The sequence below is a fragment of the Puma concolor genome, chromosome E3, assembly GCF_028749965.1.
Source record: "Puma concolor isolate L17-30 chromosome E3, mPumCon1.1.hap2, whole genome shotgun sequence".
NCBI classification, from domain to species: domain Eukaryota; kingdom Metazoa; phylum Chordata; class Mammalia; order Carnivora; family Felidae; genus Puma; species Puma concolor.
The window spans coordinates 7256945-7379711 of NC_141682.1; the positions used below are offsets into that span (position 1 = coordinate 7256945).

A 122767-nucleotide genomic window follows, 5' to 3' on the forward strand; every position below is an offset into this window, starting at 1 on the left:
AATGGTTGGGAGGAGCTGATACCTGATTGGGGCTTCTATAAACTTATTTTACTAAAAAAATCAAATGTATAGATGTACATTCTTTAAAAAGTTGAACAGTGCTAATGGTAGTTTTTTTTTTTCCAACGTTTATTTATTTTTGGGACAGAGAGAGACAGAGCATGAATGGGGGAGGGGCAGAGAGAGAGGGAGACACAGAATCGGAAACAGGCTCCAGGCTCTGAGCCATCAGCCCAGAGCCCGACGCGGGGCTCGAACTCACGGACCGCGAGATCGTGACCTGGCTGAAGTCGGATGCTTAACCGACTGCGCCACCCAGGCGCCCCGCTAATGGTAGTTTTAACAAAACCAGTGGCATCTTTCTCCACCTGATATCTTTCTTGGTTTTCTCCCTCATTTCTGTAGAGGCCATCTCCTTGTAGCTTTCAGAAGAATAATGAAGAGGAGTTAATTTTTGTTAAAGAATGTGCATTTCTGAATATATCTCTGCTCTACCCTCATGCTTGATGGATGATTTCAGCATAGAATTGCTTGATGGATGATTTGAGCTAGAAGTTTCTCCATGAACTTGTAGACATAGGGACTTGTCTCTACTATTGCTGTTGAGAAGATTCTGCCCTTCTGGTTTCTGATTCCTTGTACTTGACCTGGGTCTTGCTCCCCTCACTCTTTCTGCAAGCATTTGGGATTTTCTTTTTCTCCCTGGTGTCTGAAAGTTCATGACAATGTGCCTTCATGAGTCTGCTGTCATCCGTTATTCTAGGCAGAGCTGCCCAAGAGACCTTTCTGCAATGATGCAAATGTTCTGTATCTGTGTTGTCCAATATGGTTGTCTCCAGCCACATGGGGGTATTGTGCACTTGAAATGTGGCTGGAGTGGTGAGGAATTGCATTTCTGATTTTTTCTGTTTTTAAATAAATTTATATTGAAATCTAACCACATTGTGTTCAAGGGCTATAGCGGGTGGTGCAGTGCATTGGACTTTCAATCTGGAGACTTTTGCTCTTCAGTTCTGGGAAATTTTCTTGAATTATTTCATTGTATGTAGTCTCTGTTCTAAAATCCCTATTGGCCAGATGATAGAACTCATGGTATTATTCTCTAATTTTCCTGTATTTTCCCTCCCATTTTTTGGAGTGAATTAGTTACATGAAACTAACCTAGTGAACATGTGTTTATTTAAAGTATGATATTTTATCCTTTATTGATCTCTTTGCATTAATATTATTTTTTTTAATATTATGTTTGAATACAGTTTAAAATTTATATGATTAGTGAGATTTTGGGCAATTTGTGCTCAAGTGGAATGCCTCACTCAAATTGCTCTGGTCATAGTTCTGCCTGGAAATCCAAACTGAATTTTATAAAAATACTGTGTTGCTAAGGAGGGAATGAGCTCTCCTTACTCCTTTTGTTTGGTTCTTTTGGGGGGTTAGCTTTTATTGACCTACAAGGCACTCTACTTAGGGAACTGTTTAGAGACAAATTCTGCCCACTAGGAGAAAAGGGATGAGAGGAATCTCATCCCAGTTGGGCTTTAGATCCTATAAGGGTGAGAAAATACGAGGTGTGGTGGTTCTGCTCCAACCCCTGTGTTTACACAACTGGACAGGCACTGTAGGCTCAATGAAGTCCAGGAAATGAAGTCTCTAAACATTAACATTCTCAGTAGCTCCTCACAGGCAAGGAGGTAAAAAGAGCCATTTAAACATAATCAGTAAGAAGGAAAAAAGTAAACAGTCCACATCCACCAAAAACCCAACCTTTTAAGTATGTTCTAATTAAAACTTGAAGTCAAGTGTCCTCCTCTTGCTAAAAGAAAATATGTTACATTATTTAGAGTTATTTTATAACTCTTGTCCTCTCTCACCCTTGGACTAAACTATTTTAAGCGTTCATGTGGAGTGACCGTTTCTTTTTTTTTTTTTTTTAATTTTTTTTTCAACGTTTATTTATTTTTGGGACAGAGAGAGACAGAGCATGAATGGGGGAGGGGCAGAGAGAGAGGGAGACACAGAATCGGAAACAGGCTCCAGGCTCCGAGCCATCAGCCCAGAGCCCGACGCGGGGCTCGAACTCACGGACTGCGAGATCGTGACCTGGCTGAAGTCGGACGCTTAACCGACTGCGCCACCCAGGCGCCCCCCAAGGAGTGACCGTTTCTAAAAGGCCTGCAGAGGGTCTGGTATCTGGCTTAGCAAAGTCACCAGATATACCAAATACTATTATTTTATTGCAGGTATCTTGATTTTAGCTCAATGTTTGTGTGGTTATTGGTTTAGTGTCTCTCCCTGTTAGAGTGTTGGGTTCATATAGTCTATATAGTCTTGGCCCAGGGACCGAATGCAGCAAGTGTAGAGCCCACCCAACATCTAATGACAATGGGGGAGGTTCCCACCTCCTCCAATGCCAGGATGTTCACAACCTGTCACTTTCTCACCACTCCCACACAAACTGTAGGGCCCAGACACTCACACTTAAATACCACCTGGTTACCTGGAATTGGCAAGATCAAGTTTGGCCTTACTGAGAAGAATGGGAGTTTTCCCAGTTAGGAACAGACACTTAACCTTTCCTTCATTTTTGCACACTTGAGACTATGATCTGTGAAATTTGAATGTGATGCACAGATCATTCCAGGGCAACACTGCTTCCCCTACTGTGAGCACTTCTCTTGGCCTGTGGAAGTCAGGCCATGCTTCCCCAAGGAGATGTCCTGTGAGCTAACAATACAAAGGGATGAGAATATTAGACAGCTGGGTTCTCTGAATCCCTGAGTCCTGACAACTTATTCACCTACACTGATATCTGAGCCTAAGTCTTCCCTAAATATTATTCAATTCAATTTTGACCACTAGCTAAGGAGACTAAGGAAGCTGATAAATCCTTCACTGTTAAGGAGGATGCATAGTTATTCTTACTTGGCTGTACTATAATTATCTTAGTTTTCTCTATCTTCAACTTGAAAGATATCTGAGTCTGAGATCTGTTTTTACCACATGCATTTGGAACAGAGTTTGGAAAGTTCATGATGAGCGTATTAGTATAGGAAGGAGTAGATGAGAGCCATGGAGTCTATGGGATGTTCTTCTGACACACAGTGTCTTCTTTCATACAAACTCTGAGGATGCTTCAAACTCTGAGGATGCGAGTCTTGTCATGGCAGGTGTTCCTTTGTGGAGAAGAATGGGGCACAAAGCTCATGCCTCTATTATTCTCCCTTGCAGACAAAGCCATCTGCATTGGTTCAGTGCTGGCTGCATTGTAGTCCCCAGCAATGACAAGCCTATCACTTTTGGGATAGATTTCAACCAGCTGCAGCAGACTCTGAGGTGAAGAGGGTAGGCGGATGCTCATTTTAAGCTTAGTTATGAAATAATCATAGCTGAGCATGGGGTTTGGAGAAGGATAAAAGTCTATTAGTTCCCACAGAGGCTTGGTTTCCAAGTACAATAAAAAAGGCTTTGTGTTTAGTTGAGAGCATTAAGTTGTCAAGAATTATCAAATGACAGGAATCGTTCCTTGATTCTGTGTACCTCTCTGCTGGGGAACAATACTCTTAGTACCATCTTGGCTAGCATCTGTATTCCCTGCTAAGATGAAGCAGAGTCCTTTGTTCTGGAATTATGAGGGAGCTGCTGTGCAGGTAGCCAAGGATATAGGGACAGAAATTTAACCAGTTCACTGTTGCAGACTTGGGTCTATTTCCCAAGTAGGGACCCTTGTCAGGGAAGGGCAAACGTTGAATATCAGTATTGCTGAGCACAGTCTCCCTTTATGTTCACTTATTTACAATATGTTTTTGTGATCAATGGCTGTTGGAAATACAATTCCAGTCACTGAATCTCAGTCTAACATCTGTAAACAGGGTAATAGCGTGGCCCTATGGAATGGTGCCCAATGAAGGCACCAAAAGGGGGCAGAAATATTTCAGAATTCCTGGGACTTTCTCTTCTACTTTTCCTGGGGATCATCTTCCAGCTTCCCATGTCTGTCCTATGTTGGTATTCCAGCTTGGAGCCATTTATTTCTTAAATGGAGCAGGGCTCCATTGTCCCAGAGATTCCAGAGGTATGCCATGCAATCCATGGTTTCTCAGGACATGCAGACACAGAACATGAGTCAGAGTGATGAAAATGAGCTGAAATAATTTCCAGAGGCTATGTCCTCATACCTCTCCCAGCAGGTAAGTGGCAAGGTCATCAGTGATCTTCCCACAGGGATATTAGGAAGCCCAGTAATTTCACTTCTACCAACTCAAGTCCATCAACCTTTCTGGATGCCCCCCTGAGCATATATACTTTTGGGACATAATGTTGGTAAGTACCCAGACTGTGCCCTTGAGAAGCTCTCTCTCTGTAAGGTAAATGGGTGTAGAGACCAATGATAGGGATGGAGGGTACAGAGAACTGGGGCTCATGGGACAGAAATTTTCCAGGGCAGGAGGTTGGCGAGGACAGACTCTAACAGAGGAGATTCTGTTAGAGCTGGGTTTGAAGGATGAGTAGGATCCTTCTAGGCGGCCCAGGGACATGTTTAGGCAGAGGAAACTACATGGGTAAAGATGAGTAGACCCAGCTTGTGTGAAGGGTTTCAAGTGTTTAAGGGTACAGACAGTCATGGTGACAAGGGCAACTTAGAGATTTAAGGACAATGGTTTTACGTGAACTTCTGTAACCTTTGGGATTACTGATAACACTGATTGAGTTGTTTATTGATTTCCCACAAAATATTGACTCAAAGGAGGTCAAACTTGGAATGTCCATGATGCTTTGCCAACACTCATGGGTGTAGAGCACCTACAGGTGGAGCACCAGTGGCCCTTCTACTGGCTGTAGCTCCAGCCCCGCCCCCTCTTCACTATATATATTCCAGCCTCACTGAATCACCGCTGGTGGGAAGGAAAGCTCCACACGCACAGGCCAGCACAGACTGGCGCACACTGCTGAAAGAGAGTAGAGGAGATTGGCAGAGGGAAGGTGGCCATGGACCTGATCCCAAGCTTTTCCATAGAAACCTGGCTTCTTCTGGCTACCAGCCTGGTGCTCCTCTATCTGTGAGTAACTGTTCAGGCTCATCGCCTCTGGAACCTTGCTAATTAGCAACCTCTACCCCTTTTTCTTTTCTGCTCTGTGGATGAAGAGTTAACAAAAGGAAGTTCCTGAAGTGTTGGGTGCTTCAAACAAGCTAGAAACACATAAGGGGTTATTATTGACCTCACCCAGATCTGCAAAAGGAGTACCCCCATACCCCAACTCCAATATCTGTAGCTAGGAGGGCTGAGAGACATTATTTTCTCCTGGGATGATCTTCTGTTTCACTACCAGTTGGGACGTAAACTGTCGCGACCAGCGCGACAAACACCGAGGTCAGGGTCCTGAGGGTAGGGGAATGTAAGAAAAAAAGAGAAGAGAAAGTTTGGGAACAGGAGGGCCCCCTGGGCTGATGGCCCAAGTGATGGCTTTATTGTTGCTGTACACAATCTTTTATAATATAAGACTCTTATGGATCAGGTCATTCTAAGAATAATCAGGTTTCACATGATCACTGCCAGCCAAAACATTTAGTTCTGTGTACCTTGTGAACTTTCTGAACGGGTCACAAGACCTTGTTGATAGATTGCTAGCAAAACACAATTCCCATGTTTGTTTCTATCTGACTCGGGGTAGAAAAAGGGAGGTAGCATTACTGCCAACACCTGCAGACCACAGGCTTCAGGAATTAACTCTCTCAGCCTTGACAAGGCCCTTGAAAGTGGGGGAATGGGAGGGGGAACCACCGGGTTGGCGTGAGTCAACAGGGAACATTGCTTGACCCGGTCTCAGCCTGGCACTGGGGCCTGGCCCCCCACAGTAAACCTATCAAGCAAAATTCACCTGAGGAAGATTAAGATCAACAGACCCCTGTGCTGTGGAGTCCTCACCGCATCCCAAGACCTGGGGATTCTGGAGGCAGAGGGAGTAGCTTGGGTCTTGTCTCATTATCTTCACCATCCTGGTCTTTGTCTGCTGCAGGACATGTGTAAAAGGATTGGGCCTGTGTCTCTCAGGTGGCTCCTGCTCCCTCCCTCCCACCACCAAGCATCATGTGCACGAATCACTGGTACACTCAGACTTCCAGGGGGGCTGGATGTGCCTCACCTTCCTCTTCAGAATGGACTCTTCCCTCTTTTCTGTGCCCCTCTCCTGGCCACTCCCCAACCTTGTAATATGCAGAGCTCCTTACCCTAAATGAGTACCTTTAGAGCTGAAGAGACTTGGCAGAAATCTTGAAATTCTATTCATTTCAGGTTTTCCTTCTAGTGTCTGGGAAGTTTAGCATCAGTACAGAGATTTCTTCCTCCCTCGATATGAAATCTGCCAGCAGGCTGCAAAGACATAGCCCTGAAAGCAAATTTGGATATTAAATATGTTTTTTCCCTCTATGTTACAGTACAGGAGGAAAATAAAAATCATTAGCAGAGGAATTCCTTTCAGTGGTGGGTTTCCCAGTATCCTGAAGCAGGTTGGGAAAGGACTTAGTTTCCAGTTGTGGGTAGGGATGGTCCCCTCTATGTCACATTTACCTCTATCTCAATTTCGCTTTCTTCAAGAATAGAAAGGCATGAGGATGTGAACATAGGACATATAAGCCTGATTTTCATTTTCTGAGAGAAAGGTTAGGCATGCTGGGTGTGACAACATGTTCTGTCCCAATGACATTTAAATGTAATTGATGTGGTTTAATTTCATTCTTTTTAATACTAGGGTTTTTACTGAGATAAGACTATTTCCAGCTTGTTCTTTCTGAAGTCTAAAAGGAGGCTGTTAGTTTAGCCTTTGTGATTATAATGGTGCATAAATAACTTCAGCCTTCTAGAGTCATGTTGGGAATATGAATTTAGTGTACACATGCATACTTCTATGATATAGGTTGTGTATATGTTTACAAGTGCCCAGCAGGTTATTTTAACCTCTCATCACAGGCGAGTAGTAAGACAGCCTGTGCTGATGTGAGAGGCATCCAGGGCTCAGAATGGAGTGGGAGAGTATTCCTCCCTCATAACAGACCTTCCAGAGATACTCCTTGGTTCTGGTCCCACAGGAGGTCATCACAGGACCACAGGATTAGCATCTCATCTGCTTGGGGCCAGGGAACAGGGATACCATGTGAGTCATACTGTGTCTGGTCTATCTGGCAGTGGGGCTGTCACTGGTCTTTGCCACCAGGCAAACAGTATGTTATACTTAAAAGACACTGGTGTAGTCAAGAGTCAGTAGCTGTAGACAGGGCCCTCTGTCTATCAGTGCAATGTAAAGGCACTAAAAATGAGTCACTTTACTGTTAGCCCCTTCATTTGTACCAACAGCAGCATTACTCTACCAAAAAGAGAGAAGCTGGAATGAATCAGAAAAATTCATCTAGCTCCACCTCTGCATTGTATTGGAGCCCTGTGAGTTTAGACCAGATCTTGCCTTGTGACCAGTGTTGCTGACACATTCACTCAATTGTTTGGCCTCACTTGGGAGTTGAATTATCATGTTGATGGTCCAGAAGCCAGAATTGATTTTTTAAAAAAATTTTTAACGTTTATTTATTTTGGAGACAAGAGAGAGCACAAGTGGGGGAGGGGCAGAGAAAGCCAGAGACAGGATCTGAAGCAGGCTGCAAGCTCTGAGCTGTCAGCACAGAGCCCGATGCGGGCCTCAAACCCACAACCATGAGATCATGACCTGAGCCAAAGTCAGACACTCAACCAACTGAGCCACCCAGGTGCTCCCAGAATTGATTTTTTTGTGTTGGTGATGGCCACCCGTACTTCTGACATCTGGTGCACATGTGTCAAAGTGTTCTAGAAGAAGGATCTAAATATCCAGCTGGGTCGGGTTGAGGTCTCTCTGCTGGGTCCCTCAAACATGTCCTTTCCTGCAATTTGGGGGGTTTATTTAATCACGTAATATTAGAAATGCTGGATGTGCACAAAATACTTGGTACCTGTACTGTCTAAAATGCTAGCTTAGAAGAGGAGATGAGGAATATCTCTGGAACGTTTTGTCCTTATTCATTTTATGTTGCATAACACGTATTCTGCTATGAACTGGAGGTATGTGAACTTTGGAAGGCTCCCTATCTGTTAGCTGAAAGCACTTGCAGGGTATGTAACCATTTCTAGTTAGCATCCTTTCCCACCACTTTGTTAATTTGCCTCTATGGGGTTAGCCCTGTAGGCCTAGCGAGTTTATGGTTAAAACGGTGTTGGCAGCCTCTCCTTCCTCCACTCTGCTATTTCTCAGCAACACCTAACAGTAAGGCTTGCAAGGATCCAGAACCCCCAGTTGTGGGATTCCACAGGCAACTCCTGAAGGATGAATTGCAGGCAGTCCTGTATTAGGGAGCACCATCTGTAATGGACTTTTGAGATAGTTGATGCACAGAGTCAGTAAACTTAGTGACCATCTTGAAAAATTGAGCGGGCCTTGCAGTGTGCTGAACAGATGAGTATCTCAGGTCAGAGGACCAGATTCCACAGGGGGAAGAATAGCCTGGGGATGGATTGTTTACTTACTGATCCTTTAATATGGCATTCATTTGGGCACATATGGGTCAATCCCCCTTCTCTGTAGCTGAAGAGAACCAGAATGCCTGACAACAGAGACTTGGGTGGACCTGATGGGATCTCACTTTTTAGTGAGGCCAGTTGAGCCTTTGACACAGTTTTCATTGTACAGAAATAAGAACACTGTGGTTGCTCAAGACTTCTGTGAAGATAGACTTAAGAAGGGCATGATCCAGGGGCGCCTGGGTGGCTAAGTTAGTTGAGCGTCTGACTTTGGCTCAGGTTATGATCTCACTGCTTGTGTGTTCAAGCCCCTGTGTTGAGCTCTGTGCTGATAGCTCAGAGCCTGGAGCCTGCTTCAGATTCTGTCTCCATCTCTCTGCCCCTCCCCTGCTCATGCTCTGTCTCTCTCTCTCTCTCTCTCAAATATAAAATAAAACGTTTAAAAAAACGTTTATAAAACATTTAAAAAAAATTTTAAAGAAGGACCTGATCCAAAACACCAACAGGGACTACAATGAAGGAAAAGCAGAAAGGTCTCTCTGAGGAAACTGCTAAGAACATTTTATTGGTAGACTCTCAGTAACCGTCTGGTATTGAGTGGATATATTTAGTAAAATATCATCATTCATCAGAGCAGGAAAAAAATTTTCTCTTTCTCATTCTTTGGAGAGTGACAAGCTCCAAAGTCATGGCAGTGTCACTTACTAAATAGGCATGAGTGAATTTTCTGGAAGAATTCAGCATGAACCTTGTAGGAGCTCTCAATATGGAAGCATTTATCAAATGTTCAGTCTAGGATTTGGGATGATGAAGTTTCCAGCCGCTTTTAGCTAATCATCATTCTTTGTGGGTCTCACAGTGGAGATGGGAAAGGAGATGATGAGTGAATGTAATTATTGCTGTTTGGATTGCTGTTACTATTTCTTGACTACATGTTACCTCCTCTCTTACCTGTTCTAGTTGTATCAGTGACTGGCCAGTCTCCACACCTATTTCACCATTGCTTTCTCTTTCACTTTACAGATATGGGACCTACACACATGGACTTTTTAAGAAGCTCGGAATTCCTGGGCCAAAACCTCTGCCTTTTGTGGGAACTGCTCTGGGGTACCGTCAGGTGGGTGCTGTTTGAGCTCCCAGCTCCCTCTTTTGCTTCTTATGGTTGCAAATCCCAGCTTAGTTCCATATTAAAAATACTCCTCCTCAGCAGGAAGTTCTTAGGTTTCACACTTTCCAGAAATGGTGTCATAGTCTCCACCCAGCCTCCTCTTTTGCTTCCTATGGTTGCAAATCCCAGCTTAGTTCCATAGTAAGCATGATCCTCCTCAGGAGGAAGTCTTGGGTTTCAAACTCTCCAGAAATGGTATTACAGGCGCTACCCAGCACATGGCCAGGTATAGCTCAGGGCTCTCTTGTCTGCTGTTAGGAGCCTCAGGTTTTCCCTCAGTTGGCAGTCCAGCTCTCTGGCCACTTCAGCCCAGGACTTTTTGTTCCAGCTTGTGAGCATCATAAAGAGGCTTTTCTTTCTGGCAGGTGCAGATTCCCAGGAAGGCATAATGGTACTTGGTATTAGGAGAAAAGCATCAAGTGGGTCCCTGGTACTGGCTCATTAAGCTCTGTATGCTAAAGTCAGACTTTTCTGTTCATAGCATGAGCTCTTTGTAGCCTCCTTGTTTTCCTGGATGTCTCTGGAACTTCAGTTTATTAGGCAACCCAAGATTCACTTTTGGGTAATTTGCACATAATTGAATTATCTCAAGAGCTGGCCAAAACCCACCCCACCCCTATAGTTGTTTCCATGGCTCTAACTCACCCTTTGCCACCTGTGACATCTTTTGACATTTGAGAGGTTGAACTTGGCTTTACCTCTGTATCTTCAAAGAAGGCATCCTATGGGTGACTTGAGCAGGGGGGAGTATAACTGAGGCAGTATATTGCTTATCTATTGTTTTCAGACTTTAATTCTAAATGAGTTGTGTATGTGTGTATGTTATTTTTCACACAAAGGTAGAACCACTCATACAAAATCACTAGAAAAGAGATGCTTTGACAAAACTATTAAAGACTTAATGTACCTGAATGGAATGTACTAGCAGACACACAGACTGAATTTTGGTAGACCCACTGTGTCTAATCCAGCTCTGATGCCTCACCCAAGGCCTGGCTCCTGAACAGAAGGTAGGAGCTCATGTCTTGAAGGCCAGCAGGCAGAGTCTATATTACAGGCTGCTCTCTGCCTTGGAGTTCCTTTCCTGCAGATCTGAGACTTATTTCTCAGATCCTACCTCTCCTGGCTCTCAGTGTCCAGTTATTGTTAAGAACTTACTGGACTTTTTCCTTTCCAACAGAGCAGTAATCTTCTATCCACTTTTCCAGATTAACTCCTTAGTACATGCATCCCAAGACGCACATTTCTGGAACCTTCCTTTGTAAAGTGAAAACATCAAATATCACAGCTGAAACATAGAGACAGGAAGTTTTGTTGTTTTCTTTTTTTGAAGTGACATGAGTGAAAGCTCAGAGCAAGTGTTTTAATTTGCACCATCCTTTGTGGAGGGATGACATCATCCCCTCTTTTCCATGTGAGAACTGAACAACTGGAAGCGAGTCCACTTTGTCATTCATCCACTCATCTCTCACTTTCTCATTCAACAAAATGTCTTACACTTTGTAAGTCTGCCAGACTGAAAGAGAGCACAGGAGTCTTAATTTCCTAAATCTACTGAAAATCTAGTAGGGCTCATGAGATCAATGAATAGAGTGGTAACTGAGGGTTGTTCAGGCCATGCTGACTTTCCCTCAGCTTCCGTTTTCTCATGATGCCCTGAAGTTAATAATTCAGATGGTTATGAGATTTAGAGACAACTCATGCACAAGCCAAACATGTCAGAAAGGCAAGGGTTACATAGTCTTCACAGACGAGTAAGATGTTCAGTATGATCAGTATTAGTCAGTTCAAGGACTTGAAATTCTCCGTTTCATGTCTCTGTTTTCTCTCCTTTCCCGTAAGATGCATGTGAATAAGAGCTTCCCTCTATCTGCCAGTGAGAAAAGTAAGCCACATTTCATATGATCTGGGTCCTTTTTGTGCCCATTAGAGGTAAGGCTTAGTACATTTAGATTAATAATACATTTTCTTTCTTCTCGCAGGGCTTTTGTGAATTTGACGAGAAATGTTTTAAAACATATGGAAGAATGTGGGGGTGAGTATTCTGGAAATTTCCAGTGATAGGCTTTTTATGATGAGGCCCTCATGGTGTGGACAGTCTCAGTCGAGAGCCCCTTGGGATGAAGCCCTATAATTAAAGCTCCTAAAACCTCCCCTTCCCAGGAATGCATGTGTCACCAGGTGTACAGGTCCAAATATGAATCTGGTCAGGAGAGCTGCAGGGTATCCTTTATATTTTGGATTAATATGTGTTTTTGGTAGAAGGGCTGTAGTAAACAGAATGGAAAAACATTTCTGCTCAGCTCTTTCTTACTCTGTCTGAAAGTATGTAGTTTGTTTTGTTTTGTGTTTTAGTACTAAGCCAAGACTTTCCAATAAAACTATAGTCAAGTATTTCTTTTTCCAATTCTATAGACTGGAAGAGATGTAGGAAATTTCCAGAGCACAGTGTTTCCCTGGTGGGCTGATGGACTTGGGATTTTGTAGTATGGCCTCGGTGGCTTACAGTAGATGCTCCCAATGAGGTTGGCTAGAGGTTTGCTGAAGCAGTGTGAGAGGTATAGTGTGGTGCTGGGCCGCTCACAGCCAGTGTTGTACCTCTTTATCTTCTCTGGTCAAGTCCTCAGAATCCATAGGGCTCTGCTGAGTTGGTGTGACCCATAAGCAACATGGCAGAATAGAAAGAACACAGATCTCTGGATTGCCACTGGTTTATCTCCAGTGTCCCTCCTACATTCAGTACTGGTCAGCTCTGGCTAGAGTCAGTGTTACATTGTGGGCCCCAGTTCTGTATTTAGTAAATGGTTCTAATGCTTGGCTATAGATAAAAACCACCTAGGAGGGCTTGTTAAAAATGCAGATTCTTGGTTTCCATCCTCCATTAACACAGAATTTGGAGGATGTGGGGTGGGGTGCAAGAATCCGAATTTAACTGGTAGTAGAAGTCGTATTAGGGCTGTGAGATCATGAAAAGAGAGGGTAACTTTAAACCACTGTCCCTTGTCCACGCTTGTGTTTTTTAACAAACAGGATAAGATGTGGGAAATCACCCAAGAAAGATAATCAGGTTGATGGGAGAGCCGATCTAAGTGCCACCTCAGTAACAACTATCACTGCTTCAACACTAAGTATACTCGACTCACACTGAAACCTTCTGAGTTTTAGAATACTTTTTGCAGACAGGGAGCATTTAGTGCAGTTGTTCTCCTCCATTTCTATATCTGATCACAAAGCATTTGAAGTTCCTTTGTAACATCAGAGGAAGAATAGGGGACTTATGGAAAATCTTCCATTTTGTTCTAACAAATGCAAATGATTTGTAGTAGAAAACACAATGCCAGAGGATGCTGTAATTAAGCATAATCTAAACCTCATGCCAGTGGCTGGTTCCCATTAACTGGTCATATGGACAGTCAGGAGGTCAGGGTTAATTGGGATGGATCACATATAAGGAGTCAGCTTTGTGTGATACATGTGTCACAAGTGGACTTGCCCTGCTACTAAGGGTTGTCACCTATATGGAGCCCAAGGGACTCACACTTGCGACCCACCTATAAGAAGAAATATAAGTAATAAAGGTAAATATACCTAACGTGATTTTTACTCTCAATTATTACTCTGTAACATGAAAGTGAATGTTTCTCTGTATTACTTTATTCTCTTTGTGTTTTTTGTTCAAAATTTTCTCAGTCAATGCTACCAAGAATATGTCTTTAATATTTAAATAATACTTCCTTTAAAATGTAACTAGAAATCATATTTTAGAGAATAGGGCAAAGAAATGATTCATAATTTTGCAATCACTTTTTGAGCATTTCATGTCTTTATTTGCAGGCACATCTTACATGTTTGTGATCACTGTGCCTACAGTTTTCATCTAATATTGTATTATGTGCATTTCATGTGTTTGATATATCTTCAAAATTATAATTATTAGTGACTGAGTGGGTGGAGTCTCTTTCATTATTTTTTTGTTCTTAGATAATTTACTTGCCTTCAGTTATTTACTAACCTTTTTTTGATAATATATATAAAATATTTAAAATGTTTGAAGTACTTCTAAAATATTTGAAATATTTTTAACATGCAAAAAATTATGGAGAATAGTCCCAGAAACAGCCATGTACACACATAGACTTAATAAATTTTCCATTGTTATTTCTGACCATGGTCTCAGAGAATGGATTAGGTAACATCAGGTTAAAAGTCTGGACTTGCAAGAGTGGCTGCCACTGCAGAAACTGGCACGTTAAATTTAATCAGCTCTGTTTCCCCGACATAGGTTTTATGATGGGCGACAGCCAGTGTTGGCGATCACAGATCCAGACACGATCAAAACAGTACTAGTGAAAGAATGCTATTCTGTCTTCACAAACCGGCGGGTAGGCATGGATTTATTTTAAATTTACATAGTTATTTATAAAGCTTTTATTTCAAAATAATAATGGATTTACTGGAAATTGTCCCAGGAGGTGTCATGTCATGTGGCCTTCAAGCTGTTTTCTCTAAGATAATATCTTGCTTAACTATATAGGACAGTATCAAAGCAGAATTTGTCATTGGTTCTAGCCACAGAGCTTATTCAGATTCCAGCAGTTTTATGTTTACCCATTTGTGTGTGTGTGTGTGTGTGTGTGTGTGTGTGTGTGTTGCTGTCTGAACATTTATCTTACTTGTAGATTAGTGTATCTACCACCACAATCATGTTACAGAGCTGTTTCATCACCAAAAGTCTCCCTCTTACTATTCTTTTGTAGACATGGTGTGTAGCTTTTCTTTTTGTTGTATCAGGGTATTCAGCAGAGCAAACATTGTTTTTTATTTTCATAAGGCCAATTTATTCATTTTTTCCTTTTATGGGTTATGACTTTGGCATCAAGTTTGAAAACTCTTCACCTAGCCCTAAGTCCCAAGGATTTTCTCCAAGCATTTAGTTTTATATTTTACATTTAAGTCTGTGATCTGTTTTGTGTTAATTTTAGTGTTAATCGTGAGATGTGAAGTTTAGGTCAAAGATCTTTGGTTTTGGCCCTTGACTGTCTAATGGCCCCAGAACCAGTGTGAAAAGGCTGTACTTCCTTCACTGAATTGCTTTTGTACCAATATAAAAATTCAGTGGGGCCTGTGTGTGTGTGTGTGTGTGTGTGTGTGTGTGTGTGTGATTCTCTGTTCTGTTCATTGATCTCTGTATCTATTCCTGCACTGGTGCCAGACTATCTTGATTACTGTAGCCATATAGTACCTCTAAACATATGTACAGTGATTCCTCCCATTTTATTTTTGTTAGAATTGTGTTAGATTTCCAGCTACTTTGTCTTTCCATACAAATTCAGAACTTATCTATGTGTACATAATAGCAGAGACTTCGTAAGATGTGCCTCAAACCCATAGATACATCTGGGAGAAATTTGTGTCTTTACTAAGTCATGTCTCTCAATTCATGAACACACTATATGTTTATTTAGGTTTTCTTTTATTTTTTTCACCAACGTGTAGCTCTTAGCACTGGAAAAACATACATGTTTTATAAAAATGTATACCTAAAGTATCTCACCTTCTTTGAGTAGTTAAAATTATTATTGTGCTTTAATGGGTTTTGACATGTTCTTGTTATTATATAGAAATGTGGTTGGTTTTTGTGTTGATCTCATTTCCTGCAACCTAGCTTAGTTCATTTATTAGATGCAGAGTTGTTCTTTTTTATATTCCTCAAGATTTTCTACATTGACATTATGTCACTTGAAATAGGGGCACTCCTACTTTTATCCTATTTTTATCTTTCTATTCTGAATGTCTTTTATTTCTTTGTTTTGCTTATTGCACTAGCTAGGTTTTCTAGTCCAATGTTGAATAAGAGTGGTTAGAGTGGGTATTCCTGTCTTGTTCCTGATGCTAGGGGGAAGCATTAGGAACTAGTAAGTGTCCTTTTTTTTTTTTTTGGCTTAAAGAACTCCCTTTAGCAGGCTTAGTGGTTATGAATTATTTCCACTTTTGATTGTCTGGAAATGTTTTATCTCTCGTTTCTGAAGGTCTTCTTTTCTGGGTAAAGTATTCTTGAATAAATCACCCACTCTCTTCTGGCTTTCAAGACTTCTGCTGAGGAATCACCTGATAGACTCAGGGGTGTCCTCCTTGTATATGATGAGCTCCTTTTCTCTTACTCCTTTCAAGATTTTTCTTTGTCTTTCATTTTTGGCAATTATATTATAATGTGTCTTGGTGAAGTCTTTTTTGGATTCAATCTTACTGGGGACTTTTAAGCTCATGTCCCAAGATTTCCATATATTTCCCTAGGTTTGGGAACTTTTCAGCCATTGTTTCTTTAAGTAAGCAGTCTTCCCACTTTTTCTTTCTCCTACTGGGTCTCCTGTATATGAATATTGTTTCATTTGATGGTATCCTATAAGTCCTGTTGGCATTTTTTTCCAGCCCTTTTCATTTTTTTCCCCAGTATGACTGGATAATTGAAAATAATCCATGAGAGCATGATGGGTTCAGGCAGTTGGGGGCCACAACATCAGCAACTGCATGATCTTTGGCAAGAGCAGTGGAAGGTTCTTGTGGCAACAGTGTCTGTTGGGATCTTCAGTAGCACCACCAGATCCAGCACCAGGGGACAAGCAGAATGGTGGCCAGAATTGGTGCTATGTACACAGTCATCGGAGGGGGTGCTGAAAACAGGCACATGCCCAAAACGGGGTTGGGGCCACCAGTGGGGTCCATCACCAACTTTGAGCACACAGGTGGTTTCAGGGGCTAGCCACTGGTGTGTGCATGACAGTGAGGGCTTGTGACTAGAGTCCATGCTGGCCGTGTATATGTGTATAGCTTCAGGATTTAGCTGTGGACCCTTGTGGTAGTGTAGTCCAGTGACAGGAGTCAGGACTGGCCTCAGGCACCTCAGTCATTCATCATTGAGGTGATGTTAGCTGTAGGGTTATTAGATACTCTTTATGAAGTTGAGGAAGATGTCATCTATTCCTAGTTTGTAAGTTTTTAATATGAATGGGTGGTAGAGATATCTGTATTAAAACAAAATACAGTTTTGGAAGATGGAAGAAAGATTCGAGTTTGTTGGCTGACAGGTCAGTCCCAAACTGAGAAAGAATTATCTCTCTCTTTTTCCTTCTGTCCCTTTGGGGAAATACAGGGGGAATAGATATCCACATAACTGCATCATTTCTTCAGAATAGCAATTAGATTCATAACCTTTTTAGTGTTAGCTATGGTATTTTTTTTAATCACCATAACAAGACATCTGTTTTGTGAGTTGCTCCTGCTGCAGACATATGCAAAGACAGAACTGGTCTGAGGCAACATGCAGCTTGCCAGGGCTATCTGGCTATATCTACCAATCCAATTATACTCTGCATAGGGTAGAACTAGGGGTTAATACTGTGTATTATCCTGGAGGAGTATTCCCTACCAGATTTCCCCAAACACATTTACATTAAAAAGGAGATTGGGATATAAAGGCTGGAAAGCACATCAAGTGGCTGGATGTGTTTTTCAGCTTCTCAGAAGGGTAGGCATTTGGTGTAAATATCTGTTGAACATCTGACATAGGGCCTGCTACTCAGTAGATAATCACTAAATAATTGTTGAATAATTTGTATCCATTTGACAAATTTTCCACAACCTGAGACCTTCAAAACTTATATAAGGCAAAATGTCTTTTGCTTTGACGCTAGTCTCTTGGTCCAGTGGGACTTATGAAAAGTGCCATGTCTCTGTCTGAGGATGAACAATGGAAGAGAATACGAACAGTGCTGTCTCCAACCTTCACCAGTGGGAAGCTCAAGGAGGTAAGAAAGGGAGGGTTTTCAATTAGAAAGTTAAGGAATACATCCGTGGGCAGGTAGGAAATAAGATCACAGTCCATTTCTTAGGGGTAGTTTGCTGAATTTGGGCTTCCTAAAAATGGTCTTTTAGCTTCATGTCCTGGAAGAGACATGATAAGATTTGTTATTAGATGTCCCTACTGCTTCATGCTTATGAAAGCTGTGTAATTTTAGGACTTGATTCTTGGATTTAAGTCAGGTGGTGTTGTATTTGTGTGTAGATGTTCCCCATCATTGGCCAGTATGGAGATGTGTTGGTGAGGAACCTGAGGAAGGAGGCAGTGAAAGGCAATCCTGTCACCTTGAAAGAGTAAGTAGAGCTGCACCTGCTGGGCTTCTGGCTCTGTCATGACACTTTCCAGCTACTGACACAGAACCAAACTCCCACTGTTGAGTTAGTCCAGTGAATAAACAGAAGTAGGCATATGGTGCTACAAGTCCAGTGGGCCACCCAAGAGGAGGTAGCACCCCTCAAAAGGCAGGGCAGTCAGGAGAAAGGGTCTTCTTTTGTGTACGTGAGGCGGGATTAATTTATCTACTTGATTGTCCCCTTGGATATTCTAGAAGGCAAAATACATCGTTTCAAAAGAAGAAACATAATTTATCAAATCGTTGAGTGTAGAGGATATGGAATGGTGGGAGGGGAAGGCACTTTGTACATATTGGTGGGCATTGAGTGGGGCAGGGAAGTTATCATGTGGAACTTAGAACAACTTAAACCCCTTCCTGATTTTGTTAAGGATATTAGTAAAAAAAATATTAACTTTATGACCACTTGTCCATCCTTCAACCTTAGCAGAGAGAAAGCCCTGCTCATGGGATAAGGAGGGTGACTATATAATCTAAACTGTGATATTTTAAAATTATACACTATGAACAGATGTACATAGGAACTGTTCTAGAAAAACTGGTGGCATATCACTTAGCTATGGCAACCCACAAATCAATTTTGTAGTGATTTACTATATATTTTTTAACTAGGAACATTATTAGATCTTACATTTTCCAGATATGAGTGTGTCCTGTGGGAAAGCTCTGATCACTGGAATTGAGGAAGAAGGGTCTTTCAGGAGTCTTAGCAGGAGTGTAGAGAAGAAGGGATAACATTCCTTTCAGCACATAACATGGTGTTGCCATTCACTAATGTGCTGAAGAGGAATCAGTTCTGAACATAGATACTGTGGTGAGACAAGGTCCGGATCAATTTTACCTTTCTTGACTCTTCTAGGAAAGGTTAATTATTCAACTGTTTGTCTTGCTCAGACACAGTGTTTATCTACTTCTATTGCCCATACTCCAAACACACTACTGTAATTTATTTGACTTTGGGTCTCTGTTCCTTCAGGACAGAGCTCCTTGAGTTCAGACGTGTGTCTAACTTGTCATAGTGTCCCCATCACCCCTAGCACAAGGCCAGCAGTATCACTAGCATGATGCCTCTGCTGAATTCCTCATGGATACCTCATGAATGAGTGTGATGGCATATAGACTCTTCAGATTATCCAGAAGGTGGTTCTGAAAATGTGGCTCTTACGTGGCCTGGGCATCAGAATCTAATGCTGCATGTGTTGGATAGGGATAGTAAAGAGTTTCTGATTTTAATTATCCATGTCTTTCTTTCCCTACTCAGCATCTTTGGGGCCTACAGCATGGATGTGATTACTGGTACCTCCTTTGGAGTGAACATTGATTCCCTCAACAACCCACAAGATCCCTTTGTGGAAAATACGAAGAATCTCTTAAAATTTTCCTTCCTTGATCCACTTTTCTTCTCAATATGTATGTAGATTACTATTTTTCTCCTCCCTTGCTTTTCTCCTTTTCTTCCTCCCTCCCTTCCTCCCTTCCTACCTTTCTACAACAATTTTATTGAGCTATAACTTCACATAACATATAGGTCCTCTTTTAAAATGTACAATTCACAATTTGGCTATTGAGATAGTGCTGCTATAAACATTGGGGTGCATGTGCCCTTTCAAATCAGCATTTTTGTATCCTTTGGATAAATACCTAGTCAGGCAATTGTAGGGTCATAGGGTAGTTTTATTTTTAAATTTTTGAGGAACCTCCATACTGTTCTCCAGAGTGACTGAACAAGTTTGCATCCCCACCAGCAATGCAAAAGAGATCCTCTCTCTGCATTCTCGCCAACATCTGTTGTTGCCTGAGTTGTTCATGTTAGCCATTCTGACAGGTGTGAGGTCATATCTCATTGTGGTTTTGATGTGTATTTCCCTGATGACAAGTGATGTTGAGCATTTTTTCATGTGTTGGTTGGTCATCTGGATGTCTTCTTTGGAGAAGTGTCTATTCATGTCTTTTGCCCATTTCTTCACTGGGCTATTTGTTTTTTGGGTGTTGACTTTGATAAGTTCTTTATAGATTTTGGATACTAACCCTTTATCTGATATGTCATTTGCAAATATCTTCTCCCATTACGTTGGTTGCCTTTTAGGTTTGCTGATTGTTTCCTTTGCTGTGCAGAGGCTTTTTATTTTGATGAAGTCCCAATAGTTCATTTTTGCTTTTGTTTCCCTTGCCTCCGGAGACGTGTTGAGTAAGAAGTTGCTGCAGCCAAGGTCAAAGAAGTTTTTGCCTGATTTTTGCTCAATGATTTTGATGACTTCCTGTCTTACATTGAGGTCTTTCACCCATTTTGAGTTTATTTTTTGTGTATGGTGTAAGAAAGTGGTTCAGGTTCATTCTTCTGCATGTCACTGTCCAGTTTTCCCCAGCACCACTTGCTAAAGAGACTGTCTTTATTCCATTGGATATTCTTTCCTGCTTTGTCAAAGATTAGTTGGCCATACGTTTATGGGTCCATTTCTGGAGTTTCTATTCTGTTCCATTGATCTGAGTGTCTGTTTTTGTGCCAGTACCATACTGTCTTGATGATTATACCTTTGTAATACAGCTTGAAGTCTGGGATTGTGATGCCTCCTGCTTTGGTTTTCTTCTTAAAGATTGCTTTGGATATTTGGAGTCTTTTCTGGTTCCATACAAATTTTAGGATTGTTTGTTTTAACTCTGTGAAGAATCCTGGTGTCATTTTGATAGGGATTGCATTGAACATGTAGATTGCTTTGGGAAGTATTGACATTTTAACAATATTTGTTCTTCCTATCCAGGAGCATGGAATATTTTTCCACTTTTTTGTGACTTCTTCAATTTCTTTCATAAGCTTTCTATAGTTTTCAGTGTGTGATTTTTCATCTTTTTTGCTTAGGTTTATTCTTAGGTATTTTATGGTTTTTGGTGCAATTATAAATGGGATCAATTCCTTGATTTCTCTTTCTGTTGCTTCATTGTTGGTGTATAGGAATGCAACCGATTTCTGTGCATTGATCTTATATTGTACAACTTTGCTGAATTTATGGATCAGTTCTAGCAGGGTTTTGGTGAAGCCTTTTGGGTTTTAGAGTATCACGTCATCTGCAAAGAGTGTATGTTTGACTTTCTCCTGGATGCTTTGGGTGCCTTTATTTCTTTGTGTAGTCTTACTGCTGAGGTTAAGACTTCCAATACTATGTTGAATAACAATGGCGAGAGTGGACATCCCTGTATTGTTCCTGACCTTAGGGGGAGAGCTCTCAGTTTTTCCCCATTGAGGATGATATTAGAGGTGGGTCTTTCATATATGGCTTTTATGATCTCCAGGTACGATCCTTCTATCCCTACTTTCTTGAGGGTTTTTATCAAGAAAGGATGCTGTAATTTGTCAAATGCTTTCTCTGAATCTTTTGGGAGGATCATATGGTTCTTGTCCTTTCTTTTATTGGTGTGATGAGTCACATTGATTGTTTTGCAGATTTTGAATCAGCCTTGCATCCCAGGTATAAATCCCACTTGGTCATGGTGAATAAGTCTGCTAATGTATTGTTGGATCCAGTTGGCTAGTATCATCTTGAGAACTTTTTTGCATCCATGTTCATCAGGGAAATTGGTGTATAGTGAGTTCTCCTTTTTAGTGGGGTCTCTGTGTGGTTTTGGAATCAAGGTAATGCTGGCTTCATAGAAAGAGTTTGGAAGTTTTCCTTCTATTTCTATTTTTTGGAACAGCTTCAAGAGAATAGGTGTTAACTCTTCCTTAAATGTTTGGTAGAATTCCCCTGGAAAGCCATCTGGCCCTGGACTCTTGTTTTCTGGGAGATTTTTGATTACTAATTCGATTTCTTTACTGGTTATGGGTCTGTTCAAATTTTCTGTTTCTTCCTGTTTCAGTTTTGATAGTTACATGTTTCTAGGAATTTGTCCATTTCTTCCAGATTGCCCATTTTATTGGAGTATAATTGCTGATAATATTGTCTTACTGTTTTTATTTCTGCTGTGCTGGTTGTGATCTCTCCTCTTTCATTCTTGATTTTATTTATTTGGGACCTTTCCTTTTTCTTTTTGATCAAACTGTCTAGGGGTTTATCAATGTTGTTAATTCTTTCAAAGAACCAGCTTCTGGTTTAATTGATCTCTTCAACTGTTTTGTTTTGTTTTGTTTTGATAGCATTGATTTCTGCTCTATACTTTATTATTTCCTGTCTTCTGCTGGTTTGGGGTTTTATTTGCTGTTCTTTTTCCAGCTCTTTAAGGCGTAAGGTTAGGCTGTGTATCTGAGACCTTTCTTACTTCTTTAGGAAGGCCTAGATTGCTATATAATTTCCTCTTATGACCACCTTTGCTTCATCCCAGAGGTTTGGGGCTGTGGTGTTGTCATTTTCATTGGCTTCCATGTACTTTTTAATTTCCTTTTTAACTTCTTGGTTAGCCCATTCATTTTTCAGTAGGATGTTCTTTAGTCTCCAAATATTTTTTACCTTTTCAAAATTTCTTGTGGTTGATTTTGAGTTTCATAGCATTGTGGTCTGAAAATATGCATGGCATGATCTCGATTTTTTTTTTTTTGTACTTACTTAGGGCTGATTTGTGTCCAGTATATGGTCTCTTCTGGAAAACGTTCCATGTGCACTGGAGAAGAATGTGCATTCTGCTTTTGGATGAAATGTTCTGAATATATCCGTTAAGTCCATCTATTCCACTGTGTCATTCAAAGCCACACTGTGTCATTTTTCCTTGTTGATTTTCTGTTTTGATGATCTGTCCATTGTTGTAACTGGGGTGTTAAAGTCCCCTACTATTATGGTATTATTATCAATGAGTTTCTTTAAGTTTCTGATTAATTGAGTTATATATTTGGGTGCTTTCACATTTGGAGCATACATGTTTACAATTGTTAGGTCTTCTTGGTGGATAGTTCCCTTAATTATGATAAAATGCCCTTCTTCATCTCTTGCTACAGTCTTTATTTTAAAGTCTAGATTGTCTGATGTAAGTATGGCTACTCAGGCTTTCTTTTGTCAACCATTAGCATGATAGTTGGTTCTCCATCCCCTTGCTTTCAATATGAAGGTCACTTTAGGTCTAAAGTAGGTCTCTTGTAAACAGCATATAGATGGGTCTTGTTTTATTATACATTCTGTTACCCTTTGTCTTCTGATTGGAGCATTGAGTCCACTGACGTTTAGAGTGAGTACTGAAAGATATGAATTTATTGCCATTATGATACTTGTAGAGTTGGAGTTTCTGGTGGTGTTCTCTGGTCCTTCCTAATCTTTGTTGCTTTTGGTATATATATATATATATTTTTTTTCATCTTTTCTCCCCTCTGAGAGTCCCCCTTAAAATTTCTTGCAGGGCTGGGTTAGTGGTCACAAACTCCCTTAAGTTTTGTTTGTCTGGGAACCTTTTAATCTCTCCTTATATTTTGAATGACAGCCTTGCTGGAGAGAGAATTATTGGCTGCATATTTTTCTGATTTATCACATTGAATATATCCTGCCACTCCTTTCTGGCCTGCCAAGTTTCTGTGGTTAGGTCTGCTGCAAACCTGATCTGTCTTCCCTTGTAGGTTAAGGACTTTTTTCCCCCTGCTGCTTTCATGATTCTTTCCTTGACTGAGTATTTTGTGAATTTGACTATGATATGCCTTGTTGATGGTCGGTTTTTCTTGAATCTAAGGGAAGTCCTCTGTGCTTCCTGGATTTTGATGTTTGTGTCTTTCCCCAGGTTAGGAAAGTTTTCTGCTCTGATTTGCTCACATAACCCTTCTACCCCTTTTTCTCTCTCTTCATCTTCTGGGACCCCTATGATTCTGATGTTGTTCCTTTTTTTTTTTTTTTTTTTTAATTTTTTTTTCAACGTTTTTTATTTATTTTTGGGACAGAGAGAGACAGAGCATGAATGGGGCAGGGGCAGAGAGAGAGGGAGACACAGAATCGGAAACAGGCTCCAGGCTCCGAGCCATCAGCCCAGAGCCCGACGCGGGGCTCGAACTCACGGACTGCGAGATCGTGACCTGGCTGAAGTCGGACGCTTAACCGACTGCGCCACCCAGGCGCCCCATGTTGTTCCTTTTTAATGGGTCACTGATTTCTCTAATTCTTAAAACATGCTCTTTTGCCTTAGTTTCCCTCTTTTTTTCTGCTTCATTATTCTCCATAAGTTTGTCTTCTATATCGCTTATTCGCTGCTCTGCCTCATCCATCCTTGATGCTGTGGCATCCATCTGAGATTGCAGCTCAGTTATAGCATTTTGTATTTCATCCTGACTAGCTTTTACTTCTTTTATGTCTGCAGAAAGGGATTCTAATCTATTTTCAACCCCAGCTCTTATTCTTATTATCATGATTCTAAATTCTGGTTCAGACATCTTGCTTGTATCCGTGTTATTAAGTCCCTGGCTGTCATTTATTCCTGCCCTTGTTTTGGGGGTGAATTCCTTCATTTTTTCATTTTGAAGGAAGAGAAGGAATTAATAAGGTAAAGAAAGTTAAAATTAAAAAATTAAAACAACAAACACAAAAATATCAAATAAAGAATGCTAGATTTTAGGTGTGTTTTGTTCTGGGTTTGAAAGGAGCTTGATAGATGGGAGATAAAAGGAAAAAGAAAAAAAAGGAAAAGGTTTGAAAATTTGACAAAATGAATACACTAAAATAGAATAAAATGAAATAATGTAGGTAAAATAGAATTTGAAAAATTTACAAAAAAGTAAAAAAAAATAGTAGAAAAAATTAAAGAAAAGTATTTTTAGGAAAAATTGAAAATAAAAATAAACTTTTCTCTTTTTGTATTCAAGGAAAAGAAAAGAAATGAAAAGGGGAAAAAAAGGAAAATTAAATGGATAGAACAGCGAACAGACTGAAATACGATTGAAATTACATGGTTTTCCCATTGAAGTCAAACTATGAAGCACTTTATAATCTGTAAACTAAGCAGGCAGAGAGACGTAGTGTTCCTGAAGAGTGAGGTTGGCCCAGTGGATGGGGCTTAGTATAATGTCTCTGTTCTCCACTAGATGGTGCTGCTTAGCTTATTGGGGTGGATATTTGTGGCGCAAGTAGGTGTGTATGTGCATGCACAGGAAGGGTGAAAATGGGATCACCTAGCTACCCAATCTCTGGTATCGGAACTCTGTTCTCCCTGATCAGCAATTACACACCCATCCTTTGTCTCTGGCTCCTGTCCACTCCCCGCTCTTATACTGTCCGAGACCAAGCCCTCAGGTTGCCAGGCAGCACCTTCCTCCTGACTTTTATCCCAGATGCAGCTCTTTTTCCCAACCCCTCACTTCTGAGGGACTGCAGCTTTGACCTGTTCTGACCCTCTGCACAAAGGTCTCACTGAGCAATGGCTGGGTCCTGCCACACCCAGGAACATTCACGGGCCCATGCTGCTGCCAATGCCCAGAGACTGCAGCTGGGTGCCAGCCCTCTCCAGAAGAAGTTCACATGATTGTGTAGAAGCAGCATTTCAGGGATTATGGAAAATCACAATACATATCTGGCACCAGGCTTCCCCACTAACTTCCTTGTTCTAGTACCAGCAAATGTGGTTGTTCTCCCAGTCTGCTGTGATGTTTGCCTGTGGGGTGGCCACACAACCTCTACCAAATGTCCTCCCAGCAGTGAACCACCTCTCCCAATGTGTCCCAAGGACCCCTAGTCTTCACTCTGCTCCTGGGGATTCGCCCTTCCTACCAGAGCACTTCCAGGTGTCAAGCTGTGGAGTTTCAGACTCTGCAGTCTCCCTGTTGATAGAGTCTTAATGGAATTTAAACCCTCTCCCTTCTTCTTTCTCCCTTTTAGTTCAGTCCCTGCGGCTGTTTCCACTTTTCCACTCTCTCTCCAGCTGCTTTTGGAGGGGGAGTGTTTTTCCCATACTCTCCCTCTGTCTCTGTCCTCTCAAAACAGCTCTCTGTCCTCTGTGACTTCTCTCTCCCCCAGTTCACCTCTCCACACTGCATATCTGCTGAGTTCTGTGGTTCAGGTTGTGCAGATTGTTGTGTTAATCCTCAAATCAGTTTTCTAGGTTTGCAGGATGGTTTAGTGTTGTCTGGCTGTATTTTATGGACACAAGATGCAAAAAACACCTTCCATGCTGTTATGCCATCTTCTAGATCTTGGTTCTTTTTAAATGTAGACATTTATAGCGATAAATTTCTTCCTGGTCACTGCTTTTGCTACATCCAAGAGTTGGTATTTCATGTCTTTATTTTTATCAGTCTCCAAGTAATCCTTTTTTTTTAATTAAAAAAATTAATGTTTATTTATTTATTTTTGAGAGACATAGAGACAGAATGCAAGTGGGGGAAGGGCAGAGAGAGAGGGAGACACAGAATCCAAAGCAGGTTCCAGGCTCTGAGCTGTCAGCACAGAGCCTGATGCTGGTTCAAACTCATTAACTATGAGATCATGACCTGAACTGAAGCCAACACTTAAACTACTGAGCCACCCAGGCACCCCCTCCAAGTAATTCTTAATTGCCTTTTTGATTTCTTCTTTGAACCATTGGTTATATAAGAGTGTAATGTTTAATTTCCACATATTTGTGAGTTTCCCAATGTTGTTTATGTTCTCAATTTCTAATTTTATTTCATTGTGGTTGAAGGGCATACTGTGTATTATTTGCATCCTGACAACAGTTTCTTAAACATCATGATTAATTATGAGACTGATGTGCTGCCTACTGCACTAAGGAGGCAGGTACATCATGATTAATTAAAGTAGCATATTATGGTCTGGTTTATACAAAGAGGTTCTAGTCTAAAAATAAAAGCTAAGATATCCAGGGATGTAATTCTGTTGCTTTGGTCACTCCAAACCGGTGGAAGTAGACACTGATCTCACTGCTGTAGTGGTGGTCCTCATGTGTGACTTGCCCTGGCTCAGCCATTGGTTTGAAATTTCCAATAAAGGCCATAAGGGAATGACTCCTGGTTTCAATGACTCCTGGTGTCTTTTACTCCTCTGATTAGAAGAGCAAATTATAATTGTTCCAGGTAAATTTTGCATTTTCACTGTGCTTTCCATTGTTCTTTTTCCTTACAGTACTCTTCCCATTCCTTACCCCAATTTTTGAACTATTAAATATCTGGATGTTTCCAAAAAAAGTTACTGATTTTTTCACAAAATCTGTAAAAAGGATGAAGGAAAGTCGCCTCAAAGATAAACAAAAGGTAAATCCAGTGTTGGTTACATGTGGATGTTCACTTTTGATCTTTTATTGATTTGTGTACATCTCATGTGTGTACTTCTATGTATGTTTTTATGGTAGGTAGAGCACTGTAGGGTTTAGAGCAGGAGAGTTCTAACATTTTAGAGAGAATTAAAAAGGTTGAAGTTAAGGAAGGAGATAAGAAAATGAGTCAGAGAAAGAATGTTTAAAATTGAATAATAAGCATGGCAACTAGTATGTCACTGCACAAAATTTGGTGAGAGAAAAACTACCACTTCACTTCAATAAATTGTCAAAGCATAAAAATTACTGTGTAAAAATAATTTTCTGTATTGTAATTTTTCCAGATCTTACATTGGCAAAGAATGCCTTCAATTCTAAGCCTCTTGTTTTACACATTCTCTAGTGGAATGTCCTGTTAGGCACTTGGTGGAGTATAGTCTGTGTTAAACTTGAGCTTGCCATTGTCTGGAGTGGGCAGGAGTCTTCTCTGAGCACTAAGGCTGCAAGATGGCTAAGCCAGTTTTGCCTCATGAGGCCTGGTGGCCAGAAAAGAATGTGTGCTGCACAGGGAGACAGGGCTGGGTACCCCAGGATGTCACTGAAGATTGTGCAGAGTTCTGAGAGGGTGGGGCACTGGAAGATGCTGACACACAGCTGCTCATTGGCACTGCAGGGGTCAGGGGATTGATCTTTGTGACCATTCATTAAGAATTAAGGCCAGAGTTAAAAAGGACTGGAATCATGGACTTTCTCTTGAGCAAGCAGGCATGGCAAGAGAGGGAGCAGGCAACTCTTTGGCCAGGAAGCTGTAGTCAAAAGCCAGAAAAGCTGAAGGCAAGAACCAAAAAGCAGTGAGACACAGTAGCTGGATTCCTGTCAGGGAAGCATCCTGTTCTCCAAGTTTGTACCTGGATGTTTTTGTTTAGTGATGACTCTGACAAAACTAGTGAGACCTTTGTGCATAAAGGGGCCATATTCTCAGGAAAGAAGTTAAGTCCTGAACCCCTGACTTAATTCTGACTTCACAAGTGACTTTTTGTCATTGAAACTTCTCTTTCTGCTTCCAGCACCGAGTGGATTTGCTTCAGCTGATGATTAACTCCCAGAATTCCAAAGAAACAGACACCCATAAAGGTAAGCAAGGAGAGTTTCAGAGAACCAGTGATGGGAGACTCAGAGGCAGGGGTGGTTCTGAGATGTGCAGGAAGGTTCTTAGCAAGTGGAGTTCTGCAAATTGAAGAACAACACATATTTAGATAGAAACGGAGCAGAAGCACTGTTTTCAGAAGCCCACAGCCTCAGGTTTGTTCAGAGCCTGTTGGCAATGATAGACTAAGCAGTCAGTTGTCTGCCACAGGGGAGCTTGTTTCTAATGTGAATCCTGTGGCTTACTCCAGACCCACTGAATCAGAACCTCTGTCTGGAAATTCACATCAAGGCTTCATCACACCAGGAGGCACATGGCCCCATTGTTGGTGACCTTCACTTGGGACACCTGGTTAAAGTTGTGTTCACTGGCATAATATACTCGTAAAGTTTTATTTTTCCCCTCAAAATTAATAAATAACTGGTGCAGGAAGCCTTTGCAACTGTGTAAATACTGTGGGTTTTTTTTTTTTTTTTGAAGTTTAACTTAGTACCTATCTTGTCCATGGATGGCATTTGACTGAAACCATTAATACCATGATGGTTTCAGGATGGTTAATTTCTAAATACATCCTTTCTTCTATATTTATGAGTTAATGTTCCATTGTTAGGGAGCTATTAATCTCTCATGAATTAATTTATTTATATATGTCAGTATGATCTCATATATAACTAAATCTCTTACATCATTTTTATTTAGATCCTCAATTCTCTCACATTTGTCATCTGGAAGGCCTTTCAAGTGGGCTTCTGTGTATTATTTTTATTCTTTCTTCTTTTTAAGGCTTTCAGTAGAGTTTATTTTTTATAGCAGTTTTAGGTTCACTAAAATTGAGTGAAAAACAGAGATTTCCCATATTCCTGTGCTCTACCTACAGTCAGCCTCCCACATTATCAAAATCCCTCACAATGTGGTGTGTGTGTGTATATTATTTATTGTGTGTATATATTTATTACAATCAATGTCCCTACAATGACACATTATTGCCACCCCAAATCCTTGGTTTACATTACAGTTCACTCTTGGTGTTGTCCATTCTATAGGTTTTAACAAATGTATAATGATGTCTATTCACCTTTACAGTATTCTGTATCCTTTTCCCATATCATTTTCTGAGAATTTCCTTGCATTCTGGTGTGAGACATTCCAAGTTTATGTTTTGTTTCCCCTGATGAGTGTTGGAATTAGCCATTTCTCCATGAATCTGTTTCCTATTAGTGAGAAATGGTATTTAGAAATGCAAGTCTGGGATATAGGAGTGTTCATTGCTACTAGGGTTTCTTTGCTTCTATTTTCTCTCAGAAGACCAAGATAAGAACATGAAATATATTTATACAGGAGTGTTAAATGTAAGTATGTCTATATCTATCCATAACCATTAATGTAATTATGTTCTATATATCTGAAAGAAAAAAGGAGTCTTGATTTGTAGTTGTTTCTATGACAGAAATATTCCCATTGTGTTTAATTTCAAGCTATCTCTGGTTTGACAAAAATCTCACAAAATTCTTGAATATTTAGCCATAGATTTTGGAGAAAAAGGATGGTTTATTCCATCATACCACAAAAAAAATATATCCTATATCTATATCTACCATCTATCTATCATCTATCTAATATGTGTGTGTGTGTGTGTGTGTGTGTGTGTGTGTGTGTGTGTGTGTATTCTGTCTATCTATCTAGTCCTACTGCTTTCTGTGATGAAGGAAATATTCTATATATTCCCAGTTCAGTACAGAACTACTATACACATGTGGTTATTGAGAACTTGACATGTGGCTAGAGTCACTGAAGAACTGAATTTTATATTGTATTTAATTTAGTCAATTAAGATTTAAGTATAAATAGTCACATCTGGCAAGTAGCTACTGTATTTGAAAGCACAACTCTAAACTTTGATTATCATGAGGTTCATGGTAATTGAGGGGAAGAATTTGATAGTTGAATTTATCCACAGTAGCATCATAGAAAGTATGACTGGGAAATCAGAACTCTGTAGACCTTTCTTATACTCGTTTTGTATTGCTCTTAGTTGTGAGTTATCTATTTGTGGCAGGTACCATGTTAATTTCAGTTCTCTAAGTATCTAATGGTCTTAACACAGTGCTGATCAAAGAAATTAAAGACTGACCATGCTGAGTTTCTGCCAGGAGAAAATCAAAAGGGAGGCCAACATATATTCAGAGTGGGACCATTTTCTCAGGAAGGTTACAATCAGGCCATGAGTGAATAAGCATTGCTAATTCCACTTACTGGATTCTGTTTATATTTCATGCTAGCCATTGTCCTTCTATCGATCATTGTTTCTCTTGCTGTTTTAATGTGGTTGATTAGGCTAGCATCAGACACTACCCTTCTAGCTTTTTGTCTGTGTTGTAGTTTCTGTATATATCTGAGATCATCCACTTGAAGAATGTACCCCAGGTCTTCTATTAGCTGAGACCTCTCAAAGTTGTAATCCAGGCTTCTCAAACTAGGTTGTGTGCAAAACTCCCCACATCTTGTGAAGCTCAAATGTTGATTTGACAGTTCTAGGGTGAGGTTTGAGATTCTATATTTATAATAAGCTCCCAGATGCTGCAACTGCTGCTGGTCCATGGACCACACTTTGAGTAGCAAGTTTATCCGTAGCCCAACATTGTTCTCTTAAGTCTTCACTAGTATGTTAAGATGAAAGATCATTTAATTTTCCTGACTAGACTTAGCATTGCAAACTCTCCCCAAAAAATTTATGCTGTATTTTACCTGGAAGAATTTAAATTTTCATGGGGAGCACTGCTATCTCATGTTACTTATGGCTGAAGTACTTTTATGATTCTCCAGTGAACAAACTGATAACACTGTGTACATTAGACAAAAATGTCATCTTATGAAACTACCCACCTGTGGTCGTGGGGAAGGTGGCATAACCAGAAACAGAAAGCTAATAATAGTATATACCTTGGGAATAAACACACCACGATAACTTATGGCTCTTTCTGGCTCTGGAAGATAGACATTAGAGTGGAAACCCTTCAGAGTTTGATTTCAAATTGCTTTTATATTTTACTCCTGAGGGATTTGAGAGTTTCAGATGGATTTCTCATCATCTACTATGATGTTTTACATTTGCCTGGTGTAGCTAAAATGCATTTCCTCTCCTTTTAGCTCTGTCTGATCTAGAGCTTGTGGCCCAATCTATTATGTTTATTTTTGCTGGCTATGAGACCACAAGCACTTCTCTTTCCTTCCTTGTGTATGAATTGGCCACTCACCCTGATGTCCAGCAGAAACTGCAGGAGGAGATTGATGCGACTTTCCCCGATAAGGTGAGCGGGTCATACCTGCAAAGGGAATAAGGATGGGCTTGGATATGCCTCAGTAACAGATTAGCCCTCTAATCTAGTGGGTTTTCATAGCAAAGGTTCACTTCTAACTCACATCCCCATATCCAACATAGGTCTTATTAGAGGATGGGAGTGAGTCTCTGCTCCATATAGGTACTTGGGAATACAGGGCCTCGAGGCTCCACTTTTAATACCTGTATTAGTTGGAACTTCATGTTGGCTGTGGAACAAGAACTGGAGTTGTATACCTGCTTTTCAAATGTTTGGCCCTGAACTGACCTACATCTCCTCAGTTCACAGTCCATTTGCAAGTTGTTTCCCATAGGTTCACGTAGGCTAGGAAATATGGGGGTCTACATGGATATTGGATAAGTAGTGAGTGTCTCTACTACACGCCCTAAGAAGTGTCATCTCAAATTATCTCCATGTCACAAGGCAGGAAACTTAGCTATGGAGAGACAACATAACTCTTACAGTATCACTAGTGTTAAAGAAGCCAGGCTAGGAGCCAGGGTGCCTGGGTCCTGATTGAACTCTTAATCTCTCCAATGTTGGCTCTTAAATATAACACCAAGAGATAGGTACATATTGCCCATGCTGTCTCAGATCTCTTCCCAAACTGGAATTCCCTCTTTGTGAAGAGACCTGGCCTCTGGGGCTGGAGTGACTTATTTGGTGAAGAGTGAAATCCTGAAGGGACAACTAGAAGACCCTTATAGTGGCAGAGAATGGGGCTGAGAGTAGGGTTCTTATCCCCTTTACAATGGCCCCTGCAACTGAAGTTGTTTGTCAACAATTGGTAGCATCCAATCCTACCTACCTCTTGTCATTTTGGGTTGAAAGGAACTGGTGTCTCCCCAAATTATTTATGGTTTTTATATAATATAGTGTCTCTCTCCACATATTGTATATATATTTGAAGAACTAGGAAGCAGGATATTTCCAGTAGAAAAGTTTATGTGGCTAGGGTATTTTTTTCTGTTGCATGTTCTCCTTCCTTGGTACAGATGTGTCGCCTTATTTTGAAAGAAACAGTGACTTCAACATTTTTCACTTAAGAGTAAGGGTCATCATATATCAGTCACCTTTGTTCACATGAGGAAAAAAAAACCACACATAGCTATGGGAAGGATTTCCTGTTTAGGAACAAGTCCTGTTTAGGGGAATGTCCCAATGTTCTCCCCTAGTCATTACTGTTGTATACATATCAGGGGCCATTGAGCAGGTCAAAGGACATGGTAGACATTGAAATGCTCATAAATAGTCTTTACCAAAATACATGTTTCTTAGGGATTCCTAACAGTTCAGTAGTATTGCATAGACTGAGTTGAACGTTGATTCCAAATCTCAATTTATCAAAATCTGTTTCTTTCCTTCTAGGCCCCTCCCACTTATGATGCCCTTGTACAGATGGAGTATCTTGACATGGTGTTGAATGAAGCTCTCAGATTATATCCAATCGCTGGTAGACTTGAGAGGGTCTGTAAGAGAGATGTGGAAATCTGTGGTGTGTTCATTCCCAAAGGGACAGTGGTGATGGTGCCAACCTTTATTCTTCACCGGGACCTGGATCTCTGGCCAGAGCCTGAGGAATTCTGTCCTGAAAGGTATGGGGAACCCTGAAAAAGAGATCCCACCCTCATATAGGAAGATATTCTGATATTTCTTTGTATAGATGACAAAGATCTGATTGTTCAGTTGTTTATTTCTATATCTTTTTATATTTAGAAGTATTTTTCTAATTATAAAATGATTATTGTCAAAATTTTACAGATTGTAGTTGAGAGAAAAAGAAACTTAATGTCATCATCAGTACAATATGTCAAGATTATTAATAATGATATGTTACATCTTTGTGGACATTTTCCATGCATATATAGATTACTTAAAGTTAGAATGGCATTATATTTTTTGACTACTTAATGTAACAGTAAACTATAATCAGTAAATTCTATGTGATTTGTGTTTATTATTATATGCATATATCATAATTTATTTAACCAATATCTTATTTAAGAAAATGGGACTCCTTTTTCTTTAAGTTTTTCTGTCCTCCCCACATCCTTACATTTACTCCCCACATCCTTACATTCCATGTTTATAAACCTTGGCCACCATTTCCACTAGCCCTAGTGGGAAAGGAGAGGCTGTGGAGCTGAGAGTCCTCATCCCTGGCAGGAGGAGCAACCTCATGAGGATGGGGGCGTACACAAATCCTGTGATTTCTGTGGCTGCAGTCCTGTGCCAGCTCCCACCTCTCTTGGTATCTGGGGTTAGTCCAAAGAAAAGTCATCTGCTCTATAGCCATCTGAGACATCCTTCTTGAAGGGTCTTGAACTTTCTCTCTGGGAATCCAGAGCAGAGTCTGGCTTTGGGCACAGCTTGAATTCTGTAAAGAGCTGCTGCTTTCCTGTTTATTGTATTGGTGAGAAAAAATTTGGAGTACATTTGTAGGTATCTAGACTTTTAGCTCTGACTCTAAGCTCCCTGATGGCAGGGTCCTTGTCTTGTTGCATGGTGTTCTAGTGCTAGCATTGTGTCTATACATACTACTTGCTGAAAGAAGTCAGAATCGACCAAGTTGTCTGTTTTCTGGACCAAGAGACCTGGTGGTTCCCACAAGCTCAGAAGTCCCCAGTGCTGTATTTTCTGAAACAGAAAACAGAGACTCCTGGTTCTTCTCTGTGATTCATTCAGCAATGAGAGGAAGTGCTTACCTCTGTGTGTCAAGGACTATGCCAGGCAGCACCAAGTCCACATATTAAAATGTCTATTATGGAGAATTTTTGACACACGCACAAGCATATTTTGTAGATGCATGTATATGAAATACTCTTAATGCATTTATGTGTGCCCATCATCTGTCCAACACCACTAACCTCTATCAGCTGCCCCATCCACAGGCCATAACAATTCCTCATCTTATGCCCATATCTCTGTAAGACACACCATCTCATTCCAGAACGTTGTCCATTTTTTAAAAAATGCTTGTTTATTTTTGAGAAAGAGAGCAGGAAGGGGGCATAGGGAGAGAAAGAGAGAATCCCAAGCAAGTCTGCATGGTCAGCAGAAAACCTGATGTGGGGCTCGAACTCATGAACCCTGAGATCATAACTTGAGCCAAAATCAAGAGTTGAACAGTTAACTGACTGAGCCCCAAATATTTTGTCCATATTTTGAACACTTTTAAAAGATATCTACTGATGATGTCATTATCACTTTCCGCAAATCTATATTTTTCCTTAATAGGAAGCCTCATGTAACAGACAGAGAAGAATTCAGTGATTACACATATCTGTCAGTGTGATTATAGTGAGCAGCAGCATGTGCTCATGTAAATCTTCTGACAGGCTGTTCTGTCGAAGTGGCTGGGGGGATCCTAGTGGGGAGGGGAGGGAAGAGAAGAGAAAAATCACAATGTAAATCACGGGAGACATTTCTTCTGCTTCCTTCTTGAGCATTTGACCACAGTAAGTCAATGGAGGTAGGAATCTACCTTTTCTTCAGTCAGGCTCATTTCCTGCTTGCCTTTCAGAGTGTGAACATCTCCCTACCCTGACTGTAATTCTAGTGTTTAAGATAACCCTTCCTTTTAACAACATTCATCTCATCTCCTCAATAAGACTGACCACTCCCACAGGGTAAGGGGAATGCAGAGAATCTGTAGCTTACAGTTGTCACCGCAAAATAAGCATGGCAGGATTTCAGTGACCAGCTCCCAAGAGTGTCCTGTGTAGTCCTGGTTGAGAACCCCACACATGTCGTTCTTGTGGTTTTTATATTTCACTAATTTGTTTCCAACTTGATTTGTGGAACCAGGTTCAGCAAGAAGAACAAGGATAGTATAAATCCTTATATATACCTGCCTTTTGGAACTGGACCCCGAAACTGCATTGGCATGAGGTTCGCGATTATGAACATGAAACTTGCCCTTGTCAGAGTCCTGCAGAACTTCTCCTTCAAGCCTTGTAAAGAAACACAGGTCAGACAGAGAACTTTCTGTATAAAGAATGTTTTACTGTTTTTTTTAAAACTAAGAGATACAGAAAGGATGTGTGTGCGTGCACACACGTACACGCGTACACGTGTGTGTGTGTGTGTGTGTGTGTGTGTGTGTGTGTGTGTGTATAGGCTCCTTTGTCCTTAATTTGTTCTGTTGGTCATCTCTATTTGGATTCATCTGTGACTTTTAAGTTTCCTTCAGCTCTGAGCGCCACGTCTATGGGTTATTAACACTCAAACATAAGGGCCATCTAGAGTCAGTGCAGTTAGTGTGATATGATTATGCACAGACCTTTGAACTTGAGCAATGTGGTTTTTTTGCGCTATTTTATTTATTATTTATTTATTTTAAAATTTACATCCAAGTTAGTTAGCATATAGTGCAATAATGATTTCAGGAGTAGAATCCAGTGATTTGCCCTTTATGTACACACCCCCCCCCCGTGCTTATCCCAACAAGTGTCTTCCTTAATGCCCCTTACCCATTTAGCCCATCCCCCCACCCACAATCCCTCCAGGAATTCTCAGTTTGTTCTCTATATTTAAGAATCTCTCATGTTTTGTCCCCTTCCCTGTTTTTATATTATTTTTGCTTCCCTTCCCTTATGTTAATCTGTTTTGTATCTTAAATTCCACATATGAATGAAGTCATATGACATTTGCCTTTCTGTGACTAATTTTGCTTAGCATAATACCCAGAACTTGAGCAATGTTTTATTTATTTATTTATTTTTATTTTTTGGTGAATAAATCTTTATTTTTTTCTTTTTATTTCAGTATATGAAATTTATTGTCAGATTGGTTTCCATACAGCACCCAGTGCTCATCCCAAAAGGTGCCCTCCTCACTACCCATCACCCACCCTCCCCTCACTCCCACCCCCCATCAACCCTCAGTTTGTTCTCAGTTTTTAAGAGTCTCTTATGCTTTGGCTCTCTCCCACTCTAACCTCTTTTTTTTCTCCTTCCCCTCCCCCATGGGTTTCTGTTAAGTTTCTCAGGACCCACATAAGAGTGAAAACATATGATATCTGTCTTTCTCTGTATGGCTTATTTCACTTAGCATCACACTCTCCAGTTCCATCGATGTTGCTACAAAGGGCCATATTTCATTCTTTCTCATTGCCACGTAGTATTCCATTGTGTATATAAACCACAATTTCTTTATCCATTCATCAGTGGATGGACATTTAGGCTCTTTCCACAATTTGGCTATTGTTGAGAGTGCTGCTATAAACATTGGGGTACAAGTGCCCCTATGCATCAGTACTCCTGTATCCCTCGGGTAAATTCCTAACAGTGCTATTGCTGGGTCATAGGGTAGGTCTATTTTTAATTTTCTGAGGAACTTCCACACTGTTTTCCAGAGTGGCTGCACCAATTTGCATTCCCACCAACAGTGCAAGAGGGTTCCCGTTTCTCCACATCCTCTCCAGCATCTATAGTCTCCTGATTTGTTCATTTTGGCCACTCTGACTGGCATGAGGTGATATCTGAGTGTGGTTTTGATTTGTATTTCCCTGATGAGGAGCAACGTTGAACATCTTTTCATGTGCCTGTTGGCCATCTGGATGTCTTTTTAGAGAAGTGTCTATTCATGTGTTCTGCCCATTTCTTCACTGGGTTATTTGTTTTTCGGGTGTGGAGTTTGGTGAGCTCTTTATAGATTTTGGATACTAGCCCTTTGTCTGATATGTCATTTGCAAATATCTTTTCCCATTCCGTTGGTTGCCTTTTAGTGTTGTTGGTTGTTTCCTTTGCTGTGCAGAAGCTTTTAATCTTCATAATGTCCCAGTAGTTCATTTTTGCTTTTAATTCCCTTGCCTTTGGGGATGTGTCAAGTAAGAAATTGCTACGACTGAGGTCAGAGAGGTCTTTTCCTTCTTTCTCCTCTAGGGTTTTGATGGCTTCCTCTCGCATTCATGTCCTTTATCCATTTTGAGTTTATTTTTGTGAATGGTGTAAGAAAGCGGTCTAGTTTCATCCTTCTGCATGTTGCTGTCCAGTTCTCCCAGCACCATTTGGTAGAGAGACTGTCTTTTTTCCATTGGATGTTCTTTCCTGCTTTGTCAAAGATGAGTTGGCCATACGTTTGTGGGTCTAGTTCTGGGGTTTCTATTCTATTCCATTGGTCTATGTGTCTGTTTTTGTGCCAATACCATGCTGTCTTGATGATTACAGCTTTGTAATAGAGGCTAAAGTCTGGGATTGTGATGCCTCCTGCTTTGGTCTTCTTCTTCAAAATTCCTTTAGCTATTCGGGGCCTTTTGTGGTTCCATATGAATTTTAGGCTTGCTTGTTCTAGTTTCGAGAAGAATGCTGGTGCAATTTTGATTGGGATTGCATTGAATGTGTAGACCTTTTGGTAGTATTGACATTTTGACAGTATTTATTCTTCCAATCCATGAGCATGGAAAGTTTTTCCATTTCTTTAAATCTTCTTCAATTACCTTCATAAGTTTTCTATAGTTTTCAGCATACAGATCTTTTACATCTTTGGTCAGGTTTATTCCTAGGTATTTTATGCTTCTTGGTGCAATTGTGAATGGGATCAGTTTCTTTATTTGTCTTTCTGTTGCTTCATTGTTAGTGTATAAGAATGCAACTGATTTCTGTACATTGATTTTGTATCCTGCAACTTTGCTGAATTCATGTATCAGTTCTAGCAGACTTTTGGTGGAGTCTATCGGATTTTCCATGTATAATATCATGTCATCTGCAAAAAGCGAAAGCTTGACTTCATCTTTGCCAATTTTGATGCCTTTGATTTCCTTTTGTTGTCTGATTGCTGATGCTAGCACTTCCAACACTATGTTAAACAACAGTGGTGAGAGTGGACATCCCTGTCGTGTTCCTGATCTCAGGGAAAAATTGAGCAATGTTTTAAACTTCTTTCAAGTCCACTGAAAGGAAGGGAACATGTAGTGCACAGTAATGGTGTGCAGTGATGAACACAACATGACTTTTGAATGATGCTGTTCTCTACCACAACTTACAGATGCTCTCATAACTGTGGTTCACAACCCCTCCTTGTACATTGCAATCAGTATGTTCTTTTCACAATCCTGATGCCCAGGCCAAATCAGAAATTCTAACATAATTCACCCAGAGTGGGCTTTAAAAATGCCCTCATTGGGGCGCCTGGGTGGCGCAGTCGGTTAAGCGTCCGACTTCAGCCAGGTCACGATCTCGCGGTCCGTGAGTTCGAGCCCCGCGTCAGGCTCTGGACTGATGGCTCGGAGCCTGGAGCCTGTTTCCGGTTCTGTGTCTCCCTCTCTCTCTGCCCCTCCCCCGTTCATGCTCTGTCTCTCTCTGTCCCAAAAATAAATAAACGTTGAAAAAAAGAATTAAAAAAAAAAAAAGTGCCCTCATTGATTCTCATGTGCAAGCGAGGTTAAGAATCAATGGTGGGAAGCAAGTCTGACAGATGTGAAGGACTCCCATGGTCCAGACCATCCTGGCTACTTGGCACCACATTCCATGAGCCCTGCCCCAGTCAAGCTTTGCTCCATTTATAGGCAATGGGGCCTTCATGAATGGATATTCCTACTGGGAGAAGCGATAGGATATTTAGCATTGAGGATGGCCATACAATAAAATGTGTAATATCCATTCAAGATGATCTTGCAAACTCAACATACACAAAATTAACTGTATCACTTTTCAAATGGTTGCCATAATGGCTAAGAACCTGTTTTAAGTTTTAAATGCTCATCCTTTTACTTAAAATTTAAATCAAAAAAGAACACAAAACAACATGAGTTTGTGTCCAGTCTGGTACAGAGTAGACACTCAATAGATATTCTTTTGAGTGAATGATGGATGAATGTTTCCATACTCTGGTCTTGACAGCTTACAAAGTTTAAGGAATATGAGATATATTAATATAAAAGTAGTATTTATATGTTTAAACTCTTACTCTCCTTCATGTATCTTGCCTGCTTTGCTTCTATTGTCAGTAGGGCTTCATTTGTTGGTTTTCATATGATTTTTAACTTTTGCAGATCCCACTGAAATTAAACGCTCTAAGTATTATTCAACCAGAAAAACCCATTGTTCTCAAGGTTGAGCTGAGAGATGGGAGTGTGAATGGAGCTTGACTTTCCCTAAGGACTTCCCCTTTGTTCTTCAAGAACCTGTGTCCCAGAATACCAGAGGCCTCCATTTACTTTGTGAGTACAACCCAGAAATGAAGATGGGCTTCATGAAGTGCCTGTGTTGGATGACTAGGGATTCCATAGCTTTCTCAGTCTCTGTGTGGAGCATTATATCTTGTGGAGAGTAAAGGAGGTGACTAATAAGTGCCAGACATGTAGACTCAGCCTATCTGGCTCCCATAGACCACCCCCAGTTATACCATCTACTTCCCTAAGCACTGATCAAGAATAAAAATTTCTCAACAATTTTATCAACAAACTTTCATGAAACAAGAATTTTTGTAGTAGTTGTTTAGTGACATATCACATGTCTCATTTTCGATATTCTGTATTAAGTATGACACTGATCATGTCAATAAACATCTCTTTACAAAAGTATTAACTGATACCTTCTTGCACATACAGAGGGAATTGTACAACTGATGCGTGAGAGCCAGTGACTGAATGTTTTTCACCATCACAATCACTGAGTGGGTGGGATTGTTTAGAACTCCAGCATAATATGTTAAGATAGGTGAGAGTCGATCGATCCACTGTGACTTTACCCACTGCTCATAAAATATATGGAAAGTATATTCATAATTTAGTTCTACTGTTTTTAGAGCACATGTTTTTTAGAGCATTCAATTGAGGTAGTTAGTATTATTATTAGTTTTATTTTAATGTTTTTATCTCATCTGCCCTGATGTTCTGTTAGACAGGGAACATATTTTCTCTTCATGTTCCAGCCTCAGTTCTCAAATGTCCTGACACAATGAACATTGAACAAGAGATGGTTGATTGGTTAGTTGATTGGACAGAAAAGCTAAAAGTATTTGTCCATTTCAGTTGGTATCAGAAACTACACAGGATTCTGCTTTTCCTTCCCTCCACACCCACCCTTCTTTCCCTTCTCCACTCTCTTTTTTTTAAAGTTCATTTATTTATATTGAGAGAGAGAGAACGTATGCACAGGGGAGGCAGAGAGAGAGAGAGAGAGAGAGAATCCCAATCAGGCTCCAAGCTGTCAGTTCAGAGCCTGACACGGGGATTGATCTCACAAACCATGAGATCATGACCTGAGCCAAAATCAGGAGCTGGATGCTTAACTGACTGAGCCACCCAGTAGCCCCTCCCTCCTCTCTCTCTCTTCCATTGCCTGTCCTTCCTGGATAACTCAATCCTAAAGCCAATAGGTGAAGAACAGCCATATTGGCAGCCACACATTGGGCATCAGGGACAGAGAATGGAGGCACAGTGACTCCAAGACAGAGACAGAATAGCATAGGGAGGGTGTCCACATGAAGAAGCAGCCTGCCATGAGTGTGGAAGCCCAAGCTCAGTGAGAAGGGTGTCCACACAGAGGGATAGCCTAGTCCAAAGCCAGAGCCTAAATATGGTGTGGACAACCCAAGTAATATGAGGGGGGTATCCGTGAGTGTTAGGGATGGAATGGCTATTAGTTACATAAAGGGGAATTGATTAAGGGGGTAAATATATTAAGGATAAATAGAAGCCAGGTTTCTTACTGTTGGAGAAGAGAGTCACTGATGGAAAGGGAGAAAACCAGAATGAGATTATGTATTCAGAGATTGGAACTGAATGTATCGGTGAAAAATCCTGCTTTTCTAGAGAGATAGATGATAAGTAGATTGATATAAAGATAAATAGATGTGTGTGCCTGTATGAAAACACATATCCCCTACCTGTCTGACAGTTCTTAGAAGCAGTAACACTGTTAGAGCATTGAACATAATTTGTGCCCAGATCTTGGCTTATAAGCATCATTTTCCACTGAAAAGACTAGGGCTTTTCAGAGAAATGGCCAATTCCAGGCTGGGGGATCACATGATGAGCCTGGAGCATCTTGTCCTGCCCAGTGATTGGGACATGTCCACAAGATAAGGAGCCAGCCTGAGGGGCTTCACCGACCAGTCAGGCACAATTTAGACATCAGGAAAACTAACAATAGGAAGGGATTAAGACCCATTGAATAAAATAGGAAGACACGAGTACCCACAGGTGTAATAAATACAGGATTGATTACAATTGATGAGGACACTGATGTGGTTTCAAAGTACTACCGCTCAAACACCCATGAATTGCCAGAAGGAAAGAGCAGGTCACAGAGCAGAGACCTGGTGAATGAGTGAGCATTATCAGGAACAGGAAGAAGTGATGACAGGTCACATGATAAGATGCATTAAGAAGAACTCAGTGTCACCTCTGGGATATTCTTGCCAAAGAGACAAACCTGAAAGAAATCCTGAAAAAAGTCAGACAAACCCAAATAGGAATATCTACTCCTAATCTGTACCTGGTGTGCAATCTTCAACAAAGTCAAGGTCATGAAAGTGATTTAGAAGAAGAAAAGAAGAAGGAGGAGGAAGAGGAGGGGGAAGATGAGGAGGAGAAGGAGGAGGAGGAGGAGAAACAAGCCCATATTGGAGTCACTTGCCTGCCAACCCCAACTCACAGTAAACCAAGACTAATAAGAGTTCAACATATCCTAGGAAGGTGATCTTTTAACAGTCTGGCTGAAATTTCCTGACAGGCACTAGTGAGTCATGTGCAGGATAGAAACCTGTGGGTCCTTCCCCCAGAGAAGGGGTCCTGTCCTGAAACAATTTTCCTTTCAAGCACTTCCTGCCCCACCCTCCTTCCTCTAAAACCCTGCATCTTGTACACCTCCTGGGAGCATCTGTCTGCCTGTCAGATGGATGCTACCAATTAATGAATTGCTCAATAAAACCAATGAGTTCTTCACCTTGACTAGCTGGAATTTTGCTTTCAAAAAAAGCCAGAGACACACTAAGGAAGTGTTCCAGACTGAACTACAGAGACTAAAGAGGGGTGACATGGAAAATCAATGCATGGGTTAGGTCCTTTGCTATAAAGGACATTATGGGAACAGTGGGGGAATTAAGGGTTCTAACAGTTACATGGCAGTAATGTGTCAGTGTCCATGCCCTGACTTTGATGGAGAATTTTTTGTAGGAATTACAGTAGATTATGAAATATCACTTCAGCATTTACTCTGAGATTGGTCAGGAACATAGTTCTTGAAACAGACTCTTCTGGAAGCTTGTGCTTGTTTTTAAGAACAGAGGGTCACAGGGGCGCCTGGGTGGCGCAGTCGGTTAAGCGTCCGACTTCAGCCAGGTCACGATCTCGCGGTCCGTGAGTTCGAGCCCCGCGTCAGGCTCTGGGCTGATGGCTCAGAGCCTGGAGCCTGTTTCCGATTCTGTGTCTCCCTCTCTCTCTGCCCCTCGCCCGTTCATGCTCTGTCTCTCTCTGTCCCAAAAATAAATAAACGTTGAAAAAAAAAAAAATTAAAAAAAAAAAAAAAAAAAAAAAAGAACAGAGGGTCACAAAAACACCTTGGGCTACACAGCTCTCCCCCTCCCTTCCCTTAGTCTCACTTGTACACTTATTTAGTACAGGAGGCAGCATCACACAGTAATTGGGAGATGGGAAGCTCTGAAGCTGGAGCCTCTGGGGTTTGAATCCCAGCTCAGTCAGTTTGAGTCTTGACCAATCTATGGCTTTGGGTAAATGAGAAAAAGGTGCCTCTTTGCATAACTGGGCCCACAGGGCTTGGGCCTTCCACCTCTAAAGACACTCGTATGTGGGACCTTGAACTAATTACTTAACACCTTACTGCCTTGGTAATTAGTGCCTCAGAGTCTATAAAACGGGGGTAATGCCAGTGCCTATCTGAAGTGATGATGGAATCAGATGATGTGTGTGTGAGGTACTTAGGGCACATACCAGGGAGCACGCAGCGAGCATGTAATCAATGTCAGCTATTACCTTCGTGGCTGTATTATCTTCAGTCCTTAGGAGGCCATGTTGGCTTTGACATTTGGGCTTCAGCCTTGTCAACTCCAGCTTCCATCTGCCATTTTAGAAAGTAATCACATACATCATTCAGAGAGCTTTAACTATGAAGTTAGTGGTGTGTCAGCTGATGCTGTTCAGGAATTTTCCAAAGAGCAATATCAACAACCCCATTCTAGAAGTGTCTTTGTCATGTGAAAATTAATCATGTGACCCCCACTGAAAAGGAGTGGGGAGGTCTGGCAGGGGGCACTGTCACACCCTACCACTCAGACCCAACTGGAAGAGATGGACTTGACCTTGCACTACTTTATTATCCCAGCTGCAGGAAGAAGAGCTTTCCTTGTCACTATAACCCAGCAACCCTTCTCCACAACAAGAACTCTGCCAATGAGAAGACACCACACTTCAAACTCCCAGGTTACTCCATGCACTTCAGTTTATAACCCCCTTCCCAGCCTCCCCTTTTCTCCTGAAAAAAAGTATACCTCATCTTCATTCTTCAAACTTGGCCTAAGTTTTGCTACAGCTTGTTTGTCCTGGATTGCAATTGTCTTTTTTTCCCAAATAACACCCTTGTATGTGGTCAAACAACTGGCAGTTTTCATTTTAAAAGCTAAGAGTCATCACAACTAAGCATGGATGGTCTTGAGGGCAGGTCTGCACTGCAGTGACAGGAGGGAAGCCTTCCCACTGCGTTCAGTGGGCTTTCTCCAGTCCTCCCTTAAGATTGCTTTTCTGGTGCCAGAGTTCCGACCAGTCTGTCTGGTCATGTCCGGGCTGTTCAGTGTCCAGGATGCATGAAAAGCTAGGATGAGATGTGATTATCTCTTCAGGGGTCAAAAATAGGCAGGACCTGGAAATGCCAAGTCAACATTAGCTAATTTAGAGATTTGTTTTCTCTCCTGTGACAGACTGACTTCTGCAGAGTAGTTGAGTGTCCATGGGGCTGGAAAGCCCTGTTGAGTATGTGAACTTCCATATTCACTCCTTTAGGCCAAGAATTTTTTCAATCCAAGTAATCTTGTGTAAAGATGCTAATACATTTTTTGTAAGTGTAGTATTATAAGTCTGTATGTAAGTATATAGGATTCTATCATCTATTTACCTGTTATATCTCTTTATCATCTATCCATATGTACCTATTTATCTGTCATGTGTATCTATCTATTCCATCTATGTATGTATCTATCTATCTATCTATCTTTCTATCTAATCTATCTATCCCATCTGTCAATCATATCTATCTATCTACCTATCATCTATGAATGTATCTATAAAGAAAGAAATGTCTGAGGAGCCTCTGGTATTCAGCCCCCAGCTGTTTGAGTCTCTCCAATGCAGATATGCAGATATATGAACAGAGCCTTCAGGATGACTTCAGCACCAGTCTGTCTGCAACCACATGAGACCCCGAAGCAAGAGCTGCCCACCTGAATCTGGTCAACCCCAGATTCATGGGCAAAATAGATTGTTCAATCCTTTGGGGTGATCTGTCACACTACATTAAATCATTGGAATATCCCTCCTTCACTACAGTGGAAGAGAGATGACTATTGTGGGAATCTAGAGGAAGTCACCATCTTACAGTTCCTATGAATTGTGGAGGCAACTGTGGGGTTGTGGGTGAGCTCAGAGAAAGAAGTGATGAAGTCTAAGCAGGGCTGGCCCTTGGAGTCCCATGGGTCAGGACAAAGGGAAGAAAGGAAAATACTGACTTTACTGAGCCCCTGTCACATGCTGGGCCTCCTGGGCACCAACGCACCAAGGGCTCCAGCATGCCTCTCAGTAGGGCAATATTGTAGCTGTGGGGGGTAGCCAGCTTTGAAGAGTTCCCCAGTGTCTCCCTCCTACTGGTGTGTAGTCTCTGCCCCATGAACAGGGCTGGCCTATGAAACCAGGAGGATATTGTGGGGCTGAGGGTGTGTGGCTTCTGGAGCTGAGTCATAAGAGATGAAGATGCTTCCACCTTGCCCCTCTCTCTAGGGAATGCCAGCTGCTATGTTGTGAGAATTGTTAAGTGGCTATGTGGCATGGACCTGAGACCTGCCACAATCAGCCAGCCTGACAAGTGAGCTACCTTTGATGTAGGATATCCAGCTCAGTCCAATGTGTAGATGATGACAGCCCCAGCCAACAGCTTGGCTGTAGCCTCATGAGAAACTCAGGTCAGAAACACTGAGCTAAATCACTTTTGAATTCCTCACCCACAGATTCCAAGATAATGAGATCATCATTTTATGCCACTGTGTTTTAGGGTAATTTGTTACAGAGCAAAACTAATACAGAGATCGAGGAGCTGGAACATCTTGGATGGTTGCAGCAGGAAACTCTGCAGACTGTCCAGGAGCATGACTGTCAGCTGGGTTTGCTGGGCAGGGAGCAGGTGGTGGTGGTGGTGGTAGTGGTGGTGGAAGTATGTCTGTGTCCATATGTGTATGTGTGTGTGTACAGGTATGTATACAGGTATGTGTGTGTGTGTGTGTATGTGCCTGTGTGAATCCATATGTAGTGTGTCTATACATATATAAAGAGTCAGGGTCCCAGCAGTTGTTCTCTGGGAGGCTGAAGATTACTGCTGGCAGTAGGCTGTGCTGATTGAGGTGCAGACTCTCCTGGATTCATTAGCCATCTCTGCCACCTAAAGTTTGGAGGATCTAGTTATTCAATGCTGGGGAGACTCAGTTTCCCCGCCTGTGATGCAGTGATGCATCTACCGTGGGGTTTTTGTAATGATCAAAGATGTTAATGCAGATGATGCTCTGACATGATACCAGACATGAGGCGAGCCACCTACAGTGCTGGCCAAGGTCACTGAGATTCATACTTGCTGTGCAGGCTCTTGTCAGCTGGAGAAGGGATGGAAATTGCCCAGTTTAGCACAAATCTATTTGCTGAAGAGCCAGCTTGCTGAATGACTCAGTCACTAGATTCCTGAAGATACTGAGTTTCAGTTCTTCCTCTACCCCTAAGCCTATGATATGAAGAAGAGGGTTTTCCTGTAAACACACTTCACTAATTTATATCAGGACTTATGTTGTGCCATGACACCTGCCCATCTCCTGCATTGTCCTTTCTTTGCCCCTCCCCCCACTGCCCCGATTCTGCGGGCACATCGGTGCTGTGGTGGCTTTCCCATAAGCCCACACTAGTGTTCTCTCTATTTTTATGGAACTGTGTCTCTGTCTCTGACAGAGAAATGAGAGTGATGGAATATGTGAGGTCTAATATCTTGCTTTTTGGCAAATTGACTTATCTTGAATTAAGAGCAAGAAGGAAGCACTGGACTAAAAGCCAGCTCCTCCAGGTGTCAATGTTGTCATGGCTGTGGCCACATTGGCTAAAGCTTGACCCTTCCTTTTCCAGTGACTTGAAAGTGGTTTACATCATTAAGCCTCATGACCCTTTGTGTTATGCCACAACAACTGGTGCTCATGATTAATTAATTGGTCTATTTACAGAGTAATATGAACTTTGCACTCTCCACCTTACTGAAATTTGAAGGTGTTTGTTCAAAAAGATTATTCCATCATTCTTGTGTTGCTTCAAAATTACACCAGCAATAGCCCTCTTAGCCTCCAAAAATATAGAAATAAGGAAGTTATGGCTCCCTTTCAGGAGGACCTCATAATTGCATTGGACATAGAGACAGAAACATAATTACTGTATAATCAGTGTGCCCCAGATTCCTTGTTTAAGCCCAATGAGATTGGATCAGTATTAATTTGCTGGGCTGTTGCAACAAAATACCACAGACTGGGGAGCTTCAACAACAGAAATTTATTCTTCCACAATTCTGGAGGTTGGGAATACAAGATCAAGGGGTCAGCAAGGTTGGTTCCTTCTGCAGCCTCTCTCCATGGATTGCAGATGGTCAACTTCTCCCTGTGTCTTCACATTGTCTTCCCTCTATGGATGTCTGTGTCCTGACTTCCTCTTCTTATAAGGGCACCAGTCATGTTGGATTAAGGCCCATGCTGGTGACCTCATTTAACATTCTTTTCCTTTTTAAAGACATTTCCAACTATGGTCATGTTTTTAATTGCTAGCAGTTACGACTTCAACATACAGAGTTGGAGAGGATACAATTCGGCCTATACCAGGATCTGTGGACAGAGCCTGTGGGCCTACAGGTGCCTGTCACAGGAGGGCTAGGGGCTGAAAGCAGTGAACATACACTCTCATTAAAGCTGGGTTGAGGGTGGGGCTGGGTCCTAGGTGTCAGTGAGAAGGGCCCAGGTCATCAGGGGCAACTCCCAGGCCTGATAGAAGCATGGACACAGCTGCAGACCATCAAGGACCCTCTGTAGAACCAGGGCAGGGAGCAGGTGTCACCGGTAAGTCCCAGGCAGAGAGAGGGTTTGAGGCCTACTTTCCCAGCCCAGAAGTCACACCCCCAAACATCCTGAGCACATTCTGGGAGGAGCAGAGAAAGGGCTATGGGGAGCAGGGTCAGAAGACTGAACTCAGAAAACTTGTTACTCAAGTGACCAAGAAGTTGTTTTATGGTGGCAAGAAATTCTCCCTCCCCAATCTTACTCCAGGAAGGGTCTCACGGTGTTGATGCTGTCATCTCTGAAAAATTAAAAAGTTACATTTTCTTTAAGCATTGTGTATTTTCAAAAGCACTGTGTCTCTCATATCTGCAGTTGGAACCATAACACAATTTATTGATTAACAAAGATGAAATGGAAAGACTGTCACTGTTGGAGTCCAAGGCTTTAGTTTTACAGATTTCTCATTAATCTTCCTAACATCCCTCTGAGTAAACTGACGCACAGAGAGGTTAATGACTTCCTCAAGATGAGAGGGTGGAAAAGGTGGAACCCTATGACCTGTGGCCTCACTCCTTATGCTGTGCTGCATCCAGACAAGCTCATTAGTCTCACTGATAAGATGGAACCCCCAGCCCACAAAAGGCAAAGATGACTGTGAGGATAATGTTGGCCCCATTGCCTTCCTCTCAGGGCCTACACACTGCTGAGCACACAGTAGGCCTTCAGTAAAATATCTTGAGGCTGTTTGGGAAACATGTATTGGAAAGAGCACATGGACTCCACCAGTACCTCTCTTTTTTTTTTTTTTTTTTTTTTTTTTTTTTTTTTTTTTTTTTTTTTTTTTTTGTCATTTGGGGATTTCCCAAAACCTGCTATCAGGAGGTTCGTCTGAACCTCAAACATGCCTAGAAGGTCAGCAGGAAGGACTGGTCCTGGATTTTCTTTAGATACACAAACATTTCCTAGATACCGCTCTGGATCAGTCCAAGATGTGCCCTATTGGTGGGGAAAAGTTAGACCCTTGAGTAGACAGATTTAATGTGGCAGAAGGTCAGTCTCAGTGCTTTAATTCAAGAGAAGGAACACTTGTCCCCAGTGGTGGTTGGGAGGAGCTGATACTTGATGGAGGCTTCTAAAAATTTATCTTATTCAAAACTCAAATTTGTAGATGTACATGCTTTAAAAAGTTGAACAGTACTATGGTAGTTTTAACAAAACTGGTTTTCTCAACCTGATTTTTCTTGGTTTTCTCCCTCATTTCTGTAGAGACCATCTCCTTGTAGCCTTTAGAAGAATGATGAAGAGTGAAATTTTTTTAAGAATGTGCATGTCTGAATATATCTCTGCTCTACCCTCATGCTTGATGGATGATTTGAGCATAGAATTCTAGGTGGGCTAGATGTTTCTCCATGAACTTGTATACATAGAGACTTGTCTGTACTATCACTGCTGAGAAGATTCCTGCCCTTCTGGTTTCTGATTCATTGTATGTAACCTATGTCTTGCTCCTCTCACTCTTTCTGCAAGAATTTGGGGTTTTCTTTTTGTCCTTGGTGTACAGAAATGTTATGATGGTGTGCCTTCATGGATCTGCTGTCATCCATTATTCTAGGCAGAGTTGTCCAAGAGACCATTCTGCAATGATGCAAATGTTCTGTATCCGTGTTGTCCAATATGGTTGCCTCCAGTCACATGGGGGTATTGTGCACTGGAAATTTGGCCAGTGTGGCTGAGGAACTGTATTTCTGATTTTATCTTTTTTATTAAATTTATACTGAAATCTAACTCACCACATTGTGTTCAAAGGCTGTAGTGAGTGGTGCAGTGCATTGGACTTTCAATCTGGAAACTTTTGCTCTTCAGTTGTGGGAAATTTTCTTGAATTATTTAATTGTATGTATTCTCTGTTCTGAAACCTCTATTGGTCAGATGGTAGAATTCCTGACATTATTCTCTGGTTTTCTTATTTTTTTCTCTCCCATTTTTTGGGGTCAATTACTTACACAAAATTAACCTAGTGAAAAAAAAGGAGGGAGCACTTGGGTGGCTCAGTTTAGCGTCCAACTTCAGCTCAGTTCATGATCTCCGTTTGTGGGTTCAAGCCCTGCATCAGGCTCTGTGCTGACAGCTCAGAGCCTGGAACCTGCTTTGGATTCTGTGTCTCCCTCTCTCTGCCCCTCCCCTGATCGCACTCGGTCTCTCTCTCTCAAAAATAAATAAACATTAAAAAAAATTAACCTAGTGAACATGTCTTTGTTTTAAATTATGTTATTTTATCCTTTATTGATTTCTTTGCATTAATATTGATTTTATGTTTTTATTTCACTTATTTAAATTCTAGTTAACATATAGTATAGTAGTGGTGTCAGGAGTAGAATTTAGTGATTCATCACTTACATATGATACCCAGTGCTCATCACAACAAGTGCCCTCCTTAATGCCACTCAGCCTTTTAGCCCATCCCCTCTGCACTTCCCCTCCAGCAACTCTGTTCTCTGTATTTAAGAGTATCTTCTGGTTTGCCTCCCTCTCTGTTTTTATCTTATTTTTCCTTCCCTTACTCTATGTTCATGTTTTGATTCCTAATTCCACCTATGAGTGAAATCATATATTTGTCTTTATCTGACTGACTTATTTCACGTAGCATAATACACTCTAGTTACATCCACATTTTGCAATTGACAAGATTTCATTCTTCGTGATCACCAAGTAATATTCTATTGTGTATATATATATACCACCTCTTGATTATCCATCCACCAGTGGATGGGTACTTGGGCTTTTTCCATAATTTGGCTATTCTTTGTTTTTGTTTTTTTCTTTCTTTTTTAAATTATATATTTTTAAATTTACATCCAAATTGGTTACCATATAGTACAACAATGATTTCAGGAGTAGATTCCTTAGTGCCCCTTACCCATTTAGCCCATCCCTCCTCACACACACTCTACAGTAACCCTATGTTTGTTCTCCATATTTATGAGTCTCTTATGCTTTGTCCCCCTCCCTGTTTTTATATTATTTTTGTTTCCCTGCTCTTATGTTCATCTGTTTTGTCTCTTAAAGTTCTCATATGAGTGAAGTCATATGGCATTTGTCTTTCTCTGACTTGCTAATTTCATTTAGCATAATACCCTCCTGTTCCATCCACGTAGTTGCAAATGGCAAGATTTCATTCATTTTTATTGCCGAGTAATACTCCATTGTATATACAGACCACATCTTCTTTATCCATTCAACCATCAATGGACATTTGGGCTCTTTCCATACTCTGGCTATTGTTGATAGTGCTGCTATAAACTATGGGGTGCACGTGTCCCTTCAAAACAGCACACCTGTATCCCTTGGATAAATGCCTAGTGTGCAATTACTGGGTCGTAGGGTGGTTCTATTTTAATTTTTTGTGGAACCTCCATACTGTTATCCAGAGTGGCTGCACCAGCTTGCATTCCCACCAACAATGCAAAAGAGATCCTCTTTCTCTGCATCCTCATCAACATCTGTTTTTGCCTGAGTTGTTAATGTTAGCCATTCTGACAGGTGTGAGGTGGTATCTCATTGTGGTCTTGATTTGTATTTCCCTGATGATGAGTGATGTGGAGCATTTTTTCATGTGTCTGTTGGCCATCTGGATATCTTCTTTGGAGAAGTGTCTATCCATGTCTTTTGCCCATTTCTTCACTGGATTATTTGTTTTTTGGGTGTTGAGTTTGATAAGCTCTTTATAGATTTTGGATACTAACCCTTTATCTGATATATCATTTGCAAATATCTACTCCCATTCCGCTGGTTGCCTTTTAGTTTTGCCGATCGTCTCCTTCACCATATAAAAACTTTTTATTTTGATGAAGTCCCAATAGTTCATTTTTGCTTTTGTTTCCCTTGCTTCCAGAGACGTGTTGAGTAAGAAGTTGCTGCAGCCAAGGTCAAAGAAGTTTTTGCCTGCTTTCTCATCGAGGATTTTGATGGCTTACTGTCTTACATTTAGGTCTTTCACCCATTTTGAGTTTATTTTTTGTGTATGGTGTAATAAAGTGGTTCAGGTTCATTCTTCTGCATGTCACTGTTCAGTTTTCCCAGCACCACTTGCTAAAGAGACTGTCTTTCTCCATTGGATATTCTTTCCTGCTTTGTCAAAGATTAGTTGGCCATACATTTATGGGTCCATTTCTGGAGTTTCTATTCTGTTCCATTGATCTGGGTGTCTGTTTTTGTGCCAGTACCATACTGTCCTGATGATTATAACTTTGTAATACAGCTTGAAGTCTGGGATTGTGATGCCTCCTGCTTTGGTTTTCTTTTTCAAGACTGCTTTGGCTATTTGGGGTCTTTTCTGGTTCCGTACAAATTTTAGGATTGTTTTTTTTAGCTCTGTAAAGAATCCTGGTGTCATTTTGATAGGGATTGCGTTGAATATGTAGATTGCTTTGGGTAGTATTGACATTTTAACAATATTTGTTCTTCCTATCCAGAAGCATGGAATATTTTTCCACTTTTTTGTGTCTTCTTCAATTTCTTTCATAAGCTTTCTATAGTTTTCAGTGTGTGATTTTTCATCTTTTTTGCTTAGGTTTATTCTTAGGTATTTTATGGTTTTTGGTGCAATTATAAATGAGATCAATTCCTTGATTTCTCTTTCTGTTGCTTCATTGTTGGTGTATAGGAATGCAACCGATTTCTGTGCATTGATCTTATATTGTACAACTTTGCTGAATTTATGGATCAGTTCTAGCAGGGTTTTGGTGAAGCCTTTTGGGTTTTAGAGTATCACATCATCTGCAAAGAGTGTATGTTTGACTTTCTCCTGGATGCTTTGGGTGCCTTTATTTCTTTGTGTAGTCTTACTGCTTGAGGGTAAGACTTCCAATACTATGTTGAATAACAATGGCGAGAGTGGACATCCCTGTATTGTTCCTGACCTTAGGGGGAGAGCTCTCAGTTTTTCCCCATTGAGGATGATATTAGAGGTGGGACTTTCATATATGGCTTTTATGATCTCCAGGTACGATCCTTCTATCCCTACTTTCTTGAGGGTTTTTATCAAGAAAGGATGTTGGATTTTGTGAAATGCTTTCTCTGCATCTTTTGAGAGGATCGTGTGGTTCTTGTCCTTTTTTTTAATTGATGTGATGAATCATATTGATTGTTTTGCAGATTTTGAACCAGCCCTGCATCCCAGGTATAAATCCCACTTGGTCATGGTGAATAAGTCTGTTAATGTATTGTTGGATCCAGTTGGCTAGTATCATCTTGAGGATTTTTTTGCATCCATATTCATCAGGGAAATTGGTCTATAGTTCTCCCTTTTAGTGGGGTCTCTGTGTGGTTTTGGAATCAAGGTAATGCTGGCTTCATAGAAAGAGTTTGGAAGTTTTCCTTCCATTTCTATTTTTTGGAACAGCTTCAAGAGAATAGGTGTTAACTCTTCCTTAAATGTTTGGTAGAATTCCCCTGGAAAGCCATCTATCCCTGGACTCTTGTTTTTTGGGAGAATTTTGACTACTAATTTGATTTCCTTACTGGTTATGGGTCTGTTCAAATTTTCTATTTCTTCCTGTTTCAATTTTGGTAGTGTATATGTTTCTAGGAATTTGTTCGTTTCTTCCAGATTGCCCATTTTATTGGCATATAATTGCTCATAATATTCTCTTATTATTGTTCTTATTTCTGCTGTGTTGGTTGTGATCTCTCCTCTTTCATTCTTGATTTTATTTATTTGGGTCCTTTCCTTGTCTTTTTGATCAAACTGGCTAGTGGTTTATCGATTTTGTTAATTCTTTCAAAGAACCAGCTTCTGGTTTCATTGATCTGTTCTGGTTTGTTTGTTTGTTTGTTTGCTTGTTTGCTTGTTTGTTTTGGTTTTGATAGCATTAGTTTCTGCTCTAGTCTTTATTATTTCTTGTCTTCTGCTAGTTTTGGGTTTTATTTGCTGTTCTTTTTCCAGCTCTTTAAGGTGTAAGGTTAAGTTGTGTATCTGAGACCTTTCTTACTTCTTTAGGAAGGCCTGGATTGCTATATACTTTCCTCTTATGACCACCTTTGCTGCATCCCAGAAGTTTGGGGCTGTGGTGTTGTCATTTTCATTGGCTTCCATGTACTTTTTAATTTCCTTTTTAACTTCTTGGTTAGCCCATTCATTTTTTAGTAGGATGTTCTTTAGTCTCCAAATATTTTTTACCTTTTCAAAATTTCTTGTGGTTGATTTTGAGTTTCATAGCATTGTGGTCTGAAAATATGCATGGCATGATCTCGATTTTTTTGTACTTGTTGAGAGATGATTGTGTCCCAGTATGTGATCTCTTGTGGAGAAAGTTCCATGTGCACTGGAGAAGAATGTGTATTCTGCTGCTTTTGGGTGAAATGTTCTGAATATATCCGTTAAGTCCATCTGGTCCAGTGTGTCATTCAAAGCCACTGTTTCCTTGTTGATTTTCTGTTTTGATGATCTGTCCATTGTTGTAACTGGGGTGTTGAAGTCCCCTACTATTATGGTATTATTATCAATGAGTTTCTTTATGTTTCTGATTAATTGATCTATATATTTGGGTGCTTTCACGTTTGGAGCATACATGTTTACAATTGTTAGGTCTTCTTGGTGGATAGACCCCTTAATTATGATATAATGCCCTTCTTCATCTCTCATTACAGTCTTTATTTTAAAGTCTAGATTGTCTGATGTAAGTATGGCTACTCCAACTTTCTTTTGGCTAGCATTAGCACAATAGATCATTCTCCATCCCCTTACTTTCTTTTATTTGTTTGTTTGTTTGTTTATCTAATATAATATATTGTCAAATTGGCTTCCATACACCACCCAGTGCTCATCCCAACATGTGTCCTCCTCAATGCCCTTTCTCTTACTTTCTCTCTGAAGGTGTTTTTAGGTCTAAAGTGAGTCTCTTGTAAACAGCATATAGATGGATATTGTTTTCTTTTACATTCTGGTACCCTGGTACCTTGATTGGAGCATTGAGTCCATTGACATTTATAATGAGTACTAAAAGATATGAGTTTATCTCCATTATGTTGCCTGTAGAGTTTGAGTTTCTGGTGTTCTCTGGTCCTTCCTAGTCTTTCTTGCTTTTGGTCTTTTTTTTCCATCTCTTCTCCCCTCAGAGAGTCCCCCTTAAAATTTTTTGCAGGGCTGGGTTAGTGGTCCTTTAAGTTTTGTTTGTCTGGGAAACTTATCTCTCCTTCTATTTAGAATGACAGCCTTGCTGGAGAGAGAATTATTGGCTGCATATTTTTCCGATTTAGCACATTGAATATATCCTGCCACTCCTTTCTGGCCTGCCAAGTTTCTGTGGTTAGGTCTGCTGCAAACCTGATCTGTCTTCCCTTGTGGGTTAAGGACTTTTTTTTTTCCCTTGCTGCTTTCATGATTCTTTCCTTGACTGAGTATTGTGTGAATTTGACTATGATATGCCTTGTTGATGGTCAGTTTTTGTTGAATCTAGGGGAAGTCCTCTGTGCTTCCTGGATTTTGATGTCTGTGTCTTTCCCCAGGTTATGAAAATTTTCTGCCATGATTTGCTCACATAACTCTTCTCCTTTTTCTCTCTCTTCATCTTCTGGGACCCCTATGATTCTGATGTTGTTCCTTTTTAATGAGTCACTGATTTCTCTTATTCTTAAAACATGCTCTTTTGCCTTAGTTTACCTGTTTTTTTCTGCCTCATAATTCCCCATAAATTTGTCCTCTATATCGCTGACTCACTGCTCTTCTTCATCCATCTTTGCCACTAGGGCAGCCATTCGAGATTGCAGCTCTGTTATAGCATTTTTTATTTCACCCTATCTTTTATGCCTTTTCTCTCCAAAGAAAGGGATTCTAATCTAGTTTCAACACCAGTTAGTTTTCTTATTATCGTGAGTCTAAATTCTGATTCAGGCATCTTGTTGTATCTGTGTTGCATAACTTTGGCTGTCATTTCTTCCTGTTCTTTCTTTTGGAGTGAATTCCTTCACATTGTGATTTTAAAGGAAGAAAAGGAATTAATAAGGTAAAAAATAAAGTTAAAAAATTAAAAACAACAAAAAAAATCAAATGATGCTATGTCCTAGGTGTGTTTTGGTCTGGTGTTGAAAGGAGGTTGAGAGATTAGAGAAAAAGGGGAAAGCTAAGAAAAGAAAAAAAGGAAAACATTTGAAAATTTGAAAAAATGAGTACACTAAAATAGAATAAAATGAAATGATGGAAGCAAAATAGAATTTACAAAATTTACAAAAAAGTAAAAAATATAGTAGAAAAAATTAAAGGAAATTATTTTTAATAAAAATGGGAAAAAATTTTTCTCTTTCTGTATTCAAGAATGAAAGAAAAGAAAAAAATTGAATAGATGGACCAGCGAACAGACTGAAATACATTTGAAATTACATGGTTTTCCACTTGAAGTCAAACTATGAAGCACTTTATAATCTGTAAACTAAGCAGGCAAAGAAAGTTGTAGTTTTCCTGAAGAGCGAGGTTGGCCCAGTGGGTGGGGCTTAGTGTAACAGCTCTGTTCTTCACTAGATGGAGCTGCTTAGCTTACTGGGGTGGATTGTTGTGGCACACGTAGGTGTGTATGTGCATGCGCAGGAAGGGTGAAAATGGCGTCACCCAGCTACCCAGTCTCTAGTATCAGAACTCTGTTCTCCCCAATCAGCAATCACACACCCATCCTTTGTCTCCAGCTTCCATCCACTCCATGCTGTTATACTGTCTGTGACCAAGCCATCAGGTTGCCAGGCATCACCTCCCTCCTAAGTTTTATCCCAGATGCGTCTGTGTTTCCCAACTCCTCACTTCTGAGGGACTGTGGCTTTAACCTGTTTTGACCCTCTGGGGGTGGGTCTCACTGAGCAATGGTTGGGTGCCAGCCTGCCCCAGAAAAAGTGCACGCTATCATGTAACAGGACTGTTTCAGGGATTATGGTAAATCACAACACACATCTGGCACCAGGCTTCCCCCTTAACTTCCTTGTCCCAGCACTAGCAAATGTGGTTGTTCTCCAAGGTCCACTGGGACCTTTGCTGGTGGCCACACAGCCTCTACCAGTTGTCCTCCCAGAAGGGAACCACCTCTCACCGTGTGGCCCAAAGACCCTTCAGAACCTTCTTTCTGCTCCCAGGATTCGCTCTTTCCACCAGAGCACCACCAGGTATCAATCTGTGGAGTTTCAGACTCTGTGCTCTCCCTGTTTATAGAGTCTTAATGGAATTTAAACTTCTTCTTTCTCCTTTCTCCCTTTTTTGTTCAGTCCCTTGCATACTTTCTTTTCTCTCCATTTGCTTTCAGGAACGGTATGTGTGTGGATGCTTTCCTGTACTCTCCCCCCGGCTCTGTCCTCTCTGCAAGCAAAAACAGCTCCCTGCCCTCCACAGCTTCTCTCTTCCCCAGCTCACCTCTTTGCACCACATACCTGCCAAGTTCTGTGGTTCACGTTGTGGAGATTGTTGTGTTAATCCTCAAGTAAGTTTTCTAGGTGTGCAAGATGGTTTAGTGTTGATCTGGCTGCATTTCAGAGCTGAGAGATGCAAAAAAAATTTCCATGCTGTTGCACTGTCTTGGCTCCTCCCAGAGTTTAGCTTTTATTGACATATCATGCACTCTACTTAGGGAACTGTATAGAGACAAATTATGCCCACTAGGAGAAAGAAGACAAGAGGGATCTCATCCTAGTGGAGCTTTACATCCTGCAAGGGTAGAGAAAAGTGAGGTGTGGTAGTCTTGTTCCCCACTCTGTATTTACACAGCTGAAAGATACTACAGACTCCAATTAGAATCCAGGAAATGAAGTCTCTAAACATTTATGTTCTCAGACTCCTCACAGACCAAGTGATAAAAAGAGCCATTTAAACATAATAGGTATGGGTGGAGAGAGGGAAGATGGCGGTGTAGGAGGATGCTGGGCTCACCGCGCGTCCTGCTGATCACTTAGATTCCACCTACACCTGCCTAAATAACCCAGAAAACCACCAGAGGATTAGCAGAACGGAGTCTCCGGAGCCAAGCGCAGACGAGAGGCCCACGGAAGAGGGTAGGAAGGGCGGCGAGGCGGTGCACGCTCCACAGACTGGAGGGAGGGAGCCGGGGTGGAGGGGCGGCTCGCCGGCCAAGCAGAGCCCCCGAGTCTGGCTTGCAAAAGCGGAGGGGCCTGACGGACGGATTGTGTTCTGACAGCAAGCGCGACTTAGCGTCTGGGAGGTCTTAAGTTAACAGCTCTGCTCAGAAAGCGGGAAGGCTGGAGGACAAAGGGAGGGAGAGTTGCTGAGCCCCCAAACGACAGAGCTGTGTTTGGTGGGGAACAAAGGCGCTCACCAGCGCCATCTCCCGCGCCCATCCCCCAGCCAAAATCCCAAAGGGAACCAGTTCCTGCCAGGGAACTTGCTGGCTCCGCCCAAACACCCAACTCTGTGCTTCTGCGGAGCCAAACCTCTGGCAGCGGATCAGACTCCCTCCCACTGCCACAGGGCCCCTCCTGAAGTGGATCACCTAAGGAGAAGCAAGCTAAGCCTGCCCCTCCTGCCCCCGTGCATCTTGCCTACCCACCCCAGCTAATACGCCAGATCCCCAGCACCACAAGCCTGGCAGTGTGCAAGTAGCCCAGACGGGCCACGCCACCCCACAGTGAATCCCGCCCCTAGGAGAGGGGAAGAGAAGACACACACCAGTCTGACTGTGGCCCCAGCAGTGGGCTGGGGGCAGACATCAGGTCAGACTGCGGCCCGCCCACCAACTCCAGTTATACACCACAGCACAGGGGAAGTGCCCTGCAGGTCCTCACCACTCCAGGGACTATCCAAAATGACCAAACGGAAGAATTCCCCTCAGAAGAATCTCCAGGAAATAACAACAGCTAATGAACTGATCAAAAAGGATTTAAATAATATAACAGAAAGTGAATTTAGAATAATAGTCATAAAATTAATCGCTGGGCTTGAACACAGTATAGAGGACAGCAGAGAATCTCTTGCTACAGAGATCAAGGGACTAAGGAACAGTCACGAGGAGCTGAAAAGTGCTTTAAACGAAATGCAAAACAAAATGGAAACGACGACAGCTCGGATTGAAGAGGCAGAGGAGAGAATAGGTGAACTAGAAGATAAAGTTATGGAAAAAGAGGAAGCTGAGAGAAAGAGAGATAAAAAAAATCCAGGAGTATGAGGGGAAAATTAGAGAACTAAGTGATACACTAAAAAGAAATAATATACACATAATTGGTATCCCAGAGGAGGAAGAGAGAGGGAAAGGTGCTGAAGGGGTACTTGAAGAAATTATAGCTGAGAACTTCCCTGAACTGGGGAAGGAAAAAGGCATTGAAATCCAAGAGGCACAGAGAACTCCCTTCAGACGTAACTTGAATCGATCTTCTGCATGACATATCATAGTGAAACTGGCAAAATACAAGGATAAAGAGAAAATTCTGAAAGCAGCAAGGGGTAAACGTGCCCTCACATATAAAGGGAGACCTATAAGACTCGTGACTGATCTCTCTTTTGAAACTTGGCAGGCCAGAAAGGATTGGCACGAGATTTTCAGTGTGCTAAACAGGAAAAATATGCAGCCGAGAATCCTTTATCCAGCAAATCTGTCAGTTAGAATAGAAGGAGAGATAAAGGTCTTCCCAAACAAACAAAAACTGAAGGAATTCGTCACCACTAAACCAGCCCTACAAGAGATCCTAAGGGGGATCCTGTGAGACAAAGTACCAGAGACATCACTACAAACATAAAACATACAGACATCACAATGACTCTAAACCCGTATCTTTCTATAATAACACTGAATGTAAATGGATTAAATTCGCCAACCAAAAGACATAGGGTATCAGAATGGATAAAAAAATAAGACCCATCTATTTGCTGTCTACAAGAGACTCATTTTAGATCTGAGGACACCTTTAGATTGAGAGTGAGGGGATGGAGAACTATTTATCATGCTACTGGAAGCCAAAAGAAAGCTGGAGTAGCCATACTTAGACAAACTAGACTTTAAAGGCTGTAGCAAGAGATGAAGAAGGGCATTATATAATAATTACAGGGTCTATCCATCAGGAAGAGCTAACAATTATAAATGTCTATGCGCCGAATACCGGAGCGCCCAAATATATAAAACAATTACTCATAAACATAAGCAACCTTATTGATAAGAATGTGGTAATTGCAGGGGACTTTAACACCCCACTTACAGAAATGGATAGATCATCTAGACACACGGTCAATAAAGAAACAAGGGCCCTGAATGAGACATTGGATCAGATGGACTTGACAGATATATTTAGAACTCTGCATCCCAAAGCAACAGAATATACTTTCTTCTCGAGTGCACATGGAACATTCTCCAAGATAGATCATATACTGGGTCACAAAACAGCCCTTCATAAGTTTACAAGAATTGAAATCATACCATGCATACTTTCAGACCACAATGCTATGAAGCTTGAAATCAACCACAGAAAAAAGTCTGGAAAACCTCCAAAAGCATGGAGGTTAAAGAACACCCTACTAACGAATGAGTGGGCCAACCAGGCAATTAGAGAAGAAATTAAAAAATATATGGAAACAAACGAAAATGAAAATACAACAATCCAAACGCTTTGGGACGCAGCAAAGGCAGTCCTGAGAGGAAAATACATTGCAATCCAGGCCTATCTCAAGAAACAAGAAAAATCCCAAATACAAAATCTAACAGCACACCTCAAGGAAATAGAAGCAGAACAGCAAAGGCAGCCTAAACCCAGCAGAAGAAGAGAAATAATAAAGATCAGAGCAGAAATAAACAATATAGAATCCAAAAAAACTGTAGAGCAGATCAACGAAACCAAGAGTTGGTTTTTTGAAAAAATAAACAAAATTGACAAACCTCTAGCCAGGCTTCTCAAAAAGAAAAGGGAGATGACCCAAATAGATAAAATCATGAATGAAAATGGAATTATTACAACCAATCCCTCAGAGATACAAACAATTATCAGGGAATACTATGAAAAATTATATGCCAACAAATTGGACAACCTGGAAGAAATGGACAAATTCCTGAACACCCACACTCTTCCAAAACTCAATCAGGAGGAAATAGAAAGCTTGAACAGACCCATAACCAGCGAAGAAATTGAATCGGTTATCAAAAATCTCCCAACAAATAAGAGTCCAGGACCAGATGGCTTCCCAGGGGAGTTCTACCAGACGTTTAAAGCAGAGATAATACCTATCCTTCTCAAGCTATTCCAAGAACTAGAAAGGGAAGGAAAACTTCCAGACTCATTCTATGAAGCCAGTATTACTTTGATTCCTAAAGCAGACAGAGACCCAGTAAAAAAAGAGAACTACAGGCCAATATCCCTGATGAATATGGATGCAAAAATTCTCAATAAGATACTAGCAAATCGAATTCAACGGCATATAAAAAGAATTATTCACCATGATCAAGTGGGATTCATTCCTGGGATGCAGGGCTGGTTCAACATTCGCAAATCAATCAACGTGATACATCACGTTAACAAAAAAAAAAGAGAAAAACCATATGATCCTGTCAATCGATGCAGAAAAGGCCTTTGACAAAATCCAGCACCCTTTCTTAATAAAAACTCTTGAGAAAGTCGGGATAAAAGGAACATACTTAAAGATCATAAAAGCCATTTATGAAAAGCCCACAGCTAACATCATCCTCAACGGGGAAAAACTGAGAGCTTTTTCCCTGAGATCAGGAACACGACAGGGATGCCCACTCTCACCGCTGTTGTTTAACATAGTGCTGGAAGTTCTAGCATCAGCAATCAGACAACAAAAGGAAATCAAAGGCATCAAAATTGGCAAAGATGAAGTCAAGCTTTCGCTCTTTGCAGATGACATGATATTATACATGGAAAATCCGATAGACTCCACCAAAAGTCTGCTAGACCTGATACATGAATTCAGCAAAGTTGCAGGATACAAAATCAATGTACAGAAATCAGTTGCATTCTTATTCACTAACAATGAAGCAACAGAAAGACAAATAAAGAAACTGATCCCATTCACAGTTGCACCAAGAAGCATAAAATACCTAGGAATAAATCTAACCAAAGATGTAAAGGATCTGTATGCTGAAAACTATAGAAAGCTTATGAAGGTAATTGAAGAAGATATAAAGAAATGGAAAGACATTCCCTGCTCATGGATTGGAAGAATAAATATTGTCAAAATGTCAATACTACCCAAAGCTATCTACACATTCAATGCAATCCCAATCAAAATTGCACCAGCATTCTTCTCGAAGCTAGAACAAGCAATCCTAAAATTCATATGAAACCACAAAAGGCCCCGAATAGCCAAAGTAATTTTGAAGAAGAAGACCAAAGCAGGAGGCATCACAATCCCAGACTTTAGCCTCTACTACAAAGCTGTAATCATGAAGACAGCATGGTTTGGCACAAAAATAGACACATAGACCAATGGAATAGAATAGAAACCCCAGAACTAGACCCACAAACGTATGGCCAACTCATCTTTGACAAAGCAGGAAAGAACATCCAATGGAAAAAAGACAGTCTCTTTACCAAATGGTGCTGGGAGAACTGGACAGCAACATGCAGAAGGTTGAAACTAGACCACTTTCTCACACCATTCACAAAAATAAACTCAAAATGGATAAAGGACCTGAATGTGAGACAGGAAACCATCAAAACCCTAGAGGAGAAAGCAGGAAAAGACCTCTCTGACCTCAGCCGTAGCAATCTCTTACTTGACACATCCCCAAAGGCAAGGGAATTAAAAGCAAAAATGAATTACTGGGACCTTATGAAGATAAAAAGATTCTGCACAGCAAAGGAAACAACCAACAAAACTAAAAGGCAACCAACGGAATGGGAAAAGATATTTTTAAGTGACATATTGGACAAAGGGCTAGTATCCAAAATCTATAAAGAGCTCACCAAAAAAAAAAATAAATAAAAATAAAAAATAAAAAAAAAAGAGCTCACCAAACTCCACAAATAACCCAGTGAAGAAATGGGCAGAAAACATGAATAGACACTTCTCTAAAGAAGACATCCGGATGGCCAACAGACACATGAAAAGATGCTCAACGTTGCTCCTCATCAGGGAAATACAAATCAAAACCACACTCAGATATTACCTCACGCCAGTCAGAGTGGCCAAAATGAACAAATCAGGAGACTATAGATGCTGGCGAGGATGTGGAGAAATGGGAACCTCTTGCACTGTTGGTGGGAATGCAAACTGGTGCAGCCACTCTGGAAAACAGTGTGGAGGTTCCTCAAAAAATTAAAAATAGATTTACCCTATGACCCACCAATAGCACTGCTAGGAATTTACCCAAGGGATACAGGAGTACTGATGCATAGGGGCACTTGTACCCCAATGTTTATAGCAGCACTCTCAACAATAGCCAAATTATGGAAAGAGCCTAAATGTCCATCAACTGATGAATGGATAAAGAAATTGTGGTTTATATACACAATGGAGTACTACGTGGCAATGAGAAAGAATGAAATATGGCCCTTTGTAGCAACGTGGATGGAACTGGAGAGTGTGATGCTAAGTTAAATAAGCCATACAGAGAAAGACAGATACCATATGTTTTCACTCTTATTTGGATCCTGAGAAACTTAACAGAAACCCATGGGGGAGGGGAAGGAAAAAAAAAAAGAGGTTAGAGTGGGAGAGAGCCAAAGCATAAGAGACTCTTAAAAACTGAGAACAAACTGAGGGTTGATGGGGGGTGGGAGTGAGGGGAGAGTGGGTGATGGGTATTGAGGAGGGCACATTTTGGGATGAGCACTGAGTGTTGTATGGAAACCAATTTGACAATAAATTTCATATATTGAAAAAAAAGAGAAAAAAAAAAAAAGAAATCAAACTAGTAATCAAAACTCTCCCCAAAAACAGAATCCAGGGCCAAATGGCTTTCTATGGGAATTCTACCAAACATTTATTTATTTATTTTTAACTTGTTTTATTTTTTATTTTTTAAATTTACATCCAAATTGGTTAGCATATAGTGCAACAATGATTTCAGGAGTAGATTCCTTAGTGCCCCTTACCCATTTAGCCCATCCCCCCCCCACACCTCCTCCAGTAACCCTCAGTTTGTTCTCCATATTTATGAGTTTCTTCTGTTTTGTCCCCCTCCCTGTTTTTATATTATTTTTCCCTTCCCTTATGTTCATCTGTTTTGTCTCTTAAAGTTCTCATATGAGTGATGTCGTATGATATTTGTCTTTCTCTGACTGACTAATTTCATTTAGCATAATACCCTCCATTTCCATCCACGTAGTTGCAAATGGCAAGATTTCATTCTTTTTGATTGCCGAGTAATTCTCCGTTGTGTATATATACCACATCTTCTTTACCCATTCATCCATCGGTGGACATTTGGGCTCTTTCCATACTTTGGCTATTGTTGATAGTGCTGCTATATACATGGGGGTGCATGTGTTCCTTCGAATCAACACACCTGTATCCCTTGGATAAATGCCAAGTAGTGCAATTGCTGGGTTGTAGGGTAGTTCTACTTTCAGTTTTTTGATGAATCTCCATACTGTTTTCCAGAGTGGCTGTACCAGCTTGCATTCCCATCTACCAAACATGTAAAGAAGAGTTGACATGTATTATCTTGAAGCTGATTCAAAAAATATAAGTGGAAGGAAAACTTCCAAACTCTTTCTATGAAGCCAGCATTACCATGATTCCAAAACTAGACAAAGACCCCACTAAAAAGGAGAACTACAGACTAATTTCCCTGATGAACATGGATGCAAAAATCCTCAACAAGTTACTAGCCAAGTGGATCCAACAATATATTAACAGACTTATTCACCACGACCAAATGGGATTTATACCTGGGATGCAGGGCTGGGTCAATATCCGCAAAACAATCAATGTGATTAATCATATCAATAAAAGAAAGGAGAAGAACCACATGATCCTCTCAACAGATGCAGAGAAAGCACTTGACAAAATATAGCAACTTTCTTGATAAAAACCCTCAGAAAGTAGGGATGGAAGGATCATACCTCAAGATCATAAAAGCCATATATGAAAGACCCACCTCTAATATCATCCTCAATGGGGAAAAACTGAGAGCTTTCCCCCTAAAGTCAGGAACAAGACAGGGATATCTACTCTCACCACTGTTATTCAACATAGTATTGGAAATCTTAGCCTCAGCAGTAAGACTACACAAAAGGATAAAGGCATCCAAATTGGCCAGGAGGAAGTCAAACTTTCACTCTTCCCAGATGACATGATACTCTATATGGATAACCCTAAAGATTCCACACAAAAAAACTGCTAGAATTTATTCATGAATTCAGCAAAGTTGCAGGATATAAAAATCAATGCACAGAAATCAGTTGCATTCCTATACACCAACAATGAAGCAACAGAAAGAGAAATCAAGGAATCGATCCCATTTACAGTTGCACCAAAAACCATAAAATACCTAGAAATAAATCTAACCAAAGAGGTGAAAAATCTATACACTGAAAACTATAGAAAGCTTATGAAAGAAATTGAAGAAGACACAAAAAAATGGAAAAATATTCCATGCCCCTGGATAGGAAGAACAAATTTTGTTAAAATGTCAATACTACCCAAAGCAATCTACATAGTCAATGCAATCCCTATCAAAATAATGCTACCATTCTTCCCAGAGCTAGAGAAAACAATCCTAAAATTTGTATGGAACCAGAAAAGACCCTGAATAGCCAAAGCAATCTTGAAAAAGAAAACCAAAACAGGAGGCATCACAATCCTAGACTTCAAGCTATATTACAAAGCTGTAATCATCAAAACAGTATGGTACTAGCACAAAAACGGACACTCAGATCAATGGAACAGAATACAGAACCCAGAAATGGACCCACAAACGTATGGCCAACTCATCTTTGACAAAGCAGGAAAGAATATCCAATGGAATAAAGACAATCTCTTCAGCAAATGGTGCTAGGAAAATGGACAGCGACATGCAGAAGAATGAACCTGTACTGCTTTCTTACACAAAAGTGGACCACTTTCTTACACAAAGGTAAACTCAAAATGGATGAAAGACCTAAACGTAAGACAGGAAACCATCAAAGTCCTAGAGGAGAAAGCAGGCAAAAACCTCTTTGACCTCAGCTGCAGCAACTTCTTACTCAACACGTGTCTGGAGGCAAAGGAAACAAAAGCAAAAATCAACTATTGGGACCTCATCAAAATTTAACGCTTCTTCATGGTGAAGGAAACAATCAGCAAAACTAAAAGGCAACCAACGGAATGGGAGAAGATATTTGCAGACAACATATCAGATATAGGGTCAGTTCCAAAATCTGTAAAGAACTTACCAAATTCAACACCCCAAAAACCAAATAATCCAGTGAAGAAATGGGCAAAAGACATGAATAGGCACTTCTCCAAAGGAGACATCCAGATGGCCAATAGGCACATGAAAAAATGCTCAACATCACTTATCATCAGGGAAATACAAATCAAAACCACAATGAGATACTACCTCACACCTGTCAGAATGGCTAACGTTGACATCTCAGGCAACAAAAGTTGTTGGTGAGGATATGGAGAGGAGGATTTCTTTTGCACTGCTGGTGGGAATGCAAACTGGTGCAACCACTCTGGAAAACAGTATGGAGGTTCCTTGAAAAATTAAAAATAGAAATACCCTATGACGCAGTAATTACACTACTAGGTATTTATCCAAGAGATACAGGTGGTTTGTTTCAAAGGGGCACATGCATGCCAATGTTTACAGCAACACTGTCGACAATGGCCATAGTATGGAAAGAGCCCAAATGTCCATCAACAGATGAATGGATAAAGAAGATGTGGTCTATATATACAATGGAGTATCACTCGGCAATCAAAAAGAATGAAATCTTGCTATTTGCATTTGTGTGGATGCAACTAGAGAATATTATGCTAAGCAAAATTAATCAGAGAAAGACAAATATCATATGACTTAACTCATATAAGGAATTTAAGATACAAAACAGATGAACATAAGAGACAAGAAGCAAAAATAATATAAAAACAGGAAAGGGGCAAAACATAAGAGACTCTCAAATATAGCGAACAAACAGGGTTGCTGGAGGGGTTGTGGGAGGTGGGATAGTCTAAATGGGTAAGGGGCATTAAGGAATCTATTCCTGAAATCATTGTTGCACCATATGCTAACTAACTTGAATGTAAATTAAACAATAAATTTTAAAAAAATAAATTAAAAAAAAAAGAATTAAGGCTGAGTTAAAAGGACTAAAGTCAGGACCTTTCTCCTGAGCTAGGAGGCATGACATGAGAGCGAGAAGGCAATTTTTTGCCCAGGAAGCTGTGTTGAAAAGCCAGAGAACCTGAGGATCAGAGTGGGAAAGAACCAAAAATCAGTTTAACATGATGGCTGAATTCCTGTCAGTGAAACATCCTGTTCTCCCACATTTATAGCTGGATGTTTTTGTTCACTGATGACTGAGACAACACTAGTCAGACTTCTGGATGTAAAAGAGCCATATTCTCCAAAAATAAGTTATGTGCTGTACCCCTGATATATTTCTGACTTCACAAGTGGTGTTTTGTCATTGAAATTTCTCTTTCTACTTCCAGCACCAAGTGGATTTGCTTCAGCTCATGATTAACTCCCGGAATTCCAAAGAAATGGACACCCATAAAGATAAGCAAGGAGATCCTCAGAGGGCCAGTGATGGGGAAGCTCAAAGACATGCAGTGGTTTTGAAATGTGCAGAAAGATTTCCAATGGATGGAATTTCTGCACATGGAAGAAAGACGCATGTTCAGATACAAGTGGTAGCAGAAGCACTCTCTGGAAGCCCACGGCCTCAGGTTTGTTCAAAGCTTGAAAGGCATCGATAGATGCCTAAGCTGTCAGTGGTCTGCCACAAGGACGCTTGTTTCCAATGTGAATCCTATGGCCTACTCCAGACCCACTGAATCAGAACCTCTGTCTGGAAATTCACATCAAGGCTTCATCACACCAGGAGGCACATGGTGCCCATGTTGGTGACCTGCACTTGGAACACCTGATTAAAGTTGTGATAACTAGCCTTGGGTACTGTAAAGTTTTTTATTCCTTTTGTAAATAAGAAGTAACTGGTGCTGGCCACCTTTGTGACTATATAAATACTGTGTTTTTCTTCAAACTTTTACTTACTACTTATATCGTCCATGCATGGTACTTGACTGAAACCATTATTAGTATGATGGCTTCAAAACAGTGACTTTCCAAATCCATCATTTCTTCTATGTTTATGAGTTAATGTTCCATTATTAGAGTGAGCTCTGCATTCTTAATTATTATTTTATTTATTTACACATGTCAGTATGATCTCATATATTACTAACTTAGTCTCTTACATTGTTTTTTATTGAGATCCTCAATTCTCTCAGTTTGTCCTCTGGAAGCCCTTTCTAGTGGGCTACTTTGTGTTCTTTTTTTTTTCTTTCTTCTTCTTTATTTAGGCTTTTAATAGACTTTATTTTTATAGCAGTTTGGGGTTCACTGCAAAACTGAGTGAAATACAAAGAGATCCCATATTCTCCCTGCTTCCGCCTACAGTCAGCATCCCCCATTATCAAAATCCCTCACCATATGGTACATTTGTTACAATAAATATACCTAAAATGACACAGTATTACTGCCCAAAATCCATAGTTTACATTACAGTTCACCCTTGGTGTTATACAGTCTATGGGTTTTCAAATACGTATAATGTCTATCCACCATTACAGTACATAGAGTATTCTGTATCCTTTTCCCATATCATTTTGTGAACATTTTCTTGCATTCTGGTATGAGACATTCCAGGTTTCTCCTCTGTTTCCCCTAATGAAGCCCTGGAATCAGCCATTTCTCCAAGAAGCCCTGTTTCCTTTTAGTGAGAATGGTATTTAGAAACCAAAATCTGGACAGACCCAGAAGATGGCGGCGTAGGAGGACGCTGGGCTCACCGCGCGTCCTGCTGATCACTTAGATTCCACCTACACCTGCCTAAATAACCCAGAAAACCACCAGAGGATTAGCAGAACGGAGTCGCCGGAGCCAAGCGCAGACGAGAGGCCCACGGAAGAGGGTAGGAAGGGCGGCGAGGCGGTGCGCGCTCCACGGACTGGCGGGAGGGAGCCGGGGCGGAGGGGCGGCTCGCCGGCCAAGCAGAGCCCCCGAGACTGGCTTGCAAAAAGCGGAGGGGCCTGACGGACTGTGTTCCGACAGCAAGCGCGACTTAGCGTCTGGGAAGTCATAAGTTAACAGCTCTGCTCAGAAAGCGGGAAGGCTGGAGGACAAAGGGAAGGAGAGCTGCTGAGCCCCCGGACGACAGAGCTCAGTTTGGTGGGGAACAAAGGCGCTCGCCAGCGCCATCTTCCCCGCCCATCCCCCAGCCAAAATCCCAAAGAGAACCAGTTCCTGCCAGGGAACTTGCTCGCTCCGCGCAAACACCCAACTCTGCGCTTCTGCGGAGCCAAACCTCCGGCAGCGGATCTGACTCCCTCTTGCTGCCACAGGGCCCCTCCTGAAGTGGATCACCTAAGGAGAAGCAAGCTAAGCCTGCCCCTCCTGCCCCTGTGCACCTTGCCTACCCACCCCAGCTAAGACGCCAGATCCCCAGCATCACAAGCCTGGCAGTGTGCAAGTAGCCCAGACAGACCACCCCACCCCACAGTGAATCCCGCCCCTAGGAGAGGGGAAGAGAAGGCACGCACCAGTCTGACTGTGGCCCCAGCGGTGGGCTGGGAGCAGACATCAGGTCTGACTGCGGCTCCGCCCACCAACTCCAGTTATACACCACAGCACAGGGGAAGTGCCCTGCAGGTCCTCACCACGCCAGGGACTATCCAAAATGACCAAGCGGAAGAATTCCCCTCAGAAGAATCTCCAGGAAATAACAACAGCTAATGAGCTGATCAAAAAGGATTTAAATAATATAACAGAAAGTGAATTTAGAATAATAGTCATCAAATTAATCGCTGGGCTTGAAAACAGTATAGCTGACAGCAGAGAATCTCTTGCTACAGAGATCAAGGGACTAAGGAACAGTCACGAGGAGCTGAAAAACGCTTTAAACGAAATGCATAACAAAATGGAAACCACCACGGCTCGGATTGAAGAGGCAGAGGAGAGAATAGGTGAACTAGAAGATAAAGTTATGGAAAAAGAGGAAGCTGAGAAAAAGAGGGATAAAAAAATCCAGGAATATGAGGGGAAAATTAGAGAACTAAGTGATACACTAAAAAGAAATAATATACGCATCATTGGTATCCCAGAGGAGGAAGAGAGAGGGAAAGGTGCTGAAGGGGTACTTGAAGAAATAATAGCTGAGAACTTCCCTGAACTGGGGAAGGAAAAAGGCATTGAAATCCAAGAGGCACAGAGAACTCCCTTCAGACGTAACTTGAATCGATCTTCTGCACGACATATCATAGTGAAACTGGCAAAATACAAGGATAAAGAGAAAATTCTGAAAGCAGCAAGGGGTAAACGTGCCCTCACATATAAAGGGAGACCTATAAGACTCGTGACTGATCTCTCTTTTGAAACTTGGCAGGCCAGAAAGAATTGGCACGAGATTTTCAGTGTGCTAGACAGAAAAAATATGCAGCCGAGAATCCTTTATCCAGCAAGTCTGTCATTTAGAATAGAAGGAGAGATAAAGGTCTTCCCAAACAAACAAAAACTGAAGGAATTTGTCACCACTAAACCAGCCCTACAAGAGATCCTAAGGGGGACCCTGTGAGACAAAGTACCAGAGACATCACTACAAGCATAAAACATACAGACATCACAATGACTCTAAACCCATATCTTTCTATAATAACACTGAATGTAAATGGACTAAATGCGCCAACCAAAAGACATAGGGTATCAGAATGGATAAAAAAACAAGACCCATCTATTTGCTGTCTACAAGAGACTCATTTTAGACCTGAGGACACCTTTAGATTGAGAGTGAGGGGATGGAGAACTATTTATCATGCTACTGGAAGCCAAAAGAAAGCTGGAGTAGCCATCCTTATATCAGACAAACTAGACTTTAAATTAAAGGCTGTAACAAGAGATGAAGAAGGACATTATATAATAGTGACAGGGTCTATCCATCAGGAAGAGCTAACAATTATAAATGTCTATGCGCCGAATACCGGAGCGCCCAAATATATAAAACAATTACTCATAAACACAAGCAACCTTATTGATAAGAATGTGGTAATTGCAGGGGACTTTAACACTCCACTTACAGAAATGGATAGATCATCTAGACACACGATCAATAAAGAAACAAGGGCCCTGAATGAGACATTGGATCAGATGGACTTGACAGATATATTTAGAACTCTGCATCCCAAAGCAACAGAATATACTTTCTTCTCGAGTGCACATGGAACATTCTCCAAGATAGATCATATACTGGGTCACAAAACAGCCCTTCATAAGTTTACAAGAATTGAAATCATACCATGCATACTTTCAGACCACAACGCTATGAAGCTTGAAATCAACCACAGAAAAAAGTCTGGAAAACCTCCAAAAGCATGGAGGTTAAAGAACACCCTACTAACGAATGAGTGGGTCAACCAGGCAATTAGAGAAGAAATTAAAAAATATATGGAAACAAACGAAAATGAAAATACAACAATCCAAACGCTTTGGGACGCAGCGAAGGCAGTCCTGAGAGGAAAATACATTGCAATCCAGGCCTATCTCAAGAAACAAGAAAAATCCCAAATACAAAATCTAACAGCACACCTAAAGGAAATAGAAGCAGAACAGCAAAGGCAGCCTAAACCCAGCAGAAGAAGAGAAATAATAAAGATCAGAGCAGAAATAAACAATATAGAATCTAAAAAAACTGTAGAGCAGATCAACGAAACCAAGAGTTGGTTTTTTGAAAAAATAAACAAAATTGACAAACCTCTAGCCAGGCTTCTCAAAAAGAAAAGGGAGATGACCCAAATAGATAAAATCATGAATGAAAATGGAATTATTACAACCAATCCCTCAGAGATACAAACAATTATCAGGGAATACTATGAAAAATTATATGCCAACAAATTGGACAACCTAGAAGAAATGGACAAATTCCTGAACACCCACACTCTTCCAAAACTCAATCAGGAGGAAATAGAAAGCTTGAACAGACCCATCACCAGCGAAGAAATTGAATCGGTTATCAAAAATCTCCCAACAAATAAGAGTCCAGGACCAGATGGCTTCCCAGGGGAGTTCTACCAGACGTTTAAAGCAGAGATAATACCTATCCTTCTCAAGCTATTCCAAGAAATAGAAAGGGAAGGAAAACTTCCAGACTCATTCTATGAAGCCAGTATTACTTTGATTCCTAAACCAGACAGAGACCCAGTAAAAAAAGAGAACTACAGGCCAATATCCCTGATGAATATGGATGCAAAAATTCTCAATAAGATACTAGCAAATCGAATTCAACGGCATATAAAAAGAATTATTCACCATGATCAAGTGGGATTCATTCCTGGGATGCAGGGCTGGTTCAACATTCGCAAATCAATCAACGTGATACATCACATTAACAAAAAAAAAAGAGAAGAACCATATGATCCTGTCAATCGATGCAGAAAAGGCCTTTGACAAAATCCAGCACCCTTTCTTAATAAAAACTCTTGAGAAAGTCGGGATAGAAGGAACATACTTAAAGATCATAAAAGCCATTTATGAAAAGCCCACAGCTAACATCATCCTCAACGGGGAAAAACTGAGAGCTTTTTCCCTGAGATCAGGAACACGACAGGGATGCCCACTCTCACCGCTGTTGTTTAACATAGTGCTGGAAGTTCTAGCATCAGCAATCAGACAACAAAAGGAAATCAAAGGCGTCAAAATTGGCAAAGATGAAGTCAAGCTTTCGCTCTTTGCAGATGACATGATATTATACATGGAAAATCCGATAGACTCCACCAAAAGTCTGCTAGAACTGATACATGAATTCAGCAAAGTTGCAGGATACAAAATCAATGTACAGAAATCAGTTGCATTCTTATACACTAACAATGAAGCAACAGAAAGACAAATAAAGAAACTGATCCCATTCACAATTGCACCAAGAAGCATAAAATACCTAGGAATCAATCTAACCAAAGATGTAAAGGATCTGTATGCTGAAAACTATAGAAAGCTTATGAAGGTAATTGAAGAAGATTTAAAGAAATGGAAAGACATTCCCTGCTCATGGATTGGAAGAATAAATATTGTCAAAATGTCAATACTACCCAAAGCTATCTACACATTCAATGCAATCCCAATCAAAATTGCACCAGCATTCTTCTCGAAACTAGAACAAGCAATCCTAAAATTCATATGGAACCACAAAAGGCCCCGAATAGCCAAAGTAATTTTGAAGAAGAAGACCAAAGCAGGAGGCATCACAATCCCAGACTTTAGCCTCTACTACAAAGCTGTCATCATCAAGACAGCATGGTATTGGCACCAAAACAGACACATAGACCAATGGAATAGAATAGAAACCCCGGAACTAGACCCACAAACGTACGGCCAACTCATCTTTGACAAAGCAGGAAAGAACATCCAATGGAAAAAAGACAGTCTCTTCAACAAATGGTGCTGGGAGAACTGGACAGCAACATGCAGAAGGTTGAAACTAGACCACTTTCTCACACCATTCACAAAAATAAACTCCAAATGGATAAAGGACCTGAATGTGAGACAGGAAACCATCAAAACCTTAGAGGAGAAAGCAGGAAAAGACCTCTCTGACCTCAGCCGTAGCAATCTCTTACTCGACACATCCCCAAAGGCAAGGGAATTAAAAGCAAAAGTGAATTACTGGGACCTTATGAAGATAAAAAGCTTCTGTACAGCAAAGGAAACAACCAACAAAACTAAAAGGCAACCAACGGAATGGGAAAAGATATTTGCAAATGACATATCGGACAAAGGGCTAGTATCCAAAATCTATAAAGAGCTCACCAAACTCCACACCCGAAAAGCAAATAACCCAGTGAAGAAATGGGCAGAAAACATGAATAGACACTTCTCTAAAGAAGACATCCGGATGGCCAACAGGCACATGAAAAGATGTTCAGCGTCGCTCCTTATCAGGGAAATACAAATCAAAACCACACTCAGATATCACCTCACGCCAGTCAGAGTGGCCAAAATGAACAAATCAGGAGACTATAGATGCTGGCGAGGATGTGGAGAAACGGGAACCCTCTTGCACTGTTGGTGGGAATGCAAATTGGTGCAGCCGCTCTGGAAAGCAGTGTGGAGGTTCCTCAGAAAATTAAAAATAGACCTACCCTATGACCCAGCAATAGCACTGCTAGGAATTTATCCAAGGGACACAGGAGTACTGATGCATAGGGGCACTTGTACCCCAATGTTCATAGCAGCACTCTCAACAATAGCCAAATTATGGAAAGAGCCTAAATGTCCACCAACTGATGAATGGATAAAGAAATTGTGGTTTATATACACAATGGAGTACTACGTGGCAATGAGAAAAAATGAAATATGGCCTTTTGTAGCAACGTGGATGGAACTGGAGAGTGTGATGCTAAGTGAAATAAGCCATACAGAGAAAGACAGATACCATATGGTTTCACTCTTATGTGGATCCTGAGAAACTTAAGAAAAACCCATGGGGGAGGGGAACAAAAAAAAAAAAAAAAAAAGAGGTTAGAGTGGGAGAGAGCCAAAGCATAAGAGACTGTTGAGAACTGAGAACAAACTAAGGGTCGATGGGGGGTGGGAGGGAGGAGAGGGTGGGTGATGGGTACTGAGGAGGGCACCTTTTGGGATGAGCACTGGGTGTTGTATGGAAACCAATTTGACAATAAATTTCATATATAAATAAAAAAAAAAAAAAAAAAAAAAAAAAAAAAAAAAGAAACCAAAATCTGGGGTCTAGGAGTGCTCCTTGCCACTCCTAGTAACCACAGGGTTTCTTTGCCTCTGTTTCCTCTCAGTGGACCAAGATAAGAACATCAAATATATTTACACAGGACTGATAAATGTAATCATTTCATTCTATCCATAACCAGTAATGTAATTATGGTCTCTGTGTCTGAAAGAAAAAAAGAGCCTGGATGTAGTTTGTTTCTATGACAGAAATAATACCTTTATGGTTAAAGGATGGGCTTACTCCATCACACCACTATATATCTATCTGTTTCATTCTACCACTTTCTGTCACTGAAGAACCAAATCTTATATTTAATTTAATTAATTAAAGTTTAAATATAAATAGGCACATCTGGCAAGTGGCTAACATACTGTACAGCAGAACTATAAAATTCGATTATCATGGAGTTCATGGCAATCAGGAGAAAGAATTTAATAGTTGAATCTATCCACAGCAGTATCACAGAAAGTATGCCTGGGAAATCAGAACTCTGTAGACATTTCTCACCCTCCTTTTGTATTATTTTTAGTTGTGAATTTCATGTCTTTGGCAGATGCCATGTTAATTTCAGTGCTCTAAATATCTAAAGGTCCTAATATAATACAGTTCTGATCAAATAGATTAGAGACTAACCATGCTTACTGCCAGGAGATATCCAAAGGGAGGCCAACTCGTATTCAGAGCAGGACCATTTGCTAAGGAAGGTGACATTCAGGCCATGTTTGAATAAGCATTGCTAATTCCATTCACTGTATTCTGTTTGTCTATATTTCATGCTGGCCAATGTCCTTCTATTGATCATTGTTTCTCTTACTGTTTAATGTGGTTGATTAGACTAGCACCAGACACTACTCTTCTAGCTTTTTGTCTGTGTTGTAGTTTCTGTACATATCTGAGATCACCTGTTGGAAGAGTTGTGCCTCAGGTCTTCTATTAGCTGAGACCTCTGGAAGGTATAATCTGTGCTTCTCAAGCTAGATTGTGCACACAGATCATCAGATATTGTAAAGCACATGTTTTTCTAATAGTTCTAAGGTGAGGTTTGAGATTCTGCATTTCTAACAAACTCCCAGATGTAATAGATGCTGCTGGTCCATGGGCCACACTTTGAGTAGTAAGTTTATCTTAGCCCAATATTGGGCTTAAGTTCTTGAAGATATGTTTAGGTGAAAGATCCTTTATTTTCAGGACAATTAAGCCTTATCATTGTAAACTCTCTCAAAAAAATCAAACTGTATGTTAGGTAGAAGAATGTAAAATTATTCCTCAGGGATAGTGCTACTAAGGGGTAAAGTAATTTTAGACTCTCTGGGAACAGACTGATAACACTATGCACATTAGACAGAAATGCCATCTCCTGAAATTACCCACTTTGTTGGTGGGGATGGTGGCATAACCAGAAACAGTTGGCCAAGAATAGTATAGGCCTTGGGAATTACCAGATCAAGACAACTTTTGCCTCTTTCTAACTCTGTAAGATAGACATCAGAGTACAAACCACTCCCGGTTTGATTCCCAGTTGCTTTTACATTTATTCCCTGAGGGATTTTGGCATTTCAAATGGATTTCTCATCATCTAAACTGATGTTTCACACTCACCAGTTTTGGCTAAAATGTCTTTCCTCTCCTTTTAGCTCTGTCTGATCTGGAACTTATGGCTCAATCTATTACCTTTATTTTTGCTGCCTGTGACATCACAAGCACATCTCTTTCCTTCCTTGTGTATGAATTGGCCACTCACCCTGATGTCCAGCAGAAACTGCAGGAGAAGATTGATGCGACTTTCCCCAATAGGGTGAGCAGGTCACACCTGCGGAGGGAGTGAGGATAGGCTCAGTTTATGCCTCAGTAACAGATTAGCTCTCAAATCTAGTGGGTTTTCATAACGAAGTTTTACTTCTAACTCACATTTACATGTCCAACATGGATGTTAGTGGAGGGTGGGAGTGAGTCTGCTGCATATATTTACTTTGGGATACAGGGCAAGAGGTTCCACTTTTTTATACATGCATTATCTGGAACTTGAGGACTCCATGTTGCCTGAGGAATAAAGAACTAGGGTGTTGCTCACTTGCTTTTCAAATGTTTAGCCCTAACCTGACATACATCTCCTCACTTCACAGCCCATTTGCAAAGTTGTTTCCCAAAAGTTCATGTGGGATGGGAAATATGGGGGTCTACATGGATATTGATAAGTAGTGAGTGTCTCTACCATACACCTATGAAGTGTCAACTCTAATTATCTCCATATAATGAGGCAAGAATCTGAGCTACAGAGAGACAACATAACTTTCTTATACTATCACATAACTAGTGCTAAAGAAGCCAGGCTAGGAGCCAGGGTGCCTGGGTCCTGACTGAACTCTTCACCACTACAATGTTGGCTATTAAATATAATACCAAGAGGTATGTACATATTTCCCATACTGTTTTAGATCTCTTCCCAAACTGGAATTCCTCCTTATGAAGAGACTTGGCCTGTAGGGCTGGAGTGGCTTATTTGACAATGAAATCCCGAAGCAACAACTATAGGAGACCCTTCCAGCAACAGAGGGTTGGGCTGAGAGTAGGATTACAATTCCCTTTACAATGTCCCCTAGAACTGAACTTGTGTGCCCACAATTAGAAGCATCCAATCCTCTCTTCTTTTGCTTTATTTGGTTTGAAAGGAACTAGTGTCTCCCCAATTTATTTACAGTTTTTATATAATAGTGTTTCTCTCCTAATATTGTATATATAATTGAAGAGCTACAAAGCAGGATATTTCCACTAAGAGTTTATATGGGTAGGGGATATTTTTCTGTTGCACATTCTCCTTTTAATGGTACAGGTGTGTGGCCTCTCTTTTGAAAAGAAACAGTGACTTTGACATATTTCACTTAAGAGTAAAGTGGGTGGGTGATGGGCTAAATGGATGGTGGGCATTAAGGAGAGCACTTGTTGGGAGGAACACTGGATATTGTATGTAAGTGATGAATCACTGGGTTTCTACTCCTGAAACCAATGCTACACTTTATGTTAACTACCTTTTATTTAAATAAATAATGTACTCTTAAAAAAAGAGTAAGGGTCATTGTGTATTAGTCACATTTGCTCACATGAAGCAGAAAAACCACTACATGGTTGTGGAAAGGATTTCAGGTTCTTTTTAGGGAAATGTCCCAGCTGTCTCCCCTAGTCGTTACTATTGGACATTTGTCAGGGGGGCACTGAGCAGGTCAAAAAAACATGGTAGACATTAAAATGCTCATAAATGCCCTTTACCAAAACAAATGATCCTTAGGGGTTCCTAACACTTCAGTAGTACTGTGTACACTGAGTTGAACGTTGATCCCAAATTTCAGTTTATCAAAATCTGTTTCTTTTCTTCCAGGAACCTCCCACTTATGATGCCCTTGTACAGATGGAGTGCTGAATGAAACTCTCAGATTATACCCACTTTCTGGTAGACTTGAGAGGATCTGTAAGAGAGATGTGGAAATCAATGGCGTGTTCATTCCCCAAGGGACAGTGGTGGTGGTGCCAACCTTTATTCTTCACCGAGACCTGGAACTCTGGTCAGAGCCTGAGGAGTTCCATCCTACAAGGTACAAGGAACCCTGGAAAAGGGAACCCACCCTCATATTGGAGGAGATTCTGATATCTCAGTATAGATGACAAATGTGTGATTGTGCAGTTATTTATTTGTACATTTTTTTGCTCTTAGAAGTTTTTTTTTTATTATTCAATGATCATTCTTTGTTGTCTGTATTTATAAACTATAGACGAGACAAAAGAAACTAGACTCATCCTCAGTCCCGATATGTCAAAATTATTAATATGTCATGTGTGTCCTTGTGGACATTTATCTAGGCATATAAGGATTGCTAAAAATAAGGATGGCATATTTTTATGAACAACTTACTGTAACAGCAAACAATAACAGCATACTATAATTGTGTGTGTCTGATTATATGTATATACCATAACTTACTTACCCACTATTTCATTTAAAGAAATAGGCCTTCCTTTAAGTGTTTCTGTCCTCTATAGCGCTCTGAATTATATCCCTACTCCCCTACAATTCCATGTTGTAAACTTTGGCCACCCTTTCCACTAGCCCTAGTGGGAGAGCAGAGACTGTGGAACTGAGAGTCATCTTCCCTGGCAGGGGGAGAAACCTCATGAGATGGGGGCACACACAGGTCCTGTGCTGTCTGTGGCTGCAGTCCTGTGCCATCTCCCACCTCTCTTGGTATCTGGGGTTAGTCCAAAGCAAAGTCATCTGCTCTCTAGCCATCTGAGACATCCTACTTGGAGGAGGGGTCTTGAGCTTTCCCTCTGGGAATCCAGAGCAGAGTCTGGCTTTGGGCACAGCTTGAATTCTGCAAACAGTTGGTACTTTCCTGTTTATTGTATTGGTGAGAAAAATTTGGAGTGAACTTTGTAGGGATCCAGACTTTTAGCCCTGACTCTAAGCTCCCTGATTGCAGGGCCCTTGTCTTGTTGCATGGTGCCCCTAGTGCTAGCATCATGCCTACATATAGTACTTGCTAAAAGAAGTCAGAATTGACCAAGCCACCTGTTTTCTGGACCAGAAGATCTGGTGGTTCCCACAAGCTCAGCAGTCCCTGTTCCTGTAGCTTGTCAAACAGAAACTAGAGATTCCTGGTACTTCTCTGTGATTCATTCAGTCATGACATGAAGTGTTTACCTATGTGTGTCAGGGATGGGGCAAGGAAGTGAGAAATCCACATGTTAAAAATGTACATTATAGGGGCGCCTGGGTGGCGCAGTCGGTTAGGCGTCCGACTTCAGCCAGGTCACGATCTCGCGGTCCGTGAGTTCGAGCCCCGCGTCAGGCTCTGGGCTGATGGCTCAGAGCCTGGAGCCTGTTTCCGATTCTGTGTCTCCCTCTCTCTCTGCCCCTCCCCCGTTCATGCTCTGTCTCTCTCTGTCCCAAAAATAAATAAACGTTGAAAAAAAATTAAAAAAAAATGTACATTATAGAGAATTTTTGACACATGCACAAGCATACACTATAGGCACACGACTATGAAATACTTTTTTAAAACAATTTTTTAAGTTCATATATTTATTTTGAGAGGGAGAGAAACAGTGTGAGCAGGGCAGAGGCAGAGAAAGAGGGAGAGAGAATCTTAAGCAGGATCCACACTATCAGTGAAGAGCCGACCTGGGTCTTGAACCCACGAACCATGAGATCATGACCTGAGTTGAAATCAAGAATTGGACACTTAACCTACTGAGACACCCAGGCACCCCTATGAAATACTTTTAATGTATCTATATGTGCCCATCACCCGCTTAACAACCACTAACCTATGTCAGCTGCCCCATCCACACACCATGGTAATTCATCTGATTTCCATATTACCTTAAGTACATCATCTGTAATCATTCCAGAATGTTGTCTGTAATATAAGGACTTTATAAAAATACCTCACCACAATGTCATTATCACTTTCCCCAAATCCACATTTTCCCTTAATATAATCAAATATTGTAGAATCAGTTTTGAATAAAACATAGGGCTAACCTTCAGGAACTTTTAGCCTCATGAAACAGGTGGCCAAGAATTCAGTGATTATACTTATTATACACATCAGTGAGTATGACTACAGTGAAGCAGCATCATGTGCCCATATAAATATTCTGACAGGCAGCTCTGTCAAAGTGGTTGGGGGGGATTCAAGGTGGGAGGGAGGGAGGAGAAGGGAAAAATTACAATATGAATCATGGGAGGCATTTCTCCTGCTTCCTTCTTCCATGGGCACATGACCAATGTAAGTCAGTGGAGGCAGGAACCTACCTTTCCTTCAGTCAGGCTCATTGCCTGCTCGCCTTTCAGAGTGTGAACATCTCCCCACCCTAACTGTAATTCTAGTGTTTAAGATAACCCTTCCTTTTAACAACATTCATCTCATCTCCTCAACAAGACTGACTGCTCCCACAGGGTAAGGGTAATGCAGAGGATCTGTAACTTACAGTTGTCACTGCAGAATAAGCATGGAAGGATTTCAGGGATCAGCCCCCCCCAAGAGTGTCCTGTGTAGTCCTGGTTGAAAACCCCAAACATGTAGCTCTTGTGGTTTTTATGTTTCACTAACTTGTTTACAACTTATTTTATGGAACCAGGTTCAGCAAGAAGAACAAGGACAGAATAAATTCTTATATATACCTACCTTTTGGAACTGGACCCAAAAGTTGCATTGGCATGAGGTTCACGATCATGAACATGAAACTTGCCCTCATCAGAGTCCTGCAGAACTTCTCCTTCAAGCCTTTTAAAGAAACACAGGTCAGAGAAATAACTTTCTGCATAAAGAATGTTTTTCTGGTGTTTTTTTAAATTAAGGGATATGGAATGGGTGTGGGTGTGGGAGTTCACTTACCCTTAATAACGTGTTCCTTTGGGCAGAGATTCTATTTGGAACTGCAACCTAAGGGTCCTTCAGACTTGAGTGCCACACTGGACTTATGAACAACCAACCATAAGGGTTACCTAGAGTCAGTCCAGTTAGCATCACATAATTATGCACAGACCTTTGAACTTGAGCAATATTTTAAATTTCTTTCAAGTCCACTGAAGGGATGGGAAAATGTTGTACACAGTCATGAGGTACAGTGATTACGACAGGAATTTTGAGCAATGCTCTTCTCCACAACTTACACTCACATGACTGTGGTTCTCAACCCCTGGTTGTATATTGACATCAGTGGCATTCTTTTAAAAATCCTAGGGGCGCCTGGGTGGCGCAGTCGGTTGAGCGTCCGACTTCAGCCAGGTCACGATCTCGCGGTCCGTGAGTTCGAGCCCCGCGTCAGGCTCTGGGCTGATGGCTCAGAGCCTGGAGCCTGTTTCCGATTCTGTGTCTCCCTCTCTCTCTGCCCCTCCCCCGTTCATGCTCGGTCTCTCTCTGTCCCAAAAATAAATAAATGTTGAAAAAAAAATTAAAAAAAAAAAAAAAATCCTGATGCCCGGGCCATCTCAGAAACTCTAACACAATTCACCCAGAGTGTGGCTTTAAAAGTACCCCCATTGATTCTCATGTACAGGCAAGGTTGAGAATCACTGGTGTGAAGCATGTCTGCCAGATGTGAAGGACTCCCATAGTCCAAGCCATCCTGCCTACTTGGCTCCACCTTCCATGAGCCCCACTCCAGCCAGGCTGTGCTCCCTTTTCATCCCAGTCTGAGCTCTGTGAGTGCTCTGCCCACTCTCCTCTCATCTATTCTCATCCTTCCAGTCCTAGTCAGTCCCCAGACTCCTCCCTGATACCTCCCCATGCACCAGAGCCCATTCCCTCCTCTGTTATGTTGTCACTTACTACAGGCTGCTGTCAAGGGTTGTGGCACTGAACTGATCACTTTGTCATTAATTCATCCAGTCAGTTCTATGTTTTCTTTGCACCCAAGGGTGTCTTTAGTGCTTCATTTTATTCCTTTCTTAAACTCCCACTTGTCACTTGCAGTCATCCAGGAAAGTTAACAAGTGATTTGCAGTTGATTTAGAGCTCTGGGATGCAAATTGTAAACAATTTTAATTTTAAAAACTTTGCAAGTGACAATTGTGTACCTGTTTGGTGTGTGTGTGTGTGTGTGTGTGTGTGTGTGTGTGTTTCTGCAGGAGATATATATACATGCCACGTAAAATTTAAAAAATAACAAGGATCTGGAATCTCCTCTGAAAAGCATAAAGAATAATTGCCACTGGGGGCGCCTGGATGGCTCAGTCAGTTAAGCGTCCGATTTCAGCTCAGGTCATGATCTCCCCGTCTGTGAGTTCCAGCCCCGCATTGGGCTCTGTGCTGACAGCTCAGAGCCTGGAGCCTGCTTCAGATTCTGTGTCTCCCTCTCTCTCTGACCCTCCCCTGCTCATACTCTGTCTCTCTCTGTCTCTCAAAAGTAAATAAACATTAAAAAAATTAAACAATAATAATAATATTGATCTTCAGAAACTCACCATTTGCACTACACTTGTGAACCAGAAGATGCTAGAGAACAGGCATCATGCTTCATAAAGACTTCCTGCCACCATGAATGAATGGTTCTACTGAGAGAGGTAACAGGATCTTTAGCAGTGAGGTTGGCCATACAATAAAATGTGTAATACCCACTCATGATGACCCCACAAGCTCCAACATATACAAAATTAACTGTGTATCACTTTTCAAGTGGTATGATTTGATGACTAAGAATCCGTTTTTAAATTTTAAACACTCATCAATTTTACCTAAAATTTAAATCAAAAAAGAACACAAGCCAACATGATTTGGTCCAGCCTGGTACAGAGTAGGTGATCAATAGATATTCTGCTGAATGAGTGATGGATAAATACTTCCATGCTCCAGTCTTGACAGCTTATAGAGTAAGAGTAAAGAATCCAAAGGGTGGTGGGATTGGAGGAAGATGGTCAAAAGGTACAAATTTCAGTTGTAGTTGAAAGATGTTAAGAGAGTGGATGCTAAGCATTCTCATCACAAGACAAAATATTTTTTTGGTAACTAAACTTATTGTGGTAATAATTCCATGATATATGTAAGTCAAATCATTATGCTGTATACCTCAAATTTATATACTGTTGTGTGTCAATTATATGTCCCACTAAAACTGGAAAAAAAATAACTTAGAAAAAGGATAATAAGGAAACACCACAAAAAAACTTTATATATTTTTGACTGAAATTAAATAGACCACTTCTCTGAAAGACACATGCTATTAAAATTTGCTCAAGGGAAAATAGATAACATGACTGTTCCTACTTCTATTAAAGATGTTAACTGGTAGTTAAGAAAAAGAATCACAGATATACGATGCTGAAAGTAGTATTCATATGTTTGTAAAACATTCGTGTCCATTGTGTATCTTGTCTATTTTGCTTCTGTTGTTAGCAGGGCTTCCTTTATTGGTTCTCTTTGCACATTTAACTTTTGCAGATCCCCCTGAAATATAGCAGTCAAGGGTTAATTCAATGAGAAAAACCCATTGTTCTCAAGCTTGAGCTGAGAGATGAGAGCGTGAGTGGAGCCTGACTTTTCCTAAGAAGTTCCCCTTTGTTCTTCAGGAAGCTGTGTCCCAGAACACCAGAGACTTCAATTTACTTTGTGAGTACAACCCAGAAATGAAGATGGGCTTCGTGTATTGCCCGTGATGGATGACTAGGGATTCCATAGCTTTTGCAGTATCTCTGTGGAGCATTATGTAATGTGGAGAGTAAAGAAGGTGACTAATAAATGCCAGACATGTAGACTCAGCCTATATTGTTCACATGACTATCCCCAGTAGTACCATCTACTCCCCTGAGCACTTATCAAGAATAAAAATTTCTCAACAATTTTATCAACAAACTTTAATGAAAATAAGAATTATTGTAGTGACCATGGTAATAACATATCACGTGTCTTATTTTGAATATTATGTATTAAATATTACACTGAGTGAGTCAATCAACATCCCTTTAGAAAAATATTAACTAATTGGGGTACCTGGATTTTTCAGTAGGTTAGGTGACTGACTCTTGATTTCAGCTCAGGTCACAATCTCATAGTTCATGAGATTGAGCCCCATGTTGGACTCCCTGCTGACAGTGCAGAGCCTGCTTGGGATTCTCTCTCTCCCTCTCTCTCTCTGACCCTCCCCTGCTCACTTGCTATTTCTCTTGCTTTATTTATTTATTTATTTATTTATTTATTTATTTATTTATTTAGTATTAACTGATTGGCTTCATGCATATTAAGGGGGACTCTGTAGAAATGAGAAATGATGAGTGAGAGGCAGCGACTGAATGTTTCTGACTATCACAGTCACTGGGTGGGTGGCGCTTGTTCAGAACTCCAACAGTGATAAAATAGGTGAGAGTTAATCCACAGTGACCTTGCCCATTGTTCAGAAAGTATATTCATAGTTTAATTCTACTGATTTGGGACTACATTTTTTATAACACTCGATAGGGCAATTACTATTGTATTATTAGTTTTGATTTAATATTTTCATCTCATCTGCCCTGATATTCAGATAGGTAGGGAACATGCTTTCTCTTTGTGTTCCAGTCTCAGCTCACCATTGTCCTGACACCATGAACATCGAATAAGAGATGACTGATTGGTCAGTAGATTGGGCAAAAAAAGCTAAAACCTTTTCCATTTCAGTTAGTATCAGGAGCTGTACAGAATTTGTCATTTTCCTCCTCTTCCCTCCCTGCCCCTTCTTTTCCTTCTCCTTTCTTCTCTTCCACTGCTTTTCCTCCCTGGATAACTCAGTCCTAAAGCCAGTAGGTGAGGCACAGCCAGGTTGGCAGCCCCACATGGGCTCCAGGGACAGAGAAAGGAGGCACAGTGACTTCAAGACAGAGACAGAGTAGAGTGGTGACGGTGTCCACATGGAGAACATCCTGGCATGGGTGTGGGGGTACAAGCTAGGTGAGAAGGGTATCCACACAGAGGGGTGGCCTAGTCAGAAGCCAGAGCCTAAATATGGTGTGAACAACCCACATAATTTGAAGGGGGTATCTGTGAGGGTTAAGGAATAGAGTGGGGATTAGTTACATAAAGGGGGGTTGATCAAATAATAAATATAATAAGGATAATGGAAGTCAGGTTTCACAGTGATAGAAAGGGAGAAAACTAGAACGAATTCTGGAGCCAGAATTACAGAGTTGTATTACAGAGTTTATTCCACTTTGAGGCAGGGGTCAGCCATTTGTAACCCGTCAGTTGGTCATAGACTGTGTTCCCACCCCAGGATGCATAAACTACTAGGTAAGTAGCTTTAGTTTGGCCAAGGGCAATTCTTCAGAGAAATGGAGTAGCTATGAGCTCATAGCAGACAATACTCTCAGCAACTGGGAGATGAGTGTGTGGCCCAGTGATACCCATCTGATACCATCCTTCACCACAGACGCTTACAAGTATGGCTTGAACAAGTTACTTAATACCTCCATACCTTAGTATGTAGTGCTTCAGATTCCACATCTGCAACCACCATTCTGCTTTCATCTCTATAAATTTGAATACTCTAAGTACCTCATAGAACTAGAGTCATATTTTTTTTTAATTTTTTTTTCAATGTTTATTTATTTTTGGGACAGAGAGAGACAGAGCATGAACGGGGGAGGGGCAGAGAGAGAGGGAGACACAGAATCCGAAGCAGGCTCCAGGCTCTGAGCCATCAGCCCAGAGCCTGACGCGGGGCTCGAACTCACGGACCGCGAGATCGTGACCTGGCTGAAGTCGGACGCTTAACCGACTGCGCCACCCAGGCGCCCCTGTCCTCTTCTTTTAAGGAGTCCAGTCCTATTGGATTAGGGCTCACCCAGTGACCTTTTTTTTTTTATTTTTAGATTTTATTTTTAACTAATCTCTATACCCAGGAGCACCTGGGTGGCCCAGTCGGTTAAGTGTCCAACTTCAGCTCAGGTCATGATCTCATGGCTTGTGAATCAAGCCCCACATCAGGCTCACTGCTTTCAGCACAGAGCCTGCTTCATGCTTCAGATCGTCTGTCCCTTCTTTCTCTGCCCCTCCCCTGCTGGTTCTCTCTCTCTCTCTCTCAAAATAAATAAATAAACTTAAAAAAAAGTAATCTCAAACTTACAACCCCAACACCAAGAGTCACACACTCCACCAACTGAGCCAGCCCCTGTCCTTAAGTAATCTTTGAGATATAATTGACATAGGACATTATATTAGTTTCAGGTGTGCAACATAATGATTTGATATAGGTATATATTGCAATGTGATCACACTAATAAGCCTGTCTAACATCTGTCACCATAGTTACAATTTTTTTTTCTTGTGATGAGAACTTTTAAGATCTACTCTCAGCAACTTGAAATAGTCAGTATAGTGCAATTATAGTTGCCATGCTGTCCATCATGTCCCCAAGACTTATTTATAACTCAAAGCCTGTACCATTGATCCCCTTCACCCATTTTGCTCAACCCCCTGCTTTGCCCCTCTCTGGCAACCACCAATCTGTTCTCTGTACTTATGAACTTCCCACCCCCTAGATTCCACACAGAAGTGAGATCATACATATGCTACTTGTCTTTCTCTGTCTGATTTATTTCACTTAGCATAACGCCCCCAAGGTTCATCCATGTTGTCCCAAATGGCAAGATTTCATTCTTTTTAATGCCTGAATAGTATTCCACTGTATCTATCTGTCTGTCTGTCTCTCTCACATCACATTTTCTTTATCCATTCATCCACCTGTGGACACTTAAGTTATTTCCATGTCTTGGTTATTGTAAATAATGTTGAAATGAATATGGGGGTGTAGATATCTTTTAGAGTTAGTTTCACCCTTGGTGAAAGTATCATTTAAATAATTGTTCTTTTTTTTTTAATTTTTTTTTTCAACGTTTATTTATTTTTGGGACAGAGAGAGACAGAGCATGAACGGGGGAGGGGCAGAGAGAGAGGGAGACACAGAATCGGAAACAGGCTCCAGGCTCTGAGCCATCAGCCCAGAGCCTGACGCGGGGCTCGAACTCACGGACCGCGAGATCGTGACCTGGCTGAAGTCGGACGCTTAACTGACTGCGCCACCCAGGCGCCCCATCTTTGCTGGTCCTTTAACATCTTAGTACCTGTGCAGGGAGGTGCCGTCTCATTCCCTCCGTCTAGACATTCTTTCCCTCGTCAGCCTGTTGAGTTCAGTTCTCCGAGTTCCCAGGCTCATGTTGTCTTTTTTCTTTTTTTTTTTTTTTAATTTTTTTTCAACGTTTATTTATTTTTGGGACAGAGAGAGACAGAGCATGAACGGGGGAGGGGCAGAGAGAGAGGGAGACACAGAATCGGAAACAGGCTCCAGGCTCTGAGCCATCAGCCCAGAGCCCGACGCGGGGCTCGAACTCACGGACCGCGAGATCGTGACCTGGCTGAAGTCGGAAGCTTAACCGACTGCGTCACCCAGGCGCCCCACTAGAGTCATATTCTATTGGTCCTTTTGTGACTAGCTTATTTCTCTTAGCGTAATCTCCTCAAGGTTTATCTATTTTGTAACATGTGTCAGAATTCCCTTCCTTTGTCAGGCTGAATAATATTCACCTGACTGCCATTTTCTCAAGGAGGGGTACATGGTCTTGCTGGTGATTGTAAAGTATATGGAACATTAGGTACCCTTTGGAGGCCTTACAGGGCACAGTCATGACTGCTGTGGGCCCTGGACGTATGAGGATTACAAGCCCCAGAAAGGTCCTTCTACCTTGAGTTTTGGGGAGCATGATGTTGGGACTAACTTAGATGATCCCCAACACTGAAATTAGAGCTCTTTCAATCTTGTGTGGGCTTGGCATATTGACACAGCTACTTCAGAAGGGGATGGTCCCTGTGATGTTCTCCAGGGCCTTTGATGAAATCATAGGGCCTAAGGCTGAAATGGGTGACATACAAACATATCTTTTTTCCTGGCATTTTTCACATGAGCACAGAGGCTCAGATGTGCAGCCTCAGGATACAGATGGTCCCCAAATCCTAAGGGGCTGGAGAGACTCGATGTCTCTCTAATTCACAACAAGGCCACTGAAGTTGTCTCCTAGAAATGTCTATATATACTTTGTGCCGTCATGTTTTCCCTGGCCTTAGAAATTTTTTTTTTCAACGTTTATTTATTTTTGGGACAGAGAGAGACAGAGCATGAACGGGGGAGGGGCAGAGAGAGAGAGGGAGACACAGAATCGGAAACAGGCTCCAGGCTCTGAGCCATCAGCCCAGAGCCTGATGCGGGGCTCGAACTCACGGACCGCGAGATCGTGACCTGGCTGAAGTCGGACGCTTAACCGACTGCGCCACCCAGGCGCCCCTTCCCTGGCCTTAGATATGGACCCAAGACACTGGGTTCACTGTATTTCCTCAAGAAATGGAAAGCTTACCATCAGCTTTATTTTCCCAGGCAGAGGTCCAAGGATGCTGACTTCCTTCCAGCTCTGCCTTTTCCCTCAACACAGACTTAGGATTTCAGTTGTAATTTATGGAGATGTTTTTGTGATGATCTCTCTGATTTTTGTCTTTCTGGTCCTTTATGGCTGTGTATTGTTTTTTGTTTAATTTTTTTTTTAATTTACATCCAAGTTAGTTAGCATATAGTGCAACAATGATTTCAAGAGTAAGTTCCTTAATGCCCCTTACCAGTTTAACTTATCCCCCCTCCCTCAACCCCTCCAACAACCCTCTGTTCTCTATATTTAACAGTCTCTTATGTTTTCTCCCCCTCCATGTTTTTATATTATTTTTGCATCCCTTCCCTTATGTTCATCTATTTTGTATCTTAAATTCCTCATATGAGTGAAGTCATATGATATTTGTCTTTCTCTAATTTCACTTAGCATGATACCCTCTAGTTGCATCCACATAGATGCAAATAGCAAGATCTCATTCTTTTTTATTGCTAAGTAATACTCCATTGTGTATATATACAACATCTTCTTTTTCTCGAATATAATTTATTGTCAAGTTGGCTAACATACAGTGTGTACAATGTGCTCTCGGTTTTGGGAGTAGATTCCTGTCATTCATCGCTTATATACAACACCCAGTGCTCATCCCAACAAGTGCCCTCCTCAATGCTCATCACCTATTTTCCCCTCTCCCCCAACCCCCTATCCACCCTGTTTGTTCTCTGTATTTAAGAGTCTCTTATGGTTTGCCTCCCTCCCTCTCTGTAATTATTTGTCCCCCTTTCCTTCCCCCATGGCCTTCTGTTAAGTTTCTCAAGATCCACATATGAATGAAAACATATGACATCTGTCTTTCTCTGACTTATTTCACTCAGCCTAATGCCTTCCAGTTCCATCCATGTTGCTACAAATGGCATGATTTCATTCTTTCTCGTTGCCAAGTAGTATTCCATTGTATATATAAACCACATCTTCTTTGCTGATCCATCTGTCAATGGACATTTGGGCTCTTTCCATACTTTGGCTATTGTCACTAGCGTTGCTATAAACATTGGGGTGCATGTGCCCCTTCAAAACAGCACACCTGTATCCCTTGGATAAATACCTAGTAGTATAATTGCTGAGTCATAGGGTAGTTCTACTTTTTAATTTTTTGAGGAACCATCACACTGTTTTCCAGAGTGGCTGCACCAGTTTGCATTCCCACCAACAATGCAAAAGAGATCCTCTTTCTCTGCATCCTTGCCAACATCTGTTGATGCCTGACTTGCCAATGTTAGCCACTCTGACAGGTGTGAGGTGGTATTTCATTGTGGTTTTGATTGTATTTCCCTGATGATGAGTGATGTGGAGCATTTTTTCATGTGCCAGTTGGCCATCTGGATGTCTTCTTTGGAGAAGGGTCTATTCATGTCTTCTGCCTATTTCTTCACTGGATTATGTGTTTTTTGGGTGTTGAGTTTGATAAGTTCTTTATAGATTTTGGATACTAACCCTTTATCTGATATGTCATTTGCAAATATCTTCTCCCATTCCATCAGTTGCTTTTTGGTTTTGCTGATTGTTTCCTTCACCATACAGAAGTTTTTTATTTTGATTATGTCCCAAATAGTTCATTTTTGCTTTTGTTTCCCTTGCCTCCGGAGACATGTTGAGTAAGAAGTTGCTGTGACTGAGGACGAATAGGTTTTTGCCTGCTTTCTCCTGGAGGATTTTGATGGCTTCCTGTCCTACATTTAAGTCTTTCATCCATTTTGAGTTTATTTTTGTGTACGGTGTAAGAAAGTGGTCCAGGTTCATTCTTCTTCATGTCACTGTCCAGTTTTCCCAGCACCATTTGCTGAAGAGACTGTCTTTATTCCATTGGATATTCTTTCCTGCTTTGTCAAAAATGAGTCGGCCATACATTTCTGGGTTTTCTACACTGTTCCATTGATCTGAGTGTCTGTTCTTGTGCCAGTACCCTACTGTCTTCATGATTACAGCTTTGTAGTATAGCTTGAAGTCCGGGATTGTGATGCCTCCTGCTTTGGTTTTCTTTTTCAAGATTGCTTTGGCTATTTGGGGTCTTTTCTGGTTCCATACAAATTTTAGGATTGTTTGTTCTAGCTCTGTGAAGAATTCTGGTGTTATTCTGATAGAGATTGCATTGAATAGATAGATTGCTTTGGGTAGTATTGACATTTTAACAATATTTGTTCTTCCTATCCAGGAGCATGGAATGTGTTTCTTTTTTGTGTTTGTCTTCTTCAATTTCTTTCATAAGCTTTCTATAGTTTTCAGTGTATAGATTTTTCAGCTCTTTGGTTAGATTTATTCCTAGGTATTTTATGGGTTTTGATGCAATTGTAAATGGGATCAATTCCTTGATTTATCTTTCTGTTGCTTCATTTATTGGTGTTTAGGAATGCAACCGACTTCTGTGCATTGATTTTATATCCTACAACTTTGCTGAATTCATGGATCAGTTCTAGAAGTTTTTTTGTGGGATCTTTTGGGTTTTCCATATAGAGTATCATGTCATATGTGAAAAGTGAAATTTTGACTTCCTCCTGGGCTATGTGGATGACTTTGATTCCTTTGTGTTGTCTGATTTTTGAGGCTAAAACTTCCAATACTATGTTGAATAACAGTGGCAAGAGTGAACATCCCTGCCCTGTTCCTGACCTTAGAGGGAAAGCTTTCAGTTTTTCTCCATTAAGGATAGTATTAACATTGGGTTTTTCATATATGGCTTTTATGATCTTGAAGTATGATCCTACTATCCCTATCTTCTTGAGGGTTTTTATCAAGAAAGGCTGTTCTATTTTGTCAAATGCTTTCTCTGCATCTATTGAGAAGATCATATGGTTCTTGTCCTTTCTTTTATTGATGTGATGTATCACACTGTTTCTTATACACTTATATCACAAGTGTTTCTTACACACTTGTTTTCTGGATCTTAAACCAACCCTGCATCCCAGGTATAAATCCCACTTGGTCATGGTGAATAATTCCTTTAATGTATTGTTGGATCCCATTGGCTAGTATCTTGTTGAGGATTTTTGCATCCATCTTCATCAAGGAAATTGGTGTATAGTTGTCCTTTTTAGTGGGGTCTTTGTCTGGTTTTGGAATCAAGGTAATGCTGGCTTCACAGAATGAGTTTGGAAGTTTTCCTTCCATTTCTGTTTTTTGGAACAGCTTCAAAAGTAGGTGTTAACTGTTTTTTAAATATTTGGTAGAATTCCTCTACAAAGCCATCTGGTCCTGGACTCTTGTTTTTTGGAGATTTTTGATTACTAATTCAATTCCTTTACTGGTTATGGGTCTGTTCAACTTTTCTATTTCTTCTTGTTTCAGTTTTGATAGTTTATATGTGTCTAGGAATTTGTCCATTTCTTCCAGAATTCCCATTTTATTGGTGCATAACTGTTCATAATATTGTCTTATTATTGTTTGTATTTCTGCTGTGTTGGTTGTGATCTCTCCTCTTTCATTCCTGATTTTGTTTGGGTCTTTTCCTTTTTCTTTTTGATCAAACTGGCTATGGGGTTATCAATTTTGTTAATTCTTTCAAAGAACCAGCTTCTGGTTTCATTGATCTGTTCTGATTTTTGTTTTGTTTTGTTTTGTTTTGATAACATTGATTTCTGCTCTAATCTTTATTATTTCCCATCTTCTGTTGGTTTGGGGTTTTATTTGCTGTCTTTTTCCAGCTTTTTAAGGTGCAAGGTTAGGTTGCATATCTGAGAACTTTCTTCCTTCTTTAGAAAGGCCTGGATTGCTATATACTTCCCTCTTATGTCCGCCTTTACTGCGACCCAGAGGTTTTGGGCTGTGGTGTTATCATTTTCATTGGCTTCCACGTACTTTTTAATTTCCTTTTTAACTTCTTGGTTAGCCCATTTATTCTTTAGTAGGATGTTCTTTAGTATCCAAGTATTTGTTATCTTTCCATATTTTTTTCTTGTGGTTGATTTTGAGTTTCATAGTGTTGTGGTCTGAAAATATGCACAGTATGATCTCAATCATTTTGAACTTGTTGAGGGCTGATTTGTGTACCAATATGTGATCTATTCTGGAAAATGTTCCATGTGCCCTGAGAAGAATGTGTATTCTGCTGCTTTAGGATGAAAATGTTCTGAATATATCTGTTAGGTCCATCAGGTCCAGTGTGTCATTCAAAGCCATTGTTTCCTTGTTGATTTTCTGTTTAGATGTCCATTGCTGTAAGTGAGTTGTTGAAGTCCCCTACTATTATAGTATTATTATCAATGAGTTTCTTTACGTTTGTGATTAATTGATTTATATATCTGGGGGTCTTCCATGTGGGGCCATAAATGTTTACAATTATTAGATCTTCTTAGTGGATAGACCCCTTAATTATGATATAATGCCCTTCTTCATCTCTTGCTAGTTTTTATTTTAAAATCTAGATTGTCTTGGGTACCTGCGTGGCTCAGCCATTTCATTGTCCAACTTCAGCTCAGGTCATGATCTCACAGTTCATGGGCTCGAGCCCCTCATCAGGGTCTTTGCTGACAGCTCAGAGCCTGGAGCCTGCTTTGGATTCTGTGTCTCCCTCTCTCTCTACCCATCCTCCACTCATGCTCTGTCTCTCTCTGTCTCTCAAAAATAAATAAACATTAAAAAAAATTAAATCTAGATTGTTTGATATAAGTATAGCTTCTCCGGCTTTCTTTTGGTGACCATTAGCATGATAGATCGTTCTCCATCCCCTTACTTTTGATCTGAAGGTGTCTTTAGGTCTAAAATGGGTTCTTGTAAACAGCATACATAGATGGATTTTGTTTTCTTATCCATTCTGTTACCCTATGTCTTTTGATTGGAGCGTTTAGTTCATTGACATTTAGAACAAGTACTGAAAGATATTAATTGTGTTGCCTGTAGAGTTGGAGTTTCTGGTGTTCTTTAGTCCTTTCTAGTCTTTGCTGCTTTTGGTCTTTTTTTGTTTTGTTTCATCTTTTCTCCCCTCAGAGAGCCCCGTTAAAATTTCTTGCAGGACTGGTTTAGTGGTCACGAACTCCTTTAGTTTTTGTTTTTTGGGAAATTCTTTCTCTCTCTTTCTATTTCAAATGACAGTCTTGATGGATAAAGAATTCTTGGCTGCATATTTTTCTGATTCAGCATGTTGAATATATCCTGCCTCTCTTTTTGGCCTGCCAAGTTTCTGTGAATAGGTCTGCTAAGAACCTGATTTGTCTTCCCTTATAGGTTAAGGACTTTTTTTTCCCTTGCTGCTTTCATAATTCTTTCCTTGTCTGTGTATTTTCTGAATTTGACTATTATATGCCCGTTTGATGGTTTTTGTTGAATATAATGGGAGTTCTCTGTGCTTCTTAGATTTTGATGTCTGTGTCTTTCCCCAGGTTAGGAAAGTTTTCCACTGTGATTTGCTCACATAAAATTTCTACCCCTTTTTCTCTCTTCTTCTTCCTCTGGGACTCCTATGATTTGGATGTTATTCCTTTGTAGTGAGTCACTGAGTTCTCTGATTCTTATATTTTGCTCTTTTGCCTTAGTTTCCCTCTTTTTTTCTGCTTCACTATTCTCCATAATTCTGTCTTCTGTATCACTGATTCCCTTCTCTACTTCATCTATCCTTGCCACTGTGACATCCATTTGAGATTGCATCTCTGTTATAGCGTTTTTAATTTCATTCTGACTAGATTTTACTTCTTTTTTCTCTGCAGAAAGGGAGTCTATGCTTTTTTAAACCCCAGTTACTATTCCTATTACTGTGATCCTAAATTCTGGTTCAGACATTTTGCTTATATCTGTGTTGAATAAGTTCCTGACTGTCATTCATGTTCTTTCTTTTGGGGTGAATGCCTTCATTTTGTCATTTTAGAGGAAGAAAATGCATTAATAAAATTAAAAATTAAAATTAAAAAGATTAAAAACAACACAAAAAATCAAATAAAGGAAGCTAGATCCTAGGTATGTTTTGGTCTGGTTGTTGAAAGAAGCTTGATTGAATAGAGGGGGAAAAAGGAAAGAAGAGAAAAGAAAAAAAAAGTAAGAAAGCATTAAAAAAAATTTTAATGTATACAGTGAAATAGAATAAAATGAATTGAAGAAGGTAGAATAGAATAAAAAATCAGTTCACAAAAAAGTAAAAAATATAGTAAAAAAAATTTTTAATGTATATAAAATCAGAAAATAAAAAATAAATGTCTTCTCTTTCTATATCCAAAAATAAGAAAAGAAACAAATAAAGAAACAAATAGATGGACCAGAGAACAGTATGAAATCTGGATGAAATTACATCCAGTTTCCCCTAGAAGTCAAACTATGAAGTGCTTTATAATCCATACACTAACCAGGTGAAGAGCCTTGTAGTGGTCCTTTAAGGCTTCATTGGTGCATTTGGACAGGGCTTGGTGTAATGGCTCCATTCTCCAATAGGTGGTGCTGCTTATCTTACTGGAGTGGATCGGTGTGGTATGCGTGGTCATGTGTGCACATGAATGGGAAATCTGAAAATGGCATCACTCAGCTTCCCAGTCTCCGGCTCCAGAACTCTGTGCTCTCACCTACTGGCAATCAAGCACCCCTCCTTTTTCCGTGCCTTCCACCCACTCCTAGCTTCCTCACTGTTTGCATCCTAGCCATCAACCTGCCAGGCAGCACCTCCCTTCTGAATTTTATCTCAGATGGGGCTGTGTTTCCAAACCCCTCACTTCTGAGGGCCCTGTGGCTGGAACATGCTCTTGGCCTTCTGGGGCACAGTCTCATAGACCAATGGCTGGGTGCCAACTTACCCCAGGAATGTTCCTGAGATCGTGCTGCTGCAGAGGTTCAGAAGTTGTGGCTGGGTGTCAGCTTGCTCCAGAATAAGTTCGTGTGATCGTCTAGCAGTAGCGGTTCAGGTAAATCACAACACACAACCAGCACCAGGTTTCACCGCACCCTGGCGTCTTTGTTCCAATACCAGCAATCATGTTCTATAGGGTCCGCTGGGACCTTTGCCTGTGGGAAGGCCATATGGCCTCTACCACATGCCCTGATAACAGGGGAACTGCTTCTCCCCGTGTGGCCCATGGACCTCTTGGATCTTGCTGCCTGCTCCTGGAGATTTGCCCTTCCCACCAGAGCACTACCAGGTAATGAGCTGTGAAATTTCCGACGCTGCTCTCCCCTGTTTATAGAGTCCTAATGGTATTGAAACTCTCTCCTTTCTCCGTTCTCCCTTTCTTATTAAAGTCACTTGTGGGTGTTTCCACTCTCTCTTTCTCTCCAGCTACTTTCAGGGAGAGTGTTTTTTCTGTACTCTCCCCCCTTTCTCTGTCCTCTCTACACAAATACAGCTCCCTACCCTCTGCAGCTTCTCTCTCCCCCAGTTCACCTCTCTGCACCCTGTACCTGTCAAGTTTGTGTCTCAAGTTATGCAGTCTGTTGTGCTAACCCTCAGATCAGTTTTCTACGTGTTCAAAATGGTCTGATGCTGATCTAGCTGCACTTCAGGGATGAGAGAAGAGAAAACTTCCATGCTGCTCTGCCACCTTGGCCCATCCTCCTCTAGGACTCTTGTTTAAATTTTTTTTAATGTTTATTTATGTTTGAGAGAGAGGCAGAGCACAAATAGGAAGGGGCAGAGAGAGAGGAAGCCACAGAATCCAAAGCAGCCTCCAGGCTCTGAGCTGTCAGCACAGAGCCCAAAGTGGGGCTCGAACCCACAAACCTTGAGATCGTGACCTGAGCTGAAGTCAGATGCCCAACCAACTGAGCCACCCAGGTGCCCTTCTAACACTCTTATTTAAAAACAAGGAGGGGGCACCTTAGTGGCTCAGTCAATTGAGCATCTGACTTTGGCTTGGGTCATGATATTGCAGTTCATGAGTTTGAGCCCCACATCAGGCTCACTGACGTCAGTGCAGAGCCCACTTTGAATCTTCTGCCCCCTCTCTCTCTGCCCCTCCCCCATTCGTGCTCTCTCTCTCTCTCTCTCTCTCAAAAATAAACATTTTTAATAAAATAATAATAATAATAAAAACAAGAACAAGACAAAAATGATCATTTTGCCACAATTTGGTAAGGTCAATCTCCAAATAAGTATATGAAATAGTTTTTCAATGCATAAGTAATAACCATATTAAATATATAGCATTAAAAATATTCTAATAGCATAACAACACATTTAAAATATTTATTAATAACCCATAAGAAGTGTGAAAGTCTAATATAAAGAAAAATTCTGATTTAATTATGAATATAAAATAGTTTTTGAATAAACAAAGGGCTTACATTATTTACTGATAAGAAAACTCAGAAATGGAAAGATACCAAAACTAAGTTAATTTGTAAGTTGAATACATTTCACATTGAAATTTCATTGAGGAGCTCCTGGGTGGCTCAGTCAGTTAAGCATCCAACTTTGGCTCAGGTCATGATCTCACAGTTCTTGGGTTCAAGCCCCATGTTGGGCTCTGTGCTGACAGCTCAGAGCCTGGAGTCTATTCACATTCCATGTCTCCCTCTCTCTCTCTGCCCTCCCCTGCTTATGTGCTCTCTCTCTCTCTTTCTCTCTCTGTAATAAATAAATAAATAAACATTAAAAAAAAAGAAACTTCATTGAAAATGAAGACCTTTACATAATATAAGGTTGACATACAGAATAATTTAGAGAAAATATTGAAAGATAATTTTAACAGATGGGAGACTTTTTTTTTTTCAACGTTTATTTATTTTGGGGACAGAGAGAGACAGAGCATGAACGGGCGAGGGGCAGAGAGAGAGGGAGACACAGAATCGGAAACAGGCTCCAGGCTCTGAGCCATCAGCCCAGAGCCCGACGCGGGGCTCGAACTCACGGAGCGCGAGATCGTGACCTGGCTGAAGTCGGACGCTTAACCGACTGCGCCACCCAGGCGCCCCTGGATGGGAGACTTTTATTGCCAGATACTAAAATGTATTTTTAAACTTTAACAATAAAGAAATGAGATACTACACAAAAATACACATTTATATATGGAACAGAACATATAGTTGAGAATTATGTCTAATAACAAATCAATAGGCAAAATGACTAATAATATCAAACATTTGTATCATATTTATTAGGTGCTAGGCACAGTTCCAAATGCTTTCATATTCATTCTTTTTTTCATTAAAAAAAAAAAAACCCTACGGGGGTTAGTGTTATCATCATTACCATTACTTAGAGTTTACTGTGAGTATAAGTTTTTAAAAGTTAAACCCATGACTCAAAAATATAGAGTAAACACATCAAAGATTTTATTCAGCTAATTAATTAATGTGGGATCAATGAGAGAAAATGACTTCCAAGAGCTTTTGTAAAACAGGTTTATATAATTAATCAGTAAAAGCATTTTTGACAACACAACATCAATGAAAGAATGTTAGAATAAGATTTCTAAGTCAGATAGAAAAATGGATAGAAAAATGTCCTACAGGACAATAAAACCATAATCTTTGGATTTGTGTTTCTCCCAGACAGACATCAGGCTAACAGGTAACTTCACAGTGAGTTCTAATCAATAGTAACTCGCAAAGTCAAGCAGATACATTCTGTTAGATAAATAAATAAGCCATGTGTTGTCTTGTTAAACAATACTGCAATATGCCATTTAATGGGCATTCAGCCATCCCTTTAGGTTATTTCCACGTTTTGAATCATTTTTTATTAACAAAATTAATTAGTAAGATCAAACTCCTAGTAAATAGACAAGCCTGAATTTGAATATTGTTCTAAATCCAAATCTGGTTCTCTTCTAAATAAGCCACACTGCCATTGAACATCTCCAGCCTAGGGATATAAGCAGGCAAGTAAAGAAAAAGTGTAATAGAGTGTAAAAAGTAATTATAGAAATATAAATAGGACGTTTTGGGGAAATATGTAGTATATAATCCTTAAATGGGCAAGGCATGCTTCTCAGGTGAAATAATTCAAGCTCTGTTAGAGACAGGTGTTTATAATTAGTCAGTCAGGTATAGAAGGGAAGAAATGGTGTCCCAAGAAGAAGAGAAAGTATGTGTTATACACCCAGGTATGAGGATAATGGAGCATTTTGAGATTTAAAGATAGATTTCTTTGAAGATTTTGGTATAATGTTGAAAGAAACAGACTCTTAACTATAGAGAGCAAACTGATGGTTACCAGAGGGAAGGGAGTGGGAGAATGGGTAAAATAGGTGATGGGGATTAAGGAGTGCATTTGTTGTGATGAGCACTGAATAATGTACAGAAGTGTTGAATCATTGTATTGTAAACCTGAAAGTAATATAACACTGTATGTTAACTATACTGGAATCAAAATTTTAAAAACTTAATAAAAAATAAAGATATCAAAGGGCTACCCACCCCCAAAATGCAGAAGTTCCAGGCAGGTTTACATGGGAATTCTATCAAGCCTCCAGGAAACAGGTAAGTTTCACTCAATTTGAACTCTACCGCAAAATTAAAGAGAAAGAAAGGTTCAGGAATTTTGTTGTTTTTATTTATTATAATTCAATATAAAATTGATGCCAGGGTACCTGGCTGGCTCAGTCTGAAGAGCATGTGACTCTTGATCTTGGAGTCGTGAGTTCGAACTCCATGTTAGGTGTAGAAAGTGCTAATAAAAAATAAACTTCATTTTTAAAAACCCTCCATTTTCTAAATAAATAAGTAAATAATAAAACCGATGCCAATATTTGAACTACTTTGAACTCACTTCTTCCTGACTCTAAGTTAAATGTTCTTTCAAGTTCTTGCGTTTGAAAACATTGAAAAACTCCCAGTTGACTGTGGTGTGCTGTTTCTTTAATATACTTGATGATATTTTCTAATATTTAAAATTAACTTATTAGCATTTTATAAGTGAGGTTGGCCTGCAGTTTTCTTTTTAATGATAAATTTATGATATTAAATCTTGAGAAATTCCTCTTCAGAAAAAAAATACAGAGACTTCTCTAAGTCCTATAATTCTAAGAATCACAGCTTTGTCAGAGAAAAGGCTGTAGTGAATATTAAAATTCGCAAAAGATGTGTAATGAAAAATCCCAGGCTTTGGAGTCGGACAGTCCTGAGTAGGGCCAGGACTAGGGCAAGGTGAGGTGCCTGGGGTACAAAATTTAAGTAGGCACTCACTCTCCAGGTCCTGCAAGGGCACAAGTGGCACCTGAAAGTGAGTACTTCCTTAAATCTTGCCCCTCTGGCGTCTCATTTGCTTTACCCTGGTCAGACCCCCTGGATCTTAGCCCTGCCTTCACTACCTCCACGATCTTAGGTGAGTTACCTGAGCTCTTCAAGCCTCAATTATTTTGTTCTGCAAAATGGGTTTGATACTATCTACCTACCTCACAATACTGTGTGAGAATTAAGTGAGATATATGATATATCAAGCAGACTGCCTGGAATATTACAGGTGCACGTCCAATTTAGTTTCTTTATCCTCTCCACCTTACCATCTCAAAAATGGTGTTACAGGGGAAGCAGGTAGAACCCAAATAACAATGAACCTGTTATGCATTGTTAGGAGTTTAGACTCTCTCTAGAACAGTGGTTCTCGAACCTATAGCAACAGCATCAGCATCACTTTGGGATTTACTATTAGAACTGTAAATTCCGAGTTTCTGAATCAGAAACTCCTGTGGTAGGATCCAGCAAACTGCTTTAACAAGCCCTCCAGATGATTCTAATACTCAGTAATGTTTGAGAGTTGCTGCTCCAGCTGAACATGGGAATGATTGTGGGATTTTTAAGCAAGAAAGTAATATGAAAGAAACATCAGTAGGTGTTGATTGAATCGATGAGAGATGAGAAATAGTTAAGACAAGATAGGGAGACTCATCAGGGAGTTGTTTTGTTAAAATAGAAACTATTCAAATTAGTGGAAGTGATAATGGGAGGTAGGTTTTCAATTACTTGGATAGCAGAAATAATGTAAATTTGAAGCTTCATAAGTGAGAGTTTTTGTCTTGTCATCTCTATATCTACAGAACTTGGGATATTAACTGTGTCACTGTAGGTTATCAATAAATGCGTTTCTGAGTGACTGAATCCAGGATATGTCCTACTCTACCTATATTTAAGTGATATAGTTGGGTGTGATTTTTCTTTGTAAGAAAAAACTTGTTTCCTTACATATGGGAGATGAACAAAAGAGGAGATTTAGGGCTGCTTGGTCCTTGATATACCAAGAAAAAATAGACATCGTTAACCTGTAGTTTTTCTTTCTGAAACGTTCCTTTATTTGGTGTATAATTATAACATTTTGGCCAAATACGAATATGTGGGAAGCTCATGAGATTCACTGAATCCAAGATTATGGCACGTTGTTTTTATTGGCAGATATGAAGCAATATATAGTGTCCAAACAATCAATACCCAAATAGTGGTCGAGATCATTGCCTCTCAGAGATTGTGACTTTCTTGTGCTATGAAGATCTTATGGGGATGATACTTGCCTGTTCAGCCCTTTGTCTGTCTGTCCTTACAGCTGTGGTTCTTGGGATTTTTATGAAATATAGAGTAACTCTCATAGTCAAAGCTAATAACTGAGCTCTTAGCTACATCCTATTCATCTCCCTCATCTTGTGCTTCTCTGCTCCTTACTCTTCATTGGCCATCCCAACACTGCCAGCTGCATCCTCCAACAGATGACATTTGGAGTCATATTCACTGTGGCTATTTCCACCATTTTGGTAAACCATCACTGTAGTTCTGGCTTTCAAGATCACAACACCAGGGAAAAATGTGAGGCAGTAGTTACTATATGGGGCACCTGATTCTATCATCCCCATCTGCTTGGTGATTCAAGTGACTTTCTGTGTAGTCTGGTTGGGAACCTCTCCCCCTTTCGTTGACCTAGGTGCAAATTCGAAGCCTACCTTCCTTATTGTGTGCACTAGGGCTCTATCATTATGTTCTACTTTTCCTTAGGTTATTTGGGTTCCTTGGCCAAGCTTCACCTTGGTTTTCCTGGCCAGGAGGCTGCCTGACACTTTCAATGAAGCCAACTTCCTGACATTCAGCATGTTGGTGTTCTGTAGTGTCTGGATCACATTCCGCCCTGTGTATAATAGCACCAAAGGGAAGGTGATGGCAGCCGTGGAGATCTTTTCTATCTTGGCTCCCATTGCTGGGTTACTAGGATGCATCTTTGCCCCAAAATTCCATAATATTCTTCTAAAGCTAGATAGGAATACCTTGCCAGAATTAAGGGGTAAAAACAAACTCTAGGGAAACACAAATTTTCTAAGGCTCTACTTCATGGATTTCATAAAACATTTAGAAAGGTCAAATATTAAGCAATACTATAGAGTCCTCTCCCCACACCTTGCCATGGATACATAAATGTTCTAACATCATTTTCCCCTGATTTGAGACACTGTGGTTGTTATAAACTAAATTTCTGTATATAGGGGCGCCTGGGTGGCGCAGTCGGTTAAGCGTCCGACTTCAGCCAGGTCACGATCTCGCGGTCCGTGAGTTCGAGCCCCGCGTCAGGCTCTGGGCTGATGGTTCGGAGCCTGGAGCCTGTTTCCGATTCTGTGTCTCCCTCTCTCTCTGCCCCTCCCCCATTCATGCTCTGTCTCTCTCTGTCCCAAAAAAAAATAAATAAACGTTGAAAAAAAAAATTAAAAAAAAAAAAAATAAATTTCTGTATATAAATCTGTGTGTTTTGGGTTCACTATTCTTTCACTGATTATTTCCCTGAATGAATACCACACTAATTTCTGGATTTCGTAGCATGTTCTGACAGCTGATAGCACCTGCTCTTCATTGTTGCTCTTTTTTAGTTATTTTGTGCTTATTCTTGCAGATTTTTTCTTTGACCTAACTTTTTGAATTGTCTTGCCAAATTTCACAATGCATACTAAGAAATTTAGATTATAATAATTTTTAATTTAAAGATTACTGTGTAAAGAACTGACCCCTTTGCAATAAAGTTTCCCATGTAGGAATGTGCTTTATCTCCATTTTCATTTTCATTTTATTTATTAATGTTTTGTTATATTTTTTGACTTGTTCTTTGAGCTAAGTAATGTATTGTTTTTTGTTCATTTCTTGAGCTTACTTGTTGGTTCCAATTAATTGTAAGTTGATTCTCTTGGATGTCTGTGGTATGAAAATTAATATAATAAAATGTTTCTGCTCATTTTATTATTTCTTATTATATTGGCAAGATTATATAATGCTTAATAGTAATAGCAATTATGGGCTTTGTATTGTTCTTGGCTTTAGTGGGAATGTTTCTGATATTTTTTAGATTAAAATTTACATTGTGGTAGGTTTTAGGATCATACTTTTTAAAATCCAAATAAATATTTCATTAATGATGAAAGTGCTCTGTATTCAACCTAACCTCATTTTTTACATAATTTTTAAAAATTATGTGGAAATGCACATAACAGAATTTACTACCTTAACCATTTTTATTTTTTTTTTCAACGTTTATTTATTTTTGGGACAGAGAGAGACAGAGCATGAACGGGGGAGGAGCAGAGAGAGAGGGAGACACAGAATCGGAAACAGGCTCCAGGCTCTGAGCCATCAGCCCAGAGCCCGACGCGGGGCTCGAACTCACGGACCCCGCGAGATCGTGACCTGGCTGAAGTTGGACGCTTAACCGACTGCGCCACCCAGGCGCCCCTACCTTAACCATTTTTAAATGTTCAGTTCAATGGTGTTAAGTATCTTCATATTGTGTGCAATGTATCTCCATAATTAATGGACATAATGCCAGCCAGGTCCAACCATGTTGCTGCAAATGGCAGGGTTTCCTTCTTTTTATGGCTGAATACTATTCCATTGTGTGTGTGTGTGTGTGTGTGTGTGTGTGTGTGTGTGTGTGTACGTGTGTACGTTTTCTTGATCCATTAATCCATAGATGGACTTTTAGGTTTTTTCTATGTCTTGGCTATTATAAATAATCTGCAATGAACACGGGGATACAGATATCTTTTTGTGATAGTGATTTCACTTCCTTTGGATATATACCCAGAAGTGGAATTGCTGGATTATATTGTAGTTCTATTTTTAAGTTTTTTAGGAACCTCCATACTGTTTTCAATTGTAGCTATACCACTTTACGTTCCCACCAACAGTGCACAAGTGTTCCCTTTTCTCATTTTCTCCACATCCTCACCAGCACTTATCTCTTATCTTTTTGGTAACAGCCATTGTAACAGTATGAAGGAGTATCTCATTGTGGTTTTGATTTGCGTTTACCTGATGCTTAAGGATGTTGAGCACCTTTTCATGTACCTGTTGGTCATTCATATATCTTCTTTGGAAACTGTTTAGTTCTTCTGCCCATTTTTATTTTTATTTATTTTTTTAACTTACATCCAAGTTAGTTAGCATATATTGCAACAATGATTTCAGGAGTAGATTCACTAATGCCCCGTACCCATTTAGTCCATCCCCCCTCCCACAACCCTCCTCTGCCCTTTTTTAAATCAGATTGTTTGTTTTCTTGCTATTGACTTATAGGAGTTCCTTACAAATTTTGGATGTTAACCTCTTATCAGATATATGATTTCCAAATATTTCCTCCCACTCTGTAGGTTGCCTTTTCGTTTTGTTGATAATTTTCCTTGCTGTGCAGAAGTTTTCTGGTTTAATATAGTCCCACTTGTTTGTTTTGCTTCTGTTGCCTTTACTTTTGTTACCAAATCCAAAAACCCATTACCAAAACTGATGTCAAGGAGACCACCCCCTATGTTTTCTTCTAGTAGTTTTATGGTTTCAGGTCTGACTTCCAAGTCTTTAATCCAATTTGTGTTGATTTTTTTCCTAATCATATCCCTAATGATTAGTGATGTTGAGCATCTTTTCATGTGCTTATTGTCTATTTGCATCACTTGTTTGGAGAACTGTCTATCCAAGTCCTTTACTCATTTTTTAATCTGGTTATTTTGTTGTTGTTGTTGTTGTTGTTGTTGTTGTTGAGTTGTAGTCATTCTTTATACATTCTGAATATTAACTCCCTTCAGATGTATGGTTTATAAATATTTTCTCTTATTTCATAGGTTGCCTTTTCACTCTGTTGATTGTGTCCTTAGGTGAATAGAAGTTTTAAATTTTGGTGTAGTCCCATTTACCTATGTTTACTTTTGTTGTTTGTGCTTCTTGTGTCATATCCAAAATATCATTGGTAAATCCAATGCCATGAAGCTTTCCCCCTATGTCTATTCTATGAGTTTTATAATTTTAACTCTTAGATTAGGTTTTTGATACATTTTTAGTTAATTTTTGTATATGGTGTAACTTAAAGGTCCAACTTCATTCTTTTTTTTTTTTTTCAACGTTTTTATTTTTGGGACAGAGAAAGACAGAGCATGAACGGGGGAGGGGCAGAGAGAGAGGGAGACACAGAATCGGAAACAGGCTCCAGGCTCTGAGCAATCAGCCCAGAGCCCGACGCGGGGCTCGAACTCACGGACCGCGAGATCGTGACCTGGCTGAAGTCGGACGCTTAACCGACTGTGCCACCCAGGCGCCCCCTTCATTCTGATTACAATAGCAATCAAAAATAATACCTCAGAATGGACTTAAACAAGAAAATGAAAGATTTGTACACTGAAAAATACAAACCACTCCTGAAAGAAATTAAAAAGACAAATAAATAAAAAGATACCTTGTGTTCATGAATTTGAAGACTTGATATTTTAAGACATCCATACTACCCAAAGTGATCTACAGAGTCAATGCCATCGCTATCAAAATCCTAATGACATTTTTTTTCAGAAATAGAAAAATCTATCCTAAAATTCATATGGAATCAAGGGACCCCAAATAGCCAAAACAATCCTGAAAAGGAATAAAACTGGAGAAATCACACTTCCTGATTTCAAAAGTTACTACAAAGTTATAGTTATCACAAAAGTGTGATACTGGCATAAAGATAGACATATAGACCAATGGGACAGAATACAGAGCACAAGAAGCAACCCTCAGATACATGGCCAAATGATTTTCAACAAGGATGCCAAGATCCTTCAATGGTGAAAAGACAGTCTTTTCAATAAGTGATGCCAGGAAAACTGGATATTCACATGCAAAAGAATGAAGTTGAACCTTTACCTTACACCATATACAAAATTTAACTGAAAATGTATCAAAATTCTAATGTAAGACTTAAGACAATAAACATAAGGGGAAAGCTTCATGATATTTGCCAATAATTTATTGGATATGACACACAAAGCACATGCAACAAAGGTAAAAATAGGTAAGTTGGAATACCTCAAAATTTAAAACTTCTGTTCATCAAAGGACACAATTAACAGAGTGAAAATGCAACCTATGGAATGAGAGAAAATATTTATAAGCCACATATCTGAAAAGGGGTTAATATCTGGAATATATAAAGTGATGATAATAATGTAGTGTTAAATCTCTTCTCAAGGGGAGCCAATATAAAACTATGTTATTTACTTTTGACAGGTGCTAGCATTGCATCAATACCCTCCATAGAGTTGGCCTAAATTGTTTCATTCCCAAATAATCTTACAGCATCCCTGACAAGGCCATAGTTGTATGTGTAGAAAGAGAGGTAGCAGAACAACCACCTCTATCTAATTGGGATTGTGAACTCACTGTTTGTGCAAAACCCTTGAGCCTTCAGAAACAACCCAGGCACAGTTTCTATAAAAATCAATTCCACTTGGGGTGCCCGGGTGGCTCAGTCGGTTAAGCATCCAACTCTTGGTTTCAGCTCAGGTCATGATCTCATGGATCGTGAGTTGGAGCCCCATGTCAGTCTCTGCACTGACAGTACAGAAACTGCTTGAGATCCTCTCTCTCTCTCTCTCTCTCTCTCTCTCTCTCTCTCTCTGCCTCTTCCCTGCTCTTTCTTTCTCTCAAAATAAATAAATAAACTTAAAAAAATCATTTCCACTTGATACTGGAATGTTACAAGGTAAATCCAGTCTTAGGGCTAAATGGATAAGAAGGCACCCAACTGGTGGCTCATCTTATAGAATGCCAAAAAGCTGTTTCTGAAAAGGAAAATACTTTCTTGTGAAAAAAAGGCATAACTTTGCTCTCAAAGTGTTATTCTTCTTGAAGATGGTCCCAGGGCTTCACGACTTTTTTTTTAACTAATAGGGAAGTAAGATATAGAAATTTTCCTCACTTTGGAATCCCTCAGATCATTAGATCTCAGAAAAATTCACTGAGATGTCAGATCTCTTTGCATTTGCATGAGATTAACATCTGGCTGTCTGAAACAAATGAGTCTTGCCAAGCCATCTACTGTATTATTCATTTTTATAATCTCTTCCCCTTTCTGAGTTAAATATCATTAATGTCATGTGAGATAGTTAAAACAATCTACATTCTTTTCATTTATTAATTTATGCAACAAATAGCTGTTGCACACTTACTTCATGTCAGGCTCTTTTCTTGGCTCTACTGAGACAATAGTAAACAAAGGAAAGTCTTTGCCCTCGGTTTCTCATGTTCTAGTAAGACAAACAATAAGTATAATATAATATAATATGCAAAATTATGCAAAGTAGTATTATAAAGTTGAAGCAGGGGACAGAGGATGCAGAGTGCTGTTTTAGATATGGTAGTCAGGGAAGCACATTTTGGCAAGGCTACATTTTTAAAGAAATCAAAAGGAAATGAGGGAGCGTCTAGTAATTTCAAGAGTTGATCTTGGATTTCTTAGCCTCCAGAACAATGAGAAAATAAAATGCTTGTTGTCTAAGCTGCCTAGTATATGGTATTTTTGTTATAGCAGCCCAAATGGGCCAAGATAGTGCTCTACAGTGCTTAGGTGCCTGAGACCACAAGAATACTGGAATTATATGCTAACCACTTGATTTTGGCAATAGTCATCAGGTATCTGGAGCCTTGAAAAGTCTTAGAGGTTTACACAGATCGGCTAAGGAGTTTATCCCATTCCACTCTTTTTTTTTTAACATTTTATTTATATTTTAAAGCTTATTTATTTATTTTGAGAGAAAGTGTGAGAAAGAGCAAGAAGGAAGAAGGATAGAAAGAATCCCAAGCAGGGTCTGTGCTCTCTGCCCCAACACAGGGCTCAATCTCATGAACCGTGAGTTCATGACCTAAACTGAAATCAAGAGTCAGAGGCTTAACTGACTGAGCCACCCAGCACCCCCCATTCCACTCTTATACTCAGGATAACTGCAATTGCCATCTCTGAGTGAGAATCTCCCTCCCCATCACTCCTCTCAGAGCCTTGGCTACATCCTTATTCCGGAGAGTATAAATCAAAGGATTCAGGGTAGGAGTAATGATGCTATAGAACACAGAACCAACTTTGTCTTGCAGTGGAGTTCTCTGGGATCTGGGCCTCATATATGAGAAGATGCAGGCACCAAACCAAAAGGAAACCACAATGAGGTGAGAGCTACAAGTGGCAAAAGCATTTCTCTTACTCCCAGCTGAACGCATCTGAATGACACTGTGGAGAATGAAGGCATACGATGTAGAAATGAAGAGGGTGGGGAGGAGGAGAAGTACAATGCTGATGATGTACACTATGGTCTCATATACAGTGATGTCTCCACACACCAACTTCAAAATAGCTGGAAACTCACAATAGAAGTGGTGGATTTTTCGAGACCCACAGAAAGGTAAGTGCATCAAGATCACTGTGTGAATTAGAGAGTTTATGGATGCTCCCAGCCACGACATGACCACCATCATCAGTCCCACCTTTCTGTTCATGAGAACAGTATAGCGAAGTGGATGACAGATGGCAACATAGCGGTCATAAGACATGAGAGCTAAGAGAAGACACTCAGCACCACCCAGAGACAAATACAGGAAGTGCTGGGTTGCACAGCCCACAAAGGAGATGGTCTTCTTGCCAGATAGGTAGTTGGTAGCCATCTTGGGGATGGTTGTGGAGACATGCATCAGATCCATGAGGGAGAGCTGGCTGAGCAGGAAGTACATGGGTGTATGAAGCCGAGCATCAGCACAGATGAGGAGAATAGTGAGCATGTTGCCACTCACCGCAATAAGGAAGACCACTATGGTTAAAGAGAAAAGGAAAAGATGGGTGAGAGAGTCATCAAAGAGCCCTTCAAGGATGAAGTCTGCCAGAAAGGTCTGATTCCTCTGCCACATGTCCCCTTTCTCAGTCCTGAGGAAAGAGGAAAGAGATGAGTGTGATATCAGAAATACCGGGGTTCAGCACACCTGACAGTAAGCACCTTTTAATCTAGCAAAGAATTTGAGAAGAGAATTTTTTTTTCTATTTCTGATTATTCAACAGCTCTAATTATTGAAATAAACTTTTAGAAAAAGAACTCAAATCTCTCTTCACAAACGTGATTAACTCTGAAAATCCAGAATATCTGCATTCTGTTAAGTGCCATTCTTCAAAACAAGAGTCTCTCCTCATTAAGGAAGAAGTGTGTGTGTGTGTGTGTGTGTGTGTGTGTGTGTGTACACATAAGGAAGAAATATATATATACACATACATGTGTATATACACATATATTTTTATACACATATATGATGTATATTTTATATATTTTTATATACCTCATATACATGTATTTTTATACACATTATATATGTGTATATCTTTACACACATATGCTTATATATGTGTATATCTTTACACACATATGCTTTTATATGTGTATATATACTTTATGTGCACTAAATTTTATATACTTTATATAGATACTTATGAGTATGTGTACTTTTTTATAAGTATAAATATAAACATATACGTTTAGTGGATTGTACAAAAATTTGGCCTTACACAGTTGTGAAAGCTGGTTAAGCTGTCTATATAAGGTTGTCACCTTTGTGTCTGATCGTGGAACTTGAGGTCTGTAGGGCAAGTGGTAAGGAAGGGAAAATGGATATAAAGGGTGGTAGATCAAGGGCAGACTGGAATATACAAGCCTGAGCTACAACCCCACGAGGGCAGACTGAAACCCATGTCAGTTCTTGTTGCCTCTGGAATTGGGGGATGTGGTTATTTGGAAGAAGCAGGGGCTCTTCCTAATGAGGCTAAACATGCACACCTGGCCCAGAAATCAGAGAGGATAAGTTAGGAGGATCCGGGAAACGTAGAGCAATCGCAGGCCCAACAGCTGCTTTCACACCAAGAGATTAAGTCAGCAGATCAGCAACCACATATGTAAACTACAAAATGGCTACTTCCTTTATGCCCTCTAAATCTCCCTTAGAATCTTTCCTATGGCCCATCTTCACCAGAAAAGCACAAAAATGGGAATTCTGGGAAGTATAATTCACCCTAGCAAAGAGGACATATTACAAAACCACCAGAGTCCATCCTCTGTTGGCTGGACATTCATACACATTTCCTTAAAGCCAATGAACACAACAAAGTCATTCTTCTGCCTAACATAACTATCCTGCATACAACTAAAAATGTGCAAAATATTTGTATAAAAATAGGGAAGAAATACCCATTACTATCGTCCACAAAATAAGTCATCCTATCCAAGCACCAACGCATTCTGTGGACCACAGTTAGCACTTTCAGTCACTCCTGTTCATGTCAATGGACTCACAAGCAAAGTAGCCACGGCAACAGGGATGGTGGTTATGCATGGGCTCAGCAACATGGACCTCTACTCACTGAAGCTGGTCTAGCTACAACCACTGCTGGGTGCCCAGTCGGCCAACAGCAGAGACCAACACGGAGTCTCTGATAAGGCAGCATTCACCAAAGGAATCAGCCAGCTACCTGGTGGCACACTGATTATGTTGGACTGCTTCAAATGCGGAAGGGACAATACTGTGTTCTTACTGGAATAGACACTTACTCTGGATATGGTTTCACCTTTCTTGCCTATAGTGCTACCGGCACAACTACCACCTGCAGACTTATAGAATACTTTATTCAACATGATGGTATTCCAAGAAGCATGGCTTCTGAATAAGAAATTCATTTCACAATAAATGAAGTATGGGATTGGGGCCATGCTCATGGAATCTACTGGGCTTACCAGAGTTTCCACCATTCTCAAACAACTGGCTTGATAGAATGGTAGAACAGCCTTTTGAAAACTCAGTAACAACACAATGGAGCGATGTCCTCCAGAATGTGGTATGTGCTCTAAGTCTGCATCCAGCTTAGAGTGCTGTTTCTCCTATTGCAAGGGTTCACTGGACCAGGAATCAAGAGGTAGAAATGGGAGTGAGTCCTCTTACTATAATGTCTGTAACTGTTGTCCCCCAGCAAAATGCTTGCTTCCTGTCCTTGCACTTTTAGACTTTGCTGATTTAGAGGTCTTAGTTCCAAGGGGAAGTATTCTTCCACCAGGTGACACAACAATGATTCCATTTACTCAGAGTTGAGACTGTCACCCTGCCACTTTGGGATCCTCATATCACTGAATCAACAAGCAAAGGAGGTTACTCTACTGGCTTGATGTGATTGATCCTGACTAGCAAGGAAAAACTGAGTTGCTACTATACCATGGGGATAAGAAGGAGCACATCAGGGATGTAGGGTATTTTCTATGGTGTCTCTCTATACTCAAATGTCCTGTGATAACAGTCAGTGGAAAACTACAACAACCCAATTCAGACAGGACTGCTAATGGCCCAGATCCTTCAAGAATGAAGGTTTGGGTCACTCCACAGGCAAGGAAAAATGACACTGTGGAAAAGGAAATATGGAATGGGTAGTGAAAGAAATAGTTATAAACACCAGCCATGACCATGTGACCAGCTGTAGAAACCAAAAGTGTAATAGTCATAGGCATTTCTTCCTTATTTTAATATGAACATTTTGTACATGTATATTACCCAAATATTTTTGTTTTCTTCCCCTTGGCCATCCCTTTTTCTAACAAAATATATATTAATATAATTAATTTCATATCTCAGTATGAATTTAACTAGATTAATATAGTTAAATATTAAATATCTCAGCATTTAAGCTATAGGATATTCTAACAAAAGATATATTAATATAATTAATTTCATATCTCAGTATGAATTTAACTAGATTAATATAGTTAAATATTAAATATCTCAGCATTTAAGCTATAGGACATAAAAGCAGGAGTATAATCAGATAGGAGTATAATGAATTTTACCTAAAGACAAAAAGAGGATTTTGTATCCTCTTATGGGGAAATGCTTGATGTGTTTTATATTCTCCTCTTGGGAAAAGGATAACATGTTTTTTCATTATACATGGGATAGTTGTATCATGTTAGGTGGAAGGGTAACTTGGTATTGTCTTTATTGGGAAGTTAAGTATAGTTTAAAGAGTTGTGTATAGGTGCCAAGTGAACACATAACAAAGCCACCATATTTATGTACCTGAACACAAAAAAAGATATGTTCTGGGTAGACCTGAGAGACTTCAAATCGGGCTGATAAAACTAGGATTATGAAATTTAATCATCCAGATTTCCCAATCAGCCCTTTATCTAATTTTTATGTGAATACTGACCAGAATGATAGTTTGGTCTCCATGGGAAAGCTCAACTCAGCAGAATAATAGTCCAAATTGATCCCCAGCCATCCCTCTTTATGTTTTTCCTCCTGAACATTTCCTTAGATCTTTATACATTCCAGATTATCTACTTACTTTTTAAAGCAAATAACTCAGAATTCAATGTATTCTTCAAAATATAATTTGATCACTTAGAAAGAGGTCACATTTTCTCTCTCCAAATTAATGCAGTCTGGGATTATCTATCTGGCCATCCCCCTCACATTGTCATTTCAAACTCGCCTCTTGTGGATTAAGAGCCCAACCTTCCCCATGCTCCCTCCAGTCACTCCAACCCAGTCAAAACATCCACATATTTCCCTTTTACTTAGATATCCATACTCTTCCCCATCTCCTTCCTTCTTGGTTTCCATCTTTCTCTGTAAGTCTCCACAGTGTAAATTTTTCCATCACCTGATTCATGTCCCTTCCTCTCTTAGGCAACTTTCCTAATAATTTCGCATTTTGATTTGTGGCCCTCAAGTGACTTTTTCTTCTGCCATTTCTGGCAACTTTGTTCACAAACTGTCCAAATATCACCCTTTGACTAAAGAGATGGGGAAATAAGCTGACAATACCAGAGGATACCCTAACTTCTAATGAAGATTTCCTAGGTACCGCAAGCCCCAGCATTACCTTACCCGGAATTCCTTCTGCAGAGACTTGTGGGCAGAACAAATACAGAAGTGGAATAGAGAGGGCTGGATAGGTCCACACTGACTCACACAGTGGCTACTGATCACTCAGGTCTTTTCTGAGGTGCTCATCACACTTCCTTGTCTAATCCTGGAAATCGCCATTTAAATTCCAGTGGAATGGCATAAAAGATACTGTCCTACACAGTTACCATTGTTGACACTAATTATCCTAGTGACAGAGTATCATCAGGAACAACAGTAACTGTAATTCTGTAATGCTTTTGCAATCTGTCCTCAGATTTTGAACTCGGCAGTGCACATCATGACAGATTAAGTAACTGAACTTCTTTAACCTCTACTAGTGGGGCCTTTGAATCATGCATATATTTCCTCTGCCTCTAAACATGTATCTGAGCCACTGCTCTATCCCAAAATGGAAATGCAAGCTTGGACAATAAAAATTTCCATTAATGTGACCTGATTAAGAAGCTGCATTTAATATTAGATTAATCTTCAATGAGTCCAGAGTCAAAAGAACATCTGTTTTGGATTTTCCCCTATTTTGAATCACCCAAGGCACTGTCTTCTTAGCTTTATACTTCCTTTTCTGCTTAACTAGAATTTTTTTTCTAGCACTGGTGTTTTTAGAATAAGCCCCTTCCTAACTGCATGAATCTCTTCTCAGCAGCAATCATAGGGGTGAGAATGAGGATAGACTTGTCCTGACATGAACCAATCTTGAGGACAGAGGAGCAGCATCTGTGAGAAATAGAACATCCCTCTAATTCAGAAGACCTATGATGTCATCTGAAGCAAACTGAGGACACTAAATATATGGCATCAGGGATCCCAACCCAGGGGACATATCCTGAATCTTTTCTGGAAACCATTACTCAAGATGCCAATTAGACTTGCCATATGAATTGAGATAAGCATTCCCAAAGGGCTTTGCTTAAAGTTTACTTGTAGGGGTCAGGGGAATGAGATATTTTGAGGAGTGTAGATCTGAAGATACATGGGAGTATCTTCTCCAAGGGCCAATTAACTATGGAGACAAACAATCCCGAGAGTCCCTAGCTTGTTTTTCATCTTAGAACTCAGATCGCCCTAGCCCCTTTCCATCCAACCCTTTTGAGAGCACAATCTGAGAAAGATCTAATCCCTATTGCCCACAACACACTTTAGAAGGTTTCCTCATGTGCCATATCATAGAAAAGAAGTCAAGGAATGGAAGCAGGCAATTAACCACTAGACTTTCCCACCCTGACTATGGGTCAAACTCCAATTTTACAGACTACATTAATATAATATGTGAAAAGATTTCAGATACAAAGGTTAAAAAAGAAAATGGCATATCTCTTTATCTTCTTTGTATTTACTACCATCTCATCCTCATATCCTACTCTTCCTCTCCATTATAGGGATATGTTGAACTATTCTTTGTTTCTCTATCTCAACTCAAATACTAAAATGTCTTACTTCACTGAACTTATCTTGTTTATTCTTTGAGTAGATTGAATGTATCATTACTTTCTTCAAAACCTACTGTCTAATACTTTAAGCTGGTGCTCTCTTTCTCACCAGAATATAATCTTTCTCTAATTAAGGCATATATGGTACTTATATAATTCACTAACTTATTTGACAAATATATGATAAGCATCTGCTATATCCCAAGCACAATACTGGGTGCCATGTGTACACTGATTAACATGCAAGCATAGTGTCTTCCTTCATGGGATTTACAGATACAACAAACAAACAAATATAACATATCATGTTAGGCTAAAAGTTTGTATTGATCAGTGCTCTTGTGACAATACTCAAGTGATATAAAAGAAAACTTATACTATCTTAAGGGAAAGGTGTGAAATCACAGCAATGAATATGGTTGAACGGATCTCAGAATCAGCTAGATTCAGTAGCATGAATAATGTGTCTTCTTTTCCCATCTTTCATCTTGGCTTGGGTCTCTGTGTTGATCTTATTCTCTCAGGCATTTTTTTTCTTTTCCAATTTTTATTTAAATTCCAGTTAGTTAACATACAGTCCAATATTGGTCCTAGGAGTACAATTAAATGATTCATCACTTACATACAACACCTAGTGTTCATCATAACAAGTACCCACCTTAATACCCATCACCCATTTACCCCATCCTGCACCCACCTCCCTCCATCAACCCTATTGTTAAGGATCTCTTATGGTTGGGGAGCCTGGGTGGCTCAGTCAGTTAAGGATCCAACTCTTGATTTTAGCTCAGGTCATGATCTCACAGTTCATGAGTTCAAGCCCCAAGTCAGGCTCTGCACTAGCAGTGCAGAGATTCTGCTTGGGATTCTCTCTCTCACTCTCTATGCCCCACCTCTGCTTGCCTGCTTTCTCTCTCTCTCTCTCAAGATAAATAAATAAACTCTTTTTTAAAAAGTCTCTTATGAGTTGTTTCCCTCTCTCTTTTTCCCCCTCTGATATGTTTATCTGTTTTGTTTCTTAAATTCCACATATGAGTGAAATCATATGGTATTTGCCTTTCTCTGACTGACTTATTTCACTTGGCATAATACATTCTAGCTCCAACCATGCCATGGCAGATGTCAAGATTTCATCCTTTTTTATGGCTGAGTAATAGTCCATTGTGTGTGTGTGTGTGTGTGTGTGTGTGTGTGTGTGTGTGTGTTTATACCACAATCTTCTTTGTCCAGTCATCAGTCAGTGGACATTTGGGCTCTCTCCATAATTTGGCTATTGTTGATGATGCTGCTATAAACATGAGGGTGCATGTCTCCCATGGAATCTGTATTTTTGAGTCCTTTGCATAAATACCTAGTAGTGAAATTTCTGGGTCATAGGTTAGTTCTATTTTTAACTTTTTGAGGAACCTCCATACTGTTCTCCAGAATGACTGCACCAGGTTGCATTCCCAGCAACAGTGCAAGAGAGTTCCCCTTTCTCCACATCCTTGCTAACACGTGTTGTTTCTTATGTTGTTAATTTTAGCCATTCAGACAGGTGTGAGGTGATATCTCACCATGGTTTTGATTTGTATTTCCTTGATGATGAGTGATGTTGAGCATCTTTTCATGTGTCTGTTAGCCATCTGAATGTCTTCTTTTTTTTAATTTTTTAATGTTTAATTTTGAGAAAGAGAGAAACAGCGTGAGCAGGGGAGGGACAGAAAGAGAGGAAGACACAGAATCTGAAGCAGGCTCCAGGCTCTGAGCTGTCAGCACAGAGCCCAATGCGGGGTTTGAACTCATGAACCACGAGATCATGACCTGAGCCAAAGTCAGACGTCTAACTGATGGAGCCACCCAGGCACCACCATCTGGATGTCTTCTTTGGGAAAGCATCTATTCATGTCTTCTGCCCATTTCTTCCCTGGATGATTTGTTTTTGATGTTGAGTTTGATAAGTTCTTTATAGATTTTAGATATTAGCCCTTCATCAGATATGTCACTTGCAAATATCTTCTCCCATTCCATAGGCTGCCTTTTAGTTTTGTTTCTTCCTTCACTGTGCAGAAGCTTTTTATTTTGATGAAGTCCCAATAGTTCATTTTTGCTTTTGTTTCCCTTGCCTCTGGTAATGTGTCTAGTATAAAGTTGCTATGGCCAAGGTCAAAGAGGTTGCTGCCTGTGTTCTCCTGTAGGATTTTGATGGTTTTCTGTCTTACAATTAGGTCTTTCATCCATTTTGAATTTATGTTTGTATATGGTGCAAGAAAGTAGTCCATTTTCATTCTTCTGCATGTTGCTGTCCAGTTTCCCCAGTACCATTTGTTGAAGAGACTATCTTTTTCCCATTGGATATTCTTTCCTGCTTTGTCAAAGGTGAGTTGACCATATAGTTGTGGATCCCTTCCTGGATTTTCTATTCTGTTCCAATGATCTATGTTTCTGTTTTGGGGCCAGTACCATCTTGTCTTGATGACTACAGCTTTGTAATATAGCTTGAAATCCAGAATAATGATGCCTCCAGTTTTCTCTTTTTCAGGATTGCTTTGGCTACTTGGGGTCTTTTGTGAATCCATACAAACTTTAGGATTGTTTGCTCTACATCTGTGAAAATTGCTGGCGGTATTTTTTTTTTAAGTTTATTTATTTATTTTGAGAGACAGAGCATGAGCATAACATGAGTCGAGTGGTGTGTGCAGAGAGCGAGAGGAAGAGAATCCCAAGCAGGCAATGTGCTGTCAGGACGCGGGACTCTATCTCACCAACCAATATGTGATCATGACCTGAGCCAAAATCCAGTCTGAGGCTTAACTGATTGAGCAACCAGGGCGCCCCCTGGTGGGATTTTGATAGGAATTGCATTAAATGCGTAGATTGCTTTGGGTAGTACAGACATTTTAACAATATTTGTTCTTCCAATACATGAGCATGGAATGTTTTTCCATTTCTTTGTGTCCTCTCAATTTCTTTCATAAGTGTTCTATAGCTTTCAGAATACAGCTCTTTTTTACCTCTTTGCTTAGGTTTATTCCTAGGTATCTAATTGTCTTTGGTGTGATTACAAATAGCATCAATTCCTTGATTTCTTTTTCTGCTGCTTTGTTATTGGTGTATAGAAATGCAACAGATTTCTGTACATTGGTTTTATATCCTTCAACCTTGCTTCCGAATTTTTTTAAGTTTATTTATCTATTTTTATAGAGAGAGAGAAAGGTAGAGAGAGGGGGAGAGAGAGAATCGCAAGCAGCTCTATGTTCAGCACAGAGCCCATCACAAGGCTCGATCTCACAACTGTGAGATCACGACCTGAGCCAAAATCAGGAGCTGGCCACTCAACCAGCTGAGCTACCCATGTCCCCCTGCTCTCAGGCATTTTTATATAGAGGGTACACATATAGCTGGAAACTTTGGTGCCATATTTATGGCTTAATATCTAATACTCCATCACCTCCAATTTAAAAAACTCTGGAAAAGAATTCTGTTCAACAGTTTAGCCTGGTGGCCACTCTTTGGAGGAATCACTGTGTGCCAGGAGCCTGCAGATAAATGATGGACTTGCCTAGGACCAGTGCCTGTCTCTTGCAGGGGTTGGAGAGGTAGGGTGGTAACAGAACCACCAGAATCACATGGATCTGGATCAAAGTAGCATCACAAAGAAACCATGGTTTGAAGGGGTGACTTTAACAGAAGTAGGGAAAGAATCCATAAAGGACAAAACAGTGCACACACCTACTAAAGTGTGATAAAAGAAGAACTCACTGTGCCAGAGTAAAACAAGAGAAGTTGCTATATTAGACTGGGTCATAAGGGAAAGCCTCTTTAAAGAAGTGACATCTAAGCTAAGATCTCTAAATTAGGGTAAGTGTTAACCAGGTAACTAAAAGCAAAAAGAGGTCCAGATAAAGGCAAAGACATGTTAAAAATCCATGAGTTGGGAAAATGTGTGGTGTACTTGAGGAGCTGAAAGGAAGCCAAAGTGACAGGAGCTACAGTGAGGAAAGAGGTAGGAGATGATGTCAGGGAAATAAGCATGAGTCCAAAAAGAGAAAAAGCAAGGCCTTGAAGGTTTCATACAGAGTCTTTAGAAAGCTTCTAAGCAAGGGAATATCAAGATAAAATTGACATGTTTTAATTTACACTAGATGATGCAGGAGGGTGGACATATACCAGTGGTAAGGACAGAAGCAGTGTGGCCACTTATGAAGTTGCTGCTCCATTCCAAGGAGAAACAATAGTGCTTTGGACTAAGACTGTAGCAGGGAATGATTTCAAGATATTTTCAGAAGGTGTCATTAACATAACCTGAAGATTAATTTATTTATTTAATTGAATTCACATTTTTTAGATGTTAAGATCAAAATCCTTATTGAGCATGAAGGACTGTCATGATAGCAGACTAATAAAACTGCTTTTAGAAACAGAGGTTTAAAGGTGTCATGTAAAATTAATTATGAAGGAAAATACTAGGATAAAAATATACAACTTTCTTAAATTTCAGAACTATTTAAAAGGAAAAAAGTAGATATATGTATAAAGATTTTAAAAATAAGAGCAGAAAACATATGAATACAATGTGACAGAATACAGGACAAAGATAGCTGAGCTATTAATAAATGTAAATGGACTTAATCCAGTTATTCACTGAAAAATATTTTCAAATTAGGTCACAAAGAAAAATTGAACTCTATTGAAATTTTTTTTAATGTAACTCTAAAAAAAGTAGTTCATAAAGCTAAATATAAAAGGATGGGCAGAGCTAAATTAACATTTTTAAAAATAAGGATTTTTATCTTAGCATCTAAAAAATTCAAATTCGATTCCAAAGGCATGAAAGACAAAGAAAATACTGTAATGTTAAAGGGTATTCTCTGAAGTGTATATAACATCAACATTGAAATCTATAAGAGACTGTAAAAATGGATGCAATCTATAATGAAAATATAGTAGTTATGAAATGTAAGTACCAACACAGTAATAACACTCAATTAAGCAAATTATAGGAACTACAGGAGAAACAGAGATTCACTGTTGGAAGAAAATATTAATTCACCTCTCAGTCTAAAAAAGATTAGGTGGATAAAAATACAATTCAAGACTGAAGAAAAGAAAGATTCCTAACCAACATAGTCTGCTGAGAGAACCTGCCTGGTGCAGTGATTAAGCGGAGGAATATGGGGCCCAGAGATCCTGAATTCAAATCCCAGTTCCAGTACTTACTGGCTATGTGGTCTCAGGCTAGTTACTTCAACAGCTATGCTTATTTTCTCTTTTGAAAAATGGTGGTAAAAATAATATATACTCCACAGGATTTTATGATAATTCAATAAGTTAATATGTTTAAAACATACAGAATAGTGTCATGGTGCCTGTTACATAATAAGTTCTATGTACATGTAAGCTATTATTATCCACAAGAATGTAGCTCTACAAGGGCAGAGCTACATTCTGATTTGTGCAGAAGATGTTTTCTTCACTGATGCATTCTCATTACCTAAAACAGAATTTGAGTTTTCTGACCACAGATAATTTTATGTAATCATATTACCAAGATAGGTTTGGAAAAAAGCCAGAAATTTAACACATCTGTTTTAATTTCTCTGTTCATAAATCCACATTACTTTATAATAATGTATATTAAACATTCAAGTTATACAATTAGAATATGACAAGTATTAAGGTACTCAAGAATTCCAATTAAGTAAAACGTGTTGTCTAGTGAAAATAAAATCAGAACGAGAGGTAGAGATGGTTTGAGTGTGAGAAAAATCCTTTTCCAATTGCTTAAAACATACTTGTAGGGACTTCTGGTTCTAAAGATGGAGTAACACAGGTGGGATTTTCCCTTCTGCCTGAAATTACTAAAAAATGCACAAAATGTATGAAAAAAAACAATTTAAGATACAAAACATCAGATTTTTTAAAAGGACAGTGATCCCTGCCCTAAGAGTTTCCAGGTTTCAGTGCTAGAAGAAACCAGTGGAAGCAAACCAACTCCCTGAATTAAGAATATGGAGTTGATAGTCTGAAAATTCCATGCTTACTGGAATTTGTAGGTCAGAGTATGCTAGAGAGAAAAAAAGCTGCACAGAGAGAAAAATCCAGAGATGTTCAGGAGCTTTCCCTCTTGTGTTTAGCAGAGTATTGACCAGCATATGCACTTGATGCAACTACCCAACGCTTGGGAAAAAAATTACCTGAAAATATTGGGGGAACAGTACCTGGATCTGGACCAGGCCAGGAGCGGTGCCTGTTACCACCACCAAACCAGAAAAACAGTTTTAGAGTATTGGGTGCAATATGCAGAAGGGTCTTGAGGAATAATTAGACCTAGACTACACCCTGCTATTGGTTCTGCCTAACAAATCCTAAAAAGCAAGATCCAAAAGGATTCAATTCACAATAATTTAACTGCATGCCAGAAAAAAAGCTCAAGAATATTTGTAGGAATACAAAAATATCCAGAACATGGCAAGGTAAAATTCATAATGTCTAGCATCCAATAAAAAATTACCAAGCATGCAAAGAAACAAGAAAATATTACCCATCATGAATAGAAAAAAAATGTGACTTGAAACCAACCCAGAACTGATACTCAATATACCAATTTAAGGTATCTTATTGATTATGTGGTTTAGAGCAGACAGAATTAGCAAAGACATTGCACATATTACAACTGTATTCCATCTGTTCAAAATGCTAAAGGAAATATTAGGCATGTTAGTAGAGACAAGAAAGATAAAACGCAAACACATATACATGTTTCTAGTGTTGAAAACTACAGTGTCTATAATGAAAAACACTCCAGAATAATTAGCAGCAAATTGGACATTGCAAAAGAAAATACCAGTATATGAAGACAGCATATAAACTATTCAGAATGAAACAAGATAGAAAAAAAAGTCTGAAAAATAATGAACAGAGCATCTGTGATCTTTAGGATAACCTCAAACAGCCTAATATACATATAACTGGAGTCCTGAAAGAGCAGAGATAGAAGGGCTAAAAAAAATTTTTTCAGGTGGGTGCCTGGGTGGCTCAGTTGGTTAAGTATCCTACTGTTGATTTAGGCTCAGGTTATGATCTCATGGTTCATGGGATAGAACCCTGCGTCAGGCTCTGTGTTGACAGTGCAGAGCCTGCTTGGGGTCCTCTCTCGCCTTCTCTCTCTGCCTTTCCCCCTCTCATGCTCTCTCAAAATAAATAAACTTAAAAAAAAAAGAGGGGTGCCTAGGTGGTTCAGTCAGTTAAGCATCTGACTCTTGATTTCAGCTCAGGTCATGATCTTAAGGTTCATGGGTTCGAGCTCCATGTCGAGCTCTGTGCTGACAGTTCAGAGCCTGCTTGGGATTCTCTCTCTCTCTCTCTCTCTCTCTCTCTCTCTCTCTGCCCCTCCCCTGCTCATGCGCTCTCTCTCTCTCTCTCTCTCTCTCTCTCTCTCTCTCTCCCTCTCTCTCTCTCTCTCTTTCTCTCAAGAATAAAAATAAATTAAAATTCAAATTAAAGTTAAAATAAATAAAAGAATGAATGAATGTTTGAGGAAATAATAAAACACTATTAGCTAAATAGACCAAATTGGGGGTACCTGGGTGGCTCAGTCAGTTAAGCTTCCGACTTTGGCTCAGGTCATCATCTCACAGTTCATGGGTTCAGCCCCGCATCGGGCTCTGTGCTGACAGCTCAGAGCCTGGAACCTGCTTCGGATTCCATATTTCCCTCTCTCTCTCTCTGCTCTTCTCCTGCTCACACTCTGTCTCTCGCTCTCAAAAATAAAAAAAATAAACGTTAAAAAAATAAAAATAAATAAATAGACCAAACTGACACTTGTAGAACACTCCATTCAACAAAAGAATAATACACATATTTCAAGTGCATATGGAACATTTATCAAGATAGACTATATTCTGGGCCATAATAAAATCATCAGCAAATTTTTTTAAGTTTATTTATTTTGAGGGGGGAGAAGGGCAGAGAGAAAGGGAGAGAGAGAGAATCCCAAGCAGGCTCCACATGAGCCCGACAAGAGGCTTGAACTCACAAACTGAAATCAAGAGTCAGACACTTAACCGACTGAGCCACCCAGACACCCCAAGCATCGATAAATTTTAAAAGAATTTAAGTCATACAAACTGTTTTTCAGGTCACAATAGAATTAGAAATAATAACAAAGATCTCCAGAAAAATATCAAATATTTCTTAATAGCATAACTCTAAATAGTGTATATCAAAAGATAAATCAGAGGAGAAATAAGTAGGCATTTGTTTTGTTTAAACCACTTTATTGAGGTATGATTGGCATACAAAAAGCTATACATATTTAATGAATAAAACTTGATGAGTTTGGAGATAAATGTACATACATTAAACCATCACTATAATCTATGCCATCTATACCCATCACCTCCGAAATTTCCTCCTGCCTTATTATTTTTTTGTGATAAGAACACTTAACGTAGGATCTCTTACCAAAATTTTATGTATACAATACCATATTGTTAACTATAGTATGTATGCTGTACAACATATCTCTAGGACTTATTCCTCTTGTATAACTGTAACTTTATAACCATTAACTAATACTTCCCATTTCTGCCTCCCCCCTCCCCAGTCCTTTGCAACCAGCACTCTAATCTGTGCTCCTATGAGTCTGACTAGTTTAGATTAAATAAATGTGTAAGTGGTATCAT

General features: G+C 40.2%; 3 protein-coding genes across 5 annotated transcripts; 2 read left to right on the plus strand and 1 right to left on the minus strand.

Moving 5' to 3' along the window:
- The first annotated feature begins 4875 nt into the window (after positions 1-4875).
- LOC112860079 (cytochrome P450 3A12) lies at positions 4876-40068 on the plus strand. 2 transcript variants are annotated; one of them, XM_086691978.1, is made up of 13 exons: positions 4877-5057; positions 9564-9657; positions 11691-11743; positions 13991-14090; positions 17400-17513; positions 17771-17859; positions 19180-19328; positions 26930-27057; positions 28127-28193; positions 31354-31514; positions 32913-33139; positions 35352-35514; positions 39538-40068. In XM_086691978.1, exons 1-13 carry the CDS (start codon positions 4987-4989, stop codon positions 39631-39633), a joined length of 1512 nt encoding a protein of 503 aa, XP_086548104.1. In that variant the 5' UTR covers positions 4877-4986; the 3' UTR covers positions 39634-40068. The 2 variants fall into 2 exon arrangements, with proteins under 2 accessions (XP_086548105.1, XP_086548104.1); XM_086691979.1 differs by lacking the exon at positions 35352-35514 and having other exon boundaries at positions 4876-5057.
- A 5561-nt stretch (positions 40069-45629) lies between these two features.
- Positions 45630-83927, plus strand: LOC147572921 (cytochrome P450 3A19-like). The gene is given in 8 exon segments (XM_086692777.1): positions 45630-45656; positions 45767-45925; positions 67363-67495; positions 76298-76458; positions 78037-78070; positions 78073-78250; positions 80799-80961; positions 83600-83927. Coding segments are annotated over 8 exon segments (951 nt in total). The 3' UTR covers positions 83696-83927.
- A 23737-nt stretch (positions 83928-107664) lies between these two features.
- On the minus strand, positions 107665-109326 carry OR2AE1 (olfactory receptor family 2 subfamily AE member 1). Of its 2 annotated transcripts, XM_086692010.1 has the most exons (2): positions 109314-109326; positions 107665-108641 (listed from the first exon to the last, which is right to left on the minus strand). In XM_086692010.1, exon 2 carries the CDS (start codon positions 108622-108624, stop codon positions 107665-107667), a length of 960 nt encoding a protein of 319 aa, XP_086548136.1. In that variant the 5' UTR covers positions 108625-108641; positions 109314-109326. The 2 variants fall into 2 exon arrangements, with proteins under 2 accessions (XP_086548136.1, XP_025778913.1); XM_025923128.1 differs by lacking the exon at positions 109314-109326 and having other exon boundaries at positions 107665-108624.
- Positions 109327-122767: the final 13441 nt, after the last annotated feature.

Excerpts from the sequence above, each read along its gene's own strand:
- LOC112860079 (XM_086691978.1), top strand. The coding sequence starts at position 4,987 with ATGGACCTGATCCCAAGCTTTTCCATAGAAACCTGGCTTCTTCTGGCT. Across the intron at positions 17,860-19,179 it reads AATCCTGTCACCTTGAAAGA|CATCTTTGGGGCCTACAGCA; the intron begins GTAAGTAGAGCT and ends TTCCCTACTCAG. Across the intron at positions 35,515-39,537 it reads AGCCTTGTAAAGAAACACAG|ATCCCACTGAAATTAAACGC; the intron begins GTCAGACAGAGA and ends TAACTTTTGCAG.
- OR2AE1 (XM_086692010.1), bottom strand. The coding sequence starts at position 108,624 with ATGTGGCAGAGGAATCAGACCTTTCTGGCAGACTTCATCCTTGAAGGG.